Raw genomic sequence first — 105,673 nt, 5'->3', positions numbered from 1 at the left:
GCCATCAGAGGATGGGTACATGGTGGACATAAAGGGATGGACATGGTCAGAAACAATGCTCAGGTAGGCGGTGGCATTTAAACAATGCCCAATTGGCACTATGGGGCCTAAAGTGTGCCAAGAAAACATCCCCCACACCATTACACCACCACCACCAGCCTGCACAGTGGTAACAAGGCATGATGGATCCATGTTCTCATTCTGTTTACGCCAAATTCTGACTCTACCATCTGAATGTCTCAACAGAATTCCAGTCTTCAACTGTCCAATTTTGGTGAGCTCGTGCAAATTGTAGCCTCTTTTTCCTATTTGTAGTGGAGATGAGTGGTACCCGGTGGGGTCTTCTGCTGTTGTAGCCCATCCGCCTCAAGGTTGTGCGTGTTGTGGCTTCACAAATGCTTTGCTGCATACCTCGGTTGTAACGAGTGGTTATTTCAGTCAAAGTTGCTCTTCTATCAGCTTGAATCAGTCGGCCCATTCTCCTCTGACCTCTAGCATCAACAAGGCATTTTCGCCCACAGGACTGCCGCATACTGGATGTTTTTCCCTTTTCACACCATTCTTTGTAAACCCTAGAAATGGTTGTGCATGAAAATCCCAGTAACTGAGCAGATTGTGAAATACTCAGACCGGCCCATCTGGCACCAACAACCATGCCACGCTCAAAATTGCTTAAATCACCTTTCTTTCCCATTCTGACATTCAGTTTGGAGTTCAGGAGATTGTCTTGACCAGGACCACACCCCTAAATGCATTGAAGCAACTGCCATGTGATTGGTTGATTAGATAATTGCATTAATGAGAAATTGAACAGGTGTTCCTAATAATCCTTTAGGTGGGTGTATATGAGGAAACACAAAGGCCAAATTCCCTCATCGATCATCACAATGAGTAAAATCAAAGAATATGTTCTGATGTGCAGCAAAAGATTGTCGAGCTTCACTAAATAGAAAGTGGCTGTTAGAAAATAGCTAAAGCATTGAACATTTCCACCATCATTTTGTGCCAATCTCATAAGAAGTGAAGATTTTGTTCTCTTGAACACATGGGATGGAAAAGATGCTTTATTTACAAATGTTTTATGTGATATTCCAATATTAAGTTAAATTGGCTATTTTGGATGGAAAAATAGCTAATGTGTTACAATAAAAACACACCGCGCTTGAGTTGAAGTTCAACTTTTAAAAACACGTCTCTAGACTTGACAGCGTCTCGAATATTTACAATCAGATTCATGTATTTCATTTCATGTCACAGCAGGCCTTTTTACACCATTTATGATCAGGTGATCACACCAGTGTCATTCATAAATACAAACCCATTTGCCAATTTTCAGCATTCTCTTGTGCATCCCATTTTTTAAATAACCTCGCAGAACCTTTTCCATACACGACTGGTCAGAGCATCAGATGAGAGCAGATGCAGCCACTGGGTAATTTGTGTTCAGTCTCTCTCTCATCTCTCATCTCTCTTTCCAAATGGAAATCAAGCTGTAGCTGTAGCTGTAGCACTATCGGTTAGCAAATAGCCCGGCATACTCCGTGTGCTTTGTGAATGTCCAGATAGAGATAACCTTCAAAGCCTATTACCACCAGACTATCTGACAGATCCACAGCGCGTTATCAACTCATGCAAGATGTGTCGAGGGTCATTTGAATTCTAATAGGGTCATCTTTGGCTCCCCAAAACCTTGTGAAACAGTGTTGTTAGTGGCATTATCAGATGTTTGATTCAACCTTATTGGGAAACTTGTTTTTTTCTTTCACGTCTCCGACCTGTTTAGATGCAGCCTTTTGTGACAAGAACGAATTGACTCGAGCGAACCCACATCTCGCTGTATGGCGTGCCAATGCTTGTATGACGCTTCCCACACTTGAGTGGCTGCTTAATGTAATGGGTGACTCAGACGTCCTTTTGCCATTATCAATGATGAATTTGCGCAAGGGCTCTCGGAGGCATGTCGCTTTGAGAACTCTTCTGCCATGACTTTTGTGAAGTCTTTTTTAAGCTTCATGTAGCATTTTCAAGGGCTGTTTTTATAAATGCCTCTTTCAGTTACATTAAATGCACTAATAATGGTCTTAACGTTTTCTAGCAAGGACAAAACTTCTAATTGACTCAGACTTTAAGAAGTGGTTTCCGTATGTTTCAACAACAATCTTGAATGCTTGCTTGCAGCTGCAAAGCTGAGGCGTTGGCTTACCGAGGCGCTCACTGAGGCTGTCAGCCGAAGACATGGCTTTAATACAGGTGCAATATTATCGACTAGCCATATTGACCGGATATGCGCTCTTGTTGACATGGGTCACAGATTGCCTGTTCCCATGGTTACAATTAAAACTCAGATAGAATTTAAGGGGGATTTCTCCTGTCGTCCTGATAGCAGATTCCAACTGATGGAAAGAATTATGATTGCATTTTTGTTGTTTTCAAAGTGAGACGACAATCTTCAGTCTCATCAGATCACTGTAATGCCAAACTATTCGGATTCATAAATAGCCTAATGTCCTTGTGTATTGTTGAACATGATGTAGTACTTTCAGTGCATCGTTTCTGTGGACGATCTAATTTTGCACAATCGCACAGATTAGGCTGCACTGTCTTTGGATATTGGATCACATTTATACCGCTTTGTTGCAATCAGTATGCGATTGTATCCATTTGACATTTTGCAGCCGGAAGCTCTACTTGTCCAATGAACCTTTCACTAACAACAGGAGTTCTTATTCAGCTTCTGATTGCTGGGTCAGGGCCGTTTCATGGCATGCAGGCACTGAAACTGCTTTAACCCTGCGGCATCAGCCAATAAGCTCATTTATTAAAATAGTGCTGTTATGAAAATCAGAATTACTGGATACACTTCTCTGGAATTTGTTATTGAATGTAGATAGTCAGTTAAAGGGGTGGTTCGGGATTTTTGACATCGGACCTCATTTTTAAGTCAGCCTGGTTGTTATTCATCAGTGGAGACATTTTTTTTTTTTTTTTAATTATCCAGTCCTTTTGTTCTATCCAGTCCTTATATTTGGATAGTTAGCCGATGCTAGGCTAGCGCGAGTCAATGGTAGATGTTAGCCAGCCATTAAAAACCGTTTTACCCACTCCACAGTGCACCAAACGCAAATCAATTATAACACTAGACTATCGATGCAAATGTCCGTTGAGAGAATAATGTTAGAAATCAAACTTACCTTTCATCTCAATGATCCCAAAGGAACTAGTTTCTCAACAGCTGCGGAATTTTACTTTGCTCCGGTTAGTAATGCGGCAAAAAGTAAACACAGGTAAATACACTTGTGTCATGTGTGTACCGGCTCACTCGGTTGCCTAGGTAATCAATATCACTCCGCTGCTGCTGTAGACAAGGCTTATGATTACAGGGAACAAATTATAACTAATGCAATGTGATGAAAGGTAAGTTTGATTTCTAACATTATTCTCTCAACGGACATATACATCGATAGTCTAGTGTTATAATTGATTTGCGTTTGGTGCACTGTGGAGTGGGTAAAACGTTTTTTTAATGGCTGGCTAACATATACCATTGACTCGCGCTAGCCTAGCATCGGCTAACTATCCAAAATGCTGTTGTTGTGTAAATGAACGGCTAAAATGCATAAAAAGTTTTACGGTCTTAGTTGAAAAAGGTGTTGTTTAAACAGTCCCTTAGTTTGGTTTTGGTTCTGTTCCTGTTTGCCTGAGTTCCCTGTCATTATTAGTCTCCATAGTTAATTAGTTAAACACCTCTTCCCTGTTCTGTTGGTTATACTCCCTTGTGTATATATAAGCCTTCAGTTGTGTATCCACTTTTGTGTCCATTTTTAGGGGTCAACAGCTTATAAAAACTTGTTTCTGTTTTTTTTTTAGCTTGTTTGCTGAACACCTTGTCACATAGTAGCTTTTAGACATTGTTTTGTTTTTTATTATAAGTCTGAAATGACGAGGCAGCTTCTCGCAATGCAAAGTCAATGGTAGGCATGAGGCCCCCCATGTAGGCATGGCCTAAATGCTCTATTGTCTATGTAATGTGGTTGTGTTTCTCCCTGGATTCATGATTAAAAAGTCTTCCTATTCTCTGAATATCTTGTGTTGTGTGCTTACTACACCCACACCTGATAATAAGTGATGCTGGCTGATTTTATTTAAATTTTTTTACAGTTTTTTTTTATTTTTATTTTTACTGGTTTTCATGAAAAAAATAACTTTTTTCATAATCTTTTTTATTTTATTTTTTGCTTTATTTTATTTTTGTGTGTTTGAATTAGAATTTTTTTTTTTTTTTTACACTTTTTTGTCTTGGTTATTTTATTTTATTTCTGTGTTTTTTATCATTTTGTTTAATCGTTTTATTGTATTTTACTTTATTTTTATTTTGCTTTATTTTATTGTTTGTTTAATTTCTTTAATTTTGTTTTATATTTAATTTGCTTTATTTTATTGTTTGTGCTTTTATTGCTTTGTGTCTGTATTTTTCTTTTTTCTTTTTTGTTTCATCATTTTATTTTATTTTGCTTTTTTGTTGTTTGTGTTTAATTTTGATTTTATTTTTATTTGCTTTATTTTATTGTTGTTTGTAAAAAAAAAAAAAAAAAAAAAAAAAAGATTGACCAAAGTAATTACAAATAGCCATCAATTAAATTATGTGGTTAACTGAATATTAATGTCTAAAGCCAGCAATCTCTTAAAACTGACTTTTACTCGTTTTAGGCAGGTTGCTATTTATTGCTGGTTCATATCATAAAATATAGAACCACGGAGAATAACGCTCAACCATAAATTTGTCCTCCAGTATTGCACCATCAGCACTAATGGCAGTTTAAAAGTGCTCAATCTTCAGGCCTGTACTACTAGCATGACACGGACTTTGATCAAGCATAGGCACCATCAGCTGAGCCATCTGTGGCTTGCCTGTATTTGGAGAGGCTCTTAACAATGTTCAGATGGGCTGGAATGGAAAGCCTGAAGTTTGTGTTCCTTTTTAGCCTCATGTGCATGATGAACGCTCAACCATTTTAGCAAAGACTGATGGTCACTGTGTTTGCGAACAACAACAAATTAGAAGGTGAATATAGACTGGAAATAAAGCGGAAATAATCCTAGTGTGCAGACATTTTGCAGCAGTACATTACTCATTACATTACAGGGCATAATATGTGGAAACAGTAAATCTTGCACTGGAGAGACACTAAAAAGAATATTTACAACACAATATCGAGGGCTTGGAGCCAGAGGGGCGTAAGTGGCATTTGACAAACTTCAACTAAATTTTGACCACACTTCAATCACACTTACATGAATGAGTATTTAAGTAATAAAGTTATGGCATATTAATACAATGAACATGTTCTAAAACATTTTAAAATAAAAAAAATATGGCAAAAACGTCAGATACGCCTTTTTGGCACCAAACATTTCCAAGTCTTTTATGGACATATTGGGCGTATCTGCTGAACAATGCAGAAAATAATTGGTCAAAAGGGGAATTGATTGAATAATTAACACTTGAATAACAGTTGAACAAGTAATTAATTTTCATTTAACTCATTAATTAATTAATTAATTTATTTATTTATTTTTCATTTCACTTTTCCATTCTGGGCATCTGCTGAACAGTACAGACTGTAATAAAAGTCACTGAACTTGCTAAACACACTTCTGATTGGCAATTCATGAGTTGTTCAATTTATTTCATTACATTCATTCATTTTTTTTCAAATACTCTATACAATTGACAGGTCTCTCGTGTTCTTTTCACTCATTTCACTTTTCTTTTTTGTTCAACCATTTCAATTAGTCAAGTCAAGTCAAGTATATTTGTATAGCGCTTTTCACAATACAGATTGTATCAAAGCAGCTTCACAGTATTAAATTAAAATAATACAACAAGGTTTGTTTCTAGTGGAATTTATTGATAAAATCAAATTAGATATCCCCAGAATATCCCCAACTGAGCAAGCCAAAGGCAACAGTGGCAAGGAACCGAAAAACTCCATCAAGTGACCTAATAGTGTCCTAAAACTCCATCAGGTGACCCAATGGAGAAAAAAAAACCTTGGGAGAACCCAGGCTCAGTCGGGGGCCAGTTCTCCTCTGGCGTTTATTAACTAGAGGCCGGATTGTAATTTGAACTGTAAGATTAAAAATATTATATGAATGCCTGGCTGAAGAGATGCGACTTTAATCTAGTTTTAAACTGGGAGAGCGAGTCTGAGCAACGAACAGTATCAGGAAGGCTATTCCAGAGTTTTGGAGCTAAATGTGAAAATGCTCTCCCTCCTTTGGTGGTTCTGGATATCCTAGGTATGACCAAAAGCCTTGAATTTAGTGATCTTAAAGAGCGCGATGGATTATAGGGCGATAGAAGATCCGTTAAATAGACTGGAGCTAAGCCGTTTAGGGCTTTATAAGTCAGTAGCAATACCTTGTAATTAATACGGAACTTTATAGGTAACCAATGCAGTGATGATAAAATCGGTGTTATATGATCATATTTTCTTGATCTAGTAAGAACTCTAGCGGCGGCATTTTGGACTAACTGTAGCTTGTTAATTGAGGATGCAGGACAACCGGCTAATAAAGCATTACAATAGTCTCGAGGTCATGAATGCATGAACTAACTTTTCTGCATCAGAAACTGATAGCATATTACGTAGCTTAGCAATGTTTCTAAGGTGGAAAAAGGCGGTTTTTGTAACATATGAAATATGATTTTTGAAAGACAGGTTGCAATCGAGTATAACACCCAGGTCTTTTACTGTAGAGGATAAAGTAACAGGACATCCTACTATATTAAAGTTGTATTGCGAGAGGTTTTGTGGGCGGTTTTTTGAACCGATAAGTAGTACCTCTGTTTTGTCTGGATTTAATAAAAGAAAATTACGCGTCATCCAATCTTTTATATCTTTAACACACTCTGTCAATTTGGATAATTTAGCGTTTTCATCTGGCCGTGATGAAATATATATTTGAGTGTCATCAGCATAACAATGGAAACTAATTCCATGTTTCCTTATAATATTTCCAAGTGGCATCATATATACTGAGAATAACAGAGGGCCTAACACAGATCCCTGTGGCACTCCATAGTTTACTGGAGTTATGATCGATTTTTCTCCATTTAAATAGACAAAATGGTAGCGGTCAGATAAGTATGATCTAAACCAGCTTAATGCTTGTCCTTGAACACCAGTATAATTTTGTAGTCGATCTAAGAGTATTGTGTGATCTATAGTATCGAACGCAGCACTAAGATCAAGTAAAACTAGTATTGAGATACAGCCTTGGTCAGAAGCTAAAAGTAAATCATTTGTGATTTTAACGAGCGCAGTTTCAGTGCTATGGTGCGGCCTGAAACCAGACTGAAACTTCTCATAGATATCATTTTCTTGCAAGAAAGAACACAATTGAGCGGACACCACTTTTTCTAATATTTTAGACATAAATGGAAGATTTGAAATGGGTCTATAATTTGCTAGGTTATTATGATCTAATTGTGGTTTCTTAATGAGAGGTTTTATAACTGCCAGTTTAAATGTTCTTGGAACATGACCTAAAGATAAAGACGAGTTAATAATATTGAGTAGAGGCTCTTCCACTACAGGTAACACTTCTTTCAGTAGTTTAGTTGGTATCGGATCTAATAAACATGTTGTTGTTTTAGAGGAAGTGATAAGTTTATTTAACTCTATTTGTTCTATAGTTGTAAAGCACTGTAATTGTTCTTGCGGGGTGATAATTAAGGCTGAATTATAAGGCGCAACTGAAGATTGAACGTTTACAATTGTGGTTCTGATGCTTTCTATTTTCTCAGTGAAGAACTTCATAAAATCATTACTACTAAACTGTAACGGGATATTTTGTTCGGGTGATGTCTGTTTATTTGTTAGTCTAGCCACGGTGTTAAATAAAAACCTTGGATTATTTTGGTTATTTTCTATTAGTTTGCGGAGGTGCTCAGCCCTGGCTGCTTTTAGGGCCTTTTTATAACGTGACATACTGTCTTTCCACGCGATTCTAAAGACCTCTAAATTAGTTTGTTTCCATTTACGCTCTAAAATACGGGTTTCTCTCTTTAGAACATGCGTAGTATTGTTGTACCACGGTGCTTTAATTTTCTCTCTGACCTTTTTTAATCTAATAGGTGCAATAACATCCAATGTTCTAGAGAGAATGGTGCTCATAGTGCTAGTTAGTTCTTCTAGTTCATCTGTTTGTTTGGGTTCAGGCAGCAGCTGAGACAGATCAGATAAGCAATTTGAGAAATTATCTATGGTGGATGGAAGGATTGTTCTGCCTGGTTGATAACGCGGCGCCGCATGACATATTACAGCAGTACGTAATATGCAAGTTACCATGTAATGGTCAGTGACTTCATCACTTTGCGGTATAATATCTATATCGGTTGGATCGGTTCCATGTGATATAATTAAATCGAGTGTATGATTAAGACGATGAGTTGGTCCGGTGACGTTTTGCTTGACCCCAAATGAATTTAATAAATCTGTAAACGCAGCCCCTAACGCATCATTTGGATTATCTACGTGTATGTTAAAATCTCCAACAATTAATGCTTTATCGACATTGACTAATAGGTCTGAGAGAAAATCTGCAAACTCTTTTAGGAAATCAGCGTAAGGCCCAGGCGGTCTATATACGGTAGCCAAGGCTAGAGATAATAGGGATGTTTTTCTAACATCTAAGAGCGTAACATTTAGTACAAGTACTTCAAACGAAATAAACTTATAACCCGCTTTCTGAGTAACATTGAGAATATCTCTATAAATTGTCGCAACACCACCGCCACGACCAATCAGACGGGGCTCATGCTTATAGGAGTATCCAGGAGGAGCAGACTCATTTAGACCGAAATAATCATTTGGTTTAAGCCAGGTTTCAGTTAGGCAAAGTACATCGAAGCTATTATCTGTGACTATTTCATTTACAATAACTGCCTTAGGTGTGAGTGATCTAATGTTTAGAAGACCTAGCTTTAGAAATTGTTTTTGTTTACTAATAGCAACATTTTCTGTTTTAATAACAATTAGATTTTTCCTAGATCCTGCAGTAGATTTGTTATTTGATCTCACTAAACGAGGAATAGACACGGTTTCTATGCAATATTCTACACTAGTATTTATATCAGTTAAATTGGTGCAGCAGAGACTATGATTTGGACTTTTGGTTACTAGTCAAAAGGTATTTAACATTTTGGAGATGTTATCCGACAGAAGATCTGCTCCGAATCTGCTTGGGTGTAAGCCATCGGCACGGAAAAGCCTAGGACGCTCCCAAAACAGATTCCAATTATTTACAAAGAGCAGTTTCTGCTCATTGCACCATGACATTAACCATTCATTTAGCGCAAATAATCTGCTAAACTTTTCATGTCCTAGTCGGTACGTGGGAAGCGGTCCTGACACTATGATCGTTGTTTCAGGCGATGTGCTGCGTACCGTATCGATCAGATTCCTGAAGTCTTTCTTCAGAATCTCTGTCTGGCGCATCCTGATGTCGTTCACTCCCGCGTGCAGGACAACAGTTCCGACGCGCTCGTCACCGTTCAGAATCTCGGGAACGTGAGTAGCGATTTCAGAAACACGAGCACCAGGAAAGCAGTGACTGTGCACCTTACTTTTACCTAACGTTGCGCGTACGTGCCGAATGATGGAATCGCCGATGATCACAGCATCGCGTTCTGTTTCGCGAAGAGGGGAGAAGCGGTTTTGTGTGGATAACTCGAAAACCGGGAGGGTCGGAGAGAGTCTTGGTCTAGACCTGACTCGCGTCTTCTGCTGCGGAACCACCCTGGCTTCGTGGTGGCGTGTTGGAGCCGGAGTGAACGAGACCATGGCTGATCGCGACCTCGGCGCTCGGGACCTATGTTGAGAAACGCACGGAGTAGACGAAGTCGGAGTCAGCGGGTTAGTAACGTTAATCTCTGATTTGTGTGCATCGGCGCGTGATGTTTCAAGAGCTAACCGCCGGTCTATCAGCTCGGCTTGTCTCAATAAAAGGTCGTGGATCTGTTTCTCAACAGCTTCCAGCTCAGACTGCAGTGCGTGCAGCTCAAATGTGTCCTCACCTGCACCAAAAGGTAGACTACTTTCATCTGATATATTCGCCATTTTAACAGATGGACAGTAAGTTAGCAACGAAGCTACCAGTGATGCTATCAATATTAATACTAATTTATGACTGAAGTTTTAGATATAATCCGTCTTTTTAGTGGTACGGGTGTAGAGTAGACGCACGATAGGCGAAAAATGTTTGTAAGTGAGTGTTGAGAAGACGCGTTCAGCCGTGATCCACGGGAGTAACCTATAGGAGTATCCAGCGTTGGATCACTAATAGGCTTGAGACGCGTCTGCTCAACAGTCCGCGTTGTAACTATGAGGGTTGAGCAGTAGTGCTTCTCAGTGAGGTAAAGTAGAAAATGTTTGTTGTAAGTTTAAAGAATAAAATCAAGATTTATAAATCAAATCGATGGAGCTCCAAAGACAACAACGCGTTCAGACGCGACGCATGCGCATTGCAATTGCAATCGCGACGCATGCAATTACTCTGTGAGTCTATTCATTGACCACATCCAAAGAATCATGTCGCGTCTTATTTGCTTTTCTGTTCACTAGTTTGTTTAGTTCTACTCACTGTATGTGTGAGGAATACCCTCACCTACATGTATTTTTCAGAGCCAGACATTTTCTGGCTCCAAACATTACTCACACTTTTGTGTTAGGTCTTTATTGTTTTGTTGCTTTATTCAATACAGTTTGATCTCAGATGGGTCTTTTTGGCACCATTGGATAGAGCTCATCGAGACCTTTATTTTGATATCAATAACTCGTATTCGCCCAAAATGCCACTTACGCCCCTCTGGCTCCAAGCCCTCAATATGCCCTTTATCAAATGTTAAAGGGATAGTTCACCCAAAAATGAAAATTCTGTCATCATTTACTCACCCTCCAGTTGTTCCAAACCTGTAAGAGTTTCTTTCTCCTGCTGAACACAAAAGAAGATCATTATTTTGAATGTGGTCTATAACCATTCAGTTGATGGGACCCCATAGACTTCCATATTTATTTTTCCATACTATGGAAGTCAATGGGGCCCCATCAACTGTTTGGTTACAAACATCTTTAGAGTGGGTAAATTATGACATAATTTTAATTTTTGGGTGAAGTATCCCTTAAACATTTGATAAAGAGCAGACAGAATGTTTTGTTGTAAATTTGTTCTACTAGGGCCATTTGTGGATATGTACGAATGTATGTCTGATAATAGACTCTACATTTTTAACCTGCCACTTGGTTTATGACAAGCTGACAGATTTCTAAGGACCTCAAGTAAATCTATTGTTCTTCTTGAAAGATGTCCCTTAGGTGTGAGAGAAAGTGTTGATAACCTGTCCGTTATATTTTCAGAAACTTATGATTAGCCCTTGATGTTTTCATTATTTTGCTCTGGTACTGAACAGCATGCAGAATGAGTAGGATTGCATCTCTGAGTTCCTTGCAGGCAACTTTCTTGAGTCGTCATTGTAACACTTAATTTGTATCTGTAAGGGCCCAAATAATCCATTTTAAGGCTAGGAGGTCTGAAGTTTGGCATGAAATCACGCACATGCACTCTGAACGGTTGCACCTTTGTGAATGTATAAGAATATTTGGTTTCCATGGAAACTGTTTCTAAACAAACTGATGCCTTCACACAGAACACTCCTTTCATTCTTCAAGGGCACTGGAAAATAGAAAGAACAATCCCACCGTCTCTCTTTTTCTCCCTCTCTCTTTCTTCAAATGCAAAAGAGAAAAGGAAAAAAAACACATTGATAAATTGTTCTCTGCATGATTCTTCTTTCTGGTCAAAATCAGCAGGTTATTTCTCACTTTACCCTTGCTAAAGATGCCACACATTTGAGAAAGTATCATTCATTAGTGTAAAGCACAGCATGTATGTTAATATATTTGTTTTTGAAATGAGATTGTTCAGTTTCTTCTCCAATAATGTGTGTTCAACTGCTGAGATTTTAAAAGACTATATCATAAAAAAGATTCATGTGACTCTGATGGAGTTTTTTTTATTGTCCTTGACTTGATTTACTATGAAATGAAAATTGCTCCCAGATACGTTTACCGTTTTATTAATTTCTAACATAACTTGTTGAATTCATCAGTTGGCAAATACTTCTTTTTTTTCTCTTCTTTTTGTAATTATACACATCAGCAGTTTAAAAAGACACATACAAGTAAAAGGCTTTGGTCAGGTCATCATTTTAACTTCTGACCAAAATTGTGTGCTTAAATGGCATATATGGGGACATTCATTTTGTACACACCTTCATGTCATTTCAAACGTATGCAATTGGTTCTTCAATCTTTAAACAAATGCTATGATGTCAGTCTTGCATCATATATGCCATATTTGAAATGAGAGAAGCAAGTGAAGATTATAATGATTTATGGTTTGGTCCGTATATCATATTACTTCAGAAGTTGTATGGACTGCTTGTATAGTCCTTTTTTTTTTTGCCCTTGTCAGCAATAATGGTCACCATAAACTGTTGTTGTGTGGAAAATATGGATTTATGGATTATTTATTTTTTTTGGCTCCTTGTTTTGTTTTTGTGCATGATATTTAATATTTTATTTCCCAAGTTCCAAAAAAAATATCAATTCAATTATGTGATTAAATAATGACTAAAGCCAGCAATCTCCTGAAACTGCCTTTTACTCATTTTTTAGGCAGAAAATAATAACAGCATTGGGTTTTAGTACAAAATGAGGGAGAGTAAATGTGTTAGGTCATAAAACCATTTAAGTTGCTGTCTTATATGGGTTTTAGCTGCCAAAATAATAAATAATGTAGGCAAAGTACTGCTACAAAAATAGTGACACTAATATACAGTCAACTTACCCTCAATTGTGGTTTATGCATATGAATGTGTAGACTGAGAGAGAGAAAACAGCATTAATACAAATACTGAATAAAATAACTGATTAAAATATTTTTTTCCCTTCACACAGCTGTGTCCTTCAGTGGGATTTTGTGATGTCTGATGGAGCTGTAATTATCTATAAACCTTTTCACCTAAGGTTATGAAGCACTCTACAAGCACAAGTACAAGGGAGGAAACTTACCACACAAACAACACCTACCTTTGTCTCTTAGCAACATGTGAAGTTCTCCTATTTTTGCCTAGAAAGAACGAACAAGAATCTGCGTCCACAGAATGTCATGCTGATGAACTATGTTTATTGTGTCCATTACTTGTATGACAAGACTATGGTTAGATGAGTAAAATCAATATTGAAGAGTAAATAGCGGGTGCCATTAGAGCTCTTGCTGTGGTCGACCCTCAGTCATGTAGGCCTATTTTGTTTTCAAAGCTGTTAATAGAGGAAAAAAACAAGCACACGTACTTTCATAAAAGACACCATTTGGGTTTTACTGAGCCCTTTTTCTTTTTTCGCTTCATTCCATTTTTGTTTCTAAAATTGCCATCTAGAATGGACAAATATGTAATAGCAACCGAATGATAAGCCTGCATTAGTCTATTGCTTCTTCTCAACCTTTCAACCTTACTTCAGGAGCGTTTTATGGCCTATTAGGGAAAATGTAAAAGTAGTATCATGTAACATGATAATTAGACCACCATATTGGAGAGGTTTTTTTGCCACGGAGTTTAAGGGAGGCAGTGCTCCTTCAAAAAAAAAAAATATATATATATATATATACAGTACCAGTCAAAAGTTTGGAAACACTACTATTTTTAATGCTTTTGCAAGAAGTCTCTTATGCTCATCAAGCCTGCAGTTAAAAAAAAAAAAACAGTAATATTATGAAATATTATTACAATTTAAAATAATGGTTCTCTTTTTTAATATACTTTAAAATGTAATTTATTTTTGTGATGCAAAGCTGAATTTTCATCAGCAAGTACTCCATTCTTTGGTGTCTTATGATCCTTCAGAAATCATTCTAATATGATAATTTAATACTCAGTTATTATCAATGATGGAAACAGTTGTGCTGTTTAATATATTTTTTTGGAATACTTTTTTCAGGATTCATTGATGAGTAAAACGTTAACAGCATTTATTCATAAAAACAGCATTTATTCAAAATAAAAACATTTCTAACAATATAAATCGTTACCATCACCTTTTATCAATTTAACACATTCTTGTTGAATTAAAGTACTAATTTCTTTAAAAAAAATAGTTATTGTTCCCAAACTTTTGAACGGTAGTGTATATTGTTACAAAAGATTTCTATTCTAAATAAATACAGTTCTTTTTAACTTTTTATTCATCAAATAATCCTGAAAAAAGTATCTCAGGTTATAAAAAAATATTAAGCAGCACAACTGTTTCCAACATTGATCATAAATCATCATATTAGAATGATTTCTGAAGGATCATAAGACACCAAAGACTGGAGTACTTGCTGATGAAAATTCAGCTTTGCATCACAAAAATAAATTACATTTTAAAGTATATTAAAAAAGAGAACCATTATTTTAAATTGTAATAATATTTCATAATATTACTGTTTTTTGGGTTTTTTTTTTGTTTTTAACTGCAGGCTTGATGAGCATAAGAGACTTCTTTCAAAAGCATTAAAAATAGTAGTGTTTCCAAACTTTTGACTGGTACTGTATATATGTATATATATATATATATATATATATATATATATATATATATATATATATATATATATATATATATATATATATATATATATATATTATTATGAAACATGAGATAGTCTATAAAGCACCCATTTTTTAAAAATGACTGTCCAGCAGCCACAAGGTAGGCAGCATCTCTGATCATCACTGTGATACACCTAACCCTAAACATAACTTTTCCCTAAAATCAGAGGGAAACGATAATCCTAATCCTTGTTGTAAGACAAAACTTGACATAAACTGTAAACTTGTCCCTCAAATCTGATTGGTTTATTGAAATTTTGTTCCAGGATCAACAAAGATGTTGACTCAGGGACATTTTGTGCTTTGTGGGGAGGTGAAAAATCATGTGGTAGACACTGTAACTGGCTGATCGCTGTTTGTGGAATAGTGACGATGTTCATACAGTTTTGCAAATGTGTCTGAAACTAGTGAAAATGGATGGACTAATTACCAAATAAATGACACACCCTCTCAATCTTCGACTAGGCTGCATCTAAATAAGCATACTTCCCTATTATCCAGTAGGTGGAAAAACTATGCACTGTAAAAATGATTATTGTTGGTTATTATTATTATATTATTATTATTGATTTAACTTACAGTATTCATTTTGAATTGTTCTGAAGTGACTCAGATGTTGCTGTGGGTCACATGATATTGACAACATGGCGAATGTAATGGGTGCATGCACTGTTGGAATTACCATAATTACAAGATTCCGGCTTGTAAAAAGCATTCACATCCTTATAGAACTCGTAATTCCAACTTGTAAACTGAATTTTCGGAGAGCTTGGACTTGTACCACGTGACTGATGTACCACCTGACTGCTGCAGATTCATTTTGGCGCTGATGTTGCCATAATGTCCGTTCATGCCAGCACGTACTGATTTTGCAGAGTTAGACAGGTCAATATATTTGAACGTCCTAAACCTATTCTTACCCATAACTTAAAAACACCTTCGTACTACCATTGGTCCATGGGGTGTAAGGTGAGGCTCCGTCTTCTTTTATATGGAAATCTCATCTGGTTCATTTCTCCTGTTCAATCCGTCAAGGTCGGAAGTCTGCAAGTAAAAACATGAACATATGGAAGAGCTTCTTTATGGTAGAAAACGAAGTTGTACTACACTGACAGTGTTTTTCTGTAAAGCTGCTTAAGCAATCTATTGTACAAAGACGTAAATAAACGTGACTAGAGAGCTGAATTGCAGAGCTCATGCAACATTGCAATGATCAGATGCTTTTCTTATCAGATTATTCGAATAGAAGGTGTTTTTGTTTAAATCGAACATAATTTTGTGGGAATATGACTTGATGCAATTTGTCTTTACTCAAAGCATGTTGTTATAAACATATATAAGCAGGCTAATATATCTACACACACACACAGACAGTCTTGATTTCTTGTATCTATTTAACTCAGAAACCATTCAAACATCAAATGGAACAGGCACGTGAATTTATATTGCTATAAAAACAAGACAGATGGACTTGCCTGCCTTCATTTCAGAAGACCACAAGCCATCACTCGTTAATCCTGTATTTAGGCTACATCTCGCCTCCACTGCCCCACACAATCACGCACATCCTTCTTTGACAAACTAATGCGATTTTCCCCATCTTATATGTCTCTTTGAATTAAAGCTATGCTAATGTCCACATACTCTGAAGCGCTTCACTGGCTTTACTGCTATATTGTATATAAACCGCAGTCTCGTCGGTTGAGTTCTCACGCGTCAGTGCGCGCGTAAAATGTCTCCAGACATGAAGTTTGGCGCGCGCCATCTCATAAAACACTTAAACTACTTCTTCAACGGTAGCAGTGTCTTAGACTTTCAGATTCTTAAGACATTTTGGACATTTTGAAGACAACTTTATTTCCGCCGATATAGGCGAAGAGTGGCAGTGAGACACTACAGCTGGTTAAAGGAGACCGTCACATGAGATCTGATGTCATACGGGACGCGCGGCAGAGGCAGCTGCTCTCATAAGGTGGCAGTCAGTCATCAATTGAATAGGAGCAAAGAAATCAACGCATTGCGCACAGACATCATTGTTGTTTTAAAACATTGGGATTTTCAAATTAAATTAGCGGTTTGCAGTTTGTAATAAGGTAAGACTGTTATATTTGAGTGTTTTGCCAACTGTGCAACAGACATTTTAGGTGTCAAAGTGCAATACAGTATCAGATGTCAGCATACATAGGCTACTGTATATATTTTAACAAATGCATATTAAATAATTATGTTGTAAAAAGCTGTCAGTTATTTTTTAAATTTCTGTTTATTATTTAACCCTTTTTATAATCTTTATCATGCAACTGAACTTTTCCAGCGACATTTGATCTTATTTTGCAAACCAACAGACGATGGACAGCAACGTGGTGCAGATTTTTAAGGAGGACAAATGCCCCTTATCTCTCCCCGAGAAGTGTTTGCCCAACTTCACATGGCAGTCTGCTGTCTCGGACATTTATAACTATTCACTGAATGAAAGCTGGACGAACGAGCAGGAAACTAGGTCCCCTATCATTCCGATCATCGCTGCCGTGTACTCTGTGGTGTTTGTTGTCGGACTAGTGGGAAACTGTCTTGTGATGTATGTCATTATCAGGTAAGAAATACCATTGTCCTAAGATGTACTGCCCTTCATTGCTTATCAAATGGGGGCCTTTAAATCTCATTTTGAAAATATTTATAAAAAAAAATTAATAGCTGTTGATAGACTTTATTTTTAAACAGTCATTTGAAACGTTTTCAATTGGTTGGTTGGACGAAATATCTGTTTTATGGAAAGCATTTAGGGTTCAAGTTGAATTCGGCAGTTTTGCACCCCCCGGTGGAGTAATATATAAACGCACAATGCAGTCAAAATTACCTTGACATATAGTAAATATATGCTGCTTTGAGCAGGGTCTGTGTCTGCTCCACATTCTGTATACACGAATAGAAATCATACTAAAACAGGGCTGTGATATATATATATATATATATATATATATATATATATATATATATATATGACACTTCAGATGCAGCTGAGTAAAGACTCATTTTGGAGACAACAACATTTGAGGTAAAAACTGCACAGATCATGCTTGTTGAATAATATATCGCAGCACAAGCTGATCCACTGCAGATATAATCAGAAAAAATGAGATGGGCTTGACCTGTGAATGATATATAATGCCTTTACACAACCGGCAAACCACTGAAAGACAAATGTTCCGTATCATTTGGGAATTTGCTGTCAGTTATAGTATGCCACCTGAATGCAATCTCATGCATGAATTTATCACACTGATGGGTTGTGTTTCATTAATTTTGACACTTTCCGGCTCATTCAATTTTCCTGAAAGATACACTAAAATGAAAACCGCCACCAACATCTACATCTTCAACCTGGCTGTTGCCGATGCCTTGGTAACCACCACCATGCCCTTCCAGAGCACAGATTACCTACTGAACTCCTGGCCGTTTGGTGAGGTGGTCTGTAAGGTTTTCATCTCCATCGACTACTACAACATGTTCACTAGCATCTTCACTTTGACCATGATGAGCGTGGACCGCTATGTGGCGGTCTGCCACCCCATCAAGGCCCTGGACTTCCGGACTCCGATGAAGGCTAAGATCATCAATATCCTCATCTGGGTGTTGTCCTCGGCTGCTGGGATCCCTGCAATGGTCCTTGGGAGCACTCAGACAAACAATGGTAGGGATGAACGATATGAACACTACTGTAAGACTTTTCTGTCTCTCGTAAGTCTATTATGCTCACCCAGGCTGCATTTATTTGATTAAAATACAGCAAAAAGCAATAATGTGATATATTACAATTTAAAATAACTGTTTTGTATTTTAATATATTTTAAAATGTAATTTATTCCTGTGATGGCAAAGCTGAATTTTTAGCATTACTCCAGTTTTCTGTGTCACATGATTCTGCATAAATCATTCTAATATGCTGATTTGGACACATTTCTTCTTATTATCAATGTTAAAAACAGTTAAACAGTTGCTTAATATTTCCGTGTACTACGTATTTTTTGCAGGATTCATTGATGAATAGAAAGTTCAGAAGTATAGAAATCTTTTGTAACATGATAATGTATTTACTTTTAATCTCTTGCATTCTTGCTGAATTAAATGACCAATTTCTTTCAAAAAAATATAAATAAATAAATATCTTACAGACCCCTAACTTTAAAAAGTAAAAAAAAAAAAGTAGTGTATCGGCTATCGGCCAACATTAGAATTTTTTCAGGTGTCAATTTTGAATATTTAAGTCCCTAGTCATCTAACACTGGTTAATGTTAATCTTTAAAAATACTGAGAATTTAATAACGTTGTTAAAAGTTATCTTTAGTGAGTCTCAAAATGAATATTTCCATTCTGTACATTATCATGTTGTGATGCTTAAATTTACATATTTTTTTTAAACATTCTAGTGTTTTATTTTGTATTAATTAAAACAAAATAGTATATAGAATTCTAATACTGGCAATTTTTGGTATTAGCCATAACATGAAAATAATGATCAACTCAACAGTCATAATTTCAATATCGGTGCTAGGGATGGGACGATTACCGGTTTCACTATAAACCACGATAAAATGTACTGACGGTTAGTATTATCGTTTAAAATTGAATTATCATTAAAACCGTGTTTGATTATCGCGATTTTAATAACTCACTGTAAATCCCGTCCAGCCAGCAACAGGATGACGCAGGCGCAGCGCGCAATGTTAGTGTTTTTTTATTCAAGAAGGAATGGCGGAAGGATGGTTAAATCTTACATGATCACAAAAATATGATAAAAATCAGTAAACAATAAATCAACTCTGATTTCATTTTCAATACAATCGAAAACGGAGACGCAAGACGGCAAGTTGTATTTGAATGAAACGAGAGAGAGCGCGTCCGTTGCGATACATGTGCGCTGTGTCATAATGCGTTGTTATTGACGACGGTCATTTTAAGGAAGGAAATGCCACAGAATATAATCTTGCTTAAAAAACTGCCTAGATCTGCTTGTTTTGTTTGTTGATTTTCAAATATAAAACTTGTTGAAATGTCTTCAGTGTGAGCATCAGTTATTTTTGAACACTTTCATCTCGATTTAACAACACCGTGATAATGTTGATAATCACGATAATTTTGGTCACTATAATCGTGATATGAAATTTTCATACCGTCCCATCCCTAATCGGTGCATCCATAAAACATGGCACTGAGTAGCCTACCTTTCAATTTTAAGATTTAAAAGTCAAGAAAATAATATTTGTTGATGTGGGACCAAAAATAAATCTCCCCCCCCCCCCAAAAAAGTCCTCTAGTAAATGATGGGACTGTCAGTTCTCTGCTTTACCCTAATGTATTTGTTGTTCCTTCCCACCGTGGCTTCATTATAGCATGCATGATTAACCTGTCTTCACTTCTGATTAATAATTAACCGGTGTTGTTATTTTTCTTCTGCAGGCACGACAGAGTGTGCTCTGCAGTTTCCAGACCCGTATATCTACTGGGACACAGTAATGAAGATCTGTGTCTTCATCTTCGGCTTTGTGGCTCCCCTCCTCATCATCACTGTTTGCTACACGCTCATGGTCCTACGCCTTAAAAGCGTCCGCCTGCTGTCGGGCTCGCGGGAAAAAGACCGCAACCTGAGACGCATCACCCGCCTGGTGCTGGTTGTGGTCGCTGTGTTTGTGGTGTGCTGGACGCCCATACACATCTTCATCTTGGTCAAAGCTCTCGCGCACGGAGTGCCGGAGACCACAGCGGTCATGGCCGCCTACTTCTTCTGCGTGGCGCTCGGATACACCAACAGCAGTCTCAACCCCATCCTGTACGCTTTCCTTGATGAGAACTTCAAACGGTGCTTCAGGGACTTCTGCTGCCGAGGTCGGGCCAAGGGGGACGGGCACGGCGTCAGTCGGGTCAGAAGCACTCTTCGCGAGCACACGTGCCCAGCAGAGGCCAAACGGGACGGAGGCCACGGTCGACCCGTATGACTAGCCGTGGAGCTGTCATCCTTTCATGGTCGAGAGGACTCGAATGACCTTGGACTGACACAGATCACCACCGCCATCTGAGGAAGAGATTGTGCCCTTTATGGTTTAACATAACCATCGCTAGAGTTTGCAAAAACTGATCGTTTAGTGAAATCATTGTCTTGTTTCGTATGTCCATCCATATTCCGATTTTTACAGTATCACCTCATTCATAGAACTTTTTTTTTTTTTTTATGTCCATAGACCAAAGATGTTGTATGGTTAAAATGTCATTGCGTAATGTTATAAGTCCTTTGGGATATATTACTAGCCACTATATTTGAATTCAAACATATAGTTTCCTTGGGTAGATATGATAAAACACAATGTAGATACAGTTTTATGTTTGCATCCGTTTGTACTGTTAATTGTTTATTTTGGATTGTAAAACAGCCCGGTTTTCTATTTAAAAAAACAAAAACAAAAAACAATGTATAAGAATAATCAGATTCAGCAGTGTCACATAATTATGACTCAGGAAACTATAAATCTCTGATGGAAAAATAAAAATGTATGTAGTCTATAGCAGTTAGTGTTATCGGAACTGCTTAATGTCTGAAATGTGCTTTATATTCTCTGTATTTGATTTAGATTGAAGGATTATGTATGAAAAGGATTATGAATGATTGTGGATAAAGGATTATGTATCTAAGTTGCCTTGGGAGTCTAAGGATTTTTGAGCTGTTTTTTGGGGCATAGGGCTTTAAAACAACCAACTAAAGGACTGAATCTACTTAGTCAGGTTGTTCTTGCTTAATACAGTGTATTATCCTTTCTATGAACCTGGGGGGAAATGATGTACATCTCTATTGCATGTTTGACAATGAAAATGTGGAAATCTTTGAGCAACGTTTACGTAAATACAGCTTATGATTAAAATAAAATAAAAAAAGCATTTATGTGATAAGGTAGAATGGCAGTAAAATGTCTCAAGCAAAACACTTCAAACAAATGTGTCAGGTGCCTTACACATTGCTTTGTATTGATATTGTTGACGTAACAGTTGGTTTTAATTAAGTATTTCTATATACAGTGTATGTATATATCGGAGAGCAGAGACATTCTGCCTAAGATGGCTTAAAAGTGTAATCTTTTATTGTTTTGTTCCTTGGGTGTGTGTGAGTGGAGGCAGAAGTCTGTTATTGGAATATTCACTCATCAAAAGATATATTATGACATCATCAGTGCTCTATTGCCACAACAGTATTAGGAATTAATTGCAAAATTCTTGTTTTGAAAAAAACATAATGCTTTTGGTTTTTCGTAAATCAATATAAATTACATTATTGCAAGTTTTTGGTCATCTTAGATGCTTTATTGGACAATGTGCAGAGTGAGAGAAGCTTTTAGTAATGTGCTTGTACTACTACTATATAACAGCAGATTTTGAATGTCTTAGAAAGTTTCCCTCTCGTTTGTTCCCTCTTGTTTTAATGTGTGCAATTTTAAAAAGAATTCATTTGAAATCGAATGAAATGAGCTTTGCTTTGCAATCAGTTGTACCTAGTTTGTATAATATTACCTGTATTTGAAAATGATATTGTCATTAAATTGAACTGTAAGAATCAGTGTTGAGATGAGTCATGTTGTGTTCAGATGTCAATATAATGTAGGATAAATATTTGAAATCATGGAGCTTTCATCCATCACAGTTGAATGATGTGACAACAAAGCCAGATGAAAGAAGCGTAAGCACGTAACAAAGGCAGTATTGCCATGGCAACTTATTATGAATCGTATAGCATAATAATCAACCAGCAAGACACATTCTTTTTTCACAGCTTTGATGTTTGTCAGTAAATTGAGAACAGCAATGAAATAATTTAAAATGATTTCATTGAAATGAAAAATAAGTCATAGAGGATGACATCATTATGAGGGTTTGACATAAATGGAGACTGCTTCTAGCCTTAATTATAAAAAAAAAAAAAAAACTATGATTTGCTATCAGTTTATCATAGTCATTAAAAGTCATTGAATTAATATAAAACATCAATTATTCATAAATATAATAGATTTTAGTTTTTCACACTGATTTCTTTGACTTTCTTTCTTTCATGGAACACCAAAAGAGATATATAGCAAAGTGTCCATGTACAATAGACTACTTCATGCTTTGTTCAAACCTTGAAAAAATGGTAGTCATCGGAGAACAGAAAATTACAGTATTTTTTATTTTTATTACAGATCTGTCAGTACCTTGTCAGATTATGGGCACTAACACTTTTCAGAGTTCAGTACTCAGTTCTTGGTATTGCCGTTGCCATGGTAGACATTAATGGAAAAAACATAGCGCTTCAAGGTCGCTCATCTGTGCGATTGTGAAACATTTGTTTGTCAGAGCAGCTCTAGAACATGTAGGCTACAACTAATTTCCCTGGAGTCTGTGAGGTGTGAGATTACAAATATATTTTGAGAGTTTAGTGTGTTAATTGAAATGACTTGACAAAAATAGGGGAGAGCGGGGCACAACCTAACGCTTTTTGACTTTCTCAGTTTGTGTAAATCTGTTTAGGGTTCAGAGTATTTATTTTTCCCCAAATTAATTTCCCACATGTCTAGTACAATTATGTGGTTTTGTTTTATTAATACAGTGTATACTTTTTTCTTGATATACCCCGAAATAATGGAGGTGAAATGTGACATGTGAGGGGCACATTGTAACTTGACCATATGACAGCTTAAAATGCTATCTGATCTAATCAAATATATAAATATAAAAAGACAAACTCAAATATTTTCTCAATAAAATACAATTATTAACTTTTTCATATAAAATAATGTCATTTTTTAATAATTAAAAATTAAATATTTTTTGAGTTTGACAACAAACACTCCGGAAAACACAGCTATACAACATAATTAAAAAATTATAATATCTTAACATTGACTCTCAGTCTATATTCACCTTTTTCTCATGTTTTCTCAATAGAATTCATAAAAGTATAGAATAGAATAGCATAGTTCTAATAGGGGCACATTGTAACGCAGTGTTACAACATGCCCCACCTGCACAATTTAAACTCGACTGTCTTCTGTTAGTTAGCGAAGCATTAAAGAACCATATCAACTGTTAAAGGTGCTCTAAGCAAAGTCACGCGTTTTTTAGGCTGAAACATTTTTTGACACACAGCAAACATCTCCTCACTATCCGCTAGCTGCCTGTGTCCTGAACACACTGTAAAAAAACGCGGTCTCTGTAGACAGCCCAGGCTCCACAAACAGCAACAAAAACAAACTGGGCCAACCTGCACCATGAAACATAACAAACAGTGTTCCAGCCAATAACCGACAAGAAAGATTTGGGGGTGGGGTTTGTGGGGTTAGTGCGCGTGGGGAGAGGAGGAGAGAGAAGCATGAAGAGGGAAGTTAGCTATAGGGAATGTTAACATTAACATTAAAACACTAACATTTTAACATGAACTTAATTTTACAATTAATTCAAATAATATTTTTACTACGCTATATTTTATTTGCACTAAAACTATAATGTCAATCTGCAAAACAAAAAACATGGTTTTTAGATAAAATCCATTATCACAGTTAATTTTATGGATTTTAAGGAATAAACAAATCCCCTTTTAAATCCAATATGGGTTTATATTTTAGTTTAATTATTTGTTTGTCTGAGTTGCAAGGTGTCAGGTCTGATGATAAAAGCATGGGTGACTGGATTTTGCAAGTGTTGTCATGTAAATGGCAGGTGAGGGACGAAATAGGGACATTCGCAAACTGGCCCGGACAAATGTCCTCAGAACGTCCGTCAGCAAACGTTACAAAGAGGACCAAATGCGGATGTCATCGGAATGTCCGTCAGCGAACGTTACAAAGAGGAGCTAATGCAGACCTAAGGGGACGTCCCCTGTTTGTAGTCTCCTACACCCTCCATCACTTTTTGAATTGGTCTACCATCTTTCCTGACTGGAATAGGGTCATTTTCACATGATTAGATCATTATGGTCATATCAAAATGTAAGTTACATGTAGGCTACTGTAAAAACAATTCTGTTAAATTTACGGTAAAAAACTGGCAGCTGTGGTTGCCAGAAATTTACCGTAAAAAATACAGTCGCAACATTTTGGGTTTTGCAGACCTAACTTAAAATTTACAGTAATAAACCATATTTCATTATCTGATATAATGTTAATTTACCAACATATTGAAGTATTAATATCTGTTTTGTACTATTGTAATACATTGACAAACAACAATCACAGCAGTAATACAATTCACATGATCAATCACAGCTCATCACAAGCAGTTCTTCCACAACAAAGTTAATACTAATATTTAGAAGCTGCACAGTGTCATTCACACAAACATTAAACACACATGAAATTGTGTTACCACACACATGGTAACACACATGAAATTTAAAAAATGCAATAAACATTAATTTAACAACATTAAATGTAACATAAAACCATAATGTACATAACTTATTAGAAAAAAACTAAGAAAACTATGAAGAAACATAGTTATTTCAACAAAAATACATCAAATGTGAAGTGTCACGCAGGGAATTGTGGGAATGTCAATTTACATGTTTTCACTGTAAATCGTACAATGACTTGGTCTTTTTCACTTCCAAAAACTGTAAATTTAACGGTATTTTACACTAAAATTACATTAAATGTACCATTAGATCTATCACAGTTATTTACCGTATATAGTAAGGAGACTTTCTGTAAGCCAATTAACAGTTTTTCACTGTAGCATTTTTACAGTCTTTTACCGTTAATATCACGATAATTTAAAACTTACCTTGCTAAAAAAAAAAAATCAGGTTCATGAATGAAACAGTCTGAAATTACTTTACTCACATCTACCATGCAAGATGAGAATTCTGATGATTCTAAACGAATGAAAAAAATAATTAATTAATTGATTCATTAATTAAACAATTAATAGATAACTGAAATTAAAAGCACTTTCATATTTTTTTTTTCAAAAGTTCAAAAGTATTAAACATAATTTATATAATAATTAGACTTCTAAATTTTATCATTATATCAATCATACTAGTAAGACGGTAGCAATAGTATACTTTAAAATAATATATGACACTATGTTGCTGTCTGGGTTGACATCAGAAAAACGATCAAAAAGCAACAAAAATCTGCCCATGCAGACAGTGAAAATACAATTACAGATATCAAGAATTATAGTTTTTACAGGTAAGAATAGCTATGGTAATGAGTTTGTGAATATTAATGAGAACTGGATTTCCCATATTCCTCTTTTAGCGCCAGCATAGGCCAAAAATGGAGGAAGAACATCTAGTCAGAGAAACGCCTCCTTGTTTATTTATTTATTAGTTTGTTTGTTTTTGTTTTGTCACAACACTTGTCTTGCCTTGCCTTGTTTTGTCACAAATCCCTTCACTCGACTGGGATGTTCTCTTTTATTCTGGACGGCAAGGGCAGTGACTGTAACATCGACCGTATTTTGCAGTATTAAACACGTATTTATACCGATTTCATCAGGCTCCGAAAATTCTTCAAAAAGAACACAAAGAATGGCCTTCTCAGCTGTAATAGTTGCAACTCTTGCGTCATCAGAATAGGGTGTTCAACACACCACCGTTTCCGTTTAAAATACGTTTTGAAACCTTTTGTCGGGGCTGAACGCAGCCCTGGTCAGATAATTTGTGTTCCCTTTCGAGAACGGATCACCTGTATTGCGTCGCTAGACGCTATGGGAAAACTCCTTTTCTCGAGAATATTAAAGCCTTTATTTTAAAACGCAGTGCAGCTGCACAGCAAGCATAGTGCAGGCTGTCTAAGCACGCTGATTGGCTGGGATGCGGCAACTGCACGAACCTATGGCGAAGCAGCGAGGACGCGCAAACCTATCAGGGCGCTTCCCGCCTCACGCGCACCAAAGCGTGACAGAATGGGCGTGGCTGCTGACTATATAAGCTGCCCATTTCGCTATAGGAATCAGATTTAATCTCCTTCAGCGAAGACTCGCCGTCGAAATAGCCCAGCAGCGGAACGCAGTGAACTCTGCAGCAGCAGTTCAGCGGACGACGGCCTCCTGTTCAGCGCTCCTGACCTGACGCCGTTATCTGCTGATTCGCCGTTTCCCTGCGCCCATCTGGCAAGAGTATCCTTTTTAAAGCAATTCGCTAAAAAAGCAAATTACTGACTAAAAGAGCAGAGCCCCTCTTCATCGCACAGACGAGCACCGTGAGTGCGTTTCCTGCCTGGGCAAAATCCATGCTGAAACTGCACTCACACAGGGCGGCTGTTCTCATTGCGAGAACATGCCGATCTCCTCTCCATATGCCGCTCGCGGCTAGCTTTCTTTTCAGAGAGCGACCCCTCCCCTTGCGCTCTCCCATTTCCTCGGAGGAAGAAACGCCGGAGTCAGAGGACAGACGAGATGAATGACGCTGGGCCCTGAGCCTCGGAAGCCTTCCTAGTCCAAGGACAGAAAGGAAAAGGAGGGGGTTAAGTCTCGCTGCGGCCGGACCACCCCTAAAAAGAGCTTGCATGCCTTTTCCAGCCCACTTTTCAGTTCAGGCGGCTGGAAATGTTCTAATTGCAGCCAAAGGGCCCGTTCACGCACCCTTGCAAACAAATGCTGTTTCAACAGTGACAAAAATAAAGCACAGGAATTCTCAGAAAAAGAGCACTTTTCCTCTTCAAAACACCTGGGCGGCCAGGTCCCCGACACACGGCGGCCCGTCCCCATACTTTATTTAGCCCCTAGTCACTCGGGCCAAGGCCTGGGAAGCCATCCCCGATGTATCAAAATGGGTACTGAACACAATAAAACGAGGCTACTCGCTCCAATTCGCTTGCAGACCTCCGCGCTTTCATGCTGTGGTCAACACATCGGTAAGGAGCAACGTGGCTCACGTCCTCCGGACCGAAGTGTTAAACCTGCTAGCATAGGGGGCTGTCGAGACAGTTCCCCCTTCACAGAGCGAGTCAGGCTTCTACAGCCGTTACTTCCTCGTGCCGAAAAAGGATGGTGGCCTCAGGCCTATTGTAGATCTCAGACACCTGAACTAGGCCCTCATGAGACGGCCATTCAGGATGTTAACGACCAAACAAATCCTTTCGCAAGTTTGCCCAGGGGGTGGTTTTTGTCAGTGGATCTGAAAGATGCTTACTTTCACATAGATTCGCTTTCGAGGGGCGGGCTTATCAGTACACAGTCCTGCCATTCGGCCTGTCACTGGCACCTTGTATGTTTACGAAATGCATGGATGCAGCTCTCTCCCCCCTGAGACAGTGGAGAATGCACATTCTGAACTACCTCGACGATTGGCTCATTTTGGCCCAGTCAGAGGCTGAGTTACAGACTCACAAGTCCTGGCTCCTCAGCCATCTAGAATGCCTTGGTCTCTGGATAAACTTCTCCAAGAGTGTACTGTCCCCTATCAACTCTGTTCAGATGAGAGCTTGGCTCACACCAACCCGCGCTCTCTCCATTCAACAGCCAGCGGCTTCGTTCAAAGAGGGCTCGGCTCTTACCTGCCCCTCGGAACATTTCAAAGGGTGCTGGGCCTTATGGCCTCCACATCGTCAGTACTCCAGTTAGGCCTACTGCGTATGACGGACAACATGGCAGTGGTGTCATATATAAATCGCCAGGGTGGTTTCAGGTCATGCAACCTGTACACCATGGCCAAGCAGCTTCTGTTATGGGCAAACGCCAACCTGCGCTTGCTAAGAGCAGCACATGTACCGGGCATACTCTCCACCCTCACACAGTTCACTTCATTTGGAGTGTCTTCGGGAGGGCAGAGATGGACCTCTTCGCCTCAGAAGACAGCCCTCACTGCCCAACATTCTTTGCAAAGAACAGGGATGTGCTGACCCACGAATGGCCCAGTCACCCTCTTTATGCATTCCCTCCGGTCTCGATGCTCCCTCAGGTCATCGAACGGATCAGGGAGAACAAGCGTGCAGTCCTCCTAATAGCCCCTCTCTGGCGGACCCAAACATGGTTCTCCGAGTTGATGCAGCTGCTAGAGACAGCTCCCTGGCCGATACTAGGACCTCACTCACTCAGGCGAACAGGATGATCTGGCACCCCTGTCCCGACTTGTGGGCCCTCCATGTATGGCCCCTCAACGGTTACCCGGGGACCTTCCGGAAAGAGTCCTAAGCACTATCACAGAGGCTAGAGATCCGTCCATAAGACGCCTCTATGCCCTTAAGTGGTCAGTATTCACCAGCTGGTGCTCAGTTCGGAACTTAGACCCCTACACATGTGAAGTACCACTGGTACTTTCTTTTCTACAAGAGCTACTGGACGCGGGTCGTACCCCCTCCACGCGCAAAGTATACATGGCGGCCATAGCAGTCTTCCATGCTCCTGTGGCTGGCCAATCCTTAGGAAGGAACGACCTGGTTGTACACTTCCTTAAGGGGGCCAGGAGGCTGAACCCGCCTCGTCCTCCCTCTATACCCTCATGGGACCTATCCATGGTCCTCAGGGCCCTTAGGGGACCCCCTTTCGAGCCATTTCGATGGATTAATTAATATCAATGATAGCGCGATGGTAGGCTATTGTTAAAAAAAAATGTCGCGTGCACCGTCAAATTGCAGCCAGCCTGGTGCTCCTTCTGAAGGAGTCCTTCCGCATCAAATCAAAACGTAATATCACAAACGCCTTCACAAACACGCTTCCCGACGTTATGTTCTCAGTCACGGTTCTCCTGTCTGATTTGAATGCATCTACGCCGGTTCACGCATAATTTGTATTATTTAAAATTACTTTTAACATTTAAAAACAGACGTTTTCAAATTCCAAAGCTTGTAGAAGGTTCCTATTGGCAATACTGACTTAGGCTACAGCTTCCTTGGTAGCCTTGAGTAAACTAACTTGTCTAAGAAAATTATTCATAAAACAATATCAGTTGAGCCTATGTTTTCTTCACTGACACAGACGAAAGGCTGTGTGTGGCTACAGTGCCAGGGCTGAATGTCAAATTTACATAATGGTTGTGATTTATTTCTGTTAAAGTTGTCTTCAGACATTTTTATGTTTGAATTTACATTGTGAAAAACAAGGTTGTGTATTTTAACATAGTATCGTCATCATATCAGTGTAGATGTAGATAGACCAAAATAAAACCATTAAAATATCAAGTAAATAAGTATACTTGGTGCCACAGTGACACAATTGTCCCAAAAAGTATTGCTATACTACAATACTCAATATGTTGTCCCACGGTGAGTCATTTTCCCTGTTGCACCTACACAAAATTTGAGGGTTCCCCCACCTGCCAAATCCCACTTTAACCACTGCAGACCGCAACATAGTGTCGGCAATAATTGTAGACAATCCATTTATTTATAGCTTTCGTTGGCATGCCTACATTTCCTATATTGGTTGGTTAAAAATATATGGGACAAAACAATTTCAAGGGAAAAATGAGAAGGAGTAGAAAAACACACCGCAATAAGAAGTATCGATTTTAAGGGAAATACAAAAGCTACTATCCTCAGCCGTGACTTTTATTATGGTGTGTGAATTCTCCCACCAACCGGAACAAGCCCGTTGAGATAGTCAGCATTTAAATACCTCTACAAAGCAAATAAGTATAAATCCCCTTTAAATAATGAACAGAATTTTCGGTCGGAGTAAACAGACGCCTCCTCCCAACCTTTCTGACTGCATAGGCAATGTAAGTACTATATGGTTGTGTGAATGTCTTGCAGTCTCAGAACATCAGTGAAGCTGATTGGTGTTTGCATGTCAGACATGGATGTACAGTGGATGCTGTCTGTGTGGTGTTCCCGTTATAGGTGGATACGAGGGTCGAGTCGATCGATAAGAAAATAGCGAGAATCGACGCAGAGCTAATGAAGTATAAGGACCAGATGAAAAAGATGAGGGATGGACCCTCAAAAGTGAGCATCAGAAACTCGATTTGATATAACGTTACATACAACTATATCATTCTACTGTACAGTGAGATCCAAAAGTCTGAGACCACTCTGTTTTGCATTTTTTATAAATTTTTGCATTACAGCATAACATATTATTGATCAGCATAACAACTAGGGATTTAAAAAAAATTAAGTATCTTTGTCCTCCTTCTGGCAGCAGCACCAATTTAGTATTATTGAGATATTATTATAGTTTAATTAATATTTTGAATTAGTTTTTTTTAATAATTTTTATTTTAATTTTAGTTAAGATTGTAGTCATTCTGTTGTGTTTTTATAATTTTTTACTTTATAACTTTTTTTATTTCAGTTTTAGTAGTTTTAGTAAATCAATTTTATTTCAAGGAATTTTTTTTTTTTATGGTTTTAGTTTTTACTTTAGTTTTAGTAAACTATAACCCTGACTCGAGCTTCATTAATTCCTAATGACAATAAAACTTCATGATCATGTTATCCAGCATGATTTGAGAATGATCCAAAGAGCATCTTGTGCATTAAAAGATCTGACCTTTAGTGTTCACAAGATCACAAATGTAATTGATTACTGATTCTGACAATATTCTTTTTACATTATATTTTCAAAATCCTAAAATTGTGTTTATTTCCAAGTTTAAATTAGACCTTGAATCCCAGATTTTCAGAGTGGTCTCAGATTTTTTGATCCCACTGTAAATCATAACGAATTCTGTAAGCGTGAGATGAACGATCTCTTTACAGAATACAGTGAAACAGAAGGCGATGAGAGTGCTGAAACAAAAAAGAATGTGAGTTTTATCCTGATGAATATTCATTTGAAATGTGTGAAATGTTTATTTCAATATCTAGTATTCTGTTTTCATTTCACACTGATAAAGGATGTTTTTAGTAATAATGTTAAATGGTTTTTTGTTTTTTTACTGTATAATGCAGGTATGAGGGTCAAAGAGATCAGCTTTCCCAGCAGTCATTTAATATGGAACAAGCCAACTATACAATCCAGTCATTAAGGGACACCAAAACAACAGTAAAGACTTGTTATTAACTTATTTACTGCTGTCCATAGATTCCCAGCACTTTTGAATTTTGAATTTCATTTATTAATAAATTCCAAGAAATTTGATTTGCAAAGAGCCGACTTCTTCTTGCGTATATTGTATTTTCCTAATAAAATAAATAATTTCATAATGTATTGTTTTTTACTTTTTTACTGGTATCTGTATTATTCCGAGCACTAAGACATTTTTAGTGTCATTTATTCATTCATATTTATATATTTTTTTTAACTGTAAGATTCTACAAACCTTTTATACTTTTTTTTTATATACTTTTTTAGGTGGAGGCTATGAAGATTGGAGCAAAAGAAATGAAGAAAGCATATAAACAAGTGAAGATGGATCAGATTGAAGTATGCACACTAATCATTTTGATATCACTGTTTTTTAGTAATGTTTTTGATTCATGATCAGTGGTAAATAATATACACTTTTTCATTACCAATGTTTGTGACTGATAGGACCTGCAGGATCAACTGGAAGACATGATGGAGGAGGCCAACGAGGTGCAGGAAGCTCTCAGTCGCAGCTATGGCACACCAGAGATCGATGAGGATGAGCTGGAAGCAGGTTGAGTGTGTGTGTGTGTGTGTGTGTGTGTGTGTGTGTACTTGGAACTTTGAGCTTCACTTTTTTCTCTGTTGCAGAGCTGGATGCTCTGGGAGATGAGTTACTGCTGGATGATGACAGCTCTTATTTAGATGAAGCCTCGTCTGCACCCTCCATTCCTGAAGGAATACCCAGTGACACTAAAACCAATAAGGTGCAGATTGCATTGATAATATTGTCAATGACAAGATATACATATTCATTATCTTTTGGGAATATTTATTTTTGTGATTTGTTCAGTACATTTTCTTTGTTTTTGTATTTGTATCCCTCAGGATGGCGTTCTGGTCGACGAGTTTGGCCTTCCACAGATCCCTGCCACATAAGAATCTGTTCTCTGATCAGTGTTTTATTTACATGCGTTGGAGGAAGTTATTAGTGCTGGGAAATGGTATTGAACATGTTTTGTTGTATTCATTGCCAATCTAGCACTTGGTATTGTAACTAACTGTTTTTGTTTGAAGCACAATTTTAATTAGAATTTGGTCATGTAAACATGTTAGCCTGATTGCCAACGAGATTCCAGTTTTTAGAAATTTAAAGAAATCTGGTATATACACCAAATCTACATACTAAAAATGTCCATTGTTTCCTTAGCATACCTTTATATCAATGCATGTCCTAACAAAAGTAATTCTGGATGATATGAGATCCAAACAGTTACAAAAGTCAAGCTACTTTAAAAAAAAAATAAAAAAAATAATTACAAACATTAAAACATGTAAACCCATTTTATTTAATAATATAGCAATTTCTAATTTATTTATTTTTTACAGTTAATATTAATGCCTATGCCCTTGCTTCACTCTGGACTCTGAAGCTTGCTGAAATGTTGACAGAATTACGTTGACACTGATCAAGTATTGTGTAGCATGAATGAAGAATCTGCCTGGAGCAGCAATGTAAAGCAAGGCATCAACTGGTCTGAAATTCTGAATATTCTTTGAATTATTAAAATGACCTGGTTTTCTTGATAATAAAGCTCATTAATGATAATACATCAAGATCTGAAATGTGAAATGCATCACTGGAGTCTGTAAGAATTGCAATTAAATGGTGGTATTTAAAAAAAATAGTGGATACATTTTTTTGGAACCACTGGGCTGTTTATTTGGCAGTAACACATTTTAGAAGAGGAGCAGATTGTTTTCTATTAAATTTACATTTATTAATTTAGCAGACGCTTTTATCCAAAGCGACTTACAAATGAGAACAATAGAAGCAGTTAAACTAACAGTAGGACAACAATATGCAAGTGCTATGATCCTTCTCAGTTTAATCTAACGCAGTACGTTCATTTTTAAATAATAGAATAGAATAGAAGAGAAGAGAAGAGAAGAGAAAGTGTTAGTATTACTGGATCAAGTGCTGTCGAAAAAGATGCCACAAGAACAATAAAAGTATTACATTGATAGTCTCAAAAAAACAAACAACAGTTACATAATTTTCAGTGCTTTTAAAACCATTTCTCAAAAAGGGTTCATGTAAAATCTAAATGTATTTATAAAATGTAAGAAATTTGATTTACAAAGAGCCAAAGTCCCTCTCTTTGAAATAGCTCACTTCTTGCGTATATGGTATCTTCCTAATGAAATAAATCATTGTATTTTTCCAAAATGTATTTTTGTAAATAAAAAAAAAAACACAAATATCAAGCACATCCCCGGTTTTCTAAGGGGCGTGACGCATATAATGCGTCACTTCCGGTTGCATAATGTACACATTCTAAAGTTGTGAAGCCTTAGCTAGCGGTGTGCCGATATGGCGGAGAATACCTTGACTGTGACAGTTGCTTATGGTAAAGATAACTGACCACTTTTAAAATTTCAAAACATGAAGATATATCGAAAATAAATGTAGTCGCTATTTTATTGAGGTTAGCTTTACACTAGCTGTTAAAGCTAGCTAACGTTAACTGTAAATGATCCGAACATCACTCTAAACCTTAGACACTTATCTAAGGCTATATCGAGGCTATGAATTTATATCTTGAGTTTTCAAGTCAATTGTAATCTGATTAAGGTTAAATGAGTGGTGAACGTTAATACAGTTCCAGTTAGCTCTCTCGATCATTTTGAGTATTAAACCTGTGATCTTCTGTCTCAGGCACGACCAAACACAGCATCACTTTAACCGCACAAGATGGACATGAACCACTGTTGAAGGATTTGTGTGAGGCGCTGACAGAAGCCACAGGAGTACCAGCACCATCCCAGAAAGTCATATTTAAAGGTAATACAGCATATATACAATGCTTTAGGCACATGGTCTGTTTCTCAGCTTCCTGTCTTTATACTCGCTCAACTGTAAATAGTCTGTGTTTTGCGTATTAACTACAGTAACTGTCATGAGTTGAAGTTTGTGAGCTCAACAGAACGATGCAGTGTTTGAAATAAAAGCATCATTAGTCTGCCATTGCAACAGTTACAGTGTATTGCTGTTGCAAGAGATCACTGGAATTGTAACCTTGTGTTGTTCTGATTGTAGGGAAATCATTGAAGGAGATGGATGAGCCTCTGTCCGGCTTTGGAGTAAAGCAAGGTTGTAAAATGATGATGATTGGAAAGAGGGTAAGATGTGTAATGTGTTGTTCATTCATACATTCATAAAGATATATCTGTAATTATTTCTGAGTCTGACAAGCTGCTTTATTTTTACAGAACAGTCCTGAGGAGGAAGCTGACCTTAAAAAGCTCAAAGACATTGAAAAGTCAGTGGAACAAACCGCCAAGAAGCTTGAGAAGGTGGATGGTGAACTCACAGGACTGAAGAACGTATGTGTGACATGTTTTTAAAAAATAAGTCTTTAGGTGCATCCCAATTCACGTATTTATGGCACTATTCTATGCCTTTTTATAGTATAAATAGTGTGAGTAGTGCGAAAATTGCACTTCAAATATCTGGATGATGCACTGAATTAACCGAAAAAGTGTGGAATGTTGGACGCACTCAACTATCGTAGCTTTAATTACATAGCGATGAGGGGCTAACAGATTCTGATGTTGGATGACAAAATAACCTTGTGAAATTCATGGTTGAGTAGTGGATAGTGTATAGTATGTCATTCTTGAACAGTGTACCTGCTGTACGAGGCTTGGCAATATGGTCATTCTCATAATTGAAGTCATAATGTAATGATTTTCAGGGTTTTCTTGCAAAGGAGTTGCAAGCTGAGGCTCTTAACAAACTGGACCACCGAGTGAAAATAGCCTCCGAGCAGTTCATGAAGATCCTAGAGGAAATAGATGCACTGGTAAATAGTTTTTTTGTTTCTTAAAGTTGCTCAAAGTAAAACCAAGTTAAAAACCCGTTACACTCAGATGTAATGTCACAATAAGGAAGAAAATATCTGCTGTTACTTTAGATTCATTGCGAATTGATTATTTTAGAGATATAAACTACAGTATATTAAATGTATTTAAATCCTGTTGTTCAGTAAAGTCGCTTTTTATTTGTGCACTTTTGTATTGATAAACTCCAACATTATTTACAGAACTTGCCTGAGAGTTTTAATGACTGCAGGATGAAGAAAAAGGGACTTGTGAAAACTGTTCAGGTTGGATTATGCCTTATTGATATTAAAGGTATAGCGGAGGATTTTCCCGAATTTTAGAAAAGAACCGCCCTCTCCACTTTTTGAAAAACTGCACATGCGCAACACTCTACCTGCTCCCGAGAGGGAACGCCTATTAAACGTGTGCACGAGAGAGCATGCACGAGCTAATCATAGCTTACATTAACTTTTACTAGCAGTGATTTTAAATGGATTTCTCCAAATAGCATGCCAAACTTTACCTGTCAAGTAGAAACTTCGCGACTGAGGCATCAGTGGGAAGCCCAACCTGTGTTTTGAGCGCACGCCATCGTGTGAATCGTGTGCACGAGCACGTACAACGGCCTTACATAAACATATCACCAGAATGATTGACACTTAGGAGGACCAATAGTCTCGATGATCCACCCGGAAAAAGAAAATCCTCCGCTATACCTTTAAGTTTTAATTAAACACTTAAGACTTTAACATACCCATGACCATTATTTGATTTCAGATCTTTAATAAATATTGTTCTCTTTATTTTCCTTGTGCTTAGGGGTTCCTAGCTCAGTGTGACAAAATTGAAGCTGGAATATCAGACCACTTGGCCAAAATTCAGACAAAAAACTTAGCCTTAGCAGAGTGATCGTGAATGAAGACTCCTGACATCAGTAGTTACTGGTGCTGCTCTGTGAGCAACTGAAGAACCTCACTGAGAGCTTTGGCACTGAAGGTGGTCCTGCAGTTCCTACACCCCATGACCTACACATGCACCTGTCATACGGAGAACGGGCGGCATTTGATTACTTATGAGTTTATATTTTTCATGCTAAGTGTTGGAAATACTTCTGGCTATGGATGGGACTGAAGAGTTTTGACCATCTGGAACGTTCTGTCGTTTAACTTTGTTACCTAGCCTAAGTTTGACAGATGTTGGATTCATAATCTTGTTTTGGTCAAAGAGAAAAAAAATTATAAAATGGTGCTGGAAAAATGTCTTTTTAAAGGACCCAATGAAATGATCTAATTAATCAAATAAATCAGCATTGTACAGTAAAACATTTGGATATGAAAACGTGAAATTGTTTTTTGAAAGCAAAGGATTGTAGCTCGATAGTCCTTATTTTGTTTATATCATGATTAAATCTCAGGGTGCTCCAAACCACTGGTAGTTGTCTCCATCGATTTCTGTCTCTGATGTTGTGAAGTTATTGAGAGAAATTAAACATTTGAAAACAGATTTTGTGTTTTATTCTATACAATCCTAAATCTAGGTTTCAATGAACCAGATTATTTTTTTGTGTGATTTTTATTTTTTTAATGTCATTACATTATTTGTAGCATATGAAACAAATAGATTTTTTTGTTGTTGTTGAAAAAAATATATGACTTCTGTAAAGGACACCAGGACTTATTAAGAAAATAAAATGGCATGATAAGACATGTATAGGCAAAAACAATGGGGTTTTTCTTTTTTCAAGTACCAATTAATTTTTAGGTTTCAGGCTATTTTTAACCAAATTTTGTGTAAAGATGATTCTCAACTGTTATGAAAGATATAACGATTTTTTTTTTTCATTTTCCTTTATGCAATATGTGTGTAAAATGGCTGTAAATAGGTAGTCCCAATCAATATAATGTATCTAAATATTGTATCTAATTTGCATATTAATGTGTTCTTGAGGCAACATAATGATCTCATATTTTATAGGAATATTGATATATATTTACCTATTCACTCGAGTCTCCCAAAATGCCTGATAAACATGCTGTAAGTCCTGTTGTCCTCAATGGACACTGGTTTTGTAAAAGAAAGTAATATTCGGATTTGAAACCACATAACATTGTCCTGAGATGTTTATTTCTGACAAACAATATGAAAATTAGATTTAAATGATAATTGCGAAATATTAATTCATCATATTTCCATAAGAGTGCTAAATTTGATCATTCAGTCAGTCAGTTATTTTTAAAGACCAAGGAGAGGGAGTTGTCATGGTGAAACCTGAAAAAACATTTGGTATTTCTCTTTACAGTACATCTAGACATAAAACTGTGATGTGTAAGGTCTTAAAAAATTAACTATAATATAATGTCCTCTACAGAGGAAAAATGTCTATCCCTGGGTCTCAGGAGAATAATATTAATGACAATACCTTGATTTTAACAGATTTCAAAAATTGTGTTTTTTAACAAAATAATGTTGGGATAAACTCCAAACTGACTTTTGTTTGTAAAACATTCCCCATTCTGTAAAGAAAACTTGATGACTTAACTCACATTAAATTGTTTATTACAAAGTGTAAATATCCAGCAACTCCAGGCTACATTGAATAATTCCAGAATTTATTTCTCAACATTTACAGCAGAACAGCAGTCATTCACTCTGAGGTTTACCACAGATTACAAGTCTTTATGTAATTCATAGTTATGTACAAGTCTGCATAGACTGTTTGGCTGTGTGTCCACCAAAGCGTTTTCACGCGGCTGGCGTATTTTTCAATTGTTTTCGTTTTAAAACGCAATGAGCGTTTTTTTTTTTTTTTTTTTACCGGTCGCCGAGAGTTGAAGAATGTTCAACTTTCTTAAACGCAGCGCTCATCACTGTCACTTTTTACCCAACTGTCCAATCACAGTGGAGGAGAGGCGGGACTAATACCTCACCGACCATTAATTTAATTTAAAACAAGAGCCAGAGAAAATACGTTACATTGTATCTACATTTTAATATAGAATCAGCACAGAAACAAAATATGTGTGAAATGAGATACTAGTAACACTTTCGCGGATATTCCGTATCATAAAATTAAAGTGTCTCAACTGAAAAAAATGCTGCGCTGCCAAAACGCTCTCAAGCGCTCATAGCTAGGCGTTTTCAGCTGGCTAAAAACGCTTTGGTGGACACACGGCCTTTAAGAGAAGGTCCAGTGCAGTCAAATGATCTCACCTTGCTGATGAATAAATCCCTTTGCACTAGCCCATGTGGGGATGAATGTGGGGGAAAAGGAGAAAATTAAACGTGTGTAGTATTACAGCGTAGTTTTCATTCGTTTCAGTAGTGCTCGGCCTCATCCTAATCATCCTTGTCTTTAGCGCCGTGCTTCAGGATGCGTGTGAATTCCACATAGTTGAAGTTTCCTTTCTTGTCAATAGGGGCCTCTCTAAACAGCTCGTCTACTTCTTCATCTGTGAACCTGTCTCCCATTGTGGTCAAGAGCTCCCTCAGGTAGTCCTCCTGAATAAAACCTAGAACAAATTAGGCATATTGGTTATCAATGCTGAAAATAATTGAATAAATGTATACCAAAAACAGAATATATTCTATTTATTTTGGTGAATCCCTTACTTACTTCCCTTACTTACCTGTCCCCTCCTCATCAAAACAAGCAAAGGCGTTTTTGATGACATCCTCAGGGTCTGTTCCATTAAGTTTCTCTCCAAACATTGTGAGGAACATAGTGAAGTTAATGGGACCAGGAGCTTCATTCATCATCGCCTCGAGGTATTCATCTGTGGGGTTCTTACCTGACAACGAAATAACTTGTCAGTCAAAACCAGTTTGTATCGGATTAAATGGAGATTTTAAGTTTTGAATTTGTTTTTTTTATTTAAATCATTTTAAGTTACCATGAAATCAAAATAGGCAATTATTATTTTGATGGAATATTGCATTGTTTATTATGATTGGTAACACTTTAGTTTAGAGCTCAATTCTCACTATTAACTAGTTGCTTATTATTAGCTTGCATATTACTAGGATATTGGCTGTTTATTAGTACTACATAGTAATGCCTTATTCTGCATGACCATATTCGACATCCCTTAATCCTACCCAATTCCTCTACTATCTTACAAATTATTAATAAGCAGTAATTAGGAGTTTATTGAGGCAAAAGTCATAGTTAATAGTTAGTTAATAGTGAGAATTGGACCCTAAAATAAAGTGTGACCAAATTATTTTCTATGGACATCATATTAAAAAAATTATTGTACCCTCATAATCTTTAATCAAAATAACTCCCCCTCCCCTTTGCAACACACTTCATTGGCGTCACATGATTAACCCCCTGAGTTTAAATTCATTTATGTTATACTATATTTTGTTATTTATTATTTAAGTAATTATTTGTTTTAATTTTTTCAATGTATGCTGCTTGGATTTTTTCTGTGTTTGTGTTTAAGCCATGCAGGTTTATTTAAAGAGATATTTGTATTTTATTATGACTTAGTGTTAACCGTTTCAGAACACTATGAAAAATATGACCATATGTAGAGATATGACCAGAAAAATATGAACCATATTTTAGTGTCCATTGCAACAGTAATGAGCCCGGGAAAGTTGCAGGTCGGAGTAATGGGCATGCAGAAAGGTGAATTGCTACAACAGAAATTAACCCCTAACGCTACCCCACACCCAGACAGACAGCTTTCACGACCAATGATAAAGACCTTTTCCCACACCCATTTCAACCTGCGGATACCCACACTTGACAATAATTGATCTGGATAGTAGCATCCAGAGAATTACATATAATTATAACTGAAATCCCATATAGCAGTATATAGGATTTTTTGGTGCCACCAAATGGCATTAAAGTGAAAAGAGTGTGGGAAAGTGATGTCCATTGGAATGGAAACAGGGTCATTAAGTGTGAAGGGCAGAAGATTAAACTTTTTTGCTTTTGGAAAACTACTTTGTCCTTACCTAATGAGGCCAACATATCATGCAGATCCTCTTTATCAATGAAGCCATCACGGTTCTGATCGATCATGTTGAATGCTTCTTTGAATTCCTGGATCTGTGATTGGTCGAACATGGCAAACACGTTTGATGTGGCCCGCTGGGGGCGCTTTTTGGTGGTTTTTCCCTTAGCCTTTTTGCTAGACATTTTGACAGTTCTGTGCTATTAAAACTGAAATTTAAAACAAGACATTTTGCTTGTTAGACAAAAACATTTAACATAGATTATACGCGTACAGGAGCTATTCAAAAAGAAGAATGACTAAAATTCATTTAGCAACGATGCCAACCACAGCAATGACTTTTACTTTATTTAAAACAACTTACTTTTCAGACGAACGGATTATTGTGTAGGCCTATACAATACTGTGGTTATGAGTTTGTTTAGCTAACTAAGTAACGTTACGTTAATATTAGCTGATCAGCCTACTGGCTGAATAACGTTACTGCTAGTTGTCAAAAACTTAGCACTTAAATTCTTTAAAGCTTACGTTATGTTTATTTTCACACATCACTTCAGTTCGTTAGTCCACATTTAATGACTTTGTAAGAGCACTAATGGCCAATAAGAAAGCTTGAAATGTTGACAGGAAGCAGCATAACACATAATTACTAATAAGCTAACTAGCAACGGAGCTGGCTTTTTTGTAGTAGTCTGTGTCGTGTGCTATATAAAGTATAAAACTATAACGTCACATTCAACACGTACAAATATTGGAGATTGGAGATACTCGTGCAGTAAATTAAGAAAATTAGACGTACCTATTCAGGTAAAAAGGCAGAACACCCAAACACCGGCTGCCACACTGAAGCACCGCAACAGCACCCCTCTAGATTAGTGTAATGGGAAAGTCCTGTCGACATAATCATTACATTACGGACTGGAGTAGCCCATGAGTGATCCTGAGGGGGTGGGTTCAAATTATCAAATAGAAAAAACGCCAAAATGACTTCTAAAATGAAAGGTGAATTGTTACAGTAAGGTAACGGGTGTGTTTATGGTTTTCATATATTAGCTATAGGTCAGATTTAGTTTAATTAAATTAGTTTAGTTAAATTACAAAACAACAACAACAACAACATTTAACATGGTATCGGCGTCAAACTTCTGGCTTTTTTCCCCACAAAAGCATTATGTTATATAGCGCTAATAAAAATAAAAATAAAAAAAGCCATAAAAAATACATAACCTCAAAAATTGTTTTTATGTATAATCCAATTGTGTTAAATAACAAAATGCTCATATTTATTATTTTAATATGACAGCAGAGGATATCTTTCACTTCAGTTGGAAGAAGAAGAAGACAGCATTCCAAATAGCTTATAAACGTATCTAAAATAATCATAACCATTTATATCTGATACTTGCAGCTTCGATAGGTAGTTCAAGGCTTTGCCACTCTTGGTGGTTTGGATTGTTTTAGAACTATTTTTCGTTTGCCTGGAAAAATATGACAACTTTTTCACGACAACTGGCTAAATGTGTTAAAAGGGGTAACGTTAACTTACTTTAGCGCAAATTAACCTATTGTTTAATGTTTATAAAACGCATCATCACACGCAATCGCTTCTGTTTTACTGAATAGTGCTGATTACGTTCGGAACGAGGGGGCCTACAACAGCAGTCTTATTAAAATGATGTTACGTTGCTTTTGTTGTGTTTAGAAATTGAATTACGCGCGTTTTCAGAGTTCATGCTAAAACTGCCTGCTGCCTGGTCAGGGTCTATATTTAACAGACCCAGTGGCCATACAAGGTCGTGACTGTACGCCACAATCTGCAGAGTGGCAGCATTATTTTTGTTCAGCGTAGTCCCGTCCTGTCGGCTGCCCCATACCCGCCGCCGTGCCTGGATTTTCACTGGCTTCTCATTTTTTTGGAGTTTGTTCCTTCTTTTTGAAAAAGCAACTTTGACCTGGTAAGTGACTTTATATTTCTCACAGAGACTAGCCCTTTCTCAATAAGGAAAGTAATGTTTAATTCATCCAATTGTGTGTAATAGGTCAGTGTGGATTTATGAATTAGTTGCCATCACAACAGACAAAACTAGTTGCTAATCTTTTGTGGTCTGATATTATACTTTAAATACTAGGAGTTTTTTTTGCACCATGTAACCAATTTAAATTTTTACATTAATATGCTGTTATGATGTAAAATAATTGTAGTTATTTAAGTCCTTTTAATTATTTATGCCATTATAATTTGAAGAAGAATGTTTATGTTACTATTTTGAAACTGCAAACAAAGATACATAGTCAAATGTATTGGATGTGTGTGTTGGCCCATACATTATTTCCAAATAGTCAATGTACTCTCAGAAAAAAAACTGCGAAAATTTTACATTTAGGGGTACAACGGCTTGTCACTGAGGCAGTACCCTTAAAAGGGACATCATTGTAATTTATTTACCACTAAAAGGTTCATAGTAGTACCTTAAGGGTTTGTATCACTACTCTAAGGTACAAAGATGTCCCTTTAAGGGTACTGCCCCAGTGACAAGCTGTTGCACGCATCACTTTTTTCTGACACTGTAAATTCATTATCAAAATTGTAAGTGTTTGCAGTCAGGTGTTGTTTTTTGTGCATTTGAATTAACATTCATTGGGAATTGTACTCGAGACTGCAAGCGGAGAGAAAAAGGTGTCCTTGGGACGATCTAAAAAGCACCTCAGGATGTCAGAATCCTTAAAACTTCAAAAGGAACAGCAGCAACGGGACCTTGAGACGCGTTATGAGAGCACCTATCACCAAAGCTCCCTGTCATCTGTTAGCCGCCAGTCTTACGCTGCTTATGTGGGCGGCCATGGGTAAGAGGACATATAGGGGACAGTGTCCCTGTGCTCATGCTGCCCTGAAGAATGGTCCCTGTAGAGCAACCCCCTCACAAGCACTGCTTTTTAGATAGATACCAGTGCTTTTATAACACATTACATGCTGCTTATTTGAAAATGTGTGCATCAAATGAAGTAACAACACCATAACCCTTTCATTATAACCTTATGATGTTTGTTTGCTTTAAAACAGATCAGCACAGTACCTCCAGAAACATCTTTGTGGTTTTTGTGTTGGGAACTATGAGCCTAATGTTATGTCACAAAGAACTAAGTACGCTAATGCATTTTCTTCCATTATCTGTTATCAGCTTCACTTTGTGATGGCCACAAATTACATCAGTGCTTAGTGATCGCAATAACTAAAGCCAATCACAACATAGCCTAGTTTCTAAAAAAATCTAATCATCTACAGAAAGACATGTTTTCATCTTTTTTAGTTGGTGAGTAAATAATCATTGGTGGTTTTATATGGATGATATAGTGCGCAACAGTTCCAGAAGCAAAAATCTTTCATTTTCTCCATAGATAAATTGATTTTTAATGATAACATATAAACCTTTCAAGCAATAGTAAGAGAAGATATATGCTTTTGTAGAAGCTTAACGTCAGTGTAATTTCAGCTATAGTTTGTAAAAAGTTGCTTAATAGCCAAATACCTGTTGAATAACTTCAACATCACTTCACCAATCAGAGAAGCTGCTGCTGCCATGGACACTCCTGTGACTCCTTGCAGATTTTTCATACACTATCAAACTACTTGTATATTGTGTATATCAGAATGTGTAGTTAATCAGTCAAACAGGTGTGCTGCCTCGAGCTCACTTCATTGGTTGAGCCTGTTGTGACTGACTGATTCTCACAGTGTTTACACTAATATGTGATTCATCTCTTCTCCGGTTGGTTTGGTTCATACTCATAGCTTAAATCTTATACGAACATAAATGGGAAAACACTTGCTGGCGCTGTTGTGCTCTATTACAGAAGTATTTGAAGTGTTGTTGTTTTTTAAATCTATCTTCATGCCCATATTTCTGAGCATTTGAACTATGTTCATAAATATTTAGGTCAGAGACTTTTGTTATAGAGGAACATATGTGCCATTGAGGACTGCACTCTGTGGCAGGAAGAATTTGAGCCTCTGTGGGAATGGGCCAAAGTTATTAATGGTCTCTGAAGGATTATTTTTGGTCACTGGAAATTGAAATCACAGTAGTTTAGCTGAACTGTAACTGTACATAAACTGTCCAACACTTTGCTGCTTGAGCTGCTTTAAATGGATAGTTCATCCAAATATAAAAATTCTGTCATAATTTACTCACACTCATGTCATTTTAAAACTTAATTCTGTAGAACACAAAAATATATTTTGAGAAAGTTTTGAATTTATTTGTCCATACAGTGAAAGTCAATGGGGTCCAATGTTGGTTGGTCAGAGCAATCTTCAATGTCTTCTTTTGTGTTCCACAGAAGAAAGAAAGTCATACAGGTTTGGAACGACATGAGGGGGAGTAAATAATGACCGAATTTTCACTTTTGGGTGACCTTTTAGGCAGAATACCGAGAAAATGATGCAGAACACTATAGTTGCTCTCTGAAATCTGATATTGTCTTTTTTTTTCTTTTTTTTTTACCAGTTATGACAATTTATTACTGTTTCTGATGGTTGTTATTTGTGCTCCTTTAAGTATGACAAACCAAACACTCTTTACTCTTTTAACTTAAAAACGTAAACAATTAAACTGAATTGTTGTAATATATGTAAATACTTCTGATTAATCAACTTATAATCTTGTATTGTTTAGCCTATAGTCGTTCAAGAGAACAATTTGCAAAATATGACAGCACTTTGTATTATTGTATTTCTTATGAAACAATATTCTGAAAGACTGGAAGCTGCTATGATCCTAAAATATTTTGTAATAGTGTTAAAGATAAAAGGTTAAGTCTCTCAGATCACGGACAGAGCTCTATGATTGATCTATAAATCAGTCCAAAGCCTATAATGTTGTTGGCAGTAATGAATGAGTGTCAGGATCATATACGATTTATCTCCTGCTGACATGACATTTCAAGTATGTTTATTTCCAACTGGTCATGATAATTCTTTTACCAACAATCAACAAAAATGGGCATTCAAAAAAATAAAGTTAAGATAAAACTTTTTTGAGGAACATTGTAACATGTATAACTATTATGGAGTGAAAAATTTGCTCTGCCACTTGTGTATATTGGTTTAATTGCTTTTTCTAAAGGGCTGCTTATTTCAGGCTTTTTACTTTTTTTTAAAATGCTTAATTTAGTGGGTGTCTGTGCTAATATTTACTTTATACTAACGCACTAAGATTGACTTTCAACTGACTCTATTCCATCCTATTCCATTCACCGTGCTGAAATATTGAACATTTTGTTCCATTAGCGTTAGGAAACTATGAAGAAAAATAAACAACTGAAATTTTTTGATGGAATAATGGAATAAAGTATTTTCATTCATTTACAAAAAAGTGGCTTTGATGTTTTTTGCCATATAATCCTACTGTTTGTTTTTTTAAATTGCTGATGTTAACTGTTGTTTAGGCACAAGATCTCAGGGAAGAAGGAGAAGAAACTGAGCGCGCTCTCCAAAAAAGAAAAGCGTTCACACCTGGCAGTGGACACAGAAGACGAGGTCATTGGATACGTTGTGCCAGTCTTCAGAAGCAGGTGATTGCATAGTGCAATAACTTGGTTATTGTAGTTGATGTGGAATGTTTGCTTGCAAATGTCATCTAATTTGATCAATTAATTTTGACAAACTAAAGGGGACATGCCTTTATGATTTGCTAATTTAAATGTAACTTCTTCTATTATAGATCCTATTATAGATTTTATTATTTTGTTTTTATGTGTAATTTTAGTTAAAGTTTTAGTAATCTTTGGTGTTTTTGTCATTTTTAATTCAATATTTAATTATTTTACATTTTATTACATCAAGTTACACTTAATGAAAAAAGAAATGTTATCTTGGCAACTTGCTGAAATAAATACCTCTAGAACAGTTACATCTAACATGGAACTCATTTGTCAAACAGTAGTAGTCAATTTTTGGCCAGACTTGCTCATTAACTTAATCCTCTGGATTAGTCATTTGGCCACCCAGGATCTGATGGAGACTCAGGAGGAGGTGAAGGAAGAGGGTGTGGGGTATGTCGTCATGAGGAACCTGTTCTCCAGGGAGACCGACTTCAAGATGAAAACTGTGAAGAAGACCAGAGAGACCAGTATGAGAGAGTCTGCTGAACGCCTGACTCTGAAGAAAAAGGTTTGACCTTATATGTTTAACAAGATGCTTGTGTAAAACATTGTGCCTTTAAATGTCAAAAAGGTTAGTGCAATTGTCAGAACTGTATTTTGAGCATTATTGTAACAGAGGTTATTCATACTGATTTTTCTGACAGTGTCAGTATTTTTATATGATTGTTTTATCCCAGGGTCTTAATTATAATTTTTTTACTCAAGATGCATGAGAAAGCAGAATTCCAAAAGAAGATGAATCCAGACAGTTTGACTCACCCCCCAGAGTTCATTGTGAAACCACGTGGCCAGACCGTGTGGGAGGGGAAGAGTTTGACGCTGCACTGCACCGTGGCTGGATGGCCCAAACCCCGCGTGGCCTGGTCAGAAACACTTCAGGATAGATATAATCATTAGTCATTAAACCAATGTTTAATTTAACCCTGTCCTGTTTCCCTCCATCTAATTCTGCTTTTCAGGTACAAAAACAATGTTTTAATCGATGCTAAGGCTCACCCTGAGAAATACTTTGCAGAGAGCCAATACAACATGCATTCTCTGGAAATTAAGAAGTAAAGAAAGTTTTTATTTATTTGTTGAAGTTTTTTGGGATTCTTCATTATATTACACTAAATGTGTGGGATGATTTAATTTATTAGTAATATCAGATGGATGCAAAAAGATAAACAATAAGGGCACGGCTGTTACAAACTGCATAATTTTTTATTTAGTTAAATTGTTGAAATTATACCATAATTATTCTTTTGGTTTGCAGCTGTAATTTTAGCGACACTGCTGAGTACGGGATCTCTGCACTCAACGTGAAGGGAGAAAGCTCTGCGTTTGCTTCTGTCATTATTAAAAGTGAGTATTTTTTAATGCATTTCAAATCTTAAAACATTTTTCTAATTTTTAATTCGTGTTTTACATGTGATCAGTCATACTGGTGTGGATTGACGGCTCAGATCTTGGCTTCATATAATAAGTCGATATTATTCATTGACCTGAATTATTTTAGAAAAACTGTAATGATGTATATTTTAAGTTAATAAAGGTCATAATCAAGGGGTCATTCTGCAGTGCATTTTTTTTTTGTCTACATTATTATACTGAATGAAGAAACCGTGCTGTGTGTACCTACACTAGTGTGTAACTCTGGTCTACACCTGCTGTCCTCTTGACATTCTATTTTAAGACTCTTACAGCACCTCAGTACATCTTGTGTTATTCTAGAGCGTCTTTTCACTGCCTCTGCACAGGCTAATGCTATGAAATGTCTTGACTGGATCTTTATTATTTAATACATAAAGTTAGATGTAACATTTATGTGCAAGGTCAATTTCAATATTTGTAGGGAAAAAGATGGTTCTGTTTGCAATGCAGCATTCAGTTATGTAGTTTCATTTAAAAGCACTAAAAGTTTATTTGCACTTTCATTTTAAAGGATTCAAAGAAGGAGAAGAGGTGACTGAAAGGCCCCGTAAGTTTCCCATACAATTTTATTTATTTTTTCATTTTGCAGTTGGACTCATATAAAGTACATAAACCTTTATATGAGTACAAATGTAATGTTTTGGCCTTTACAATAAATTGTAATAATATCAATATTTGAATGTATAATAATATAATTCTTTGACCTTTTAGTTGTTTCTATTCATATTCTGCTCAGATGGTTACAGCCCTGAATATGGTGTGACCTTCAACACTGCTATCATTGACAAGTTTGACGTTTCTTTTGGCCGTGAGGGAGAAACCATGAGTTTGGGCTGTACAGTCATTGTCTACCCCACTGTGAAGCGCTACCAGCCAGAGATAGTGTGGTACAGAAATGGTAGGTATGAACGTATTGCACCATGCAGTTATTGTGCATCTTAAAAAGCTACTTGCAAATTCACTGAAGCATAAGTCACCATCTCCTAATCACTTTCGTCCTCTGTGTTATTTATTTGCAGTACCCATTAATTAAAGTGCAGTTTACAGTCTGTAATGATCCCTTTTCTTAATCAGGTGTCGTCTTGTCACCTTCTAAGTGGGTGCACATGCACTGGAGTGGTGAGCAAGCCACTTTGACTCTTGTGCATTTGAACAAAGAAGATGAGGGTCTCTACACCCTGCGTGTCAACACCAAGTCAGGCTTTAACACCCACTCTGCCTATGTGTTTGTCAGAGGTGAGTCCAATCTGCACATTTGTGCTGAGTAATCTTAAGTTGTCTCATTTCACTATGAAAGGCAATGTCTTATTGTCGGTGCACAAGTTGTGTGCAGTCTGTGCACTGTATCTTTAAGAAGTGAGTTGCTACAGTGTTCGGTTTCTCTCTGGGAATGTTGCTTCTATCTTTGGTTGATGGCACTAAAGACAGCCAGTGTGAAGAACAAGTTTGGGCCCTGTAACATAAAACAATATATATATACTTTTATTCAGCAAGGATGCATTAAATAGATTTTAAAAATCTCTTACCGTAAAGAGAACTATAAAAATATTTATATTTCAAATAAATGCGGTTTTAAACTTTGTTCATCAAAGAATGCTGAAATTTTGTTTATCATGGTTTTGTCATCACAGGAATAAATTACATTTTAAAATGAGATAAAACTAAAAACCCATTAATTTAAATTGTAATTAAAACAGAAATAAAATGTTAATGTATAATGTTTTTATATATTTATTTATGAATAAAAATCTAATTATATCCACTTCAGTGGATTTTAGAGTTGTCGTTGGCTCAAAAATGGGATGTGTTTTTTCCAGAAGTATTATACAAATGTTTTTAGGAAGTATCTTTTTGAAGCTTATGATAAGATCATTAAAATACTTCCTAAGTTAAGAGAGAGCTGAAATTAGCTAGCTGTGTTCACAGAGTGGAGGCGTTGTCGTGTATCTTACTTTGCCATAATTAGATATGACAGCAGGGCGCTAATCAAGCTGATTTGTGTTTCAGATGCTGATGTGGAGGAGGAGGGTGTTCCTGTTGCTCCTCTTGATGTGCGTTGTCATGATGCTAATAAAGACTATGTGGTTGTTACCTGGAAGCAGCCTGCAGTGGAAGGCAGCAGTTCCATTATGGGCTACTTCATTGACAGGTGAGTCATATGCCACCAGCACTGGGATCACAAAGCCCATGTCAGTGCTCCTTATTTAAATATTTCTTTACAGGTTGGAGGCTGGCACTCATCATTGGACCCAGTGTAATGACACTCCGGTGAAGTATGCCCGTTTTCCTGTCACTGGGCTTATTGAGGGCCGCTCCTACACCTTTAGGGTGCGAGCCCTCAACAATGCTGGTGTGAGCCGTCCGTCCCGGGCCTCTGACACCGTAGTTGCCATGGACCCATCAGACCGGGCCCGTCTTAGAGGTGAAGGATATATGTAAAAGAATAAAGACTGAATGGCGAAGAATAAAAACTGAAGAACAAAGACAGTCAGTTTTGCTTATGAGTAATTTTATTTTTTTCACAGCTGGCCCTTCGGCTCCATGGACGGGAATGATCAAATTCACGGAGGAAGATCCCACGGGTGAAATATTACACACACAGTTTGTCTAAACTACTGTTCAAAAGTTTGGGGTTGATCAGATTTTTTGAAAGAAGTCTCTTATGCTCACCAAGGCTGCATTTTTTGATCAAAAATACTGTAAAAACTGTAATATTGTGAAATATTATTACAATTTAAAATAACTGTTTCCATTTTATTTATTCTAAACTTTAATGTATTTCTTTGATGGCAAAGTTGAATTTTCAGCATCATTATCTTCTTCAGTGTCACATGATCCTTCAGAAATCATTCTAAAATGCTGATTTGATGCTCAAGAAACATATTCTTGTTGCTGTTTTAATATTTTTGTGTGAACCATGATACTTTTCAGAATTCTTTAATGAATAGAAAGTTCAAAAGAACACGTATTGTAACGTTATAAATGGTCTAAATGTCATTTTTGATCAATTTAATATGCCTTTGCTAAATAAAAGTATTATTATTATTTTATTTTTTTTATCTTAATAACCATACATTTTGAACAGTAGTGAAAAAAACCACTATTGTGCATCTCTAATATGGAGCATATATTAAAGGGGTGGTTGAATATGATTTCACTTTTCTAACTTTAGTTAGTGTGTAATGTTGCTGTTTGAGCATGAACAACATCTGTCAAGTTATGACGCTCAAAGTTCAAAGCAAAGGGAGATATTTTCATTTAAAGAAATAGTTTTTTAAGGACTAAAACAAACGTCTGGTAGGGACTACACGACATTCCTCCCGGGTTAGTGACATCACCAACCCTAAAATTTACATAAACCCCGCCCCTGGAACATGATTTATAGATTATCAAGACAGAATATGCTTATCAATGACTAGAAGATAACTACACATAAGCTACATAAATTCACCGACTAACCACTCAAGTCTCTCCATCTTTCTGACTTCGGTTTGAACATAAAAGGCTAAAAGTTTTTAAAATATCAGTGCTTCACTGTGTGAGGTAAAAGGACACGTCCCCTTTGCTGGGAGCAGCTCATTTGCATTTAAAGGGACAGACACAAAAACGGTGCGTTTTTGCTCGGCCTCAAGAAGTGAGAACTTTAACATGCTATATAAAAATATCTGTGGGGTATTTTGAGCTAAAACTTGACATACACACTCTGGGGACATCAAAGACTTATTTAACATCTTGTGAAAAGCGCATTATACCACCCCTTTAAGAAAACACATCTGGCCAAATCTGATTTCATGTTGCGTTTAAATTCATGTCTAAATGTACTAGTGAATATAAAATAGGATTGTCTCTTTCAGTGGGTGTGGTCCCTGGTCAACCTACTGACCTGGCTGTCACTGAGGCGACTAAGAGTTACGTGGTCCTGAGCTGGAAACCACCAATCCAGAGAGGACACGAGGGTGTCATGTATTATGTGGAAAAGGTTAGGCAGAATGTAAACAGTTTAAAGTATTTGATTTCCCCTTGTATGTTTATCACATTTGAGACCAACATCTATTCCCAGTGTTTGGTGGGTACAGACACATGGCAGAGGGTAAACACTGGGATGCCAGTGAAGTCCCCGCGTTTTGCCCTGTTTGACCTTGCTGAGGGTAAATCCTACAGCTTCCGTGTCCGCAGCTGCAACTCTGCTGGAGTTGGAGAGCCGTCGGAGGAAACTGGGGCGACTACTGTGGGAGACAGATTGGGTGAGTATTAGCACTTGACACGAAAAAAGAAAATAGGTTAGTGACACATGTTCTAGATTGCATAATAGATAGTATGTTTCAGTACTTCTGTGACAAGTGCCTCAAAGGTTGTACACTTGTATATTATACACGTTCTAATTCTTCATAAACAACCCATGGCAATGAATTTTGGACGGTACTAGTAGTATCAGTTTAGGAAAGAACTATTTAAAAGATTGCGGTCCGTAATATTTTATTAATAATTGTATTTAGTAAAGACACATTAAATTGATCAAAAGTGACAATAAAGACATTTAGATTTCTATTTCAAATAAATGTTATTATTTTGAATATCAAATAATCCTGGAAAAAAAACTATTATGGTTTCCACAAAACTATTAAGCAGCACAACTGTTTTCAACACTGATAATATAAGAAATGTTTCTTGAGCACTAAATCTGCATATTAGAATGATTTCAAAAGAACACCTTTTTTTTCCATGATTGCCATGATCCTGTAAATATAAACGTAAGTATGACTTGCCTTAAAATTGGATGAACACTGTTCTCTTGATTTGTTTGTTTTTAGACCTGCCCTCTGTCCCAGGGCCTATTGTTCCCATCAGAAACACTGACACTTCAGTGGTTGTGTGCTGGGGGGCATCTAAGGAGGTTAAGAATCTGGTGGGCTATTACATTGAGGTCAGCATCAATGGCAGTGGTGTGTGGGTTCCTTGCAACAACAAGCCAGTCAAAGGCACTAGGTATGCCAACCAGGGGCTGACTAGGAGCTCTGAGATAGAAAATTGCTATAAATGTGCATTGTTATTAAAATTAGAGAGGTTTTTCAAATAAATGACAATAAAACATCTAATGTAGATATTTATACCAAGCTATTGTTCTGTCACTGGTCATAACTTGTCTTGAAACTTATCAATTTCTTCTGGTGTGCAGGTTTGTGTGCCATGGGCTGAACACTGAGGACAAATGCGTGTTTAGGATGAAGGCTGTGAACGCTGCAGGATACAGTGGAAGCACCGCAGAATCTGAGGCCTGCATTGTGCAAGCGAGCATTGGTGAGTATTGCTGGTGCCAGTAACAGACAAAGTACCCCTTGGTGGATATAGAGACTGAGCAGGGTACAAAGTTGCATGGCATATCATTTACAAACTTAGTTTTGATGTTTACATTGAAAAGCTATTCAAATTGTTTTATTTCATTTTTTAATTTAGCTCTGAGGCACAATGAAATATTTAGCTAAACTTTAGCTTTGGTTTAAATTAAACAAAAACACTATATTAATTATTACTATTATTATTACTACTAATAATAATAATAATAATTTTGATAATGACAAAAGTTAAAGTTTTTTAAAATGTTTAAAAAAATGTAATGTATGTAATGTTTTATATTAAAATGCATTCAATATGTATATCATGTTGTCTATTGTTGTAGCTTTGGAAAAGAAACACTTAAAAAAAACCACACATTTAATTTCTGTGATTCATTCTTTCCCTGATTTGTGCCAGCACTTAGCACCATACTGTCCCATACAAAATCATCCTCCAGATTCACTCTATATGTGGAATATCTTCTTGCTTAGCCTTCAATGCTATCCTGAAGTCACCATTATATATAATGGCTGTGCTACTCATACTTTGCATATTAGTTTTGCCAAGCCAAAAAAACATAAAACTAAGCCTGCAATGCATGCTGCATGAAGATCTTATTAAAACAAGTCCTGCCTCTGCATGCCCTGCCCTGTATCCTGCGTGACACAAACATCCAGGTACTAAGATTAACAAAGCAGCCACGTAAAAGAGACTATAGGGGTATTTCGTTAACTTTCCCAGAATGTAAAACACATGTTGACTGAAAATCGGACAGTGTGCCTTGTGTGTTGTCATGCAGGTGTGTCTGTGCTGTATGTTTCGTGAATAACTGCAGGGTGTGTGATGCAAACCCATGCATGAGCAAGTTGGCTAATAGAACAAGTTGAGCGAAGGTCATCTTGCGTCCTTAGCACAGTAAGTATAAACCTGCTCAGACTTTGAAAAATCTATGTGTATCATTATATGTAACAGACAGGCGGGTAATCTCACAAAGAATATCCTCAGTCATAAATTTAAAAATACACAATTTATTATATTTAAAATGTGCACTTTTATATTATTTTTATTATAATTAAGCACATGTTTTGCCCAATTTGTTATTAGTGTAATGTGAAAACTGTATTACAGTAATGAAAATGGACACATAGTAATATCTATGAAATAAATTATATTTTTGTTAAATAATTAACAAAATACATTTTTAAAATAAGTTACTTATTTTACTTATTTATTTTTGCATTACAATTAAGAAAATGCTAATTTTTTTTCACATTACAGTTGGATACTGAGAATGTGAAAAAGGCTTAATTGTATTAATGCAATATGTAAACTAAATCTAAGTCTAATATTTTTTCATAACGAGAGCGGCATGCTTACAGACTGATTTTGTGAAGATCACAAGCAATGTTCGTCTGTAATAATTGAATGTTGTGAATGAAAATGTTGTGAAGTTATTATTTTGACTGCATTGTTCATAGAAAGTAAAATGCAGAATGTGTGTATAAAGTAACATGATTTTGTTTTAAGAGCACACAACAGCTAAACTTCAAATGTCATCAGACTTTGAAATGCTGATGTCCTGCAATGAAGATACACAACAGATCTTGTGCTCTTTCGGGAATAATGTGCATTAGTTCTTTGTTGGGGTAACAGATGTAAAAACTGTCAATGGGTGAATGGGTTGTTGGGATAAACTAAGTCTTATCCTTCTTTAGCCGTCCCAAGCCCTCCCACCGGTGTGACCCTTCTGGAGAGGGTCCGTGACTACATGGTGCTGGGCTGGCAAGCTCCTGCTAATACTGGTGGAGCAGACATCAGAGGTTACTACCTGGACTACAGAACAGTGAAGGATGGAGTCACAAGCAAGTGGAATGAACTCAACCTCCAGGCGGTCACTGGCACATCTTATAAGGTAGGTATGATACCAGTGTTGGATTTAAGAAATTAAAAAACACATTTGGAAAACAACACATTTGACATTTTTGCTTCTAAAATTTGATGAAATTAACATTTAGGCTTATGATGCTGAAGATTGAAGACCAACACTGATGGTAGTGAATAACTGTTTTTCCTCTTTCTCTCCTACTGTCTCTTTGACTTAGGTGACAGACCTGAAGGAAAACAAATTTTACCAGTTCCAGGTGCGTGCATTCAATCAAGCTGGTATTAGTGAAGGCTCCATTCCCACTGTCAGCCTGGAGTGCAAGGAATGGACTGTTGCTGTTCCAGGTAAACCAGTCAGCATTTATATTAGGCAATGACACTTTTATAGACATACATTCTTGTTTAAATCAGTAAATGCGAGAGATTATAATGGGGAAAAGACAGACCACTCGTAGAAAAACGATTGGGAGAAAAAATCATAATGCTCAATATGTTATATGAGCTATAGGAGTGTAAATTGGCTTTTTGAGTTTACTTTAGTTTACACTAGTACAGTGGTTCTCAACCTTTTTGACTCTCAATGCCTCCTATTATCCACACCAATATTAAAGGCCCCATGACTTTTTCAGCTGTTCACGATTTACTGGCTAAGGAGCTGATAAGATAAAGATAAAAAAATGATATTCATTATAAAATAAATTCTATTAGTTATTTTTACAGGTTTAGAAATCACACTATGTAAAATCGTACATCTAGGTTTTTAAGACATTGAGAACACTATTTCTTCAAAGAAAAACAAACAGTTGTTGAGGGTGATCAGGGTAACAACGTGTAGTGAGCCAGGGTCCTTACTGTCCTTACCAGTGCCCGAATTCATGTACACGATATACTGATTCATGACCTAGGAAGCTAGGGAGTTGATTGAGATCCTCCCTAAATTTAGCCAACAGTAATTACGTGATCAGGTTTATTTGTCCATTTTACCTGAAGTGATGTATGACAGGTGTTTCTTTGTGTGCATTTTACTTTTCAACAAACCCAGGCCCTCCTTGTAGCCTCCGTGTCCAGGAGGTGCGTAAAGACTCCATGGTGCTTCTGTGGGAACCACCAACATTCGATGGTCGCAGTCCTGTGACTGGATATTATGTGGACTATAAGGAAGAGAATGGCAAATGGAGATGTTTCCAAGAGAGATCCACAAAACATACTTACATGCAGGTATTAAATGTGAAATTTCTTAAAGCGACTGGGTTGGTTCTCAAACTTAAGTCATAAAAGTTTGCAGCTCATTTTTGTGGAGACAGAGCTGTTCTCATGGCGTAATTGCTAGCCAATTTCCTACAACTGGCTTTAGTTTTAATTATGTTTTTGTTATGTGTCTTTATTTTTTGTGTCGAGACATTTAGTTATTATTCATAAGAACAGAAAGAACAAAATGTCAGAGGGCTTCTCACTCATAATAGTTTTCTCTGTTAAATAAAGTTATCTGGTCTACAAGAGGGTGTTTCATACAGACTGCGCGTCCATGCTAAGAATCTGGCAGGTGTTGGAGTACCATCAAAGCCAACTGATGCAATTTTGGCTGAGACCCGCCCTGGTGAGAATTTATTCAAGGACATAGATACAGCTGTGTCATAGAGGAAAACATCTGTCTCTCTCCACCTGCACTTCTGATTTCTTTACACATGGTTACACAGGCACCAATGAGATTGTGGTGGATGTGGATGACGATGGTGTGATCTCTCTGATCTTTGAGTGCTCCGATCTTAAAGAAGACTCCCAGTTTGTGTGGTCTAAAAACTATGAGGCCTTCACTGACACGTCTCGTCTTAGCATTCAGACTGCTGGGGGCAAGTATGTTGACTTCTGAACTGTCTAATATTGTCATGGAAAGTTTTACTAACTCAACATGTTTTGTTGAGTATTGAAACTTTTGACAATTGAAAGTATTGTACTTTTAAAAATAAAAAACAACAACAACAAATACCCCATTCAGTTTTCTCTGACAATCAGAATCCAACAGATAGATATTACTGAAGCTTTAACCTTGTATTTATATTATATTAGATTAATTATATACAGAATATTAGGGTTAACTATATCTGCGAGTCATTTTTTTATGCATTATTTTTGACAGATCCATTAATTTTCCTTTATGTAGGTCCAGAGCCATCTTTAATGACCCGTCATTGGATGACTTGGGCATTTACTCCTGTGTGGTGACAAACACTGACGGTGTCTCTGCCAGCTACACGCTCACTGAGGAAGGTGAGTCACTTTCCTTTAATACACAATCGCAGCTGGTGATATTCCATCCCATTATATTTCTTTGAGTGACGCTCATGCTTAAGAAGGGAACATAAGGAGATCACTGCTTCTCAGCGTCAGCTGGAGTGTACAGCAGCTGCAGATTTATTTTCCATAAACAATAAATAAATGGTTCCACACAACAAATAATTAACTTCAGTAATTTTCTCTTAGGGTCCAGTGCACATGAGATAAGCACATGACATAAGCTTGATTATATGAAATGTTGTTTACTTTTTGTAGGACTTAAGCGCTTGTTGGACATCAGCCGTGACCACCAGTTCCCCAGTAAGTTGTTTAGCTAGTAGTAGACCAGCTGCATAATATATATATATATATATATATATATATATATATATATATATATATATATATCTTGTGTATATTATATATAGATATCTTGTGTATATTATATATAATATGCTGTGTATTTTACAGTATGCATACTTAATATGCATTTACCACTCAGTAGATTGTTATAGGTTAATTGTGAGCAATTTTCTTCAGTAATTCCCTTCAAAAGTGAAATGGCCATTGAGCTACAGGAGAAGGGCCGTGTGCGCTTCTGGGCCGAAGTTGCCAAGTTCACTTCTAACTGCCAAGTGGAGTATGTCTTCAATGATAATATCGTCCATGAAGGAAAGGTACGAGATATCAGAAAATTTTAGCTCAAATGGACTTTACAGACATTATTTATCAAACAGTCTTGTACAGCATACATGAACATGTTTTGTTTCTTTTGCTTGTCAAACTCTTCAGAAGTACACAGTGAACTTTAACAAGACTACTGGCATCATTGAGATGTTCATGGACTCACTAGAGGTTACTGATGAAGGAACCTTCACATTCAACCTTGTTGATGGCAAAGCAACTGGTCGCACCAGCTTAGTGCTTATCGGAGAAGGTGAGGCCATGTCTTTATTTGTTTAGTTTTTTTGCCTATAGCATAATTGTACAAAGTCAAACTAATAAAAAAAAAACCCACTATAGGCAAATGTCTGAGACCAAATGCTTCCATTTCATAAATCGTAATTTCTAAATCATAACTACTACTAATATATATATAATATTAGTATCACATCATGACTTTTCTGGTTATTTTTTATTTTTTATTTTTTATTAAATAATTAAATTTAATTAATTAATTAATTAATTAGATTGAATCCCATATTTTGGCCCCACCATATATTTGTGGTCATTACCTGATCAAATATAATTTTGCTGCAATCCTAGCATGAACCAATCTCACTAGAACACCAACCTAATAGAGCTTTATTTGAGTATGTCCTTTAGGGGGCAGAAGAGTACCATTTACAGCTCCAAATACAAATGATCTAGACAGGTGGGGTGACAGCAAATGTGTTGTGTTCTAGCTCTGGGAAATGCTTATGAATGGCCTCTAAACAGTATTCGACACTCAAAATAAGCTGTTTTCTGCATGCTTTGATCATTGATTTTTATAATGCTGTTTTACAGAGTTTGCTGAGCTTCAGAAGAAATCTGAGTTTGAGAGAGCAGAGTGGGTCAGAAGGCAAGGTACGCTGTCCTTACACTGTCTTTTTTGTATTAAATCATATTTACATTTTTCTAAGAATATTCTCCCACACACAGGTCCTCACTTCGTTGAGTATCTTAGTTTCGAGGTCACCCCAGAATGTGATGTGCATCTGAAATGCAAGGTAAGGCTCTAGGATTCAAAGGTAGGCACATGTAACCACCTGTCAGCGCTTCGGGTTGAAAAGATACTTGTTAAAATTCTTTCTCATGCTACAGGTTGGAAACATCAAACCTGCCACTGAGATTGCCTGGTTTAAGGATGGAATTGAGATTGAAGGGGATGATGAGGATGCTAAGAAGATCGGAAAATCTGATGAAGTGTTGACCTTTGACATTGGCAAGGTCAGACTATTATGGGGCTGTTTTTGAGCTGGGATTCCAGCATTCATATGCAGGATGCAGTATTATATAGTACATATGCTACAGATTCTGCTACGCTAAAAAACACTCTCCTCTCTGACACACGGATTCATAAATGATGAGATATTTGCATAGTACTGGAGAATATTTGTTCTCTTCCTAGACTTAAGGAGATTTAAGTTATCCCTCATGAAAAGTAATAGCTAATGTTTAAAATCAGCATGAAATGAAAATTTACCATATTTACTTTCTGAATACATGGTCCTGGTCTAATTACTTTACTAATTAGTACTTACTAATACTTTTTCCAGAAATTCATCTTTGTAATCTTTTATCCAAATTTAATAACTTACTCCGCCTTACTTCTATTTTCCGCTACTTTTTACTCATTGTAAAAAATCTTATAGCAATAATAGTAATAAATAAAATTAAAATGGCACATTATGGAAGTAAAATAGCCAGGTAAATATGAAATGGCATATGAATGGGGATAGAATTGTTGCACTATTCCAAATAAATAGATTGAGATTCACAAATAAATGTAAAGAAATTCACAAAAATGTATCAAATTCACAAATAAATAGATTAAGATCCTCAAATAAATGAAAAAGGTTTCACAAAAATCTATAAAATTCACACAAAAAAAAAGATAGATATATATATATATTTGATGTCACAAACACAACTCTGCCTGGCGTTTATTTGCGAATCTCTTCTTGTGCATTTTTGGATCCTCGCACGTATTTGTAGATTTTGAAACACTTCTAATGTCAAGACGTGCAGACAAATCCACAAATAAGTGGACTCCACCCACCGTCTACTTAAGCCAGTAAGATAACAGCCACATTGCGCTGACCAATCATAGCATGTTCTCGCTACAACCAATCACATTTGCCTTTAAACTCGTGGCGCCACGGTTACAGATTCATTTTGCACCCCTGAAACAAGCAACTGTATTCTATGTACGCTTCGTTCAAACTGAGCTGAAGTGCTTTTTGTGTGGTTAAAACACCCGTTTCCAAAAGATTATTAGTTTAAGGCTTTGTAAACTCAATGAATCAGGATAAACTCAGGATTATACACAAATTATGATCATTCACAGATCCCGAGCATCATGATCAGTAACACCCTCTCAACACCAGACACAAACGGTGCGTCAAAAGCAAATAGTATCAATTATATTCAATTATAATACTGTCTACACTGGACGCGACGCAGCGCTGTGCGACATGATGATTCACCGACAGTAAACGGATGCCCGTTCTACTTCTGAAGGACTAAATTATTTGCACATTTGCACGTGTCCAGTGTATACAGCCTCACACAGGGTAGACATGATATAAGACATGGCACAACGGCTGATTTTGCCTTTAAAAGCACAATCGTGGTGAAAAATATAGGACATAATATCATGTTTAATTCCAAATGTGACCATCAGTGATTTAACAGTACGAGCCTCAGCATCACTGCAGCTGTACTGGGGTTTTGTGAATGGATAATGCAAATAAAAATCTTGCAATGCTGAAAAATACATCTTTGCTTTTATTTTGGATCCTGTAAGTAACTTTTACAATCAAAAACTATTAAGTCTGATTCATATGAAATATTATTTGTGTGTTCAAGTGTTTTAACCGATAAATAATTGCATATCGCTTGTCTGCTGGGCGTTTCACTTTTAAATGCATGATATGATCTCTTTGGAATGCAACAACCTGCCATACGTTTAAAAAGAACCCACCTATATTTTCTCTACAAACAAAGGGATTCATACTACATGTAGTTAATGTTTAAAATACTAATTATAATGCTCTATAGATCGTTAGATCCAAGGAGCTGTGCATATGCGTCATTAAAACTGCTTCACTGAAGAAGTGGGAAACGCTGTTGGCTGTTGTGTGACAGTAATTTCACCTATTACATAAACTTGCATGTTTATCATGAGGTTGAATCCAATTATTCATTGGTCAGCTACTTAAAATCCACAAATGCGTGTGCGGGGATCTACAAATGCACTGTCCTTTTTTTTTTTTTTTTGCAAATCTGATTTTAGATATTTGTGAATTTTATACATTTGTGTGAATTTCTTTACATTTATTTGTGAGTCTCAATATATTTATTTGGAAAAATGCAACAATTTGATACAATATTCTTTTATCATGTTTTTCATGTCCTGTTCTTTGAACAGACAGGATGCATAACCTATTCATTTATGTATTATGTTTATCAACATTTATGTCCATATATCATAAATATATGGTTCTTCCGTGTGTGAACCTTGGTTTAAAGGGAAGGCAGTTCCTGAAATCAATCAGATTCGGATGGCAGTTTGTAAAGTAATGGAAATTATCATTATGTGCCATTCTGACCTCCATTTTGCAATATTAATTAGTTATAAATATTGAAAGCCATCTTAGTTTGACTGAATTCAACTACCAATAAGGTGCCAGTCCAGATGGACTGAGAGAGGGGTGGATTTAGTGCATGCTGCAGAAGAGAGGCAAACTCCCTTGCCAATCCAGTAGGGGGCGCTGGCATTAACTGCAATGTTTGTTTAATTCACAGCTTGTTATTAAGAGTGAAAAGGCACAACGGAAAAAGAAAACTGAAACCGAAGAAAGTCCAAGCAAGCCAAAAGTCTGGAGCGTTGATTTATAAGTTGCCATCAATGTCACTGTGTTGTTATTTGTGATGGTGCTGTCTTTTCCTCTCTTACTCTGTTGGCCTGCAGCATCTTCCGCAGGAGAAAAGCATGGCTTTTCGGTCTTTCCTGTTTTGTTTATTTAAATGTTGTTCAAATATGTTTAAACTTCTGATTTGTATTGATAAAACTAGTGCCCAGTATCTATGCCTGACTGCTCCCTCAATTCCCCCAACAGATTTCAAAGAAGGATGCAGGAGTGTATGAGGTTAAACTGAAGGATGAAAGAGGAAAGGACAAAACTTTGCTGAACCTGACAGATGCAGGTAGGAGCTACTTTGTCACCAGGGTTGATAAAAATTCTGAATTTAAGGATTGGTTCCCTTTCAGTCCATGAGATGGAATTTGCATCGAACTGGCCACATCACACAGGATGTTAAATTAGAATTTGAATTGGAATGACAGGAAGTGGAATTCACTCATTTGCAATTCAAAGAAATTCAGCACAGACACACAACAGAATTTCATTAGTCCAGCACTGCAACAAAATTGGATATATATATATATATATATATAAACACTGTTACAAGGGTGATTCAAATACAATGGCTGAGGGAGTGATGGCAAATTTGACATCATTCTTTCTTCTGACCAACATAAGCAATCTCTCTATAGTTTTTCCCTCTTTTGGAAAGTCATGGAAGGTCTGTAACTGATTTTGTCTTCTGCTATTAAAGCAAATGGAAATACAAAAATTATATTTGCTGTCATCTCCCATTCACCACTATAGAAGTTTACCCAACTTCCGCTTCTGAGAACCCCTTAGAAAATATATCAAATTTAATATATCATTGTTTATTCTTTGCATCTTGTTTGTCATAATCAGTAAATGTATATTTAATTTTTTTTGTGATTTGTGATCTGATTTTTTTCTCAACAGGTTATCAAGCAGTGCTGAACGAAGTGTTTAGAGTTATTGGTAAGTGTTCTGCCATCAATCGTGTGATTGAATGTACAGTAACATGATTCTCCATTACGAATGTGCTCTCAAGCACTTGGATTGAATCAATTAATATCATGTAATTTTCATGCATTTGTTTCTCTGTTCTTGTAGCCAACTCTTCTACTGAGGTCAAGATTATGAGCACTGAACATGGAATCATTCTCTACTCATTTGTTGTGCACTATATTGAAGATCTCCGTGTTGGCTGGCTTCACAAGTAGGCTTACTGCCCGCCTTCTCTATCCACTAGTGTCTGTGGAGTTTTTTAATGTGACTTCAGTGTCACATTAAACTTAAAAGAACATAATTTCTTCCAAAAACCAATCCAGTCCAAAGTTTTGTCAATTTGTTTGCTCACTGTACCATATAACCACATGAAACTATGGCCAATGACCTTGTATGTTTTCCCCTTTGTTTCTAACTGGTACCAGAGAATCAAAGATCTCCCACTCAGACAGAGTGCAGTGTGGAGTCACTGGAGAACAGCTGTGGCTCAAAATTAACGAGCCCACCGAGAAGGATAAGGGCAAATATGCCATTGATATCTTCGATGGCCAAGGCAGCGTCAAGAGAGTTCTTGACCTGTCAGGACAAGGTAAGAGCTCAGGTGTTCCAACACACAGGGCCTTGCAGTCCTTCTGCATTCATTAGAGGATGTACCCTAGTTAAAAATTTAAATGTATTTTAATTACATTTATTTTATGCTAAGTATACTACAAATACATTTACATATCTATGTACTTAATATAAATACCCTGCAATTGCACTTTTAGTATACTAAATTGGTATACTTAAAGTCTGCTAAATTGGAACAACAACAATTTGTACTTAATGCACGTTAGTTATCCAGAAATAGGGCTGAGGTCCAACTAAAGATATTCTTAAGTATATTTGATTGTGCTAAAGTGGAACTCTTGGAAGTATACTTTAGGTATACTTTAGGTACACTTTAAATATCTTGCAGACTGATATTATACAGGGATCATACTATCCTTACTAATAGTGATAATAAAACACATTTTAGGCTTAATATTAAGAAATGTGCATTGTGCCTTAAAGAAGTGCTCCAAATAAAGTTTAATTATAATATTTATATCAGTAAGTCTCAAGCGAAATGACAGTAAATATGTTATTGGATTTGTAGTATACTTAGAATGAAATAATGTATTTTAAATACATTTTGGTACAGGTTTTTTTTCACTAGGGTAGCCAAATTACTTTTAAGTTTGCTGTAATTTATTATATTTATTTTTATTATAATTTAAGTTTATATATATATATATTATTTCTTTATTTTTATTTTTATTTTATTTTTTTACATACCTGGTACTGCCTTTTATATAATTTTTCCCTGTCATTCCACTGCATAGTATGGGAGGAAGCATTTGAAGAATTCAAGAGACTGAAGTAAGTTTAAACTAAACCATCATATTCTATTAATGTGACAATGATGTGTTATCTTTCTCTTTTTCCATGGTCAAGAACTTCTTGCTGTCACAATCACAACAATACTAGAATAGACCACCCATGAGTGCGTGCAGTGAAGCATTTCCTGATATTGAAAAGTGTGAGAAGCATGTATTACCTTTGCTGTCACTGACACTATTTAAAGACCTAAATAACTGTGTGTTTATCTCTCTTTCCTTCCTCAGGGCGGCAGCCATAGCAGAGAGAAGTAAGTGATTGTCTTTGTGTACAGATTTCAAAGCAAGCTATACAAGCAATCCAATCTAACATTTCACTTGCAGAATTATTATTCTGTTTAATAGGTGTTATAAATATACCTAAATAAATATTTCAGACAGCTAGGAGTGCAGTTCATTTCTTTAGAGAGAACAGATAACGATTTACTTCATCGTGAAAACATAACATTTAAAAAAGCTTCTTGGATCTGCAGTTTATTAAATGATTTGTGTATCTATAGACCGTGCCCGTGTGGTAGGTGGCCTGCCCGATGTAGTCACCATTCAGGAGGGCAAGGTAATACAAACAATCATGTGCACTACATTTCTTAATGAGTTTATTGATAATGTGGTCTAACATTTTATCCCTCCTCGCCCTTTTCAGTCCCTCAACCTCACTGGCAACGTGTGGGGTGATCCGGTTCCTGAGGTCAGCTGGATGAAGAACGAAAAACCGCTGGTGTGTGATGAGCACTACACACTGAAGTTTGAGCATGGCAAGTTTGCCAGCATCACCATCTCCGCTGTTACCACAACCGACTCTGGGAAATATGCCCTGCTGGTGAAGAACAAGTACGGCACAGAGGCAGGAGCATTTACTGTCAGTGTCTACATGCCAGATGATGAAGCGGAGAAGTAGTAGTAAAGACGCACAGAGGGAGAGAGCGTTTTAACAAATGACCAGTATACCTTCCAAAGCATTTTAATTCAAAGCATGCACACCCACAGTGCAATATGATATGGTTTTACTTTAAATAAACTTCTTTGTGGTTAAAAAACTGAAGGAATTTGGGCCAGTTATGCCTGGATTTACTTCTGGGTTTTTCACACTATGCTTAACCCTGGGTTAAAATCTTTTTTAACCCAGGGTTAACTATACTCTACTGGGTTAAGCAATGTTTCACATTTGTAAGGAGGTAAGGAAGGTTATGTAGCCCTGCTGCAGAAGTGTCAACCCCAAATTGTGGTGCCAATGCCAAACGTGTACCATGTGAATTGCTAACTTAGGCTAATCTATTAAATCATGTGGAAAAATTAACATATTGAGGTGTTGACCTCAAATTGTAGTACCAAAGGTATGCAGTCTGAATTTCTAATGTATAAACCTTATAAAATGCGGCCATTTATTAATCCTGGGTTAACAATTTTAAGTGTTCAAAGCCCCTTTAGCAACTGAAGATACATGCATCTCATTGCTTTATATAATCGCAATGCACCTGCTGCAGGTAATAAAGACAATATGAACATTTAAAATACGTTTTGAATTAAAAAGCTTTGGGTGTTGCTTTATTTCTAAGCATAAACTGGAATGTAGTGCAAAATTAGTGTGTATCTCAACTGTCATCTCATTTTAATTAAAATTGGTGTAGTTTCCAGTGTGAATGTACTGTTTTTTGACAATGTATTATATTTAAAAAAAGGCCTAAAATTCACATTTAAAAGTAGACAATGTTAAAGTTGGCTAAAGGTTGCTAAACCAATGGAATTTTAGCAAATCCAATTCAAAAAAATCTGGATAAATAGTCTTATTTTTGGTTATATGTCTGCTTAATCTTGCTTAATGCATATTGTGGCTTTATATGTAAACATAAACCTAGTAAATTAAGTTGGCACTATTGCAAGGAAGTTTAATCTGTTGTTTTTCAGATATCACTGGCACAGCTATTGTTAAGAAGCTTTTGTTGTTTTGTGCTCATTTAATATGACAAAGATCTTAATCATAAAACCAATAGTCAGTGCTATGCAGTATGCAATAAAATAAACCCGTTACAATGCAGAAAATGTGTTTGACTAGAAAACCTGCCCAACCGGGAGTGCCCTGGAACTGCCCTAAACATTTGCTTCTAGTGCATGAATGTGAACACATGTCAGTCAGGATTCGTAAATTAAACCGGTTGTTTGCTTAATAGTAACTGAACAAAACAATCACAAACAAACAAACTCACAAAAGTAAAAGGAAGTGGTTGTGGACGTGATGGTTATCTCGTGAGTTCTAGACTGCTCACGGGGGAATTCTGCTTTGGCGGGTCACGTGACGGGCCTGTTTCTGAAGTGGCTGCGTCGCGTCACACGTCACGGCCACCCGCCGCCGCTGTGTGAGCCGCTGCATGACCGGTTCGCGGTGGTCGTACCATTGATGTGACCCTCTGAAAAACTGCCCACTGTTATGATACACGAGGAAAACAGGAGAGATCCGTTCGGCGCTGAGAGGTGTAAATATTCGGTGCCGTCAGCCGTGCTCGTTCAGAAATGAATGAATAACGTCGGCGCGAGAGAACAGCGGACAAGCAGACGGCGACATAACGTCCAATTTCGAAACAACAACAGCAACTGAAAGGTAAACATTACACGAGACATTTCTGAGTTAACCATTTTGGTCAAATATACCATATAAACGTATATAACATGTATTTTAATGACATAAACATGTTGTAATGTGACTGTATAGAGATGTAAATGTCAGTTTAGCTGGTTGGCTAGTCGAGCTAACCAGAATGCTGATGCTGTGAGCCTGTGACAGAAACATTCTCTGTAAACGAATATCTCGTTAAAACCAAATAAGACATGTCTTTATTGTATTTATGTTATATATTTATTCATTATTTATTTAGAATTGGTTAAGGCTACATTTTGAGATAAAATGTCACTTATATGCTGAGTTGTATGCAAAATACGACAATTTCACTGAACAACAGCATTATGTCATTGCATTGGCCAACTGGAATTTTGCACACTGAGCATTAACGTGATTTTTAGACTTCTGAATAAGAACGATTACAAAACTGTTTTGCTGTAATAACTGCTACAAACAATGAGTTAAGCAATGACAGGCTCATACTTTAGTATTAGTGAGCATTAGGGCTGATAAAACAGCTGAACAGGCAAACTTGCCTGAACTTGTTTACAACTGCGAGCAAAAGCACTTTTGATTTGAACTAGGCCTAGCAGCTAAGTATTATTGAGACTTTAAATGCACTTTTCTCTGCATCCATATTAGGTTACCCTTCATAGCGTAGAGAGTTATGTAGTATAATAACCATCGACAATATTTTAGTATGACTTTGCTGTTCTCATGTATGCTTGATATGTTGTATGCTTGATATGCTTGTCATGTTGTTTACTATTGAATGTCAAAGAATTGAAAATGAAACCTTAAACCTCAAGGGTGTGGAAACATCTGAGGAACTGAATTGTGTAATAGTGTATATTTCGTGTACTCTCTTACAGCAAGAAAGAATACCTAAGACAGTATATTTCAGCTGACTTGATTGCCCTTTGTAACTGAACTTGAACCGGATAACCTTTTTTATGTTATGCAAGTGAACCTTTTTATGCAAGAACGACTTCATGCCGGGCCCCACATCTCATGACACAGCAAAGCACTAAAAATGTGAAGCAAAGCAGGTGGTTGAACTTAAAAGTTAGGTGCCATTCAGTAAATGCTCCATCCAAAATGACTCCTACTACATAATTTGACCATTAAAAACCAGTAGAATGGGCTAAAGTGTCCTGCTTAAAGTCATTGAGCAAAAGTGATTTTGTTAAATGACTTTTTTAACTGTTTTTCCCTGGTCACGTCTTAACTTGCAACCTTTGTGTCAGCAGCACAGCACAGTAATAATTTTGATATCCCCACCCAATAGCCTTAAGTTCTTGCAAGTTTTTGTTTGCTTGTTTATTATGGAGATCACTTTGATTCATAATAACAGAGAGTCTAGCTAAAGAATAACTGTTTTTGTGTACAGCCAGATATGACTGTGCAATAGCACTGCATCATTAAAGGTCAGCAGCCTTTGCTGACTTGGTCTGTCACTGCAAATAACAGACTTTTCGTACTACACCTGATATTTTTCTAATGAGCAGCAGGACTGATAACATGTACCTAACAAATACACGTGCCCTCTGTAATTAGAGGCGTTCCTGGAGACCACAGGTACACAGACCAATTTGCATCCAGTCTAGGTATTGTTTGTCAGTTAAACAGAGCAGGTGAACATACAAACCTTTGGACATCTTAGGTTAGAGTGCTTTATTTGACTATATTGTAAATCAATAGAGACTATTCAGGATGTAAGATATGTTTGCATCACAGTGGCTATTGGTCGATTATTGGTTTTTAGATTTTAATTACTTGTTTACTCAGCTGAAATCTTACTATAATATGTGTAATAAACTTTTTAATTTTTTTTATTAAAGAAATTGTTCATGTATCCATGTTTTTGCATTTCACATGGATGTGTAGTGTAAGACTATATAGCTAGATTATTCTTTATTTTTCTTAATATGAATTATTCTTCATGCCTTTTAGTTTTGATGCAGTATTGTAAATCTTGTTTATTACATTCTGTGTTAATCTTAAGGCTACAAATAATTATTATTTTCAACACAATCATTTATACCTAAAATCGTATGTTTACCCAACTCAATTTCAGACTACACTTGCAGAAACCCGTTTATTTTATTTTATACCTATAACTATTCTCTAACCAGGGATTTTTAAAGACTAAATAGCACCCATAGGTCTCTTTTCTATTAATAATGACTTTATTTTAATTAGATCTCAAAATTAAGTTATCTATCTTGATACTGTACATTTTAATGTTGTGATGAATAAGTTTGGTCGTAGCATATAAAACTATGGATTTAATTGTAATTTTGTTTGTTTATTTACTTTTGACAAAATTGATATATTTATAATATTTTTCATTTAATTAATTGTTAGCCGTAACATGAAAAGTATCGATCTGAATTTTAATATCAGTGCAGTCCTAGTATAGACTCAGAATTGGAATGAGATCAGTTTCATTATTGTGTCTCTGTGAGCTCCCATGCCGCTATAGAAGATATTCTGAGTTGAATCATTAACTAAAGTATCAGAATCAGCATGGAGGACGTTTTCCTCATGTGATTGCACAGACGGGTGCAATACAACTACTGTTTTCCTCCAGCTCCCTTTTTCAAGGCCCTTATCAGTGGTCAGCCCCTCCGGCCCCCTCGCCGGAAACAAGTCTTATCTGTTGCAGAACTGCTGACCCCTTACTCTTACCTCATTGGCTAGAGAGAGTAGGTTCTTGTACCTAATTGGTTGATTTCTCAGGCCTTCTCTAATATGACGTGATTTGACGAAACTAACATACAGCTTCTGTTATTCAAGTGTATGGACTGTCAGAAAGGTTACGGTAGTTTATGTTTATGAGAAGATCCTAGAAGTTCAGTCATTCAAACCAGGTTGGTGGGCCACCGGACAAAGTGTTTAGGGTGACAGAGGTAAATGGATTCTTTGTAAGGGAGGAAACACTTGAGGTAAACGGTGATGAAAAGAATCCATCCTAGGGCAAAACCAGAACTCTCTGGCAGCTGCACTGAGGACAACAGTGAGCAAGATGAGTCCTCATCCCTTAGGGCATCATCATGGGTGAGTGAGAAATGCAAATTAGACAGATCATTGATAACTTGCTGGGTGTGGAGTAAAGACTCCAGCTGAGCTTTAATTATCTGATCAGCAATTATCACCAAAAATGACTGCACATTGAGTGCATTTATGTGCGTATTTATCATGCACTGATTATGCCTAATGACATGACAGTGTTTTTGGTCACGTAATTGTCCTAAAACTTTTTTTTTTTTTTTTATCAGGTGAAGTAAACAGGTTATGCAAAAACAGATTGACACACCTATTTTCAAATCTTTTGTAATAAGTGGAGTTTTTGTTTTCCAGCTAATTTTTAGTTAGTCTAAGATTTATGTTTGTTTTTTAGCGTAATGCTATTTGTCAGTGAGTGACTGGGGATTGCATCCGAATGGATTTTACAAATGATTTCGTGGTAGTTTAGTAGTTACAGATTTTGACAATAAAATGATTGAATGAAAAATGAATTGTGTTGTGTTAGTCTTTCAGCCTTTTATTTGCTTACATTCTAAAACATTCACAGCTTTCAAAAACTTCTGGGCTTACATTAGGAGCTTGTTATGTTTAGGATATGAAATTATTCAAAAAGTATAGTTATAAAAAGAGATTGGTATTACATAATGATCTTTTTTTTTCTATATAGTTGTTTGAACTATGTCCAGTTCAGTTTCATGTGGTGTGTTGGAGCAATTAAAAGTTTTAAGTGTTTTGCACTTAACTTTTCACAGTAAGTCTTAAAGACTCAACTTGACCATGGGTGTCATATGTTTGTTGTTCTGTTCTGTTCAGTTGATTTAAGGCTGTTTTCTGAGAATCACATATTTAGATAAGTGGAGATAGCTGATATGAGTGTCACAGCTAAGATCCATGCTCACAGTGTCATATAAATTACCCTGCAAATACATTGTGAGACTGGGGTCAATGTTCCGTTTTGCAGAATCAAACTTTTTTTGTCAATCAGTGTCCCTTTTCAACAAATGTTTTCATATACACTACCATTCAAATATTTGGCGTCAATAAGATTTTTGTTTTTAAAGATATTAATACTTTTATTCAGCAAGGATGCATTATATTAATTTAAAGTGACAGTAAATACATTTACAATACTACAAAATAAATATATTTTAAATAAATTCTAAATCAGCATTTTTTTTATGTTTTTTCAAGGATTATGTGACACTGAAGGCTGGAGTAATGCCTGCTAAAATTCTGCTTTTCCATAACAGGAGTAAATTAAAATTAAAAATGTATTAAAATAGTTATTTTAAATTGTAATAACATTTTTATTGTGTTTTTGATCAAATCTTGTTATTATTGGTATAAATTAGGGTGAGCATAAGAGACATAAAAACATCTTACCAACCCCAAACGTTTGAACAGTATTTCATAAGGTTAAATTAATTAAATGTCTATTTAGTACAACTTTTTTTCTGCCCTGTATGGCCAATTATACCTCTACACAACACATAAGGTACTGTTTTGAGCATACTCTGAAACATTAGAGTCTGCCATTTGAAAGCATACTCGATGTACTGACATTTTTTAACAGCAATGTACAGCATGTTATACATTTTACTTTAAGTGCACTTCCTATTAGGCCAAGTGTTATTTACTCTTATGCTGTGCACAGCTTTTTGCACATCCCTTTTCTTTCTCTCAATAAAGGCAACTGCATGTGTGCAGAAACCTGCTTTATATGGTTTATGTTAATAGTGACTGTTGTGCCAAAGAGAAAGTAGGTTAGCCATGGGTGCAAAGTCTGTTAAGACCTTTCTGGCTGCCCCTATGGTTAGAGAGAATGCTCTACTTTTGTTATTTGCCTTTCACCAAACCCCCAGGCATTTATACAAGCTGTGATAGTGTCTTGTGATTTTCTTGATCTGATGTAGAAAAAAAAAGAAGAAGCCTATTTCCACATCATTAGACCTCATAACAACTAAAATTAGCCATGTTGTTAAATCAGAATTACTCATCGTCATTATCATAATAATAATACATTCCAGAAATAGTGTTTCTGTGAACTTCACTAACACAATCTACTGGGAATTAATTTAGCGTGTCGCCTCGTACCCTAGGCATTAACCTTAAATTTAGACATGATTTATTTTTTTTATAGTTTTATTTACAATTAAATCATTGTCATAGATAAACATGCTAGTCAGTTCCAGATCCAGACCAGTTCTTTTATACTCGTTAAACAGGTACTGGAAGAATGCCAGCAGCAATTCAACGGAAATGTACATTGATATTTACATTCAAAGTATGTCAGAAAAACAAAATTTTCTTTGCTCATCCTGTGTCCTTATGACACAGTTGTTTGTGATAAGTTTGTTCTCTATGTTCACCTTTTTGACCGTGGTGTTGAAATACATTCAGACAACCACTCATGAAACAGCATTAAGCCGTCTGCAGGTCTGCTGATAAGAGTTTTAAAAAGGCAGACAGCCAAAGAGAAATGAGACTTTCACTTTCAACATGAGTAAAGGGGTGATTTTGTCACATTTGCCATGTACAAATACACTATTGGAAAAGATTTACAAAAAGGAAGAGTAGTTCTTATTTTGCAGCGTTTGTTGTTTTATGGTTAAATGTGTTTTGCTTTCTGTTCCTCTTTTTTAGGCGGGCACCATGAATTATGTGGGGCAGTTGGCAGGTCAGGTGCTGGTGACCATGAAGGAGCTGTATAAGGGCATTAACCAGGCCACGCTCTCAGGCTGCATCGATGTAGTGGTGGTCCGCCAGAAGGATGGCACCTACCAGTGCTCCCCTTTTCATGTGCGCTTCGGCAAACTGGGTGTGCTGCGCTCCAAAGAGAAAGTGGTGAGTACTGCAGTGCAAGTAGGATGTTCTAAAAAATAAATAAAATAATTGTGGGCTCATCAAACAAGTCCAAAGCATATCGTTTTTTCTCAAGCAACTGAGTTTCTGGAAACTTTACATAACAAAGAAAAAAGAAAAATCCACAGACAAGTCGCTGTCAATATAATTGATCTGAGCTTTGGACAATATTAGCTTTTCTGTTTTCCAGCCTGGAATCTATTATGATAGTATTACTCACTATTGTCTTGCACTAAAATGGCTGGATTTTAGAGCAAACACACGTACAATCAAGGACGTTCAGTTTTAATCTGCTAGAAGTCTACATGATTCTGATATCTTCAGATATGCCTTCATCTGTGCCTGTCTGTGATGGCTCATTTGAAAATACTGTCTTTGTACCAGCTCTATAAACATGTTGCTGTGCTGGCATGTTCATGAGAAGATTCCTGCAGAGGGTACTGCATATTAACAGACAGTTTTCCATGTGTTTCAGGCTCTGTGAGCGTTAACAGAACAGGCTAAATCAATGCTTGAATGAAACGACAGGAAAATCATGATTTATTTATTGTCTTGTGAGAGCGGAAGCAGTGTGTACAATTGTTCTCATTTAAACACAGTGAAATGTTGTAGTTGTTGAGGAAATGGGCTGTAGACTTAATCAGTCTGTGCATTCTATTCTAAGTGTTTATCTCCAGCAGTAAATAACAAGATTGTAGACATTTGAAAGCATTCTGGTCATATTGAAGCCATTCTGATGTTTCAATAATCTATAGTACACAGGCAGAATGTGTTAGTGTTTAGCATAAAACATTTAACAGTGTGCATGAGCAACAGCAGTAGATGGGGGATGGAACATTTCTCACTATCTACAGGATGTGTGAAGAGGTTTAGAAAGAAGTGGTCGCTATGGCAACAGGTTTCTATGACTAAAAAGAGATAGGAAATGGAAGCAGAGGAGTAAGAGTTTTGTCAAGGTTGCCTCTGTGATTGGAGAGATTCACTTTCTTTGAAAGGTATTTCAAGCTCAGTTTTGCCATTTTTAATCCCAGTTTCTCACTAGAGTTTCTGTCAGAGACTGTGGTGTAACGCATTCGCCCACAGTGCAGATAAAAGACAGCTGACCTCGCTCTCTTACCACCATTATGAAATAGATTTGTGTTGTTTAACTAAATAAATGATATTGCTGATACAAAACAGTAACTTAAGAGTCACAGCAACATCCGTCCCTCTCTTCTCACTATGCTGTGAAAGTAAATCCAGATTTTGTTGTCCATAAGCACACAAGTAAGAGAGCTCTCTGTTCGAGATTTACTCAGGGTCATAATTTACACTGACATTAATATTTTGCCCCATTACTCTGCACCCAACAGGGTTGCTGGGTACATAAATCACCCAGCAACTGTGATACTGAGGCTCAGATGCCTAAAAATAGACAAAACAAGTTGGTATGAGAGGAGCCCGAAGAAACAATTTTGAGAAAACAGAAAAAAACAGGACACAGGGGAATAAATTGTATTTCCTTGGAGGTCTGTCTGAAGGATAATGTTTCTCTGGATGTCATCTGAGACTCAAACAGCTCGATGTCAGGCTGCCGTTGTGCTGGGTCGCAGTATCAGGTGTGTGATGTGATCATCTTTGCAGGTCATCTGGCTCAGAGCAGCACATATTCACTAATTGTGTTTGGTGGCTACTGGCAAGATCCTCCTCCATGGGTAGTGTGTCTCCTGTGAGCAAACAATTAAAACTGCATGGGTGGACAAGAGAGGAAACCTTCTGTTTGTCCAAGTTTGGATGTGCACTTGTGGGAGAGTGAAAAGTCATGAGTTGAGAATGGAATCACAGTGTAAATGTCAACGGATATTGGCTTTTTAAGGTCATCTAAAACACATGCCGTACATAAATATATATTTTTAATGAAAATATAAATGAACATTTCAAAGGTCAGACATCTGATTTAGAATCAAAGTGTCAGACAATTAGAAAAGCACAGGTCTTAAGTTATAAGTTGTAACTTATTGAAAGTTTGAGGCTACATCTTTTGATGGCTTCCATATTAAGGCTGTTTTAAAAGAATCCTCTGCACTTCCTTCAGATTGACATAGAGATCAACGGGGAGCCGGTGGATCTTCACATGAAGCTGGGAGATAATGGAGAAGCCTTCTTTGTGCAGGAAACTGAGGAGCAGAATGTAAGTCCCCTAGTTCACAGGTGCTGTCTCTCATACTAATCACTGCACCAAACATCTTCATATGTTAATATGAAAATGGCATTTTGTTTTGAAAAACATTTGCATTGCAAAGACTGCTTATCTGCCATTCTTTAATAGTGTCTTTATTTTTTTTCTAGGAGATTGTACCAGCTCACCTGGCCACTTCCCCCATCCCCACTGAGAGTCACCTGTTTTGGATTGGAAGCGATCACAGGCCAAGTCAGAACCTGGATGACGATCCACTGGACCCCGAGGACCCTCCTGATCCCCCTGTTGCCAGCACAGGGGGAGCCAAGAAGAAGAAGAAACGGAGGAAGAAACATAAAGGCGACCCACGGCGAGAGGAGCTGACCCCACCTGCCGTCATCAGCTCTACTACCCCTTCAACAGAAGAAATATTTGAGATGGAACTGAGTTCTGATGAGGATGCTGCTTCCAACACCAGGTAACCAAATCACAGATGCACCAGACCTACTGATGTTGTGGACATCTGTGATTTAAAGGAAATCTTTCTTTCAGATCATCTTCAATCAATACAGTTCGAGAAGTTGAACCCAGGATACCAACAGTCCGTCATTCTTTAGACAACTACCCTTACTCTGACGGAGACTGGTCTCCATCAAACAGGTTTGTTATATTGCCACACCTCAAAATATGTTGATCCTTATAACATTGGAGGACTGGCCAAAATATGGTTTTAGACTTCGGTCTCTTTTTTTTTTTTTTTTTTTTACTTTCACTTTCCCTTTTGCTTTAACCAGTTTATGTGAGTTGCTGTTTGTTATTATATTTTGAGCAGTCATGCCATGTCAGAGGCCTTTTCTCCCAAGAGTGACTCTGAACTGGTCGTTCGGCCCTCAGAGAGCCTGCTCAAAATGGAGTCGCACATGCAGTGGACATGGGGAGAGTTTCCAGAATCTACCAGGGTAAATTAAATGTCTCAAACTTCTTTTCTTTGAAATTCATGTTGTTTAAAATTATATCATTCACATGAAAAGTACTCCAGATTTCCATAGAATCTGAATGGCTATTCTTCATAATGTTCTAGATGTGTTTGTTTGTTTAATAAATAACAAATTTGATCATATTTAAATCCATTCTGCTGGAAAATCCATCCCCCAATTTTTAAAGAAAATCATTTTTAAAAAATCTGCAAATTCTGCCTAGGCAAAGTTAATAAGTGAATATAGAATTAAAAAAATCATACTTTTTTGTGCTATGATTTTGAGTTAACAGGTCATGAATAAATCTCTGCTCATCGCCACTCTCAAAAATGTGATTCCCAGGTTTCTAAGAAAGAGAAGATGGAGCTTCCGAAGACTGTGACCATAACGCCTTCAGAAAACACTCACTTCAGAGTCATCCTCAGCTCAGAGGCCATGGAGACGGATGAAAGAGAACGGGCCTTAGGGGCTCCTGGCTGTACCATAGTCAAGCCTGAACCCCGCACCCCTGTGACCCCCAAAACTCCCACGGAGTTGGAATTGGAGACGGTACCTAGTGGAATGTTGACCTCCACTCCTTCATCCATCCTCCCTGCTGCTCCCACTGCTCCCATTGCTGCATCTGCTGCTCATGTAGGTGCAGACATGGGAGATGTTGGCCCCAAGACTGACTCACCCTCCAAGAAGAAAGGTCGGCCTATTAAGCACCACTCCCTTTCATACTTTCAAGGAAATTCTGCCCATAAACTGATTTTGCCAGTGACTGTTGTCTTTATTTGATAGTGAAAGTGTGGGAATAGATAAAGTTTAAATAAAGTTGTGGCTGATTCATGTTTAACAAGCCTAATTCAATGTGTTCTTGAAATAAAAATTGTGTACCTAAATCAATCTAATGTAGTTCTATCAAGATAATGCCTCCTCAGTTCAGAGGGCTTGTTTTAGCACTTTAGAGCTTGCTGTTCTGATTACTGATTTAAACCTAAAATGCTGACTGCAAATTTGTTCAGGCGTCCCAAAAAGAAGCCAGCACCAGGGCCCAGAGGACATCTACCTGGATGACCTTAATGTTCTGGAGCCTGATGTTGCTGCTCGTTACTTTCCTAAGAGGTAGAAAGCGAATCACACATCTGACCTACAGTATATTGCTTTTAAGATTAGATTACGGTACTTGGAGCAGTTCATAACAAGTTTATCAGGTGTCAGGTGACCTTGATGTGTTATGTGTATTCACAGTGATTCAGACTCTGGCTCCAAGCACTGGATGGATTCTGGGATGCACTCAGGCTCTCAGTCCCCACAGTCTGTGGGCAGTGCTGCGGCCGACAGTGGCACTGAGTGTCTGTCTGACTCTGCCAGTGACCTGCCTGATGTCACTCTGTCTCTGTGTGGAGGACTCAGTGAGAACGGAGAGATTTCGAAAGGTATCTGAATCTTTCTGGTGTGTTCATTCATGGTGCGGAAATCACAGCTATAGCTGTGGAAACAGTGGATGTGGTTAATTCTGTTCATTATAATAATTAATGGATTTAGCACGTGCTTTTATTCAAAGAGATTTGCTAATGAAAATAATTCATGTGATTTAAATGTCTCTTTTTGCTTGTTTCTAGAAAAATTCATGGAGCATATCATCACATACCATGAATTTGCAGAGAATCCAGCTATCATAGACAATCCAAATTTAGTTGTTAAAATGGGAAACAGGTTGGTTTGGATTTAAATAAAAGAAAAATATATTATAAATATATTTGTATAATGCTCACATTAGTAAGTAAATTGCCTTTTTTGTTCTTTTTTTTTTTTTTAGGTATTACAATTGGACATTGGCTGCCCCTTTGATCTTAAGTTTGCAAGCATTTCAGAAGAATTTACCTAAGGTATTTTGTTCTCCCTAATAGTATATTTTTACTTCAGAAACCCTTCAAAAGTGCTGTGACGTACTCTCAAATAGTAGGTCAAATAACTGTTGTCAATTATATGTTCAGGCTACAGAGGAAGCTTGGGTGAAAGAGAGGATGCCAAAGAAATCGGGCCGTTGGTGGTTCTGGAGAAAGAGAGCAGACAGCACTATTAAACAGGTAGGCTAAGACCAGAGCGTTGTGACCTTTAGATATGTATACCATTTAAACAGTTATAATCAGGGAGTAGGAACAAAACCTTTAAGCAGTTATTGTTATTTTAATCCCACTGCATTCCAGCACTAGTCTTTAGACTTCTGTCAGCAGATCTGATTACACAAGCATCAACATTCACCTAATTGCCTTAACAAAAGGACAAGCGCACGTCTTTGTTGTAAAGAAGATGAATTGTGCTGCCTCTGAGATCTTCTCTCTAGAGCTTCTGCTGTCATTCAGGCCTCATACATCAAGCTCCTTCGCTGCCCTCATCTGGCACTTCTGTAATTAGCACCAGTTTGCGGTGTGGAATTTTACAGCCTAGAATTAGGCCAGGCAGCTCATCAGACTATTAGTAATAACCTGGAGGCATGAGGATGAAATGGTCATATGGTCATGTAGTCAGTAACAACATGTCACAACAAAAGCAAATGGTGACATGTTTACACAGATTTGTTATTGCAGTTTTTAAATGTGTGGCAGTATGATTTGATGTACTAATGTTTTTGTTTTTTTTGTCTTGTTATACAGTCAGAAAGCACTGGAAAGCTGGAAATGAAGCAGTCCCAAATGGAGGATGGCAGCTCCTCTTTGTCAATGGAAAGTCATGCCCGCAAGTGAGTCAGAATATGGAATATTAATGAAACTGGTTGTTGTCCCTGAATATAGCCGAAGGTTATAGACTAGCTATGTTAACTAGCTTAGTTGTACAGAAACAAGTAAAAGATAAACGTATCAGTTTTATCCTTGACCCTTCCTCTGATTGATTGTTGACTAGTTTTTCCCCCCTTAAAGGGTTAGTTCACCCAAAAATGAAAATTCTATCAGTAATTACTCACCCTCATGTTGTTCCAACCCCGTAAGATTTTCGCTCGTCTTCGGAGGACAAATTAAGATATTTTTGACGAAATCTGAGAGCTGGCTCACTCCTTCATAAGCTCACTGCAAAAAATGCTTTTCTTACTTAGTATTTTTGTCTTGTTTTCAGTCCAAATATAAAAAAAAATCTTAAATCAAGATGCATTTACTAAAGTAGTAAAATTCCATAAGCTATTATGTCTTGTTTTCTGGGGAAATAAATCAAAATTAAGTGTGTTTTTGCTTAAAACAAGCAAAATTATCTGTCCATGGGCTAAGAAAAATAATCTTGTTTTCTGTTTGAATTAAGATTATTTGTCTTACCCCATGGACAGATAATTTTGCTTGTTTTAAGCAAAAACACACTTAATTTTGATTAATTCCCCCGGAAAACAAGACATAATATCTTATCTAATTTTACTTATCTAGTAAATGCATCTTGATTTAAGAATTTTTAGATATTTGGACTGGAAACCAGACAAAAATACTAAGTAAGAAAAGCATTTTTTGCAGTGCTGCAAGATAATTGATATCTGCCAGCCCAGAAAAGTTAGTAAAGACATCGTTAAAATAGTCCAAGTGACCAAGTTTATCAAGCGACGAGAACACTTTTTGTGCGCAAAAAAACAAACAAAAATAACGTTTTAATAGCCTACGTTCTGACGTACAACCCAGAAGCGCTGTGCTGTTACACTACATGAAATCACCCAGAGGCCCACACAGAAGAAAATGAATAGTTGATTAAAGTCGTTATTTTTGTTTTTGCACACAAAAAGTATTCTCGTCGTTTGATAAACTTAAGGTTGAACCACTGTAGTCACTTTGACTATTTTACCAATGTCTTTACTAACTTTTCTGGGCTGGCAGATGAAATTACCTAGCAGCCTATGAAGGATTTCATCAAATTTCCTCTCAGATTTCATCAAAAATATCTTGATTTGTGTTCCGAAGATGAACGAAAGTCTTACGAGGTTGGAACAACATGAGGATGAGTAATTATTGACAGAATTTTCATTTTTGGGTGAACTAACCCTTTAATACACAAGAAGTGAATCAGGACGATCCAGCCTACTTTCTGTTTTGTCTCATTCTCTGTGGTGCCCTTTTAATCTAAATTAGGAATGGATGTAGTTGCAAATTTAGTTCACTGATTCCCTGTTTGCTCTGGATACAGAGTGGACACCAGGGACTCATCCAGCGATGAGGAGGGGAAGGAGGTGAGCGCTGCCGCATCATCAATGGAGCGCAAGGTCCATTCTGAACCACACGTCCACACATCCACTCACTCCTACCGCAAGTCCCTGCGCCTCTCCTCCAACCAGATTGTGAGTCTACATTTTTGTTAGAAGGAGACGGAAATATTTAGTTCTGTAGACATACTCTATGCTAAAACAGTCACTTTACACATTGACTATTATTTACATAAGCATCTTCAACACTTGCTCAAGTGGTTTTGACTGAAATATCCAGAGTTCTGTTGCCTGTAGTGCAACTGCTCTCTGTGAGTCAGTTGATTAAAGCTGCCTCTTAAGCTTCCTTCAGGAATTTATGTAAAAGCTCTGTGACTCATTCTGAAAGGGTAGTGTCATGACGTGGATTTGCACTAGACCGCCCCCTGTTGGCAGCTTGAGAAGCAGTTATGCAATAGAAAATCTACTTCATTAAATAAAGCTTATGTCTTTTCATACATTTATGAGTTTATGCATTTATGAAGACTTTGTAGTGTAGATGAACTGATTGCATTGTAAAACTAAGTCTCAGGACTCGGGTCAAATAAATTTTAATCTTTAATCTTGTTTCTATTATTCAATTATTAAAGCACATGTTTATTTATATATTTCGCAGGATTCAGCCGTCAAGTGTGTGGTGCAGAGGATTATGTATCAATTAGTTAATTAATATTAGTTAACTATACAGATAATGTCACAATTCTAAACCCATAATTTGTTGCAATTGTGGTAATACAGATAGAAAAGATGCTATGTGGTGTTAAAGAGATGCACTGATCAGGTGATATTGACTTACAGGCTAGTTTGAAACTCAAAGAAGGACCCAACGATGTGACATTCAGCATTACAACACAGTACCAGGGCACGTGCCGCTGTGAAGGCACCATCTACCTTTGGAACTGGGATGACAAAGTTATCATCTCAGATATTGATGGAACCATCACCAAGTATGTATTCCACAGACATGCATCACATTAATGAAAAACATTTACTGGGTTGTTTGTTGAAAATCCACCTTTGTTCTTCATTTTTATAGTTTACTGTAGTCATGAATGAGGGGAAAGGCTGAGGTGTGCATAAACATTTCCACTAGTTACTGCAGAAGGACTCATTCACTGCCAGGTTTTTTACTGCCAGAACCAAAAGAGGTTTATAGATCAAGACCGAGCTTGTTTCATCAAAAACAAGTACTCAGGGTATGTGGCAAATAATGAACCGCTAATAATGATCTTGCATCGCAACCCACTCCACTAATGCTTACAATGACGAAGACAATGTGCCATTTAACGGACAATGTCTCCCTGAGTTTTTCTGGCTGTTTGATGGAGTTCACAGCTCCAGTATTAGTGTGATACCGGTCCGCCATTTTTGGTTTTTAATTACTGCAAAGCCGGCTGTAATATAAACGCATCTATGCAAACGAATGCTCTCCGCCTCCAGACTCGTGCCCTCAGTGGCTGGTGGGTGGCAAACATCAAACGGGCAGATTGACTGCCGCTTATTATTTCTCTGACCTGCTTGCCTGACACATCTCTGTGAGTCTGTGAAGCAGGGCGGCTGACTGTGGGGTGCGCCCAGACCAGGGTTGGACTAGGAGGAGGATGTCACCGTAATGAGCCAATTTAAATCTTGCTCTCTCTTAATGCCACTCAGAAAGAGTCTGAGATAAAACACTAAAGTGGGGAGAGGATCCTCATTAGTAGATGACACAGAGTTTTGCCCAAGCTGAGAAAAAAATCTCTCTTCTTCGCAAGTCTATTAGTTCTAAGAATAAAAAGAATGTCAGAAGCTATATTTAGGAACCCAGATGAATGAGACTTGGACTTCCTTCTAAGTAGAACAAATATGCGCCAGAGGATTTTGCTCCTTTTGTTTGCTCGTACATGCCATGTTCACCCGTATGTTTATGTGCTTTCAGATCAGATGTGTTCGGACAGATTTTGCCTCAGTTTGGGAAGGACTGGACGCACCAGGGCATTGCTAAACTGTACCACTCCGTGGCTGAGTGAGTTTGCATTCTTAATCCTCAACCCCATGAAAATGCATTCCTCGAAGACATGTTTTAAAAGGGCTCGACTAAGAGTCTTGAAACACTAGTTTTGATAAAAGGGTGCTTGTGTTTTCCAGGAATGGATATAAATTCCTGTACTGCTCAGCAAGGGCAATTGGCATGGCAGACATGACGCGAGGTTATCTGCAGTGGGTAAACGACGGAGGCATTATCCTGCCCCGTGGACCCCTCATGCTCTCTCCTAGTAGCCTCTTCTCTGCATTTCACAGGTATTATACAAACTTCATAGTTTGATAGGTCAACCACATTTCGTTCCAAACAGGTATGACTTTCTTCTGTGGAACAGAAAAGAAGATATTTTGAGAAATGCCTCAGTGTTTTTTGTCCATACAGTGGAAGTCAGTGGTAACCAAAACATTCCTTAAAATATCTTTTAATTGTCAATGAGTAAATGACAGAATTTTCCTTTTTGGGTGAACTATTCCTTTAATAAGCAAAATTTATTATAATAATAAAAAAAACAATGAAGCAGAATTCATATACAAGTTCCAAGTAGTTGATTTAATTTATTCCAAATGTTTTCTTTGTCTCAAAGGGAGGTGATTGAGAAGAAGCCAGAAATCTTCAAAATCGAATGCCTTACTGACATCAAGAACCTTTTCCTGCTCAACAAACACCCCTTTTATGCTGCATTTGGAAACCGAACGAATGTAAGTTGGACTGCAGTTAACTTTCTTTTCAATGCTTGCTGACCTCAGCAGCAGCAGTCAAAGGTCCGCATAAAGATTTATGTGTGAGGTTTAGAACTTAGAAGCGCTGTCCCCTCAGGCTACACGCTCATGACCAGCTGCTACAGACCGGTCAGCTGAATAAATTCTAATGTTTGGGTGGAGGAAGACATTGGATGTTTATTCAGGCACGAATGCATAGGTTTCATCATAAAATGTCAGAAACTAGCAACTAGCATAGAAGGATATTTTTGTTTGCGGACTTTGTGGAAAGAACAGCACAGATTGGAGTCTGATCTTCTGACTGTCTATTTCAGGACGTCTTTGCCTACAAGGAGGTTGGAGTGCCACTCTGCAGAATCTTTACGGTTAACCCCAAAGGAGAGCTCATACAAGAGCAAACCAAGGGCAACAAGTCCTCGTAAGTGCGCACATTGATCTGCAGAGTTACATAAAAGTAACTCTGAAGTCAACCTCAGCTGTCAAAGATTATGCTGATGCGAAGGTGGAGAGCTGATTCTTGAACTTTGTTCAAGGTCTTCTTGAGAGTCGAAGGGTGCTTTTGTTTGTTTAGCTGTCTTACACTCTTTCTCTTTCTGTTTGTGTGTAGGTACAGTAGATTGAGCGAGCTGGTGGATCACGTCTTTCCCTTGCTGAGTAAAGAACAAAGTTCAGCTTTCAGTTTCCCAGAATTCAGTACCTTCTGTTTCTGGCGTCAGCCTATTCCTGAGATCCGTCCGGAGGACCTGAATTTATAGACCATGCCTGAAGGCCCATCTATTACATGGTCACGGTCATCCCTGCCATTGGAACCATTAAATGGTACCCTGCAACATCTCACATCTCTAGTTAAAGACAAATAAAGTGGCCACCGTATTCCACCTGGGAAACATGAACTCCACAAAAAAAGAGAGAAAACATCAAAACACACACCCAGAGTCACATTAATGAGATGTAGGCAGAACTTCCACAAACTAAAACACCTGGTGCTGCTCCATAACAATATTTCTAATCTGTATCATTTTGATTAGCTGCTATAAGTTAGGCTGCTTCAGATCTGAAGGAATTTATTGCAAATGGGCTAATGTTTACAGTATTAGAAAGACGATCAGTGGCCTATTGGCCAGTGGAATGAATGTGCACTGCACAGCTGTTTGTTTGGGTATGTGTAAGGTTAAAGGTGGCATAAAAATATGCTTACAATTGAAAGTAATGAACAAAGATATTCTTTACAACCACTAATTTGCATTTATAGAGCATAGATTATTTATATACAAAGGCTTTAGTTAGAACTAACTAATTAACATGCACTGCCTCTAAGATGTGGTGACGGTATGACAGTTTGAATATGCATTGCCAGATGGTGTGAAATGAGCTCTGAATCTCGTAGATACTGGAATACAGAATGAGCTGTGCCACGTGAGGACACAGCTCATCATTTACAGTTCAGCAGATTTAGCGCGTTCAGCCTCGTATAGTCGACTGGATTTGTATGAAAAGTACACAGAGGAGTTCATTGTAATTGGGCTTTCTTGTTATTTGCCAACTGTTGACATTTTCATCGTCTGGTTGCTGCAGAACGCCTTACCGATCGCACTTTTTCAGCTGCAACCAAGAGAGGAAAAACATCAGATCGTCTTGCACTTAACTCACGACGGAATTGCAATAACGTTCAAAGCTTTTTAGCAGCCTTTTGTGCACAATGCGAGGATTTTATGTAAACCTCAGCAAGAGATCTGTATTAAGTTATGAAGAGTGTAGTATATATTTGCTTTCAAAATGAAGGTATGTTCTACCTTGAAATAGGCTGCAGCCCGTGAGAGAGTAGTGGTATCAAATGGTCTTTAACATTTTGTTTTTATTTTCCACTAACCAAGCCTTTGCATGCTTCATTTGGAATATAAATAGGACAGTTTATGTTTTAAAAATGCTTTGATGCTTTCTGTTGGGGTAGACAGTCTGAAGGGTTGTCACGTTTTCGCTATTAGACGATCTTGAGCTGCAGAAACTGAGGGTTTATTATTGGAAAATATTGAAGCTGATGTGCAAGTGAAGGAAAAAAAAAGTGATCAGATCTTTCTACTTGATCACCATTGACTAATGTTCCCTTTTTTCCACTAGCTGGTCTCTAAGCTCTTGGCTACAGATGGGGTTTGGTCAAGTTGCTTTAGAATCTCATAAGGGTAAGTTTTAGAGCACTGTGTGCTGGATGTTAAAATAGATGTACAGAATTAGAGCACAGTAAAATAAGTTCTTTATGTGTTTATTTAAGTCAAATCATTGTTTAGGGAAAAATCGGGGCATTTCATGGTTCAGTTGACTTGTGATTTAATATATGTGTGTGTTGCGCTTCTTGTCTGCAGTTATGTTTGGAAGTGAAATATGTTTATTGTTAACAAAGGAATCCCATTCTTTCTATGAAAGTAATACCTCTTGTGTGAGATGAACACACTCATCTTGTATGAAACTAAAATTGATGGTAAAAAGAGAAAAAAAAATGTTAACAAAAAAAGCCTCTATTCATTGATGAAAATGCTGTTATAAGTGCTGAATGTGTTTTGTCATTCCTCTTGATCTTTGATGCCTTTTGTTTTACTTGCTTTTATTTCTTGCTGTGTACTCGAATGGGATGGTGTGTTTCATGGTTTAACTCCACAGGTTCACATTGCATTTGACCAGCATAAATACCTTTAAATGGATAATTGAACTATACATTTACAAAAACTATGGTTTGGACAATGTTTATGAATCTATTAAAGATGTATTTAATACAGCTGTGTTGACTCTCTATAGTGCTAATATAATTTGTCACAATGAATGAATTGGTAATTTGCTCTGCTTAAGAATTTTTTTTTTTGTTAACCTTTAATTAGTGGAATAGTGTAGATGAGATATGAAGTAATGGAGAGGAGAGAGAGGGGAACAGGCAAAGGACCTCAAACTGAGACTCGAGCTCGGGTCGCCTGAAGCACAGCTGTGCCATACATCAGAGCGTTGCCTGCAAGGCTGAGTTGATGTCTTCTAGGTGTTTTTAGTGTACATTTTATACTTGGCTCAATAGCCCAGTTTGTGGAGGAAATTAATTTGATTATTTTTACTCATTTTACAGATTATTTAGATGAAATAATGTAGGCTTCTTCTTGCTAAAGACGACAGATCAGTTTTTAATTTTCCACACCCAAATGTGAATTTTGCTGTTAAAAAAACCCAAATGTTTTGTCTCACCCAAAGTACATTTTGTTATATTTTTTGATCATCTTTTGAAAAAAAAAAAAAAAGTCCCATACCCTAAAAATAACATGCACATGGAATCTTCAATCTTGGTATCTTATTTTTATTACAGTTTTTATAGATAAAAATATTTGTTGTAAAAGTGATATTCAAACTGAACTTTAACCATTTTTAAAAGGATAAAAAAGTATGCATTTGTTAATTTAATGTTGAAAAAAAATATATAAACCTGCTTTTACATTTATAGATATTTTTTAAGATCACAATTTTACAATAAACTATATAGATTGTTGCAAATATACGGATTACTACTTAGAGCTAATGGTATGCTCAGTTTCTTTGGCAACCAACTTGGTGCATTGCTGATTGATATTTTAACACCTCAAACACACTCCACCTTTAAAATTCTAAGTAACACAACTCAATCTTGTGCTTCTGATAAATAACCAAAACCAAACTATTACGTAGTCTTAAGGTGCGGTCACATTTACAGTTTTTCAGCAAATTTTCGCAGGCCAAATCCAGTCATTTCAATAGGAATTCATGTGATTGGGAATTTGAAATATTTCCCCTTGCAGGTTTCGCAAATACGTTCAAGTTGGTCACGCCAATTCGCCTCCTTGAAAATGTTGCCGAAATGTTGCTAATGAGACTACACCTTTACACATAAGGCAACATTCTGAATGGTTAAGTTTGCATTAAAAGTCACATTAGTAACCCTCTCAGTGACGGGGTTATCTCTTTGCTTGCGGGGAGTAGAGGAATATAGCGCTGAAGGTGGAGAGGATCTCTCTAGATTCTGAGATCGCTAGCTTCCCGGCGGTGCGGACCAAGGCCACGGTGTCACCTCGCCGGAGAGGGAGGATGAGGCTGAAGGACGCAGACCCCCCACACGCGCACTGATCTGGGGTCAGCCGCGGGTGGCCGCTCCAGTAACCCGCTGTGTCCAACTTCTGCACGCTGCGATTGGACACCGAGAGCACAGCTTCTGCATGCTCGCCCCGCGGAGCTGTTAGAACAGCAGTCACCAAATAACGGCCGTCGATGGGAACCGTGAAGATCCCTGCAGGAGGGGAGGTGACACATCAGCGGCCAAATAGGATATCGGTTGTACACTGAAAGCCCATACCGGGAAACCTCTAAAAACGATCAAAAATGTCTTCTTGAAGTAAAACCAGTTAGGAAACACACCTTTTATCTCAAATAGAGTTTGAGGGTTTCTGTTTACCTGTCTGAGGGTTATAGTGTCCTCCATCATTGACTAGCACCCTATTAAAGCGGATGATACCAAAGTCCCCTGAGAAAGTTTGCTGTGTAAGGCCAGCAGAGAAAGAAAATGGGTCCGTCAAGGAGTTCTGCTGTGACACTATTGGGAAGAAGAGACATCACATGTTTGAGAGATGTTTCGGGTTAGACATTCATTCTGATCTTGACAAATATATTTTGATCTTTACAAGCAGAGTCCAAAATTAACTTTGACATACCTGCCAGTGGTGAGTCAGAAATGTTTTATTGGCCATAAAACCAAAAAATGATTAAGCAGTTTGTATCTTATTTTGTTTTATTCTTTTTTATACTATTATAGAATGTATTAATATTTTGAATTTGATATTGTACTTTTTATTTTAATTTTGTGCTTTTGTCATTTTATTATATTTCTAAATATGTAGCTTTTATTTCACTATATTTCAGATATAGTCATTAGTACTTCAGCTTGAACTTACTTTATTTCAGTCTGTTTTGTTTATATTTTATTTCAGATATATTTCAATTAACAAAACAATTGTTAATATTTTTAGTTATCAATAACAACACTGCCTTTGACTTAAATTTATTTAACTTAACTGACAAATTCATTGAGTTTTAAGCATAAATCAAATACACAAGGCATAAATCAATGTATTAAGGTCTATGCTATGAAAAACGTATTTAAGTAAAGTCGTTAGAAGGCCCCACCAACCCACATTAAGAGTTTTCTTGATGGTGAAGTATGTCATTTGAATCATGCACATCACTTCCATCTGACTATCAGTTCCATTTTCCCATGTGTTACGTTGCAGTTCCTAATAAAGTTATCAGGCACTGACAAGGAATTCGCCAAAGCCCATTTTTGCTTGCAACTTGCACTTGGCAAGTGTTCATTTTAGACCCTGTTCACAAGTTACGAAATTGTAAATAGCTGGAATATTTCAAAATCCTTTTTTATTACAACATAATCTGATATGAACTATTTTATTGTATTATAACTTGTTACCTGGAGTAGCAATGGGTCTTTGATATGCAGGATTCCACGGGACATGGGCAACTGAAATGAGAATTAATACTCATAATTATGTCATTTTTCAGCAATTTTTTCACCTAAAATATGTTATAAAGCAAACACTGAAAAGAAAGAAAAAATATACCTGATGAATGAGGTTGTTTGGTATCATATGAGACAGCATTGACAGGAGCATAACCTATGGGAAGAGGGGGGGAAAACGATCTAATGTTGTGATGCTTCAAGCATGAGCTTCCAAACATTTCTATTATTAATTCTACTTCATACCTGGCGCACCAGCAAATCCTTTCACAGGTGTTTTTGAGGCCTCTGAGCTCTGATCCCGTCTGACCGTGACCCTGCGCATATACCCAGGTGGGCCAGCTTGCCCCGTGACCACCACTGGCTGGTGTACGGCAGGTTGGTGGGGTTGAACGGGATGGATGGGATGCCTGGGGTTGCTGGGTGGCTGAGGTAAGTAGGGCTGGTGTGGGACGTATGGCTGGCGCACATGGGGTCGGCCAGTGGGGACTGGCACTGTTCTATGGGGTATGATCAAAGGTATGTGGATATGAGGAACATACGGTCTATTGGGTTGTGTTGGAGCTCTAGTGTCAGGGAGTGGGACAGACGGTCTCGCTTGTCGAACAGGCAGTCCTGTGAGAAAAAATAAAATAGAGATTTAGGATAATAGACCCAATTGGCCATTAAATAAACAGGTCAATAAATTAAGGGTCTGTACATTTTTTTTTATATTATTACAATTCAAAATATATTTTTTATTAGAATATATTTTATTTTTGAAAAAAAATGGTGTCAACGATATGGGGGGAAAAAAACGTTTTGAAAAATATTTAAGACAGTTGCAAGAACACAAGAAATGTGCTCTTTGTATTCATTATCAAAAATGTAAAATTTGATGGCTGTTTGTGTTTGCGCGTGAGTGCGTGTGTTAATGACGTTAACGTTTTTTCTTCATTATGGACACTGGACAGATATACGACTCTTACATTTTTACTTTATACCCCCCTAAAATATCAATATAATTTTTTATTGAGTAATTTAAAACATCATTATAGAAGATGTGTAAGTCATTCTAATATATATGTGAATTGCATTTTGAATGTGTTTTTGTGAAATTAATCGATTAAAGACCATGTCTTCTTAAACCTGTGTGACTTATTGGAACTGAAAAATAAGATATTTTGAAGAATGCTGGTAAATAGTTTTGGTCACTACTGACTTCCATTGTATGGAGAGAGAGAGAAAAAAACAGACATATCACAATATCGGCAAAATATCTTCTTTTGTGTTCCATAGAAAAAAAGTCATACAGTTTGGCAATGACATGAGGGTGAGTAAATGATGACAGAATTTTCATTTCTGAGTTAACTGTCCGTTTATTAGATAAACAGGACATCACTGACCCAAACACAAAATGTAGCCTAATGTTATAGGAATGCCAGCTTGCCAGCCCTCTTTTTAAAAGCATCTATAAAGCATTTTAATGGCGTTGGACACAAATTGTAAAAGCTGTTAACCTTTGATTTTACTAATATTTCAGCCAAAGTACTTTTACCAATGCTTGTAAATAAAACACCACAGAGAGCTTTAAATGTTCAATTCAAGTGTTTTTGAACTTCACACTTTGGTCATAAAGGCTTTTGGTTATGCAGTGCTGTCAGTTTGGAGTCTAATGAGGGAGAAAATCTTTTTTTTTTTGTTCCAGCTTACACTTCCAGCCCTCAAGATCTTACACTTCTCTCACTCTTTTCCAAAACCTTGCATTTATTTCTTTTATCCCCTTTCACTGACAGTGGGTTACAAGCTTTTCTACAGCGATGTGAGAAAACAACTTTCCTGTCCTACCAGATGCTGCTGTCTAAATTGAGAAGTGTAATGCGTCATTCCTGACATTAGGGTCTATTTGGACTCCGGATTCTATTGGCTGTAGCAGGAAGTGATTCAAAAGCGGGGCGGAGCTTGAGTCCCATGGGTTCACTTCAAAGCTAATCAACTCATACTGGCAAAATGGACACAGCTAAAATCCTGCGTCAGTGCCGTTTGTCTGCATTTAAGATGTTGCCCAAATATCGGATTTCACACAAACACATTCCCACCCACATACATTAAATCTCCCAAGGGATAATATGCATCTATCTGTGGGTTTCCCAGAAGCCTGTTTGGCAGTCTGAGCAAATAACAGACTCATCACACGCATAATGCCTCACGGCAGCAAGACAAACACATGCTTCAGTGTAAATCATGGAGATGCTGATTTTAAATACTGGATGCAGGGACTCATAGCTGTGGGTTTAATGAGTCAAAAGCACTCAACTGAAATTAAGGATTCACCACCCTGTGATGTGGAGAGCCTTATTTAAAAACATATTTAGATGATGAATGGAAGATCTGAATGGTCTTTCTGTTGACAGTTTTGGGTTTGGAAGGAAAAAAGCTCCTCAGGGTGTGGTGATTTTTTGCATGGATACATGAACACAAACACACAACGTGAAATTCATACGGAATGTGTTTTGGCTGATATTAATCAGCAGTTGAACGGGGAAAAAAAGCGCAAGGTCTAGAGATGCGTTTTTTAAAAGTTGAACAACTTTTAACTTGAGCGCCACGTTTTTAGAATGCCGTGTCAAGCACAAGACGCTGTAAAAGACATGGAACGTGAGCGCAATGCTAAAAAACGTCCGTCTAGTGCGTTCACATTGAAAAACAATGGAAAAGTAGCGCAGTGGAATGGAAAAACGTGTTCTGTGTGAACTGTACCCTGCTGTAATGATCAGACCTTTTGGCCTGATCCAGTCTGAGAACTTCCACATTGGTTTATCTAGACCCCGAGGAACTTTAACCTCGGGCCAAATGGGAACACCTTCAAGTTTGGCACATAAAAGTCTGTTGATGGCTTCACACAATGTTACATGAAGTAAAAGAAGAGTATAAACACATTCAGTGAGAGCAGGAAAGACTTTCCCTGACATCCTTTTGACACAGAGATATTAATCAGCAGGAAGAGAGAGAAAGGAACGAGGACACGGCTGATAAGAGTGTGGGGAGGAAGGGGACACTATTCAAAGTTCATATCCATTTTGGGGGGTATCAAGAGAATGCCAAACAACATCATTGCCTAACAAATGTTTCCACAGTACATGGAAAGGTTCAAAATGTATTCAAGAACTGAAATTAAGTCATTGTTTCCAAAGCAAACAGTGAGGAGTTTTCTGAACACGCCTGATTCGCGGCCAGAAAAATGAATCATCATTAGTTGAGGGTGTTTTCTATGCAGCCCTCAAAAACATTCCCAGGCTTAATTGATGCCCTGAACCATGAAGAAGAAACTAATGAAAAATCAATGAAGAGCCATTAGAGTAAATTACAAGAAACTGAGCTTGGTCGGTTTGTCACAAACACACTGCAGGATGGGCCATTCCAGTATTGTGCAATGTGCCTCTGCCATGATCAGCGGCCAAAGAGTTTGAGTAATGCTGAAGCTATTCAGGGATAAGGGCTATTGTGTTTCTGACTTGAAAGTTTTAACTGTATCATGTCCCATAACTACGGATGGGAATCAAGAAAGATCCAATGGATTCCTTTTAACGATTCCAGTTCCATTACTGAATCTTTTTTAGAACTTGTAAGGAAAAGTAATTTGGAAATAAAGAAATGGAATTTGAATTGCCACATTATGAGTTAATGTCAATAACAGATAAATGTATTGTTTTTGTTTGCAAAAGGATTTACACAGAGTTTTCAGTCTATTTAGAGACAACATGCATGCACTGCAGCACAATAATTAGCCTAAATAGTATGCTATATATTACACCACAATACTAAACACACAATGTGATCTTACATATCTCAATGTTTTTTTTATTCCACTGACAAAACTAAAGTGCATCTTTAACTACATGTTTTTAAGAATCACAGTTCAGCTGCATGTGTCTGATTCATTAAAAAGAGCCGGCTCATAAGACTCAATGTTTTGGCAGTCTACACTAGTTGCGCTCTGTGCTTTTGATTCGCTAAAAAGAACCAGCTCATATGAGTTATATGTTTGGGAATTGAGCCACAGTGGTTGCACTGTCTCTTTTGCACTATAGATTCAGTAGCGTTGTTGCTGTGGTGCTGAACAAATAGTGAAGGAAACTATCAGAGCATTTTATTACAGTCTTCCGACTACAGCGGATTTAGCTTTAATTGGTTATTTTAACACTGCATAAATGCCCTTACAATTAAATATATACAGATCTTTGACAATGGGCCCATCAACACAGTCTGTCTGCTGTTTGGCCAGAGCACTTGGGAAAACGGCTTTTGTTTCTGCAAGAGACGGACCTCCACCCTTATCAGGAATGATGACATCACCCTTTAACGGGAATTTTAAGAGAATCTATGTTCTCTAGTGACATCACAGTCATCTCATAGCTGAACATCTGCAGAGGGGTGTGGGAATTCGTCACCTCCTGAGGCCCGTACGTTGACTTTGCAGCTTAATGAGTAACAGATCCGCCTGCAACTGAACTCGCTCGCCAGTTCTAAATGTTATGGGCGGAGAAAGCTGGGCATGACTAAAAGATATTCGAAGACCACACAACTTCTCCACTCATAAAGACCACTGAACACTGAAGACCAATGTTTCTGTGACGCTAAATATAAACATACTGTGAGCTATGTACAGTATATTTACTGTGTTGTGTGTGTATATATATTGCATCAGTTAAAATGTACTGATCAAAGAAAAGTGAGTTAAACATTTCAGCAATTCAGTTAATAAATAATAAATCATTTATGCTTTCAGAAGGCACGTAATGTTGTTAAAAAAAAAAAACTATGATTGATCAAGTTGCATAAAGATCACATACTAAGGATTTGTGAAAATAAAAAGCAAAAGGATCCATTCCAACATGCTTAACTGTTGTTTTGACATATTACAGGCACATACAAAGGCCACAGGAAACCTTTGCTGGCCCCCTGCCTCTCAACAGCTTGGGGGCAAACAGGTTATTGTATATGAATCCCCTTATTGGTTCAGTATGGAGAATGGTTCCACTGCAAAACAAAGCATGCCATAGACTCCACACTGTTAGATTAATGGAAATACCACATTTGGTACCCAATCCCAATAGATGACGCCACAAGAATTGATAGTTACAAGTTGGAAGGCAAATACAAAGACTGACTTTCAAATGCTTCCGTTTCCATTTTCCAACACTAACCTGTTAAAAAAATAAAAACGGGTTTTGCCTTTAACATCTGAAAGCTTACCTTGTTCTTTACTTGTATGGTCCTTAAGGATCTGCTTAGCCATTCCTGCTAGCTGGCTCTGAAAATTCAGAAGGGAGTTCTGAAGCACTGTGATTTCTCCTGAATGACTGCCCAGAGTGCGGTTCATCTGTGCCACCTTCTTCTCCAATTCTCCTGAAAAATCCTGGATATTGTTTGTTCCACCATCAAACCTTCCACAGATCTTCTCCAGAGCCGTCACCCTGTCACCCACAGCCGACACACCCTCAGCTACTCCAGCTGTGTCTAACTTACACACGCTCAACTCTGTGGCCACATGAGCGTTCAGTGCATCCACTTTGTCTTTTAGCTCCTTGATCTGGTTGTGGGTTGGTTTGCCAGTTTCTACCCGGAGAGAAGGAACGCTTACCTGTCCTGTCTGGCAACAAGTAGAGTTCAAAGTGTAAAGGTCTTGGCTAAATTTACTAACTGTGTCTCCCAATCCCGTTATAGCTCCAGTCAAGCCGTTAACGTTGTCAGTCAAAGCATTTAGTCTTTTGCTGGTGTCCTGCATATGTGCATTGATGAATTGTTTTTCAGGTGACATCCTGATAGTATCCTCTAATGCATGAATCTTTGTTACGTTGTTCACAAAATCAGAACGTAAAGCATTCAGATCATTTCTCAAGACCTTTAGAAGTTTATCCAAACCTTCTGGCTTTTGGGAATCAGTAGGTAGGTTGGTTTTGCAGTCGGTTGCGCATATCTGCCCAAATGCATTAAACTTGTCCTCCAACCCCTGTATAAGGTGCCTGTTAGCGTTAACCTGAGTTTGCAGTGCATCATCAGAATCGCTGGACATCCCCGGGAAGGAGTTGTTGCTCATCTCGATCAACATGGAAGTGAACTGATCCTGCATAGCATTGAGTTTCTGGTCCAGAAGTTGACGTAGCATAGCTACCTCATCCATAATTTTCTTGGTAAGTTTTTCATCCACATAGAAGCAATAAGTCTCTGCGTTCCTTTCAGTGACGTTCATCCTGTCCTCCAGGTCCTCAATGCGTGAACCAAGGATGTCTTCCATCTTTACCGAGGACAGATGCTCTAGCTCGTTGTCCACTCTGGCGTTCAGGACACGATTGGCCTCTGCCACTCGAACAAGTTCCTTCCTCAAGTCGTAGTAGTCATTATCGTCTTTTCCAATGGCTGTTTGACGGTTTGCGCGCATTACACCATCTGACATGGACAAATCCAATCTGAGCTCACGGATCTCCTTTCGAAGCTCAGCTTCCTTGTTGTGCACTAGATCTGTGAGGCTCAAATAGCCGCTTTCCTTTCCTTCTCCAGATGCTTTTTGAAGAAATTGAATCTTTTCATCACACGTATTTTTCAGCTTAGCCATCTCGTCTTCCATGTTTAAAACAATCTCTTTCTTGAGCTTCTCAAATTTCTCATCAATATAAGTCTGTAGGATGTCTATATCTTGAGCAGCAGCACCTGTGACTGGTAGGCCTTGAGAGGTACTATCCATAAGCATTCGGATCTGCCCGTCATGCCCTGTCACTGTTCCCCTCAGTTCCTCAAGAGCTTCGTCTTTGCTTTTGAGAGCATCTGTCATATCGTTGAGCCTGGCCAACACCGTCTCGATTTCTCTTTCTCCATGAATGTGGCCTCTCATGGCCTGGTGGCCATCTAAATGCACCGCACTCTCCTCCGTGCCTCCCGTTCTTGCGCTGTCAGGTGAAGTCCTGTCATTGAGGAGGGTAATGAGCATCTTGCTGGTGTCCTCCTGTAAGTCTGTCCGCAGGTTCTCAGCCATACCTGTCATGGCTGCTTGAAGATCCAGCACAGTCTGAGAGAGACGCTGCACTTCTTCCTCCAACATGCGTGTTTTGTCAGCTCCTCGTCTGATATCATATTGTCCGGTTTCTCGACGTTCTGACCCTGTGGTAAACATAAAAAATTAAGGCATTAACAGACAATAATAAATTAATATTTATATATAAATTTAACATAAATAGGTCATACAGCATTATTTTCAGCATTATTTTTTAGTAAATAGTGAAGTCATCTGTAAATATTTAAATTCTCGAAGTGATAATCGCTTTATTCTCACATTATGAGAAGAACGCTTTATGACCTGCATACAGTATATTCACCTCTGACACATCACTTTGATATTGTAAAGGGCTTTTCACACTTTAAATAGTTAACCCTCCCTGGGTCATTCTAAACCCCGGGTAAACTGAATCCAGGGTTATCTCGCTTCACGTTTCACACTGCTCATAATTTACCTGGGGTTAACATTAATCCTGGGTATTCATAAATACACATTCATGGAAAAAATATATTAAAGCGCAAGACAGTGATTCTGAATGATAGTGTTTAGGCCAGCAGAGAAGGCCTAAATATGCAAATAAGAACATTTATTTGATCTAAAATACAGAAAAAACGGTAATATTGTGAAATATTACTACAATATGAAATAATGGTTTTCTATTATAATATACTTATAATCTTTGACCTTTTTCCAGGATTCGGAATAAAAAAAAGAAAATAATTAATTTTAAATAGAAATATTTTGTACCAATATACACTACCGTTCAAAAGTTTGTGGTCAGTAATAAGGCCTATTCTTTCTTTCTTTTTTTTTTAAAGAAATGAATAGGGTATTTTTATTCAGCAAGGATGTGCTAAATTTATCAAAAGTAACAGTAAAGACTTAAAATAATTTCTATTTTAATTAAATACTGTTCTTTTTAACTTTTTATAAAAAAGTATCAAAGGTTAAAAAACTGTTTCTAACATTGATAATAAATCAGCATATTAGAATAATTTCTGAAAAACCATGTGACACTGAAGACTGGAGTTATGGCTGTCGAAATATTTTTCTGTATTTTTGATTAAAAGAAATGCAGGCTTGATGCGCATAAGAGACTTCTTTAAAAAAAAAAAAAACGTAAAAATAGTAATGTGTCCAAATTTTTGACCAGTAGTAGGCTAGATTTAACCAACTATGATAGTTTGATCAAATGGTAAACGGTGTATCAATATATAGACTAAATAAAAAGTGATTTTAATACTAACCATTAATGCGACTTTTGGTGCTGGTTTTGTTAAGTGCTTGTAGTCAAATAGCATCCATTGTTTAAACGACGCAGATTCAGATCTCATCATAAATGTAAATTCGTCTGTCCATCTAATTTTCAAACGATTTTTCACAATGTCCAATGAAATTTGAACTTGTGCCAGATGACGATTGGTCGGTTTATTATACTTCAATTAATTATGTAATATTTAAAAATATGTGATATGTGGATTTTTTATTGAATCGACACACTACCTTTTATTATTGAAAAAAAAAAAACGTTAAAAAATTGTTTGGTTTATTCCTTCCTGCCGTCGAGCCATATACTCACTGAAATAACTATATTTGGCTGGAGAACATCAGTTCCCGAGCAGACTGTGAAATACCTACGTTTACACTAGTGCATTTTCATTTTAAAACGCATAACTTTTGCTATGGTTATGCCTGCCGTCCACACACACTACTCCGGAGCATAGACAGTAAAAGAAATGGACACAGCGACCCCATAGACTTCAACGGAGACAAGTGAAGTCAATTAGAAGCATAGACAGTAAAAGAAATAGACACAGCAACCCCATAGACTTCGACGGAGACAAGTGAAGTCAATTAGAAGCATAGACAGTAAAAGAAATAGACACAGCGACCCCATAGACTTCGACGGAGACCAGTGAAGTCACTTAGGCCCTGTCCCAAATGGCACCCTAAGCACTCGTGGTCTCTATACGAGTCCGCACTTTCATGACGTAATGCCGCTTTGACTGTCGCGAAGAACTCTGCTGCGGAGCCCGCATTAGTCCAGCTTATTAGCCTCAAACCAGAGAATGTCTAATAAGGCGAGAAGTTTCACTCTCAGTACACTTCCGGCTTCTGAACTGGTTGCAGTTCCACTCTTGTTCCATATGAGGGCGCTCACAGGTCGAGTGCATGGTCTATGGCAGTATACCCATCAAAATCCACTTTTCTCAGGATATAATTTTTTGTCTAGTAATTATATTATATAATGAATATTGTATTCGAAAGGAGATGCAAAGAAATTACACATTGCTGGGTGTTAGATTTTTTAGAGTCACTTATTTGCTTTAAAAAGTCTTTTAAAGCAGAGGTCCCCAACCCCCGGGCCGCGGACCGGTACCGGTCCGTGGGACATTTGGTACCGGGCCTCACAGAAAGAATATATAACATAACGTATTTTCCGGACTATAAATCGCTCCGGAGTATATGTCGCATCAGTAAAAAAATGCGTCATGAAGAAGAAAAAACATAATATAGCCTAAGTCGCACTGGACTATAAGTCGCATTAATTTAGAAATGTAGCCTATTTCACAAAAAAAAAAATATATAATAATAATAATAATAATTGTTCGGATGGGACTGTTCACCCTTACGGACGTGAGCGCTCTGAAAGCGGCACAAAAAGACTGCTTTAAAACTTTCACAGAGACCTCAGACAGAAAGCAAAAAGCCTGTCTTTAAATTGTATTTCGTTTTGTATTAATTGTATCTTAATTTTAATCAATGTTTCATCACCCAATTGCCAGGATTTAATAAGAAGTAAATATAATAGAAAATATTTAATCAGGACACGGAGGCGCGGGCGCGTGAACTGGAGCTGATCTCATAAATTAACCGAAATTCAGCGTATAAGGTAGCCTACTTGCCTCACAGACCTGAGACATAGAAAGCTTGAAATGTCTAATTTTAAACAGAACAATTCAAAACAAAAGAAAACTGACTGTTCTCTGCTTAATTCGTATGAAATGTGCATTTCTCTCTGGCGCGTTCACTAGGCATACTGCGAAGATCGACTCAGCATTGTCAACTTCATCTTTGCACAGAAAACACTTGTTTATTATTAAACAATTAAAATGTCTCCTGCTATATTTTACATATTCATAATAATTAATTTTGGTTCTTAAAATCGGTTCTTTGTGACAGCTTTTAGGTGCTTTATTGGCAGCGCCACCCTTACATCGCATCAGCACCGTAAACATGGAGATTTTTTTCTTTTGGGGGGCTTTTTGTTTGTGTTCAGGCTTTCTCAGTTGTCTTTAGGCGCGATATTACGAGTACCCTGCTAATAAAATTGCAAGTAAGCCTACACATTGGATTCACGTTTATTATTATATTTAATTGTTTTTTATATATTTTTTTTATATTTTGTTGTATTTATCCGCCGCACCTTAAAGGCCGGTCCGTGAAAATATTGTCTGATATTAAACCGGTCCGTGGCGCAAAAAAGGTTGGGGACCGCTGCTTTAAAGTGTCAATGACGTCATACACATCGTACGACCAGAGATACTGCTTTACGGCAATCCTTCAGTCACTTTGGTGCTTTCGCGCTCTGCACTTTCTTTTCTCTCGAGGCATTGACAACACAGCTGACACAGGTAAATACACGTGCTAGACGAGTTTTTGTTTTGTTTGTTTCTGGTCCCACTTCGGATGCCACGATGCCATCAAGCGGTATCTCTGATCGTAATCAGTCCTTCACTGACCAATCAGCGTTCATTAGCAGGATGCTAGCGTGTTATGGGCAACAACAACTCAACCTGTGAGAAATCGAAAGGACATAAGTACTCGTTCATTCAACTTTCGACCTATAACCCATGTTGAACTTGCAAAACCTACTATCGAATCTGAGATTTCTCAACGGCAATCGGGTGAAAGAGACAAATTTAGCCGTCTAGCCCCATAGACTCCCATTCATTCTGCACTCATGGGCGATCGCCCCCAGTGGAACTCTGGTGGAACTACAACCAAAATTCGGTACAATAGGACTTAATAGGGAGTGGGCAGGCTCTCCGTAGACGGGCTCTGCTCAAACTGAGCTTGACGACGTAGATGTGACGTGAGCAAACTGTCTGACAGTTGTCTTCTTGCAGAGACGGAGCGTGTGAGTAGAAACCGTTGTTGAAATATTTTGTTCCGTTGCTTTTATGGACTCTCTATGGGCTTCTCCCTTGACTTTATTGGACTTTATGCCTCCACATCCCCCCGATTGCCTGCGAGCTTCTCCTCTTGTCTATACAGTAATTTCTCTACTGTACGACAGAGAGTCGCGTGGTTATGACGCAATCGTTAGCCTATTTTTACAAAAACGGTTTCTACGGGGCCATAACGTAAGATACAAGGTAATGGAGCCTTTTATACATTTAGAAATAAACAATGGACAAACTTTAAACGCCTCAGATGTAAAGTTATTCACTGTCAAAATGAATGGGAGTCAGTGGAACGCTAACAGCAGGTCATGGCTTGTTAGCCAATGGATGCCCCCATAGAAGGTACGCTTTCCGGTTGCTGGATTGATTACCCCCTTGATTAGAAGCACTCACTTCCTGATGGCTGAGCGTACTGCGCAGCCTCAAACTGAGCTTGACGACGTAGATGTGACGTGAGCAACCTGTCTGACAGTTGTAAGTCTTCTAGTAGCTGTGCCAAGATAAATCTGAATCATTCCCTTCCGAATCTTGCAGAGACGGAGAGCATGAGTAGGAGGTGTCCATGAGCTAGGAACAGGAGCAACTTTATGACTCTCTATGGGCTTTTCCATTGACTTTATCGGACTTTATGCCTCCATGTCCCCCTGATTGCCTGCAAGCTTCTCCTCCTGTCTATACGGTAATTTCTCTACTGTGCGACAGAGAGTCGCTTGGTTTTGACACAATCGTTAGCCTATTTTTGCAAAAACAGCTTCTACAGGGCCATAGTGTAAGATACAAGGTAATGGAGCCTTTTATACATTGTCGTGTTTCTTTAGAAATAAACAATGGACAAATGGAGCCTTTAAACGCCTCAGATGTAAAGTTATTCGCTGACAAAGTGACGCAAAAATGAATGGGAGTCAATGGAATGCTAACAGCAGGTGATGGCTTGTTAGCCAATGGATGCCCCCATAGAAGGTACGCTTTCCGGGTGCTGGATTACCCCCTTGCTCCGGAGTCGGTACGGATCCACTTTTGCGACATGACTGAAGGGTGGTGTCGCAACGCGACAAAACCCCTCATTTGTACGTTGATGGGTGTTCCTCAAATTTACCGCTATGGGAATGATTTTGAGCCAGCGGGGAATGTTGTGTTTTTAAAACATTTGCTTGAAACCAACCCAACTTCTTCCTATCTGTTGAATTAACATTTTATTTTACACTGTGCAAACTCATAAAACCCACCAGGGACTCCAGCGACCTCTGCCACCCTCCTCCAGGCAGAATTACGTTGCTCGTTGTCCCTACAGGACAACAAAACTGGGTCGTATAGATTTGGAAATGCTGCAACCGCCACAATTAATTTCTCCTCCATTTTCGCTACTCGGAACTAAAGTTTCCTGAGCAATTTTGTAGTAGGATGTCTAGAACAAAGGACCCGCGAGAGACTTCCCCCAGTCTTCATGTGCTCTACTTCTATTGGATAGTCGCGTCGCGTTCAACGGACTCATTTGCATAAAGATGGGCATCGGCCAGCTTTATGACGGGAGAGCATTTTTTCAAATGCAGTGGCGCCTTCCCGGGATGCTTTGCGGGCGCGTTAAAGTCGCTTGAGGTCACCCAGAATGAAGTGGAGTGCGGCGCGATAGAAGTGTCACACGGACAAGTGGATCCGTACAGACCCTCGTCCGAAGCAGACACATGCAACTTGATGCAAGTGACACAACCCATAGCAACGCGTTGTGGCAACGACACCGACCTCAAATTGACAGAAACGTGAAAATAAACGTGAATTTAGGCTACTTTACACATTGTCATGTTAATTATTATCAAATGCATTTTGTTTTATTGACCACAATATTATCATTGATATTTGTTTGAGAAGGGCACTTTTGATTCATTTTGAAAAAGGGCAGGGGCTCGAGCACCCAAAGCCCCCAGCTCTGGAGCAGGGTTTCATAACCCAGGTAAAAGGCGGTGCTAACCCCGATTCTAAATTAAGTGTGAAACGTTCCTTTAATCGGGGTTAAAAGCGGTGTGAAAAGCCTTTAAATGTGGTCTTGCCTCTCTTCACTGGCTCCCTGTTCATTTTAGGATTGATTTTAAGATTCTATTGTTTGTTTTTAAAGCCCTTCATGGACTAGCTCCTATCTATATCACTGCTCTGTTGAAGCCACATGCTCCTTCAAAGTCTTTAAGGTCTATAAACCAGTCTCTTCTTGTTGTCCCTAAAACACGGCTCAAGAGCAGAGGGGATCGATCTTCCTCAGTCGCAGCCCCAAGACTGTGGAATGAATTGCCTCTGCATGTTAGACTGGCCCCCAGCCTTCCGGTTTTTAAATCGCGACTTAAAACACATTTTTATTCCTTGGCTTTTAATCTGGCATGAGAATTGTTGTATTGTCTGGTGTTGTATCCTGTCTATTTATTGTTTCTTGTCAATGTACAGCACTTTGGTCAACATGGTTGTTTTAAAATGTGCTTTAGAAATAAAGTTTGTATTGTATGTTGCATGATCACAAAACAGCTTGTACATTCTGATTTAGATGATTGTTTGCTCTTTTTTCTATTGCTGATTTGACACACGCACATTTGTTTGGTGAAGTTCAAAAGAGACTCACTTATGATAAAGAATTCATTCAGTCGTGTTTGACAATCAAACAATTTGTATATAGGCTAATGTATAAGGAAAAAATTGCCTCAACCAATGCTGTAAACTATAGGGAACCCCAGTTGGTAGCCTATTTTACAATAATATTAAGGGTTCAAATTAACCAATTTGTATAGGCTACTTGCATTTAAATTATACATAAGGACGTTTTTTATAATAATAACGTTATAACTATTGAATGGCATGTTATGTTTCTACTACTTTTTTGAAAAACTATCATAAAAATGGGTTTATTCAAACATAGAATAAATACAGAAGAATATGTTAAGTAAAAATACAATGAATAAGCAATATAGTGCATATATTTAGCAAAATGTTCCTCTCTAGAGCTTTTTCTAGACTAGCTGACTAACAAGTTTATGGTCATTAAATGGCTTTTCTGAGGTTAGCATTACGTGAAATTGTTTACACGCTGTTTTATTTAAGTCCTTTCATGGTTGAAACACTGATGGAGCATTTACATGCGACATGAAACAGATTTCGGTAAGTTGTACTGTATCTTTCGACATACCCTCGAATCGTTCATGATTATTTTGTGCTGTTACTTAAGTAAAGTGAAAGAGAGATGATCCATTCAAAACCAGCGTAACAAAACCAGTCCAATTGCTATTTAAAACCCGCCAAAATGTGCCCAATCCAAATTTTCCAAATTCCATACTTTTTCAAACAACGTACTTTGTGCAGGTCGAGTTTGTCCATGCTGTGGCTGTTGTGGGTATGATTGTGGATATTCTGTCTGTCTGTTTGGAGAGCCTTTCACTTCTCTGCAGTCTGGGCCCTGGTATCCCGGGCAGCACCTCCATTCTAACTCAGTCACAGTCTTGTATGCTATCTTGTAAGTCGGCCGAAACTGAGTACGGTATCTGAAGAAGAAAAAAAAAAAACCAAAACAAACATGATTAGAATGACATGAAATTACATGAAAAAAAACAACAACACACAATTAAAAAACATTGACTCCACAATCTCATTTAAAAAAATTACTTGATCAAACCATCTTTTACAAGGCTTAAGCTACTTATTGCTATTACTTTGTTGAACCGTTTGAACCGTGAGTAATGGACCATGAAGCATTGCCCCTATTACAGGATGAAAGCAAAGGTAAAGGCAAGCATTAACTTGCGCAGACAGAGGGATTAATAAGAAGAGTCTTCTGGCCTAGTCTGCTCAGCTTCACTTAATGATGTTGATCTTGTTACTTCTGATGGATAATGCTGCAATTAGAAGTGCCATCATTCTAGTTCTTATGCCACCACAAGTTGAGCCAAACAATTAAAATCACAGTTGCTTCAGATGACAGCAAAAGAGCCCTTGATGAAATGCTTCTATAGTGCAAAAGTGAGTATTCAGACAAAGCCACATATGACAGCCTTGAATTCCTTACATGACCTCAAATGTGACCTCATTTTTTTATGTTAAAGATAATGAAATCAACATCAATCACTGAAGTGTAATCTGTATTAAATAGGCTACTCAAAAGCTGCCTTAAATATAGCTTTGATTGCCTGTATGTCAAAATTCCATTGTAATTATTTAAACTTAGTGTAGTTTAATGCATACTGTAATACCTTGCAGTCTCCACATATTCAGTTAATCAAATACTTGTCTGACCCAAAGGGCTTTTAAAGCAAACAACAGCTTGCATGATTTCTTGTGACAGTAGTGGTGCAGCAGGAACGAAGCTCAGGTTGTGAATACTGCGAGTAACATTTTCTAAAAAAGCATCACAATTCTGTCATAACAATTATAGACTATGACTTTCAATTGAATAAGTGAATGTCTTTAATGTACCCTAATATAAATGTTTACTACATATTAAGCAAAACTGACCACTTGCCAGTGCTATATATAACAAAAAGTTATATATAGCAGCACTATATATTATTTATATAAAGCCAACAAACTGTGAACAGCTTGTGTACATCTTGGACCTCACTCTTGGTGTTGACATAGAATTTGCACAATATGCAAAATCTAAAGCACAAAAAACACCAGTTTGCTCCAAGAGTGCTGACATTTAGTATTGAGCACTGAGACATTTTACTGATTGTATCACTCCGCTTTTGTTTACGTCATTCCAGACTAGAGTATGTGAGCTGTGTGGAAAAGCGTTTTTCCCAACATCGGAGCATGTGTTTTCTGAAAAAAAAAAAAAAGAATAAGAAAAAACGTGTTCTGGAAAATCCAGAGTTATTACAGGCCGTAGGGCGTGGAAATCTCTGTCACTCCGTTCCACTCACATACACTGCTCCAGAACAGAACGCATGCGTTTGCGCTGCAAATATTTTACCAAACTGGCTAAGTTATTGAATATTAACAATTTTATATTTCTTGTTTGTAAAAGCCAAATTTACACTCAGAATTATTTATTGTCGTCCATAGAAACTCCTGTGTATGTTTAACTGGGGTTAGCATGAATCATGGATTTGCTGTAGTTAGTAGTGTCTTTGAGTCCATAAGGAGCATGAGAACTACCTAACATCAATACTTCCACATGCCCCTCCCGGTCTCTCGAGTACTTACATCATTTGTGGCTCACAGTCAGGCTGATGCTCGGGACACTGCGCGCGTTCAGGTTCAACGTGACTTTCCACGCTGCCTTGAACTGCGCAGCTTATGTTCTTTTGGACAATAAAGGCGCACCAGTTTCTGTACAAGAAACAGATACAAAAAGAGAGACCAGAATAAGCATAATTTGAGACAAACTCCTAATTTTATTAGTCCCGAATGTGAAAAAATGGTGTTAAAGTGAAAATGATCTTCTTTCGAAATGAAAGCAAATGTTTTTAACACCCTAAAAAAAAAAAAAAAAACTTTAAAAAAACTTAAAAAAAAAAACTTTAAATGAACACGAGAAGAGGAATGTTCAATAAATCGATTGACCTCTTACTTATTAGCCTGTTGTTTTAGCGATTAAACACAAACAAATAATAGCATTAAACGTCACTCTTGGAGATTGCTGTGAGTTAAATCATTTGTAAATCATGAGATACAGAGAACAAATAGCCTAAACACATTCTCATTGACGATCCGCTGTTAACATTCGTATCATTTCTTGAGCAACTTACTTATTTCTGTGCCTGTGAACGGCTCCTGAATACGCGTTGCCCTGGAACAGACTTGAGGGATATCCATGAGTGAGAGAAAAGCTTATGATAAATAAAACTGTTAACTGCACACTAGGGAAAGTTGGCTGGTAATTCATTGTCTAAAATCTAAACAGTCCAAAACCTGCGCAGTGTCAGCGCGAGAAAAGTTGAGCAGCGTTTCAGGCTCTGGAGACCAGAGAATAAAGAGAGCGCGTTCAACTTACTGCTAAGTTTGACAAAGTTGGAGGAAGTCAGAAAAATTGAAGGTGGACTCTAGTCTGCAGGGGTTCAGCCAGCCGCCTATCTGAAAGAAGAAGGGGGTGGTGGATCATGGGGGTAGGGGAAGTCATCGGAAAAAACAAAAACAATAGCGCCCCTGCATACCCCACCAAGCGTGTTTTAAATGAGCACGGTTTGAGAGCTCAATTGAAAACATCTGCCTTTATCTCTGTTACAGGAAACTATTATTTGGTGATCG

The 105,673-nt window shown here is 37.4% G+C and overlaps 7 protein-coding genes across 11 annotated transcripts; 5 read left to right on the top strand and 2 right to left on the bottom strand.

Moving 5' to 3' along the window:
* The first annotated feature begins 16,990 nt into the window (after positions 1-16,990).
* Positions 16,991-22,312, top strand: oprk1 (opioid receptor, kappa 1). Its single transcript, XM_084410866.1, has 3 exons — positions 16,991-17,309; positions 18,055-18,407; positions 20,174-22,312. The coding sequence occupies exons 1-3, from the start codon at positions 17,065-17,067 to the stop codon at positions 20,707-20,709; spliced, it is 1,134 nt and encodes a 377-aa protein (XP_084266992.1). The 5' UTR covers positions 16,991-17,064; the 3' UTR covers positions 20,710-22,312.
* Positions 22,313-30,233: 7,921 nt separating this feature from the next.
* On the top strand, positions 30,234-33,368 carry chmp5a (charged multivesicular body protein 5a). 2 transcript variants are annotated; one of them, XM_084411005.1, is made up of 8 exons: positions 30,234-30,398; positions 30,520-30,624; positions 31,381-31,427; positions 31,573-31,666; positions 31,976-32,047; positions 32,156-32,264; positions 32,342-32,457; positions 32,579-33,368. In XM_084411005.1, the coding sequence occupies exons 1-8, from the start codon at positions 30,333-30,335 to the stop codon at positions 32,627-32,629; spliced, it is 660 nt and encodes a 219-aa protein (XP_084267131.1). In that variant the 5' UTR covers positions 30,234-30,332; the 3' UTR covers positions 32,630-33,368. The 2 variants fall into 2 exon arrangements, with proteins under 2 accessions (XP_084267131.1, XP_084267132.1); XM_084411006.1 differs by having other exon boundaries at positions 30,474-30,624.
* A 590-nt stretch (positions 33,369-33,958) lies between these two features.
* On the top strand, positions 33,959-36,934 carry bag1 (BCL2 associated athanogene 1). Its single transcript, XM_084410989.1, has 7 exons — positions 33,959-34,101; positions 34,410-34,535; positions 34,791-34,873; positions 34,964-35,077; positions 35,449-35,556; positions 35,797-35,859; positions 36,395-36,934. The coding sequence occupies exons 1-7, from the start codon at positions 34,065-34,067 to the stop codon at positions 36,482-36,484; spliced, it is 621 nt and encodes a 206-aa protein (XP_084267115.1). The 5' UTR covers positions 33,959-34,064; the 3' UTR covers positions 36,485-36,934.
* A 1,180-nt stretch (positions 36,935-38,114) lies between these two features.
* myl12.2 (myosin, light chain 12-2) lies at positions 38,115-41,442 on the bottom strand. Its single transcript, XM_084410990.1, has 4 exons — positions 41,342-41,442; positions 40,544-40,751; positions 39,202-39,363; positions 38,115-39,084 (listed from the first exon to the last, which is right to left on the bottom strand). The coding sequence occupies exons 2-4, from the start codon at positions 40,725-40,727 to the stop codon at positions 38,912-38,914; spliced, it is 519 nt and encodes a 172-aa protein (XP_084267116.1). The 5' UTR covers positions 40,728-40,751; positions 41,342-41,442; the 3' UTR covers positions 38,115-38,911.
* An 896-nt stretch (positions 41,443-42,338) lies between these two features.
* myom1a (myomesin 1a (skelemin)) lies at positions 42,339-66,157 on the top strand. 2 transcript variants are annotated; one of them, XM_084411317.1, is made up of 38 exons: positions 42,339-42,497; positions 43,199-43,386; positions 45,988-46,113; positions 46,534-46,711; positions 46,909-47,066; positions 47,163-47,255; positions 47,459-47,547; positions 48,128-48,163; positions 48,353-48,514; positions 48,691-48,852; positions 49,624-49,765; positions 49,839-50,038; positions 50,142-50,198; positions 51,471-51,595; positions 51,677-51,860; positions 52,428-52,602; positions 52,793-52,914; positions 54,666-54,862; positions 55,053-55,179; positions 55,877-56,052; positions 56,317-56,431; positions 56,532-56,688; positions 56,996-57,102; positions 57,385-57,429; positions 57,649-57,785; positions 57,901-58,045; positions 58,618-58,677; positions 58,753-58,820; positions 58,915-59,040; positions 61,621-61,692; positions 61,935-62,022; positions 62,637-62,675; positions 62,811-62,916; positions 63,131-63,294; positions 64,070-64,106; positions 64,352-64,374; positions 64,624-64,679; positions 64,767-66,157. In XM_084411317.1, the coding sequence occupies exons 2-38, from the start codon at positions 43,253-43,255 to the stop codon at positions 65,019-65,021; spliced, it is 4,443 nt and encodes a 1,480-aa protein (XP_084267443.1). In that variant the 5' UTR covers positions 42,339-42,497; positions 43,199-43,252; the 3' UTR covers positions 65,022-66,157. The 2 variants fall into 2 exon arrangements, with proteins under 2 accessions (XP_084267443.1, XP_084267444.1); XM_084411318.1 differs by lacking the exon at positions 61,621-61,692.
* Positions 66,158-66,347: 190 nt separating this feature from the next.
* lpin2 (lipin 2) lies at positions 66,348-85,474 on the top strand. Of its 2 annotated transcripts, none has more exons than XM_084411497.1 (20): positions 66,348-66,719; positions 72,411-72,611; positions 74,704-74,799; positions 74,958-75,265; positions 75,340-75,447; positions 75,620-75,746; positions 76,107-76,455; positions 76,772-76,871; positions 76,998-77,185; positions 77,372-77,465; positions 77,569-77,638; positions 77,747-77,839; positions 78,407-78,492; positions 79,908-80,058; positions 80,761-80,909; positions 81,881-81,967; positions 82,090-82,242; positions 82,569-82,683; positions 83,019-83,122; positions 83,312-85,474. In XM_084411497.1, the coding sequence occupies exons 2-20, from the start codon at positions 72,420-72,422 to the stop codon at positions 83,457-83,459; spliced, it is 2,718 nt and encodes a 905-aa protein (XP_084267623.1). In that variant the 5' UTR covers positions 66,348-66,719; positions 72,411-72,419; the 3' UTR covers positions 83,460-85,474. The 2 variants fall into 2 exon arrangements, with proteins under 2 accessions (XP_084267623.1, XP_084267622.1); XM_084411496.1 differs by lacking the exon at positions 66,348-66,719 and adding an exon at positions 69,516-69,797.
* A 568-nt stretch (positions 85,475-86,042) lies between these two features.
* On the bottom strand, positions 86,043-105,452 carry emilin2a (elastin microfibril interfacer 2a). 2 transcript variants are annotated; one of them, XM_084410590.1, is made up of 9 exons: positions 105,175-105,452; positions 104,630-104,755; positions 102,782-102,969; positions 93,470-95,371; positions 88,481-88,849; positions 88,338-88,391; positions 88,187-88,237; positions 87,161-87,298; positions 86,043-86,995 (listed from the first exon to the last, which is right to left on the bottom strand). In XM_084410590.1, the coding sequence occupies exons 1-9, from the start codon at positions 105,309-105,311 to the stop codon at positions 86,667-86,669; spliced, it is 3,294 nt and encodes a 1,097-aa protein (XP_084266716.1). In that variant the 5' UTR covers positions 105,312-105,452; the 3' UTR covers positions 86,043-86,666. The 2 variants fall into 2 exon arrangements, with proteins under 2 accessions (XP_084266716.1, XP_084266717.1); XM_084410591.1 differs by having other exon boundaries at positions 86,636-87,071.
* Positions 105,453-105,673: the final 221 nt, after the last annotated feature.

Source organism: Rutilus rutilus, assembly GCF_951802725.1.
Source record: "Rutilus rutilus genome assembly, chromosome: 6".
Taxonomy (NCBI): domain Eukaryota; kingdom Metazoa; phylum Chordata; class Actinopteri; order Cypriniformes; family Leuciscidae; genus Rutilus; species Rutilus rutilus.
The sequence above is the reverse complement of the archived record's forward strand: the minus strand, read 5'-3'. Positions and strand labels throughout refer to the sequence as shown.

Coding starts and splice junctions, on each gene's coding strand:
- oprk1 (XM_084410866.1), top strand. CDS start 17,065: ATGGACAGCAACGTGGTGCAGATTTTTAAGGAGGACAAATGCCCCTTA. Junction 17,310..18,054: donor GTGATGTATGTCATTATCAG/GTAAGAAATACC, acceptor TTTTCCTGAAAG/ATACACTAAAATGAAAACCG. Junction 18,408..20,173: donor GAGCACTCAGACAAACAATG/GTAGGGATGAAC, acceptor TTTCTTCTGCAG/GCACGACAGAGTGTGCTCTG.
- chmp5a (XM_084411005.1), top strand. CDS start 30,333: ATGAACAGAATTTTCGGTCGGAGTAAACAGACGCCTCCTCCCAACCTT. Junction 31,667..31,975: donor TAAGGGACACCAAAACAACA/GTAAAGACTTGT, acceptor ATACTTTTTTAG/GTGGAGGCTATGAAGATTGG. Junction 32,265..32,341: donor TGAGGATGAGCTGGAAGCAG/GTTGAGTGTGTG, acceptor TCTCTGTTGCAG/AGCTGGATGCTCTGGGAGAT.
- bag1 (XM_084410989.1), top strand. CDS start 34,065: ATGGCGGAGAATACCTTGACTGTGACAGTTGCTTATG. Junction 34,536..34,790: donor CCAGAAAGTCATATTTAAAG/GTAATACAGCAT, acceptor TTCTGATTGTAG/GGAAATCATTGAAGGAGATG. Junction 35,557..35,796: donor TAGAGGAAATAGATGCACTG/GTAAATAGTTTT, acceptor CATTATTTACAG/AACTTGCCTGAGAGTTTTAA.
- myl12.2 (XM_084410990.1), bottom strand. CDS start 40,727: ATGTCTAGCAAAAAGGCTAAGGGAAAAACCACCAAAAAGCGCCCCCAG. Junction 39,364..40,543: donor TGATATGTTGGCCTCATTAG/GTAAGGACAAAG, acceptor TTTCGTTGTCAG/GTAAGAACCCCACAGATGAA. Junction 39,085..39,201: donor TTTTGATGAGGAGGGGACAG/GTAAGTAAGGGA, acceptor AATTTGTTCTAG/GTTTTATTCAGGAGGACTAC.
- myom1a (XM_084411317.1), top strand. CDS start 43,253: ATGTCAGAATCCTTAAAACTTCAAAAGGAACAGCAGCAACGGGACCTT. Junction 52,915..54,665: donor CATTGTGCAAGCGAGCATTG/GTGAGTATTGCT, acceptor ATCCTTCTTTAG/CCGTCCCAAGCCCTCCCACC. Junction 62,676..62,810: donor CGAAGTGTTTAGAGTTATTG/GTAAGTGTTCTG, acceptor CTGTTCTTGTAG/CCAACTCTTCTACTGAGGTC.
- lpin2 (XM_084411496.1), top strand. CDS start 69,696: ATGAAAAGAATCCATCCTAGGGCAAAACCAGAACTCTCTGGCAGCTGC. Junction 75,747..76,106: donor AGTTTCCAGAATCTACCAGG/GTAAATTAAATG, acceptor TGTGATTCCCAG/GTTTCTAAGAAAGAGAAGAT. Junction 82,243..82,568: donor CTCTTCTCTGCATTTCACAG/GTATTATACAAA, acceptor TTTGTCTCAAAG/GGAGGTGATTGAGAAGAAGC.
- emilin2a (XM_084410590.1), bottom strand. CDS start 105,311: ATGAATTACCAGCCAACTTTCCCTAGTGTGCAGTTAACAGTTTTATTT. Junction 88,850..93,469: donor CCATACAAGTAAAGAACAAG/GTAAGCTTTCAG, acceptor TTTTTCTCACAG/GACTGCCTGTTCGACAAGCG. Junction 87,299..88,186: donor AAGACCCATTGCTACTCCAG/GTAACAAGTTAT, acceptor TCTTCCCAATAG/TGTCACAGCAGAACTCCTTG.